At 38.5% G+C, this 144,179-nt stretch overlaps 5 protein-coding genes, 2 long non-coding RNA genes, 1 other non-coding gene and 1 pseudogene across 8 annotated transcripts; 7 read left to right on the top strand and 2 right to left on the bottom strand.

Moving 5' to 3' along the window:
- The first annotated feature begins 13,984 nt into the window (after positions 1 to 13,984).
- LOC141616962 (alpha-1,2-mannosyltransferase ALG9-like) lies at positions 13,985 to 19,546 on the top strand. The gene is made up of 10 exons (XM_074434130.1): positions 13,985 to 14,353; positions 15,462 to 15,549; positions 15,641 to 15,800; positions 15,894 to 16,111; positions 16,225 to 16,526; positions 17,466 to 17,580; positions 17,681 to 17,819; positions 18,270 to 18,466; positions 18,567 to 18,656; positions 19,143 to 19,546. Exons 1-10 carry the CDS (start codon positions 14,085 to 14,087, stop codon positions 19,272 to 19,274), a joined length of 1,710 nt encoding a protein of 569 aa, XP_074290231.1. The 5' UTR covers positions 13,985 to 14,084; the 3' UTR covers positions 19,275 to 19,546.
- Positions 19,547 to 19,754: 208 nt separating this feature from the next.
- Positions 19,755 to 21,423, bottom strand: LOC141616963 (uncharacterized). Its single transcript, XM_074434131.1, has 2 exons — positions 21,134 to 21,423; positions 19,755 to 20,589 (listed from the first exon to the last, which is right to left on the bottom strand). Exons 1-2 carry the CDS (start codon positions 21,270 to 21,272, stop codon positions 19,856 to 19,858), a joined length of 873 nt encoding a protein of 290 aa, XP_074290232.1. The 5' UTR covers positions 21,273 to 21,423; the 3' UTR covers positions 19,755 to 19,855.
- A 6,722-nt stretch (positions 21,424 to 28,145) lies between these two features.
- LOC141616958 (epidermis-specific secreted glycoprotein EP1-like) lies at positions 28,146 to 29,938 on the top strand. The gene has a single exon (XM_074434127.1). The coding sequence runs from the start codon at positions 28,473 to 28,475 to the stop codon at positions 29,787 to 29,789; it is 1,317 nt and encodes a 438-aa protein (XP_074290228.1). The 5' UTR covers positions 28,146 to 28,472; the 3' UTR covers positions 29,790 to 29,938.
- Positions 29,939 to 30,921: 983 nt separating this feature from the next.
- On the bottom strand, positions 30,922 to 34,998 carry LOC141616957 (peptide-N4-(N-acetyl-beta-glucosaminyl)asparagine amidase A-like; annotated as a pseudogene).
- LOC141620320 (EP1-like glycoprotein 4) lies at positions 31,203 to 32,573 on the top strand. The gene has a single exon (XM_074437225.1). The coding sequence runs from the start codon at positions 31,203 to 31,205 to the stop codon at positions 32,571 to 32,573; it is 1,371 nt and encodes a 456-aa protein (XP_074293326.1).
- Positions 34,999 to 40,659: 5,661 nt separating the features above from the next.
- LOC141621868 (uncharacterized) lies at positions 40,660 to 44,323 on the top strand. The gene is made up of 3 exons (XR_012532744.1): positions 40,660 to 40,946; positions 43,028 to 43,951; positions 44,053 to 44,323. It is a non-coding gene; the product is annotated as an uncharacterized LOC141621868 (long non-coding RNA).
- Positions 44,324 to 64,931: 20,608 nt separating this feature from the next.
- LOC141621867 (uncharacterized) lies at positions 64,932 to 68,643 on the top strand. Its single transcript, XR_012532743.1, has 3 exons — positions 64,932 to 65,284; positions 67,362 to 68,286; positions 68,388 to 68,643. It is a non-coding gene; the product is annotated as an uncharacterized LOC141621867 (long non-coding RNA).
- Positions 68,644 to 88,328: 19,685 nt separating this feature from the next.
- LOC141626050 (small nucleolar RNA R71) lies at positions 88,329 to 88,435 on the top strand. Its single transcript, XR_012535781.1, has one exon. It is a non-coding gene; the product is annotated as a small nucleolar RNA R71 (small nucleolar RNA).
- A 10,093-nt stretch (positions 88,436 to 98,528) lies between these two features.
- Positions 98,529 to 140,802, top strand: LOC141620319 (uncharacterized). The gene is made up of 3 exons (XM_074437224.1): positions 98,529 to 98,555; positions 98,821 to 99,021; positions 140,092 to 140,802. Exons 1-3 carry the CDS (start codon positions 98,529 to 98,531, stop codon positions 140,800 to 140,802), a joined length of 939 nt encoding a protein of 312 aa, XP_074293325.1.
- The last annotated feature ends 3,377 nt before the right edge of the window (positions 140,803 to 144,179 follow it).

Here is a 144,179-nt window from a genome sequence, read left to right as displayed (position 1 = left end):
AGGCCTCTTCGACCCTTACACCTATGGCCCCAATTGTGCCTACTTTAGACCGAGATTACTTCATCGACCAGAAATGGTTGAGGACTTTGGAGGGTGGTGGGTTGGCTTGGAGAGTATGGGGTATGAGCTGGATGAGGCTACCTGACCCAGAGCACCTTCCTGTGACCGAGCCTTTGACAGCGGCGGTGGTTGCATCGGACTCCGATGACGATGAGGCTGCCCCTGCCCGGCAGTCCTACCTCATTGATGATAGTCTTTTAGAGGTGATGCTAGAACCGACCAAGGGGGATCAGACTAGACCTGAGGATCAGCAACCTAGAGTGGGGAGAGGTCCTAGACGGGTGAGAGAGAGGGTTGGTGAGACTCGGCCTATGCAGCCAGTGCCTCCACAGTACCAGTACCCGAGTTACCCATCTTCCTTTAGTCCTGCGATGCAGGTGAGTGAGCTCACAGAGAGGGTATCCGCCACGCTGACGCTCCGGAACCTTCACGAGATAGCGTATGTACAGGGCATTGGGACCGACTCGGCCCAACCAGTGTGGTGGAGGGGTGTCGGGGATGATAGTGGAGTCTTCCACTCCTTTGGAATATATCGGGCTACATGGGGGAAGCCTCGGAGTTATCCTTTTGGTTGCTTGGCGCCATGGCGAGTAGGAGGAGACTCAGCTACAGGAGCTACCATGGACGAGGGTACAGCTGGAGCAGGCACATCCAGAGGAGGAGGTGGAGATGAGGAGATGGAGAAGCCGGGTTTAGGGTGATGTTTATTGTTGTTTTACTTTCGTTTCCATGGATTTTTAGTCGGTTGCTACTTGTTTTGTTGGTACTTGGATATACGTTGGTTTATACTTGGCCATAAGGCCGTATTTTGTTGGATTTTGGAACTTGTTATGCAGGTGGATAGTGTCGGAGACGAAAACTCCGGCGATAGTTATGTTTTCTTGGCATGACAACATTTATATCGAGTAGCTTGACCTGTGGTTACTCGATCGAGTGCCCCTAACTCGGTTGAGTAACTGCGTATAGGATTTAGAAGTGCTTACTGGACTCGACATACTCGATCGAGTAGATGTTGAACTCGATCGAGTAGCATCAACTCGATCGAGTTGCTCCTTAGCTCGATCGAGTGCCCCTGATTATCGTTTGTTTCCTTATAAATTGTTGATGATAGTCATGCATATATTCTTTGTGATAATAGGTTCTATGGTCATTGTTGGTAATCACGTCGTCATGTTTCAAGTGCAGTTTATATAATATAAGTATGGTTTTCATTATTTTCACCCTTTTGGATGCTTAATTTAACTGCTTGAAGTACCATGTTAAACGGTGGTTATTGTTTATCAATGCGGTCTTAAGTTTACAACTACATGTGTGGGTACACATGTTTGGGTAATGTCACATAAGGAGTTTCTCGGTATTCATGTATAATAATTGGATGACGGAACATCCCACTTGCTTATTTTTTGTTATTTACATCTAATATGGATTTCAACATGCATACATTTTATCTATGTAATGTCAATGAGGTACCATGATAATTGTTGGTCTCAACGTATGATACAATTGCTTCATAATGTCAAGATCGAATAAAGTTATCCTTGCAGGTAATGTTTGTAGTTTGTCTTGAAGGTGAACTTCGGGGACGAAGTTCTTTTTAAGAGAGGAAGAGTAATATCGCATGAGAAAATGACAAATTATGACAAACTTATCATATTTTGAGTAATTGTTAGTACTTGTTGGTAAAATTCATCGTACTGTTTTACTCCATTTTGCTTAAAATTTTAAACTTTGGTTATGTGATGTTAGGTGAAATTTGTAGTAATTTGAATTGTTACATGGTGGAATAATATTAATCTATTGTTGCATACTTTGACCGATGATTAGCTATATTTTTGGTGATTAGTAATTAATTGTTGTTGATGACTAATTGTTGGATGGGTAAATAGAATAGTGGTATCAAGTAGGTATGATGAGTATGATGTATGGAATCGTGCAATGATAAAATTCGGTTAGTAGGTAGAAGTAACGGTTGTGTTAGTTTGTTTTCGTGTATAATGCATGTTGGATGACTCGATAGGAGGTCATGTTGGATGATGTGTTGCTAAGGTAGATGATGATGATGGGTGTTGGGCGTACATGGGTGGGTGGAATATACGAACAGTTGTGCTTGTCCTTGTCGGGGGTGATGGCTGTCAGTGTCTCAATTCGCGTTTCACCTTGTGTCGTGGGGGATGATGAGTTGAACTTCGGGGACGAAGTTCTTTTTAAGGAGGGAAGAGTGTAATACCCGTCCTTTTAGGGACCCGTTGACCATCGTTGACTGACCTTAGACACTTGTCTAGACCTTCGGAAATCTTACGAGTCAACCTTGTGACGTAGTAAGCCTTTGAGTACCAGTAACTCGATCTAGCGGGGGCTACTCGATCGAGTAGCTTAATCACTCGATCGAGTAAGTTGTATACCCGATCGAGTAATGGGAATTCAGCGGGGAAGTATAAGTCATGATATCGTGAAAGCCAAATCATTTCTTTTCCTTCTCTTCTAAACCTAGATGTCATCATATCCTTATTCCTTCACCTTGAGTCACCCTTTTGGAGCATTTGAGAGTAGAGACACCATGGGATGGGAAGCATGAGTCGGGTAGCGGTCTTGACGCCGGATTGCTATATATAGGTATGTTGTCATCATCATCATCGTCTTCCCTGGTTTCGTTTGTGCTTGTGACAGTAGTAATATATGGTCATACTGTTTGTTATAGGTGGTTATGGTGGTTGCTTGTCGTGTTACGGTCGTGTGCGGAATCATTGCGGTTTGCTAGAGGTAGGTTCTCCTACTCAGTACTGTTGGTTGTCTAGAATGTCGGTTGTAGTGCTTGATTGTATTTGGTGTTCTGATTGGTTAAGTAGATTGGTTGAGTTTGGTTGTTTTTGTTTGTCTGTGGTTCGCGAGGCGTGCCCTCAGCTGAGTGGAGTCACTTGCGGGAGTGGCTTCACACCCTTGATTCGCCCTCTGTGGAACCCGCCACAGGAGGGGATGTGCACATTAAGGAACGTGGGTTATCGCTCGGAATAGATGAGCGGGGATTTGGTGGGTACGGCTGCGGTCCCCCACTGGCGGTATGGATTAATGGTTGCGATTGGTAATCTGGAAGGACTGGACCTTCGGGCAGTCAGAGGAGTGTGGATGATTGGAGAAGGTGATGTGTGTATGTTTGTTGTGTCTGGTTTTGTGTGTCCCTTCCGTTACTGACCTAGTGTGGTGTTGCTGTGTCTTCTTCTTGTGTTGTGTGTACCGTGATCCACTATGGTGAGCAATCGGTCTTAGCAGGTTGATATCCGGATCATAGCTGGGTGCTTGGAGGGACAAGTCTATGACGAGTCATGGCAGAGATAGTATCACGTAGTTGGTAGTTGTCACAAGTTGTATCTTTCCTTTTGGTTAATCACTTGTAAATAAACATAATTGTTCTTTTATCGACATTTGATTATTACTGTTCCTCAGGCAATCGAGATGGTAACGTCCTTATCTACCGGGGAAGGTCTTGTTAAGGCTCCTTGGTAGATGAGGGTGTTACACACATACCCTGGCAATCATCGGACTACAACACATAGCCGATATAAGCAGTCCTAGCTTAAGTACAGTACCGGCCTTTCAGTAACCCAACACTATGCTCTCGGAATACAAAACATATCCGATTCAATGGCTACGGTAATTTCCCATAACCCCGAGACTCGTAACCGGGCTACAACACATAACCACCGCTGAGTAACTTCAATCCGGTCGCCTAGTCCACGACACATGAGCTAGGATCCGAATTGAAACGATCGTAACAAATGACATTGATTAGCACTAGAACGACAAACACACACAGACCCAATGTACGCAATCTACATATCCAGCATGGACTTACCAAATAATCCAAAATATGGTAACAACCACGCAATACGAGAATGGGAATAAACACACCTAAATATGAAAATACCACCATGTATTGGCCGACCAATCTATCCTGCATCTCGTACCTGTTCCAATATAATAAAAGTACATATACGGCCCATAATGCTTACCGTCTTACCTGCAAGAAAGTACAAATATAGCAAGACAAGTCCACAAAATAATACTCCCTCTGTCCCGGTGAATTGTTATCTATTTCCATTTTGAGGTGTATTAGTCATTAATTATCTATTTCTATTTTGGGTAAATATTGAACAAGTGGCTAGTGTATGCAAGTGGCAATTGTTCCTTTATTTTATTAGTTTGTGTCACATGCACTGGTCTTTGTGTAAAAAGGAATAGATAACAATTGACTGAGACGAAGGGAGTATACCATTTTCTTTTATCAAAACCGCATCCAAAACAATCCCTACCTGTCAGTATACGCCGTCTAAACTATACAATACTCTAACTAGTATCCAACAATCTCTACATGTAAATATAAACCGTCTCAACTATACAACGCACTAACTAGTTTCCAAAAACGATCCTTACACGCCAGTATACACCGTCTTAAATATACCACAAACTAAACAGGATCCCAAATAGCATCCCAAAACAATCCCTATATGTCAGTATACACCGTCTCAACTATAAAACACACCAATTAGCACCCAAAACAATCCATACATGTTAGCATACACCATCTTAAATGTACCACTTACTAGCTAGCATCCCAAATGATCCCTACATGTCAGTATACACCGTCTCAATCATCTCCACATATCAGTATACATCGTCTCAACTATACAACAGACTAATTAACATCCATAATGATCCCTATATATAATTATATACCGTCTCAACTATAAAATAGACTAACCAGCATTCGTAATAAACATATTTTACAAGTAATATCGAGTAACCCGTCATCGTTACTATAATACTACGGTTTTCTATGTCTATGGGTACTCTATCAAGTGGAGGTTACTCTTTCGAGTAAATACGATTTTATACGAAATAGTAGTCTGCCTGATGGGTGCTCGATCGAGTACGTGTGACACTCGATCGAGTAAGGGGCACTCGATCGAGTAAGTTGGTCTTACGGGTTGTTTTAGCTGCGATTTGTTAATAACGCGTGATTAGTATTTAAGGGTTTCCGTTATTTTCTTAATCATTTTTACTTTTCTAAAAACATTACAAAGAGATAAAGGAGTTATGTTGCTTTGTTCTTCGCGTTATTGTCAAATCCCAAAGGCTAAGGTTGTCGGATCGTCGTCTTCTTTACGCCGTTGAGTTCATCGTGTCAAGGGTAAGATTATTGTATAATTTTTATATTGTTTCGTTGAGTATGGTTGAAACCCTAATTGGGTATTTTGGGATGTTTGGGAGTATGATGTGTATTAGATAGTGATTGTATAATTGTGTGATTATAGGAGGTGATTGCGTTGAAGAATGGTTTTGATTAGCTGATTGTGACGATATTGGTGATTTGCTTATTCCAGGTAGGGTTTCCCTACTCGGTTATTGATTACATAATGTTGTTGATGGTGGTTTATTGTTGTTGATTCATATCGTATTGGAATTGATAATTGGTGATTGTTGTTGTATAATGTGGTTGGTTGTGATTGTTTGTCTGTGGTTCTCGAGGTGCGTCCTCGGCTGAGTGGAGTCACTTGCGGGAGTGGCTTCACGCCCTTGATTCACGCTCGGTGGAACCCGCCATAGAGGGGATGTGCACATTAAGGAAATGGGTTACCGCTCGGATGAGATGAGCGGGGCTTAGGTGGGAACGGCTGCGGTCCCCCACTGGCGGTGTGGAATACTTGTTGCGATGGGTATTCTGGTAGGACTACACACTTAAGTGTGTAGTCAGGTGTGTGGAGTTGTGATGGAGATTGGGTGACTTGTGTTTTGTTCCTGTTGTATTGTTTTGTGTAATCAGTAACTGACCCCGTTTAAATGTTTTGAAAACTGTGGTGATCCATTCGGGGGTGGTGAGCAGTTATTGAGTAGGTATGAGATGGACGCACATGGGATAGCTGGGTTGAGTTGCCACGAGATGTCTAGAAGTCTTCCGGTGTGTCGTTAAACATTTATTTACTAAGTTGGTTTGTCATTTTTGGAACGGTTGTATTTTCTTTAACAGTTTTGGTATTGGACATGTATCGCTTTAAATTTACTTAATAAAGTATGTTTCTTTATTGTCTATTTGATATAAATTGCCTCGGGTAACCGAGATGGTAGCATCCCCATGCCTTAAGTGGTCCTGGTAAGGCACTTGGAGTATGGGGGTGTTACAAAGTGGTATCAGAGCGACGATTTTGGAACCTGTAACTAATGAACCCAATGAACTTAGGGAGTCAAAATAAAATGAACCCGGGTAGGAGTTGTTAGAAGCTAATGCAAAGACTTGGGAGACGTCCTAAAGTGGCGAACTCGCCCTATAACTTTAAACCGATCACTATGGGGTATCATGGGATCGCTATGTGTTTACTAATGTTTATATGAATATGATGGATGGATGAGATGTGATTGAATGGAGGATGTGGTGGAAAAATATGAAGTAATTACTGCATAAGAATGTGATTTATGATTAAGAGCATGATATGTGATGAAAGGGAGAATTTATAATGTGGCTATACTAGTAACATGTGATTAGGTGATGTGAAATGATTATACATGATTTTGTTTGCGTAAAGTTATATATATAATAAATTTATATATTTGCTTACTGTTGTTTCATATGCACATGTTGGATGAAGAATGTGGTTGAAATGGATAAATTGATTGGAAAAGATGGAGTGGCAATTGCATGAGAATATGAATTTCGTGATTAATAATATGTTTAGGTGGCGAAGTGGAGTTATAATATTGTTGTAGTAGTAACATGGGAATAGGATTTGTAATGTATAAGTATGTTTTGTTTTACGAAAAGTTATAAAGTTAAAGCATGCAGGTAGCAAATGATTGATAAGTTGAATGTTATATAAGCATGATAGATGTTATTGTTTGGCTTATGTTAGATAGTAACATGTGGTTAGGGATAATGGTTTTACAAGTATCGAGTCTCTTTTGTTCACTTTGTTGATATTTAAGTTGTTTGAAAGGGAAAATCAAATAGTTATGTTGTTCAATTATAGAAGAGTTATCTTTAAACTGTTATAACTTGAGATGTATAAATGATTTTGATGTGATTCCAAATGGAGGTGATAGCTTCTTCTGTTACGATTCTAACGATAGGTCACACGCCCAAAATGACTAAGAAACGAGTGAGATATGACCGTTTTATGAAAATTGGACAATGCTGAGAAATGCGTAGGGTACTCGATCGAGTGGCACTTACTCGATCGAGTGCACCTCTTGTTACTCGATCGAGTACCCCTAGTAATTTATTATACGTGCTTCTGACCTTCCACCTACTCGATCAAGTAAGTTGTACTCGATCTAGTGACCCCTTGTTTTGGGTCATATGCTTATCTTTTGACTTCGTCGCATATCATGTTTAATTGAAAGTTGTCCTTTTGCTTCTTTATGCATTGTTTTACATATGTGTTGGTCCTGATGCGTAAGTTACCTAATCTTATGATGAGGGGAATGATACCTTATAATGGGTATGAGTTTGGTGGGGAGGACATGAGTTATATGTGGTTGTGATGAATAGTGGAAAAAGAAAGGAAGATGGATAAGCTTATCGAGACAGGGAAAATGTTTTGTGAGATGTGGTGAGTGATATAATCACGAGTTGGAGTAATGTAAAGGTAAGTGTATATGGACAAGGGGTGATGTAAGTTAATGGAACGTGAGAATAAAAAGATTGAAATAAGGGATGCAAGTGGTGGTAACTTGGAATGTTTAAGGATTATGAAGGTAGTTATAACTGGGTTGGTTAAGAATATATGTAATGGAAAGGTCATTGTAGATAGATGAAAAAGAATGGGGTATAAAGAGCTTAGATTGAGTTATGTCGTGACGTGGATTTGTAGATAGTGAGTGAGTTTGGGAATTTGGTTTATTAAGAGGTGAACCTAGTGCGTGATTTTCTTGGGCAATTAACGGTATGAAATGAGTTTTGGTTTCTGTAGGCAAAAAAAATACTTTGCTTGTGTGGACGGATTGGTGACAAGGGTGAGTGATAGCATGATGAGAGAAGATCCATGGTAAAAAAGAGTGAGATGGTACTGATATGAAATAAAAGGATTTGAGTTTTGGAGCAATGAGAAGGTAACTGGAGCACTAAAGAGTTAACTAGAAGGAATAAGGAGTTGAATTGTTAATTGATTTTGCCGAGTATAAAAGGAAAAGAACAAGAGGAGTAAACTAGGAGAATGTTGACCGGAGTTATGTGATATAGAAGTAAGGAATCGTCGAGATGTATGATACTATCATAAGGATGAAAGTTAATGGTTATATAGGAGTTTCAGGACAACATGTTAGTCATGAGTTTCGAAGAATTAAGGGAGTAAGAAGTTGGTAGAGTATCTGCACGATATGAGATTTTGGTGGAAAGTTAGATGACGATACAATTAAGGATAGTGTTGGGAAGAATGTTGAGGTAAATTTTGTTGGTGGATTTGATATTCGTTATTTGGAATGATAACCGAAGATAGGAAATGAACTATTATATTTAGAGGTGAGTGTAAGAGATTTGTTATACGAACAATGGTGGTGTTGTGGTGTTGTCACTAGTGGTTAAGGGTGATGATCGATAAGAAAGATAACAATTCTAAAGTGGCTGATTTTGTAGAGGCCGGATTGATATGTACGGTTGTGAGGAAGTATAAGATGTGGTCATAGAAGGCGGTTGCTAGTAGTGGGGTATTAGCGGTATGGTTATATTTGGCAGGAAGTGATGGTTATGCGAATGGGAGAATGTGTTATGAGGGGCATGCGAGTTAAGCTCGGGTGAGAGATAAACTTTATCAAGTGGTAACTTACGTGATCAGGATTGACTAGTTGGATGTGATTACGGGTCTATGATGTGTATAAATGTTTGTGTGAGGTTCTGACCTCACGAGAAGTGGTATAGTGTGATAGTTATAAAGTTGTCATCTGAATGTTCTGTAATATATGTTGGGTACGGTAACCTAATGGAATGATATTCAAAAGTGATAGTTTGGGTGATTTGGCATGGCTAGTTATACTAATATTTGTATTCATGATATATGTTTATTCCGTGAAATGGTATGGATGATATTCATGAGGTTCTTATCTGTTTATTCCGTGTAGTATGTTGCGTTGTGATCTACTAAAGCGGTTTTGAGTAAGTTTTCTTGTCCAGGAAGTTATATGAGTCAGTGGTTATGTGGTTGTTGTGCCTCGGGTGGTGATTCGGGCATGATACTTCGTGTTGTGATGCCGGTATTTTCGCGCTGCGGTGCGGCTGTTGGTGGCGGTGTTGCGATGCCGTCATCGGTTGTGGTGGAATAGGTGGGATGATTACGTCTTCGAAAGAGTATACCAGTTATATAAATTTGTGTTTTATTTACTGCTGTTTCTTGTGAGTTTCGTTTGGATATATAGACTGTTGTTTTGTTTATTGATGTTTCTTGCTAGTTTTGGCTTGGGAGTGAGGGTAGTGTATGTTATGGAAGAGAGTTGCGCATGTGGTTGTGGTTGTCATGGTATAGTAAAATTCTGTTGATGGGACACAGTTGTGAGAGGTGGTTAGAATACTTTTGATCTTGTATTAGATGAGGCATTGGTGGACATGGTTGTGGCAAGAGTTTTGTGGAACGTGTGTGCTGAGCTGGAAGCGGCAAGTGGTTCGTAATATTTATTGGGACAGTGAGTATACAGTGTTGGGAATTAGTATCATGTTAAGTTATGAATGAGTTTTGCGGTAATGAAAGATAGGAACTTGAGGATCTAGTGTGAGTGTGGGTAATAAGTGTGGATCGTGAGTTATGCTTTTGGAGATAGATGCTTTGTATAGAGGAGTATGTCGTTTTACAGTAATGTGGAAGAATTGGAGTATTGGTTATGCTAAGTATTTTGTGGTATAGGTTAAGTGGTGTGCCGAATGAATTGAGGTATGAAAACTGTTTAAGTAAGAGAGCCTTGGAAATAGGAATGGTTATAGGTGTTGAGGTTATAGGCGGTTATCTTTGACATGCGGTGGTGATGAGGATAATGAGAAGATATAGCTAAGGATCTAGTATTAGTGAGTTACGAGGACGTAACATTTATCTTAAGTGGAGTAGGATGCGGCAAAGAGAGTTCGAGGGTTGTACATGTTGTAGTAGATTTAGAAGTTTGAGTCTTAGTGGAGAATAAAGAATGGATTTGTTTGATGTTTATGACCATGCTTGTAGTAGTGATGATGTTTATGAGTTCGATAGTGTTGACAGTGGGATGATGATGTTATGAGCGGGAGTAAACTTCGAGGACGAAGTTCCTTTTAAGGGTGGTAGAATGTAACATTCCGTTTGATGTTTATGAGTGTCTTGATATTGGATTTTATAGTGGATAATATGTAGTGAGACGAAGCTAGCGACGTTGGTGGATGGTATTTGGAAGTGTATGGAGTTAGTGTCGACAGACTATAATGTGGTGGATACGATATCGTGAGCTATGTTGTGGAGGTAGGAATAGTTGGTGGAGTTGGTGTTAAGAGTTCATGTTTTATAGGTTGGAGTTTCGTTTTGAGTTCTTAGTTGCGTTGTTGTGTCTTGATCGAGTTAGTATGTTTGTTTTGAGTATGGGTTGAACTTCGGAGACGAAGTTATTTTTAAGGAGGGAAGACTGTAATACTACGGTTTTCTATGTCTATGGGTACTCTATCGAGTGGGGCTTACTCTGTCGAGTAAATACTATTTTATGCGAAACAGTAGTCTGCCTGATGGGTACTCGATCGAGTACGTGTGACACTCGATCGAGTAAGGGGCACTCGATCGAGTAAGTCACTTACTCAATCGAGTAAGTTGGTCTTACGGGTTGTTTTAGCCGGGATTTGTTAATAACGCGTGATTAGTATTTAAGGGTTTCTGTCATTTTCTTAATCATTTTTACTTTTCTAAAAACATTACAAAGAGATAAAGGAGTTATGTTGCTTTGTTCTTCGCGTTATTGTCAAATCCCAAAGGCTAAGGTTGTCGGATCGTCGTGTTCTTTACGCCGTTGAGTTCGTCGTGTCAAGGGTAAGATTCTTGTATAATTTTGATATTGTTTCGTTGAGTTTGGTTGAAACCCTAGTTGGGTATTTTGGGATTTTTTGGGAGTATGATGTGTATTAGATAGTGATTGTATGATTGTGTGATTATAGGAGGTGATTGCGTTGAAGAACGGTTTTGATTAGTTGATTGTGACGATCTTGGTGATTTGCTTATTCCAGGTAAGGTTTCCTTACTCGGTTATTGATTACATAATGTTGTTGATGGTGGTTTATTGTTGTTGATTCATATCGTATTGGAATTGATAATTGGTGATTGTTGTTGTATAATGTGGTTGGTTGTGATTGTTTGTCTGTGGTTCTCGAGGTGCGTCCTCGGCTGAGTGGAGTCACTTGCGGGAGTGGCTTCACACCCTTGATTCGCCCTCTGTGGAACCCGCCACAGAGGGGATGTGCCATTAAGGAAATGAGTTATCGCTCGGATGAGATGAGCGGGGCTTAGGTGGGAGCGGCTGCGGTCCCCCACTAGCGGTGTGGAATACTTGTTGCGATGGGTATTCTGGCAGGACTACAAACTTTAGTGTGTAGTCAGGTGTGTGGAGTTGTGATGGAGATTGGGTGACTTGTGTTTTGTTCCTGTTGTATTATTTTGTGTAATCAGTAACTGACCCCGTTTAAATGTTTTGAAAACTGTGGTGATCCATTCGGGAGTGGTGAGCAGTTATTGAGCAGGTATGAGATGGACGCAGATGGGATAGCTAGGTTGAGTTGCCACGAGATGTCTAGAAGTCTTCCGCTGTGTCGTTAAACATTTATTTACTAAGTTGGTTTGTCATTTTTGGAACGGATGTATTTTCTTTAACAGTTTTGGTATTGGACATGTATCGCTTTAAATTTACTTAATAAAGTATGTTTCTTTATTGTCTATTTGATATACATTGCCTCGGGTAACCGAGATGGTAGCATCCCCATGCCTTAAGTGGTCTTGGTAAGGCACTTGGAGTATGGGAGTGTTACAGCTACCTTTTTCCGAATGAACTAATCCTCTACGACGTACAAGTCTTCTACCAGACCGTACGTACGTTTCTTCATCGTTAAGAATTGTAGCTCGTATCTAAAACCGTTTGAGTTAAATTAAAATCAATTTTAGTAAAGGTTTCAGAAATAAAATGGAATCATTAATAAATAAATTTAATGAGTAAAAATAAAATAAACTCGTCTAGTTAACGAAAATAATACGAAATCGGCTCGAATCGGAATTATTAACGATTTTAACTAAATTTGCGGATTTTAACGAAAATTGCTAATTTAGCGAAATAAACTCCAAATAACTAATTAGATGAATTTTTCACAAATCCGTCTTGAGTCCCACTAAGGACCGACTTTCATAAAGAACTTGTAAAAGAAACGAAAATGGTTAAATGACGTAAATAAATCCAAAATAGCAATTAAAAGAATTTATATAAATTAATAAAACACGGGGTGCTACAATCACCCTACCTTCCAAAAAGTTTCGCCCTCGAAACTTGAAACAGAAACAGACAAAATCAAAAGTTGAGGACACTATTTTATTATTCAGTTACAAACAAAAGACAAAAATACAGAATAAGTGCAGGTATTTTTCAAACATGTTTTAAGGAGTAACAAAAACACGTCTTTCACACTGGAGCGTAAGAGTTCTCGTCGCGGACAAGAACACCAATATTCCAACGCAAAGACAAGTTGGAACAAAAATTAAAATCAAAATTATTTTATATACGTGTCAGTAAGAGCAAAACTCGGTATTAGACGTCTCCAATACAAAGTCAAAGCATCAGGCTTCACGCAAAGTAAGTAAAAAAAATCATAAAATAATTCGAATTCATAGTAAAAAATTTCAATTGGTAAAAACACAATTTAAAAAGAGTAAGTAAAAATCCAAAGGTAAACCTAAATTTAAGAATAACCCAAAATGACAGAAAACAGAAGGTCGACAACTTAGAGATAACTCGATAATTTAAGGGTAATGGAAAAAGTATAGCTAAGATTGTCTACAAAGGTTAATGACTGATCACCCCTTGACGAAGGGAAAAAGAAACTAAATCATCAACTCCAACAGCTTAACAAATTTTAAGCAAAACAGGGCAATTAAAGAACATATGATCTCGGTCATGATGGTTACAAAGGATGCATTGAATAGACACATACACATGGGATCCCTGAATCCGTTCAATTAAAATAGTCTCAGTGAGAGAGAAATCTCTCCCAAAAGCAAAACAGAATATTAAGAAATTTGGGGATCTTGAAATCTACTCCTCCTAGTTTCATTATCATCTCTTTTCTTGGCTTTTTTTCTCATTATCTTCTTCTTTCTTTGAGATTATGTAGATTTTGAAAATTTTCCAGTCAAATTTCTTTGATTTATTTTACCTTCTTAAAAGACTCGACTTTATTTGCTCTCCATTTTAGCCTAGAAGAGCTATATTTAGTCATATGTCTAGCTTATAGAAGGTTTAATTAACCAAAGATTAAAACAACATTTTTTTTGAGATAAATCTCAAAACTTGGTTTGAGCAAAGCCTATTGGCCAAAAGCTCGATCTGATTTTTGTTTATGGGTTTAAGCTCTTGAAGTTCTTCTTCCGGCCCTTGGCTTTGAGTAATTTGAAGTTTGCTTTACTTGTGCAGTACTGTGATAATGAGTATTTTCTTTCCCGGATTTTTAAAGTTTGGACCTTTCCTCTCGATAGTTGGTATTTCTTGCCTTTTTTTTCTTCCTTCAGAGTAATCTTTCTTTCTTGGTAACTAAAAATTGTTTTGATTTTTTGTTACCGCCCTCATCCACAAGGATGTTATAGGTTGATCTTAGATTAACCCTAGTTTCCTTTCCTTATCAAAAAAAAAAAAAAAAAAAAAAAAAAAAAAATTAAAATAGTTTCAGTGGAATAGAACGGAGTGACCACGGCTCACACTTGGGCCTTAACTTCTAGTTGAAGCAAAAGTCGTCACTCGTCAGATACTCCCACTATCACAAGTTCACAACAATTAAAAAATTCACAAAAATGGAGACAACAACACGACAAAGACGCCGACAATCATGGGATGAACAACCGTCGTCGACATCACCCTACAACAAACATGATAAACCTTCCCACGGTGGCGGCGGCGGTGGCGTAAAGGTGCAATGGGGAATGGTAGTATTTGCGCTAGGGTTTTTCCGGTATATGAGCGTCAAATCCAACATTATTCATGATTGCGACGAAACTTTCAATTATTGGGAACCTCTTCATTATCTTCTTTATAATTCTGGCTTTCAAACTTGGGAATACAGGTACTTTAATCATTAATGCACCTCATTTGATTCCATTTTTACTGCTTTTGTTGTGTTATTGTATGTTATTAAGTTTAATTTCCAGTATTAGAAATGGAATAGGACAAGATTGGTATTGAATATTTGATTTTGTATGAGAAATGGATGTTCCCAATTCGATTCGTTATTCTTTGGGTCTGGATTATGATGGAATAAGACAAAATGACTTACTAAACTGCCTGCTGCCAACGCTTCTATTTATTATCAAGTATTAGTCATTCGATGCAGTTTTTGTTGGGTTGCTTGGAAACCTCTTTGTATTGCTAGCACAAGGGTAAGGGCGACCCATTGACACACTGGGGTAATGTTATTGTTGTTATTGAGTGAGAAATGGAGGTGTAAGTACGAAATATGGTGTTATGTTTGTTGGTTTTTGGGGTTAAAAATGTATGTTTAAAGATGAGAAGTGAATTGCTGGAAATGTTGCTTATGTTTTTGAGTAGTAGTGGATTTTTGAGCTGCTGAGATTGGGCGGTTAGCAGACCCCAAATTGCGTTCGGAGAAAGATTTGTTGTTCTTTTGCGATTAGGCAACTATAATCAGTTGATATAGCAGCTGGCCATCACAAAAATTCTTGGCACAGTTTTATGTAAGGGAATTGTAATGCCAATGCTTGTGTATAAAACGAGTTGCACAATATATATTTGAGTGGTGTTAGGACCACCCTTTTTTATTGGTAATCTGGATATAGTCCTCTCTTATCTATCTGACCTGACTGACCATAGGTCGGAGCCTTTGAACACTAGGATAATGCTATTGATGTTGTTGCCTTGTCTTGGATTATACTCTTAATTAAGCTTCTTAATCCAAATGATTGATTTCTCTTGACGCTTGGCTTAAGAAAAATCCCTAAGATGTTAAAGCTTGATATCCATGGACTCAGTGTAGTATACGCCATCTTTGTCTGTTTGGTGGTGTGAAATTGAAAATGCTGCTTGGTTTCTTAAGTGGTTTGGAGGTGTAAATATGATTATGGCGTCTTGTTTATGCTCGAGTTTGCCGATTTTGGTGGACTTATAACTGGTTACTTATGGTTCCCTACTGATTTGTTTTCTTATATACTTTGTAGTTCACAGTATGCGCTGCGTTCTTACTTATACATCATTTTCCATGCTCTGGTGGGTGTACCAGCTTCCTGGTTGTTTGGCGATGATAAGGTAAGTTGTGTTTTTTTACTGCTACTGCATAGAGAAGTCTTGACTAAGCGTTTGTGGCCTTTGCTGAAACAGAGTAATTTTGCATTTTCAGGTTAAAGTTTTTTATGCAGTGAGGCTCTTTCTAGGGATCCTCTCAGTTGTGGCGGATGCATTTCTCGTCGTAGCTCTTTCCAGAAAGTATGGAAAACGCATTGCCTCTTATACCCTTATGATGCTATGCTTAACAAGTGGTTGTTATTTGGCCAGTACAAGTATGTTTGATCCTCCCTGTTATGCAATTTAGTGCTTCACCCATTAACTAGAAGATGATGTTTAATGCATGATTTATGGGGTCCCAATTCTAGGTTTCTTGCCAAGTACATTCTCTATGTATGCCATGTCCCTTGCAACTGCTTTAGCTCTTTTGGAGAAACCTGCTTGGGCAGTTGCAATAGCAGCGAGTGGAGTTATCATTGGCTGGCCTTTCTCGGTTTTGGCTTTCGTACCTGTCACATTGTTCTCTTTGCGTAGGAACTTGAAGCGAGCCTTTTTGTCCGGGGCAATCATTTCCGTTTCTCTGTTGGTTAGTCCAGCTTAAATTTTGATTAATTGTTCCCACATATTTTCATAATGTGTCTTTCACCTAAACTTGCACATGGAAAATGCTGATGAAGTTTATCTGTGTACTTGTTCCAGGCTCTCTCTGTTCTTGTTGACCACTACTACTACAAACGATGGACATCATCAGTTCTGAATTTGTTGCTTTACAATGTGCTAGGAGGTGGTGAAAGCCACTTGTATGGGGTTGAAGGGCCTTTGTTTTATGTGCATAACGCATTCAATAATTTCAACTTTGCCTTTGTCCTTGCTTTGCTGTTTCCGGCAACCCTGCTTGTGCAGGCTGTACGGAGGAAGTTTGTTCCAGAGTTGCTGATATTCATTTCACCTATATATATTTGGCTTGCCTTTATGTCCCTTCAGCCACACAAAGAAGAGAGGTTTGAATAACTACTGAATCTGTTTGTCTCGCTGGGTAATGCATGGAAATGGGATACTACCTCTGTCCAAGTGAATTTTTTACATATTCCATTTTTGGGTGTCTTAGTGCATTCTTTACATTCCCTTTTTTTTTTTTTTTTTTTTTTTTTTAATAACAGATTCTTACAATGAAGCTTTATAAAAAAACACTCCCAAAAATTATGTGCAAGTGAGGCCCTAAAAAGCATAAGAGAGAAAAGAAGGGGCAACTTTGTACATTTGTTTCATAGCTTGGTTTTTATGAATAACGTAAATGTAAAGAATTCACCTAGACGGAGGGAGTATTTTACTACTTCTTCATGGATCATGGATCATGGATCATGGATCATGGATCATGGATCATGTCTCATATCCTTTTTCTTTTTGTTATTGGTTACTTAAAGTTCTAGATATGACTTCTTTAGTAAAAACATAAGAGTATCCTGAGTTCTGAAAAGAGAGTAAAAAAGATTTGAAATCTGAAATCTGAAATCTGAATCCCCTGGAAACTGACCCACTGAAGGGGTGAACCAATTCAAAGAAAAACTTCAGGTGCAATATCTTTGTTCACAGCTACTTGGTTTCGCATAAACCTTATTGATTGTCCTGCTTGGCCTTTTTTGGCAGCCTCTTATACGACATGTTCGATATCCCCATTGGGCAAAGTTGAACATAATATCCCCATTTTAAACGTCATAATGTAGAGATGCGGAAGCTTAGTTAGCCAAGTAACATAACTGCTAGATTTTAATATTCTTGTTTATATTTGTTGATCGTATGTTATAACGTGTCTTTAAGTCTTATTATGAAAACGTACATGAAGAGACTCCTATAAGTTCTTCCTAATGAGTGTTTTTGATTGAAAACACCATTGGTCGTTCACCATTCACCATTTACTATTCCCTCCTTTGTTGATCCAGGTTTCTTTATCCAATCTATCCACTCATCTGTGTGGCTGCATCAGCTTTTATTGAAAGCCTGCCTGATTTTTTTCATGACAAATATGTCCGCAATGATCGTTCTCTAGTTGTGTTGGTGAGCTCTCTGTCTTGGTGGTATCCCTTGCTGCTTAAGTCTGTATCATTGATAACATGACTTTTCATTCATATCTTGACTATTTTGTTTGATGCGGCAGGCTGCAAAATTTGTTAGGCCTGTGATCCTTAGCCTTATAATATCCATTTCATATTCTCGCACTTTCTCCTTGATTCATGGCTACTCTGCTCCTCTGGAGATCTACAAGCATTTGGATTATCATGAAGACGCTGGAGTTGGTGAGTATGTTACAAATTGTAAATTGCCAGAGACATCACTCCTCTTTTGTATTGGTATATATAATTATTATAAGTCTATACATCACGGTGTGTTACCTCCTAGAAGTTCATTTGAAGTGTGAGAAAGCTCCAAAAGGTTGTAACCCTTATTAGCAAAACTTAAAGGGCGTTTGGTTCAAATATTTGTTTTGGGTTGGAAATCGGGTTATTTATGTATGTCAGAACTTATCATGGCTAATTGGCAGAGTAAATTTGCAGTTGTAACCCCCCAACAGTTTTCTCCCCCTTATGAGCTACGGGTCCAATTTGATATTTGATGCATAGTATATATATTGAAGCATATTACTTTGCACAAACCGTTGTCACTCCTTTATCCAACAGCATTAGGGCATTGATTTCTTTTGAATTCCAATTAAAACTTATATAAGTAGCTATTAACTACAATTCCAGGTTCTACACTTTGCGTTGGAAGTGAATGGCACAGATTCCCTTCTTCATTCTTTGTTCCTGATTATGTTGCACAAGTACGCTGGATTGATGATGGATTCCGAGGTCTTCTTCCTCTCCCATTTAACTCAACATTGGGTGGGACATCGGCAGCACCCTTGTATTTCAACAACAAGAACAAAGCATCGGAGGAGCAATATGTAATGGACTTTTCAATTTGCTCTTGCATTTTATGGTGTGTTTGCTTGTTGGAGGATTTGGCTTTATTGTTATAACTGTTTAACTTCTGATTATGAACAGCTACGGGATCTTGAATCTTGTACCTTGCTTGTTGAACTTCACCTGAAACGTCCTTTTGCTTATCGCGGAAGTGACTTGTCAACATGGGAGGTATGATTTGTTTTCTTTGGACATCCATTTCATCGTATATTCGTAAGTTAGTTTCTGGCATCATTTCTCGTACACTTGGTGTACCATGTCACTGTACAGTGTACACTCTAGCCCCTAGCCAATGAGAAAACTAGAATTGTAACAATGAGGCAGTGGCGGAGCCTTATTGATGGATGTGGGGTCATAAGACCCCACTCTCAATATGATAGTAAATTATTTTAGTAGTACGAATGAGTTCTGTTTGCTCAGTTGGTTTTCGCTTCTAGATTCCACGCATACGACCAAGGTTGGACGGCTAGTAATGCCAATTGCTATCTCTTTTTACTTTGACCCACTTGAATTTAAGGCTGGCTACGCCACTAAAAGGACCTATGTCATTGGTTAATGTGTATGATGACATGGTACTTTTGGTGTACCCTAAGAATTTTTTTCATTCCTCATTATGCTAGACACTAATCTTTTTTGCCAACTTGAGTACATTTTCAGGTTGTTGCTGCACTGCCTTACTTGGATAGAGATTTCTCGCCACCCCTCTACCGGTCATTCTATATCCCGTTCTATTGGGAACACAGAAACGTCTTTGGCCTGTATAAATTACTCAGGCGAATACCAAAATGACTAGGTGCCTGAAGCTTCTCATCTGCTCTAACAAAAACTTTAGGTAATTAAACTGACCCTGAACATGCTTCTGTCCCATGTATGAATGATGATTTGAATCTGTGTTGTACTTGTCAGACGGTGGAAACTACTCTTAATTTTTATCGAGCAAATTTTGTTTTCTTAGCTCAGTTGTGACAGCTCAAGTGCCTAACTTTTATGTTTCTGCACTGAATGCTATTTTGGTGAATTTGATTGTTCCTTTCTAGGATATGGTCATGATCGGCTTGTCATAGATCTACATTTTTTCATTTGAGCAATTATTGTGCTTTCTTTTACTTTTCTGTTTTTCTTTCGTTATTGTACGTGTCAGTGACAGTTTCAAATAATAATTTTCATGTTAGCTGATCCGAATAAAGTTTTGTTCAAACCTCTGTTGTTGCTGTAGTTCGGGGAATCAATCTCATTGATTTAATACTCTGTATTAAAGGGACAGGAATATAGAGTGAAATTAGTTCAATATATTAGCATAAACCGATGATTTACAAAGTTTTCAGGATAGTGAAGGCGATAAGCAACTTTACACCATACCCGCACATTAGTTACCAAACCTTTTTGGGACCTATGAGTCCAAGGACCTCCTCCCACATTCCACCACTATTCACGGTCTCTAGCCCAATGACACTATGGCTGCAGGCTGCTAAGTTCCAATAGCCAGCCTTAATCTCGTCTTGCAATTGCTCCTTCTCCCATCCACAATACCCATCAAAGAACCTAATGTCATTCATTCCAATCATACCCCTCTTCACCATCTCAGCAGCACACCCCACACTTTCCCTTGTTCCATAATATAACCCTTTCATTACCTCATCAAACACTCCACTTCTCCCCACTCCATCATCCCCTTCACTTGGGCTGCTCACCAGGAACAACCCTTCCTCTAATGGACCCCCGAAGTACAAGGGCCTGTTCAAGAACGTCCCAGACTGGTCTAACACCGTCGAATTAGTTTCCTTGATCGACATAAGCGAAGGTTGGTTCAGGATAAGCCCCGTTGGGCCTAATGGCCCTGTCGCCATTATAAGGATGACCGTCCTTTCAAATATGTGAACCCCATCTAGCTTCTCTGTGGCTATGAGTAGACAGCCTCTTTCAGGCTCGTGGATTGGATGGGCCCATTTGTCACCAACATTAGTTGGTAGCGGTGCTGATGAGATGGAACCATTAGGCATTGATAGTTTCTCAGCTGCGACTAGTTTTGCTCGGAATGACCGCCAATCTGCACTGACAATGGGGCTTATATGTTCATCGGACGGTGAATCTCCCAGTTGACAAGCTGCATGGGATGTTGATAGGAAAGTTAGTATAGCTCATTGGGATTACTAGACCATCCTTTTAAAAAGAAAAGAAAAGAAAATATTACTAGATCATCATGTGAGGAGCAAGAGATTCGATTTCCGGTCAGTTATCGGTGAATTGGTTGTCATTTATACCAAGACATTTTTGGATAGAAATGTCTTTAAAAGAGAGTAGATACCAGCATTATGCCTTGGGGATCCATACTTTTGTGTGTCAGTCATGGCCGTATTTATGCTGCAGCCATCAAGCTTATACCATCATGATTCATGACCAATTTTGAGATTACGATTGGAACTGGTATGTAATACCATGGTCATATTGATTACCTTTCCGATTTTCTATTGGCCAAGAAAATGATGTTAGTGTTGTAGGTGGTGAATGTATTATGTATCCCGATTTTATATGATAGTTGAAAACATGAGAAACATTAGCAATTCCTTAAAGATTGAGAAAGACTCCCTAAACAGTTCAGATTGAGAAAGAGTGGTCGAGCGTAGGGATTGAAGCGATACGATACTTACATGTTTTGGAAACGGCATGCTTGTAACTGTGGAGGAAGCACTTGCTTCTCGGAATGGTAAATTGGTTGGGTTTGATCCCTGGGATGGTGAGTCCCGTAGTTTTGGAGAAGCCATTGGAGTTGAGAAAACAAGCTTCCATTCTCTCTATCTGTCTTCTGTCTTGTAAGATAGAAAACTGGTTTAAGTAACAAGTATCAGTAGTGTTTTGTTTGCTGACAAAATGGCGAGAGATTACTACTGCCAAAACTTTAGGAGGAGACAGAGAGATTTGAAGGCAAAGTTGGATAATGTAAGCCTCTTGTTGGCCACATATTGTGTATGTCACAAGTCACAACCTTTTAAGTTGGATAATCTTGATTCTTGACACTTTTTTCTACACTTTTGTGTTGCTCCACTGAATGTGGCGCAAAACTATAGGCTACTATTTGTGTTCTTTCTATTCAACATTTTCCAAAATATGGGCATATGACCGACCATGAACCCGGTTTATCTCAAATCGCAAGTTGACGATGATTGTCATTTCACCATTCTTCCTAAGAGTAATAGACAATATTTTTTGTATATTCTTATAAAAACACTTATATGTTGATCGTAATTAGTTAGTGTTCAACCTACAAAGGACCATCTCAAGTTGCAATCTCATCCTAGTACTTGGTTTACTTATATACAGGGAGATCCTAACTAGTAGCAAAGGGTAGCATTCGCTTTCCCAAATTTCCAAAAAATGGTTAAGATCATTGAATGATGCTACCCCAAAATTCTAAAATATGGTTCCTAACATAAATATAAAATACTCCTCCATACAGGGCATCAAATGGTAACGTTGACGTTTGCCACTATTCATGGTCGTTTTAATCTTCGATATTATTCTTAATCTATAAGACAATATAGTCATGTGAGATCTTGTTTGATTTATCGTCATGAATGCTATAAGAATATCAAATTTTTATAATTTTTAATAATGTGTAACAAAAAATATTTACGTTGCAACGTTGCAAAATGTGTCTCCACAAGTGTGAAAAAGTCAATGTTACCATTGGTGTGGTATGGAGGGAGTATAAAATAATATGAGTCAATGTTTCTGATAATATTTGGGTTTTTTTTTTATTAGGTAAGAAAATTAGGTTGATCCTTTAGGGTATGACCAAACCTATCTCATCCTTTCGAATGAGGGAGGTAAGTTGAAGTCACCGGCTATCAAACCACCTCGAAAGAGTTGGACATGAATGTCCAATAGAAGTCATGAAGTCGGCAACCTTCTTTTTTTTTTTTTTTTGATAAGGTAAGGAAACTAGATTGATAGAAATCAACCTATCACACCATTTCGGATGAGGAAGGTACAAGAAAAATCAATGATTTTCAAGACACAGGACTCAAACATAATAAAAGGACAATGGAAAAGACGCTCTCAAACAAGAAGATGGCCACTCCAAAGCCCTAAAAAAGAATAAAAAAAATGATAAACTAAAAAAATAAGAAATAGTAACAAAAACTGATGCACCAAAATGCAAAAGACTTGAGAACAGATCAAAGCAACACACTGACAGCGCAACCTCACATGCCACAACCTTACCAATCAAACTCGGAAAGAAACCGGAATAAAACGAGCGAGCGAAAGATAATTAGCACGGCCAACCCCCCAAAAAAAAACTGATGTTACGGGATCAAAGGCAGAGTTTGTTCCCCAATAACAAAGAGGTTTCCAAGATGAAGAAGAGGCTGGTTCCGACAGGAAAGAATGAACATGGCGCTGTGCTTAAAAAAAATGCAAATAATTCTAAAGGTAAACAAAGAAACCCCAAACTATAATGAAAAACTTTAGATTTAGAGGAAAAGATTTTCAGATTTCAGAAGAAATCCAAAAAAATTCCAACTACATTTCTATCATCAACAAAATGTGAAAAATTGTTCTAAAATTCTTGAATTTATCCTTCTTTAACCTAGACATATGACTATGATAAACTCTCTTAGGCTAAAATGGAGAGTAAATCAAAGTCTAGTCATTTATAAGAAGAAATAGTTCAAGAAAGGATACTGAAAAAATTCAATAAAAGGGAATAAAAAAAAACTACCAATCATCAATTCATCACAACCATGAGAAAGGAAAAAGGAAAACTATTTTTTTTTTTTTGATAAGGTAAGAAAACTAGGTTGATCCTCTGGGGTAGGACCAACCTATCTCATCCTTTCGAATGAGGGAGGTAAGTTGAAGCCACCGGCCACCTCGAAAGAGTTGGACATGAATGTCCAATAGAAGCCATGAAGTCAGCAACCTTGTTGGCTTCACGAAAGTAATGTTTAATTATCACTTCATCGAAAAAATGAAGGTCTAATTTCACATCCTTAATAATACTAGAAATTTTCCAAGGAATTTGTCAGGTACCTCTAATCGAGTTAATCACACATAAATTATCCCCCTCCACAATTAACTTTGAGATTCCTAAATATTTAGCTGCTAAAATGCCTTCTTTTAAAGCGAGAGCTTCCGCAACAAGAATACTATTGGAACCGCACTTTTTTGCTCCTAACAAAACGACTTTACCATTGTGATCTCTTATTGAATATCCTAAGGCAGTTTTACTACCTTCTATTCTCGATCCGTCAAAATTTAGCTTTAGGAAACCGTCTCTGGGTTTTTCCCACCAAATTTCTTCCTTCCTAGGATTGTTTCTAGCTGACTCTTCTATCTCGGGATTGTTGAGATCCTTAAATTTCGTCACATTCCAGGTCTTAATACTATTATTACATAAAGTAATAAGTTTGCTGATATTTAAGTTAACATTATTAAAGATAATATCATTTCTATGAAACCATGCATTCCACCAAATAAAGATAATCTTAGTGAAATCATCTCTTGAAATTAAATCTTTGAGAAAATTAAGTTTCGTTAGAAAACTTTGACTTGTAATATTATCATATTTTGACACAAACTCATTGAAACTAATAATGTTCAGGTCTTGAATGACAGATCCAATCAAGGGACATTCGTAAAAAAAATGATCTTTGCTTTCAATAGGATTGTTGCACAGAACACAATGAGATGAGACATCAATATGACTCTTAAGAAGTCTACTTTTCGTTGGGAGACCGTCAACACAGGTTTTCCAAAGAAAAAATTTCAATTTTGGAGGAATATTCAATTTCCAAATCCACTGAAATTCACATTTGTCAAGAGCTTGATCGAACAAACCTTGCGCTAACCAAGTTCTTTGTCTTGGTAGAGAAAGTTCCGTCTGCGGACAACCCCAAATGAAGGTATCCGGAATATCATTATGTGGTAGCGGAATGTTAGTAATCGATTAACTATATCGTCATTCACTAAATCGGATAATTTACAAACATCCCATTGTTTATCTGAGGTTATGAAATATTTAACCAAAAGGTTAGGGTCACGGTTACTATCATCATCAATCATAATGCTTGTAAGTGGGTGTGAAAAAACCCAATTATCAGACCAAAACTTAATGTTGCTACCATCACCTACTTGCCATCTTAGTCCTTTTCTAAACAGATTTCGAAGACTCATAAGCTTACGTCATTGCCAAGAGGATACTGAGTTTGGCTTATGGTCAAAAAGTGAACAATTTCTCAAGTATTTTTTAGTTATCACTTTGACCCATAGTTATGATTTATGAAGATAGGGAAAGGAGAGGAGACATGAAGAGCTGTGAAGAGATGGAAAAAAAATTTCAGATCTCATTATCACTTCATCGAAAAAATGAAGGTCTAATTTCACATCCTTGATAATATTAGAAATTTCCCAAGGAATTTGTCAGGTACCTCGAATCGAGTTAATAACACATAAGTTATCACCCTCCACCATTAACTTTGAGATTCTCAAGTATTTAGCTGCTAAAATATCTTCTTTTAAAGCGAGAGCTTCCGCAACAAGGATACTATTGGATCCGCACTTTTTTGCTCCCAACAAAACAACTTTACCATTGTGATCTCTTATAGAATATTCTAAGGCAGCTTTATTACCTTCTATTCTCGATCCGTCAAAATTTAACTATAGGAAAGTGTTTCTAGGTTTTTCCCACCAAATTTCTTCCTTACTAGAATTGTTTCTAGCTGACTCTTCTATCTCGGGATTGTTGAGATCCTTAAATCTCGTCACATTCCAAGTCTTAATGCTATTCTTACATAAAGTAATAAGTTTGCTGATACTTAAATTAACATTATTAAAAATAATATCATTTCTATAAAACCATGCATTTCACCCAATAAAGATAATATTTGGGTTTGTATCCTTTGTTTGTGCACTACCGGGAATATATGTAAGACTGTAATGGTCAACATGTTTTAAGTCAAGATTGGATGGCGATCCACACAATATGCGACTTCTAGTGACTAGCTTCAGTTCTTTACACTTATCCATTCTACCGTCTTCCACTAATTCACATTTAATACTACTGGATTATTGCCTCCACCTTTTTTTTTTCTAATATTCTCTGGTCTCAATTATTTAATGGTATTACTTTTTCACGTACACATTTTACTCTTTTACATACTTTTTCTTATAAATTTTCCATCCTCTATCCTTTCTATACTACTTAGACCACCCCCAAGTAAGGTCAATTGCTTGGTCATGACCTTGCTTGGTCATGGTTAATGGGGTAATTAAGGTACTTAATTGGTGACCAAAGATATTAATTTGTGACCAAAGGTCAATTTGTGACCAAACTTGGTCACTTTGGTCACAAATTGACCACTTATGTGACCTCCTATGTGTCCAAATTTGATTGGTGGAACAATAAAAAAATAATAAAAAAAAAGTATATAATATGATAGTGGGGTATGATTGGGAATGAAGTATATAATATGAAGTGGAAAATGATTGGGTTGATGACCTAGGTCGCGACCTTCTGCTTGGGAGGGTGAAAATAGGTCAAGGTTAATAAGGTGGAATTAAGAGTAAAATCGGGTCGTGACCTAGTTAGCGTGACCACTGCTTGGGGATGGTCTTATAAAAGAGGATAGTATCCTGACAGTTATTTGCATGGCATATGTCCTTGTATGACGTCATTATTTACTTTTTTGTCACTCTTCATTTTTTAATATGCTTTTCAAGTAGTATAGATATCCTGACAGTTATTTGCATGGCATATGTCCTTGTATTACGTCATTATTTACTTTTTTGCCACTCTTCATTTTTTAATATGCTTTTCTGAGATTACTTTGGGTTGTCAGATAGAAACAGACAAAGTTGAAGATAGGAGGTGTGAAGAGCCACGCTGAAGTGGATCCTTTAGTTTTGAAGCTACATGGAATATTTAGATTATTTTTGGTACTTCATCCGTCACAAACTTGAACCACCACAAACTTGTGACTGATATATCTGTCACAATAGAGACTTATTGAAGAAATAAATAACACTAAATCTATCAACTAAAATGTCTGTGCTTCGTTTAAATTATTATTTGTACTTACTTTGAGTATAAAGATTTATGGACCCTAAAAATTATATCAGTTCATTAGTAATTACCGTACAGAAATGATGAACCCATAAAGAAAAGGTAAAAAAATTCGCAAATTGTAATTTAATACAGACTGTTTTCACGTCTGAAATAACACGGATACAAATATTGTCCTTTCTTTTTTTATAAAAAATTTAACCATTAAATTTGTAGAACGTTTTAACTTGAGATGTCAATTTTTACACTGAAAATGAAGTGAGAAAGACTATAACATGTTGCCGTAGAATAATTTTTTTGTATTCTATATTGCTTACATGTTATCCATCGTATTTAAGACGAAAAACAAACGTCTAAAGAAAGACGCACTGAAAGAACTTATCAAAACGGGGTACACAAACACAAGTTCAATAGTTGACACACTTAAAAAAAACTACTACTATGTATTTCATCTAGCATAGAAAAAACGAAAAATCTTTTTCAGACGGGCACTTTTCCCGTCTGAAATAAGACCGGTAAAATTTTGCCATTTTTTAATTAAATGTAAGCAGTTAATATAATAATTGTATAATATATCCCTTGTTGTTGTTTTTTTTAAAATGTTTATTTGTATTAATAAATAAAATACTGTTTTTCTACACTTTTTATATCGAATTTTAATAGTAGTCTTTATCATTTACAATATTAAACAACTTAAAAATGGTTGTATAATCGTATGCAAACACAACTGCTGCAATTGAAAAACGTTGGATGCCGCGTGCTTCGCACGCGGCTTTCCAACTAGTCTCATAACAAAAGAATACCCAAATTATATCTCTTCTCCTTCCTCGAAATCTAATCCAAATACTCCTTAGATCCCCATTATAATTCATAATTCATCCCCGTATTACTTCGTCCATTGAATACTTTTCCCCCAAAATATTTGGTTTGCATACTTAGAAAACGCAATGCGTACTACCTCTTTATCCCTATCAATAAAGCATTTAAATTACACATTTTATGAATTACAATTAGATACTCGAACATGTTCTTATAGTTAATTTTTTATTTTTTTTACTGTAATTTTGTTAAATGATTTAAGGTTTTCAAATTTATTATGGGTAACAGGTGATTAATTTGTCGGTAGTGCAGCATACACGTCAAACGTATAGGAGATATTCGAAGGCGAGACGGAGGTGGCGGAGTTTAATTGTCGCGCGCAAGTGGTGGGGATTGTGCTTGCACGAAGAGGCAGTGTGCTGTGTGCATAGACAGATGTTCGGACAGTTGACAGTCGAAGATAGGCACGCCGGTAGACAGACCTGCGGCTGGTAGTGATAGTCGGAGTTGAGGGTGGCTGTGTAGGGGTGGTTTGGTAAGTGTTTTTGTCAAGGCAATGGGAAGAATGGAAAAATGATTGTGAAAATGAGAGGATTAAAAGAGTAAAATGCGTATGTAAAAGAGCAACACCCACTTATTTAATTTACCTTTGATTAAAAAAATATAAATAAATGATTTAAACGGATGGAATATATATACTCTGTAGTCAGAAATTAAAGTTTGTTATTGGATAAAGGGAGTGTTATCTCTCACATTTACTACTTACTAGAATAATTATGTTTTTGTTTATCTCACAATTTCTAAAGGCGTAATTTATTGCACACACTTGATAAAATATCGATCACAGTTGACATTAGTTTGGCAACGAAAATCCAATATAAAACCTCATTGGGCCTGTTTATGTCCCTTCCCTCTGAATTCAGATCTTGGTGATGACTTTGATCAACACATCTATAATAATATACACGGCGTATACAGATAAGTTTCATTACTAAATTAATATGGAGTAATGTCTAATTGGTTACAGTTGAAGATGTAGACTTTCTATAAATATCGCAATCATTCTCATTCATATATATAACTATTACACTATAAACACAGCCAAAATGTTTTCTTTCCTCCTTAGATCTTCATTTCTAGTTATTTCCATCTATCTTATCATAGTTACCGATAATTTATCGCGTGTTCAAGCACTTGTTCCGGCATCATCAACATTCAAATTAGTCAACCAAGGTGATTTTGGTGATTATATTGTTGAATATGATGGAAATTATAGAGCTCTTGATGTCTTTACTAGCCCTTTTCAACTTTGTTTCTACAACACTACTCCAAATGCATACACTCTTGCTCTAAGAATGGGTTTGGTTCGGTCCGAGTCCCTTTTTCGATGGGTGTGGGAAGCCAACCGGGGAAACCCGGTTCGTGAGAATGCCACCCTAACATTTGGAACAGATGGCAATCTTGTGTTGGCCAATTCTGATGGGCGGATCGCTTGGCAAACAAATACTACCAATAAGGGTGTTGTAGGGTTTGAGTTGCTTCCTAATGGTAACATGGTGCTCCATGATGCCAAGGGTAATTTCATTTGGCAAAGTTTTGATTATCCCACCGACACACTTTTAGTGGGCCAATCTTTCCGGTCAGGTGGGCCCACTAAGCTTGTGAGCCGTGTATCGGCCGAAGTTAACTTCAACGGGCCGTATAGCTTAGTGATGGAGCCCAAAAGAGTTGCAATGTATTATAAAAGCCCGTTTAGCCCGACTCCGCTACTATACTACACAATGCTAGACATGCCCAAGAGCACCCTTAAACAAGTTACTCTTGATTGCTCCCCTGACACCGAAGAAGCTTTTGCTTACGACATAACATTTACAATCCAAAATGGAGATGGTTCCAGTGGAGGAACTTCGGAAATCGCTAGGCCCAAGTACAATAGCACATTGTCTTTGTTGAGGCTCGGAATTGACGGGAATTTAAAGGTATATACGTACTCAGATAAGGTGGATTGGGCTGCGTGGGAAGCGACATTCACTTTGTTTTCAAGGGACTCCATCTACGGGTTAAGGGAAACGGAGTGCCAATTACCGGAAAGATGTGGGAATTTTGGTCTATGTGAGGATGATCAATGTGTGGCATGTCCTACACCAAAAGGGTTACTTGGTTGGAGCAAGAATTGCCAACAACCCAAGGGAAGTTGTGGTAGCAATTACTATAAACTTGATGGAGTTGATCATTTCTTGACCAAGTTTACTAAGGGTGATGGTCCTATGACTATAGATGCTTGTGGCAAGAAATGCAACAAAGATTGCAAGTGTTTGGGTTATTTCTATCACCAACAGAATTCTAGGTGTTGGATTGCTTTTGATCTTAAGACACTTACCAAAGTTTCTAATGGGAAACATGTGGGATACATTAAATCATAAATGTCTCATAGGGAGGATGATAAGAGGAGAAGTTATTGTGTTTGATAAATGTTCTTCCTTCGGCCGTTCTTTGTTTTTTCGTTGTTTAGTTGGAAAAAATAATAATAATAATAATAATATATGAATATGGAGTAATATTATCTACCTTCTCCTTTGGATCTTCTTTCCAACCTTCCCCTCTAATACACGATTAAAATAATATTTATCTTATCCACTTGTTTGACTTTTATTCATATCTATATGTCTATATATGTTGAAAAGAGAAGGTCGATAGCATTCCTCTATTAACATAAGTATTTTAAGGCTTCGTCATGGGGCAACAAATACGTAGGGAACGATTGCATATGTTTAAATGAACCTCCCCGGAGCTTAAGAGTAAGACGACTTGTAAAGTACTCCTATAAACATAAACACATACAGTGGATACTTCATATATGTACTCGTCTTATATTGACTGAATAGATTATACTACTTTCTCTGTTCCACCGAGTAGTTTACATTTACTTTATATTATAGGGGGGAATAAAGCAAATTGTAAACTATTGATTGAAATGGAGAATATAACGTATTGAACAAAATTTCAGCACTTCAGAATTATACCATTTTCAATATCGTTGATCAAAATTTGGTATTCCCTCCATGCTGGTCATTTGTTTACCTATTTCATTTTTAAGATGTCTCATTTATTTGTTTACCATTACATTTCTAAATTAGGAAAGTTGTTTTATAGGTAAATGGGTAGGTTGGTCATGCACATGCATTCTGATCAACTTGTCATCCGCTAACAACAGCCACGAATGGTCTCTTACTTTTTTTATTGTTTTGTGTCAAAACCAAAGGGAAACAAATCAGCGGATTGGATGGAGTATTATAGTTATAATTGTTGATCAAAATTAAAACTATCTCACATTCCAATCACGGGAGATGCAAAGTATATATGAAGCAATTTTTATTGACTATGGATCCTCTCCATTCTTTTCTCTGTCTGAATATCCTTCTATTTTCTATAATAGAACAATTATAAATCTTTATTTCTTTTCCACCCTCATCATACAATTGCCTGTTGGATCGACGCAGAACAAACTTCAGTTGAACAAGTAATTACTTCACAATCACATGCTTCATATAAACAAGTTCACTCAATTGCCAGAGATTTCACATGGATAACAACATACTTCATACTCTTTTTTAAGTCAATACTCCCAATCATACTACTTTGAATTCCAATAACGTACAAGATTACCTTAAAGTTACACATTGTTTAAGTACCACTTGCCTAATTAGTCAAGTTTTTTTAAGTGCACTTCCCATGCTTGGAAACCTAATAAATTCAAACCAATGATACTTGCTAATTAACCTAAAAAACATACCAATTTAGTTCACTAACACAAAAAAAACATAAAAAAAAAAAAAATGTGTTTCCATAACAAGCCATCAATCCTATTAATGCTCTGTTTATCATTCCTCATAATTTCCTCATCAACTGCTCAACCTCCTCCACCTCCATATAATCCATATGATTCACCTCCTCCATTTGCTTCTGCATCCGTTGACACTTTTGATTTCGTTAATGCCGGCCCTTTTCCCCCATACCGTCGAGGCGATTACGGCTCAACATTCCGTGAACTCGAACGGAGCGCATCAGACTTCACTATGTCTCTATGCTTCTACAACACCACCCCAAATGCCTACACCCTAGCCTTGGGAGTCGACCCCAGCTACTTTGTTTGGGCAGCCAACCCGAGTGACCCCGTTAAGGAGGGTGCCAAACTGTCCCTCAAAGATGACGGCAACCTTGTTCTGGTCGACGTTGATGGCCGCCTTGTGTGGCAGAGTAACACATCAAACATGGGCGTGATTGGTGTCCAGAGTCTTATTTATGGCCAATATGGTAACATGGTTCTTTACGATGCTCATAATAACACGGTTTGGCAGAGCTTTGACCACCCTACTGACACTATTTTCCCAAACCAGTTTCTCCGGGCCACTGGCCCCAAGAAGCTTGTGAGTCGGGTCTCGAGCCTAGGTGGGGTCTACAGCCTTGTCTTGATGCCCAACAGAGTGTCCCTCTACTATAAGAGTGCAAATAGTTCTAACCCAGTTGTGTATTATACAATGTTTAAGACAACCAAAACACTAAGCACTTTGCAATTTCTGGCCTACGACGAGTTCAAGCCATCCTTTAATCAGCAATTTACAGATGGTACTCAAGATCGGTATGAAATTGGGGATTTAACACCACCTGCAGATTACCATTACGAAATTATAACCTCGTTTATGAGACTCCAAAATGATGGTAATTTAAAGGTTATTATTTACCAAATAAACGATGAAGGCGATCAGGGATGGTTCCCTGGATTTAGTGTCTTTAAAGAGGATTATGCACCATTATTAACCCATCAAGTGGATAGTTGTCTACTACCTGAAAAGTGTGGCGCTTTCGGAGTGTGCCAAAACAGCACGTGTGTGGCATGCCCATCGCCTCAAGGGCTCCTGCCTTGGACTGCCGGTAAGTGCGTGCCTCCAAAATTAGGTGCGTGTAGCTTGAGGAAGGCGGCTAAGTACTATAAGGTTCAAGGTGTTGAGCATTTCTCTAGCATGTACAACAAAGGTGAGGGTCCTATGGCCTTGGCTTTGTGTCAAAGCAAGTGTAGTTTGGATTGCAAGTGTGTTGGTTACTTTTATCATCTCGAGAACTCAAGGTGTTGGATTGCTTATGATCTTATGACGTTGACCAAGTCCGGAAATCCCAAGCATTTTGGGTTTATCAAGACATCTAACTAGAGATCTATATCTACATTATATAAGGTTTATGTTTGTAATATCTGTTTAATTATGGGTTTTAATCATCGAACAAATATGTGGTGAATATAAGTCGCCACAAGGTAAGTAATTTAAGTTGATTATTTGAATAAAATAGACAAATCTTACATTGTATTAGAGCATTTCTTTCAAATTTCCTAAACTAAACGGATGAATATCATATACAATAACAAAATGATTATGTATGTTTGAGAGCACGTACCTCTGACGACTCTGAGCACTTGGAGCAACTGGTACATGTATTCTCGAGTTTAAGCTAGATTCCCAGGGAATGCACCAATGCAAAGGCTTTGTTGCCTCTGCAGAAGAACAATCCTCCCTGCGTTCATAAATTTCATATATACTAGTTGAAAGATCGCCTTCAAAATAATATCCCAAAACACATCAGAAAGAACTAATACGGAGTACCTTTTAAGCAAACGCAAGTTAAGTTTAATGTTAGTCGGACTACTGATACAGAAGTGCTACAAAAAACAAGCTAAAGCAAAAGCAAAAACTACTCTCTGAAATAGATACCCTGCTGAGATTGCTTAGCCAAACCCGAAACAGGATCTTGACAACCAGAATTACATCTCTCTCTCACTTCATCAAAAAGAATGGTGTAGTTGTAGCTACTAATGTTCCTAAAATAGCAGAATTTGCCATGGTTTTCATCATAGTTATACACTTGATGCATCCCTGCAATTCCACTAACCACAGAATCATTCTTCACTACCATAATCCCGTCCCCTTGTTGTTCGTTCCTCAAAGAACTCGAAAAAGACTCCATATTAATACCCGATTCCTTGTCCTCGTTGAATCCCAATGTTACATTACTAACCAAAGTATAGCTCTGTTGATTTCCAATCTGGTTGCCATAGTAATACATTGGAAACCTCTTATGTGATTCAATCTTATAATATGGAGCGGAAGAAGACTGCATCTTTGCAGTAACACTAGTGTTAAATTCTATAGTCCTGTTTACTATCTGCAAGTTCCCATTATTACTCAGTGTCATCAAGTTCCTGAAATCGAATTTCTGAACTGAAGTCGTCGTAATGTTGCCATGAGATGATACCACCCAACCAGAAGACTTGATGAATCTACTAGCACCAGTAAAGAACTCCCCATCAAGACCCTGAAAATTCGACCTTGATCTCAAGTTTAGAGGCTTAACATTGTTCTTCAAAAGCTGCCCTCTTGTCGTCCTCTCCTTATCGTCCACCCAAAGATGCAAATTGGCATCAACAAACCAAACATTAAGCGAATTAGTGACAGTAAAACCAAAAGAATGCGACTTTTCATCCAACAACATACCCAAAAAGGGAGTAATTTCAATGTCATAAGAAGGAACATCAAACGATCCAATACCGGTAATCGGCCTCCAAAGTAGAGGATTAATCCCACCAGTGAAAATCACAGTAAAAGGACAAACAGCACCAACTAACTCCCCGTCTATACTAACCAAAACCTGCCTAAAATTCCCATTTCCATTCCCTTTAGTCAAATTATTCGCAACCAAATACTCATTAGGAAGATTACTATCCCAAAACTCGTCGTTTTCATTCTACGAAACATAAACCTCTAACACAGCTCTATACACATTCACAGGAATCACCATTTGTCTCGACTCAACCTGAGTAAAATTCTGAATTTGAAACCACAACCCATCATTCAATGGCAAATTCCTCGAAAGAGGCAGAACTAAATCCGCCCAATTGCGGTCATTTAGACCCGGGTTCTCGGCCGGGTAAAAATGAAAAGTGACATTAACATGATAAACCCCAGTATAGGTGTGATCAACCACATTACCAAGATAAACCACTAAACTCTGATTGGACTGCATAAGCAATGAAGCATACTTAGAAACATCCTTTTGAACATTCCAGAAGATTCCGGAACGAGTAGGCTCGGCAGTTGAGCTTCGCAGAAGCTCCACACCACCGAGCCAGACGCCGAGAATGCGGTCAAACTGACGACCTTGGCAGGCGGCGGAGAAGTCAAGGATAACGGTTGAGAATTGGGAAAGTGGCGGTGGCGCGTAGGGGACACGCGCAGGGGGTTTATTGTAAGTGTAGGCGAAGTGGTGTTGGAGGATGTGGTAGGAGTATGGGGTGGTGTTTGGATGGTTTATGGGTTTGGTTACTTCGAAGAAGGGTTGGGGTGATGGGGTTGACCCGACCCGGGTTGGATAAGGAGTGTCCGGGTTCGGGTTCGGGTTCGGGTTTGGGTTTGGGTTGGGGTGAGGGGTGCGGTGTGGTGGGATTGCTGTGGAATGATGGAGGAGGGCGATGGAGGTGAGAAGGATGTATAGCAATGTGGACTTCATTTGGTGCCTTTGGTGGTGTTGACTAAGTTTCCAAGTTGTAGTAAATGTAGTGTTTTAGGTCATAGACTCATAGTTCACTTGTTCGTTAATTGGAGTTTGAATTAATGAGATATGCGCCTTCTTAGGTCATGTACTCACTCATGTTCTTTTCCGTTTATTTTCCGCTTTCATTCAGCTCACTTCAATTCATCTCAATTTATCTTCTCTATATTCATCTCAGGAAATTTCAATTCAGTTCAGTTCAATTCAATTTAGTTTAGCTCCTTTCAGCTCAAAAGAACATAACCTTAATCTATTCATATAGGAGCTTTTTTATTTTTTAGGATATATCAGCACCTTATTAATATTTAATATTTCACTCCATTGTATTTTGATATGAAAAAAATGAAACGGAAAACTAATTAAAGCGCGAAAGTGGTAATTAGGCCCCTTAACTTTGTTCAATTGTGAAATTAGGCCCCATAAGTTTTATTTGGAGCAATCAAGCCCCTTCAGTTTCACCAAAAGTGAAATTCAACCCAATTTTCATAATTTTCACCAAATTCTTCTATTAAAATCACTTTTAATACAATTTATCAAACATAAAATATTTTTTTTTAATAATTTTAGAACTTTTATATTTATATTAAATATTGAGAATTGTTTTATTTTGAATTTTATAGTATATAGACAATTTATTATATATGTATGAATATTATATAAATTATAAACAATTTACTAAATATATATGTAAAAGTGTTCTTCAATGATTAATAAATTATGTAGAAATTCCTAAAGTTGCAATTAGTAATTTTTAATTATTTAGGTGCTGTTTGGCCCGGTTTTTAAAAGTACTTTTTTCACTGAATAAGCACAAGTTAGGCCAAACAATCAATTTTAAAGAAGTTAAAACAACTTATTTTAAGCCCAAAAGCAAATTTCGAGAGCTAGAAGTAGAAGCACCAAATTACAATTTGGTGCTTCTAGCTTTTACTTTTATCTTAAAGATTTTTAATGCATAAATGACAAATTGTATGCTGTAAACATGTCAAAATAAAATAAAATTAATACTTATTAATTCATATTTTTTTCATTCTCTACAAATCGAGACCCATCTTAATATACTTTTAACAAAAAATTTCATTTTTCATCCGCTTATGTAAAAAGTCTTGTTGAGAAGTCATTTTTTTTGTAAAATGTTAGGCCAAACACCAACAGTTTTATCAAGAAGTAGCTTATTAAAAAGCTCATTTCTAAAAGCAAAAACAGTTTTCCTAAAGCGAGGCCAAACATGCCCTTAATAAATTGTTTAATACTAATATAAAATGTTTTTAATTAAAATTCTTGTGAAAATTTTAAAAATGAAGTTGAATTTCACTTTTGGTGAAACTTAAAGGGGCTTGATTGCTCCAAATAAAACTTATGGGGCCTAATTTCATAATTGAACAGAGTTAAGGGGCTTAATTACCACTTTCGCGCTAATTAAAGGGAATTGAGTAAAATTATAAAATGTGTATTTTTATGAAAGTACTTTTTTTTTTCCGATAAAACTACGGATATCATTTTATAATTTTCTCCAGTTTTTGAAATGATTTTTTTAACAGGAACCTAATAGTAAGTATGTGTTTTATTTTCTAAAGTAATCGTTATTACATTATAAAAAATTTAGCAACTTATAATCTATAGTTTAATACCAATTTTATTTTATTATAATGAAAAAAATCATAATTTTGAATTTAATTAAAAGATTAGAGTATAATTAATATTTATAATTATAATAAGATTATATTTTAAGAAAAAGATAATAGTTTATTAAAAGAAAGTTTTAATTGTTTTAAGTAGATGCATTTTAGAGGGGAAATTAAGAGAATTTTTATTCTCTTAGTAGTAAGAGTATTGAACACACAGTTTCATTACTATTCTAATTTGATGAAGCAAATGCCTCGGGAAACTAACCAAAGAATTTCATCATTTCTATTCTCTTAGTAGTAAGAGTATTGAACACACAGTTCTCTCCATTTCTTAAAAGAAATGGATGGTCCATTTCTTTTTAACGGACCGGATCGTATTCTAGCTTCATCCAAAGGCTCCAATTTTATGCATGAAAATAAAGAGAAAATGGGTGTAGAATAAAACCTATTATTATATGAATCTTAGAGAGGAAATGGAGAGAAAGGAAATGGAGAGGATCCTCATGCGTTGTTTATACCTCGCAAACGACTTAACTAGTAATTTGTGAATTGCAAAAGCTCGATAGAGACGAAATCAAGTTCAGACAACTCATTTTTGGATTTGGTTGAGTCGTCTCACGTAAAACAAGTAATGAAGGAGACCATTACTACACTCTTAATCCTACACAACCCAAATTTGAACTAAACCGAACACTGACAAAGGGTCCACGTCATCAAGATGAGGGTAAGACGTTGCTTCGGCCTTTGGAGTGCAAGGCACGAATTTTCAAATTGATAAATAACATTAAAAAAAGTAACATACTCCAATAAATAAGGAGATGATGTGCAGTGATTAGTTTTTTTTTTTTTGGTACAATAGAGGGGACAAACCCCGAAAATAAAATGCGAACTAGAAAGTTAAAACACGAGGGGTAGTAACCCCTTGAATGTCCTCGCGCAAGATGATCCATAAATCAGGAGGAGGAGCATCCAACACCTTCAAATCTGTAGTAAAGAGAACACCTTGATTAACAAACCAATCACCAGCTCGATTTGCCTCCCTATTTAGAGTGCTCAATTTTAACGACCTAACTACCGTTGCGAATGAGTTCCTTGCACCTTAAAACCAGAGGGCGGATACTACTGCTCATTAGTTGGTCTTAATTAATGAGGTCCACACAAATGTATCCCATTATAAGAGTCTGACATATTTCTGTGGACATGGGCCACCCGCGTCGCGCGCACCTGCGTGTTGTGTATGTTTGAGGCGGCGACACTTCTCTCACGAAACCTTGGATAGCCAAAGCACGTCATGGGCCGTTACCGATTTGTGAGGCATTGAAACAGGTGAAAGGTTGAATAAGCCTGCATTTGTGGAGTCGCCACCAATTTTTATGGAAAATTGGAACCGTTCGAATACCTCGTGTCATGTCAAGACACAAAGTAGTGACATTAACACTAAGAACTCGTTACCCTTAGCATTCTATGTCTAGAATGACTCTTGTGGATGCCAATGAACACGGATGTTCAGAGAGATCTGGAGTAAGGGGTGAGGGTACGTATTAGGAAGTCCTTTTACTGAACACCTAATCCTGCCCGCCTCGATAGCGGCCTCTACTAATGATTAGAGAAATTGCTCATAGTTGATATGTCGTCGATTATATGCATGCAATGCAACAAACAACGTTTTAATCCTAGCATGTGAATTAAACTATGTCGGTGAACAAATAATTTAGCAATTATTAATGTCGAATTGGGATTTAGAATTGATTGCATGTGAAAGACAAGTGAAATAAATCATACATAAATAAATGTGATAAATAAATAACGATAACTGAAATTACAATTGACTACAATGGTGAAATGATTTATGTCAAAAGTACACTTAAGACGGAATTTTGAAGATAAAAAAGAGAAAATAAAATAAAGGTTAGAAGTTAAAGTATTAAAATAGGTCAGATTAAGGGTGATATTACGATTATTAGTTAATTAAACACGTAATTAAAGGCTACATCAAAGCGAGAAAAGAAGTTCTGGGACAGAAATCATCTCAGAACAGGCGCAGCATCTGCTGCGTCCTCTGGAAGAGGCGCAACTATTCCTGCGTCTGTTCTTGAGTTGAGCTCAGGCTGTGAAGTCAGAACCGGTATCCGTTAATGTTCGTTCGTGTATTTAGGATCAATTATCGATATTAAACTCAAGTGAAAGTGATTTAGCAGGTTAATTACATCTGGAACCGTCATAAAAATGATAAACACGAGGAAATACAAAAGGAACGAACTTGAAAGTCGAATATAATTTAAAAAACTGAAAATAAATAAAGGAAATTATGTACGAAAGACGAATCCCAGAAACTTGATATGGACAAATCGAGTTCCTAACATCCGGGTTTGATTTGATGACGAAAACCCGCAAATATCGAGTTATAAGGGATTTAAATCGAAAATAAAACGTTATCATTGAAAAGGAATATTAAAACATGGCTTATGTACTGAAGAACGAAAGAAAATAAAAAAAATAAGACAAAAAGAAAGAAACAACAAAAACCAGAGGAAGAAGAAGAAGAGCAGGTGTAATACTACGGTTTTATGAGTCTATGGGTACTCTATCGAGTGGGGCTTACTCTGTCGAGTAAGTAGTTTTTGACGCAAAACAGTAGTCTGCCTGTAGGGTACTCGATTGAGTAAGTTAGGTACTCGATCGAGTAAGTGCCTTACTCGATCGAGTAAGTGAGTTTTACGGGTTGAGTGTAATTATAAGGTAAAAACCATATATAAAATACACAGAAATGCGTGTAAATATAAGGTAAAAACCATATATAAAATACACGCATCAGCGGTCCTTCCAAGAGGCGCAGCATCTGCTGCGTCATTTCCCCAGAAGTTTCCTCCTGCGGAAGAAAAATTTCCGCGTTTCTATTATGGAATTGCGGTAGATCTCTACTTCCTTATTCCGTAAAATATGATATATGGGATATATTTTGCCAAAAGATATAAAATTTGATTTAGTAATAAATATCTAGAACATTCTGGAACATTCCGACTCGGCATTTTAAACGGTTTCTTAGAAAATGAAGCGGTTTTTGACCCGGACTCCAAATGAACTCTAATTACTGTCAAAATGACCGTATCGGTGCGTAGATGGCGACTAAGGGGTAGACACAAGTGTTTGAGCTATCACCTGACGATAAACTTACGGATTGTCATAAATCGTTCCGCGTACCAAACATGCGGCCCAATCATCACTGGGTGGTTGGCGAAAGGTGTAGAAATGAGGTATCTGTTGGAGTTAGTGTCCTCCACAATAGTGCGTTAACATAATAAATCTCATTAATAGAATATCATCAGATATTTAATTATTTGATCCTCGTCAGTTGATTAACGTAAATCGATAACGGTTGGCTGACTAGAGTTTGACGTTATTGTCGTGAGACGCGGTGATCAATCGACCCTTTCGGTCACACCTAAAGGAACGAACCCCAATTGATAACTAATTAATTGTATGAGATACAATTCATTTAGTCCCTTGATTTATAGATTAAGAGGTTAGTCGATTATTATTAGAGAGATTTCGAGTTGCGAACTCGAGGAGCGGCAGTTATTATTTAATTATGCGATAATTAAATAATAAGTTTTGGGAAACGGGGTTTAGTTAATTAATCTTGTTAATTTACTAAAATTGTACTAATTGATTAATGTGATTAATATTAGTACGTAAATAATATGTGTAGTGGTACACGTATATTTACGGAGTGAATTGACCAATTTATTATGGAAGCATTTAAACATGATACGATGTTTAAAATGAAAATTACACGGATTTGTGCGACAAATATAAAAACCAACATGGACCCGTATATGGTCATGTGGACCGTGTAAAATAAGTGTAATGGATGATTACTCATATAATCATTTTTACCTTATTTTGTATATTACCATAATATATGTCTTATACTACATTTTGCATGTGATGTAAGATAAAAATATAAAACAAAAATTGTCCACTAGAGCACCAACCCACCCGCCACTTCCTTTCCCAATTCTACATTCCATATATTTGGTCATTTGTTCACTCCATCTTCTTACACAATTCATTCATTTTGCATGTGAACAAAAACCTCTTCCATCTCTCTACAACATTTCTCTAGTATACAATTATTACTAAGAATAGTTAGTAATATTACTAGTATTATTATCAAGGGCACATATTAATAAGTTACTAGTTCATACTTATTAATATTGTTGGGTAGTTCTTGGGTGCTACTTGGAGGAGACTTTCTATTTGAAGGTTTTTCAAGGAGGATCATCCACATCATTTTAGCTCAAGAACAAATTAGTAAGGAGAACTAATTTGTGCCCATTTTACCTCATATTCAATGTAAGGAAATTGTTTTTCCTTATACTTTGTTTTTATGCTTTCATATTTGCATGCATGTTACATAGATCACATAAACAACAATTTATGAGATAAATTTATTTTATTAGAGAGTCTAATATGGATCTATGATCTTTCAAGTGGTATCAGAGCTTAGGCTTGTAATTTGCATGTTGATTTTAAGCATTTTTATGAATTATGAGATAATTAGTAAAAACTCAAAAATTGTGTTAGAAGAGGTTTTAGCACGAAATTTTTGGGACATGCATACCTACTGATCTCAAAAGGTTTATGGAATTTTTTGGTGATTTGTGAAGTAATTTTGCTAATTTTAATGATTTTTGGTAGAAACCCGAGTCAAAATGTCGCATTTTAGTGAAAAATTGACTAAAATTAGTTAAATGTTGATTCGGTGCATGACTTTTTTATGGTAGTTCATGCATGTTTTCTACTGATTGTATGCAAAAGGTTGAAGGTTGGTTCGAATTTTTGCATGTTTATTGATTTTTTGAGTAAAAAGTCGATAAAAGTCCAATTAATTAATCATAATTTTGAATTTTTGGATTATGCCCATGATAAATTTATGTATATTTAATAATATTATTTAAATGTCAAAAGTAATTTTGCATGTGTGTTTTCACTTTGTTTTGATGTTTATTGGTTTTAGTGGTTAAAAACCGATAAATATCGATCTTTTTCTTCACAAAATTTATCCGGAATTTTTGGGCAATTTTTATGACTTTTTGGTGTTCTTGGGAGTGTTCTAGAATACTAAAAATTTTTGTTTCAATTGTTTGGGTAATTTTTCAATGTTTTTGGATTTTTACTTAAATATTATGATTTTACCGATTAAATTAGCAAATTATCACCAAATCAAACTAATAATTTGTCATAAAATTAGTGAGGACTAATTTTGAGGTTCAAAACAGTTTGGACTATTAGTTTGGACTTAAATGAGATTTAAAAGTTAATTATTGATTTTTACATGTTAAAAATCGATTAAATCCACAAAACCGAGATGGATACCAATGAATGATAGGTAGGGCGATTTTGGCATCATATTTACAGCATTTTAAGCATATTTATTTAAGTTGAATGAATGATTGTCATTTATTTAAAGTATTTATCTTTTTGTACCTAGTATGGCCTAGTTAATTTTAATCGTTATTACCCGAAATGAATGGGAATATCGATTTGTTTGTAATTAAATACGATCTCGTATCGTCGGTTTGTAATTAATTAATTAATAGTTTTATTCATTTTATTAATTAATGTATAAATAGGAATAGCTATGTAATTCATTTGTAATAGTTATTTTACCGGCGTTTCCAAAAGACGGATTACAACGAGACGGAGTCTATTTTTGGAAGGTGTTCCAAATCCCACAAGGAAGAGCCACTTATGGAATGAAGAGGCAAGGGACCAAGGAGTTGGTTTCCGAAATGTAATAGACTAGTTTTTTATTAACTAGGAGGCCATACTAGGATTTATTCATATGCTTACATGTTTGCTTGTTTTATTTTCGCGCATGCCACAATCGCCACTCACATGGATTTTATTTTATTTTCGCGGTTGTCAATTCACGTCATTTACATTCACCGAATTAATTCACTTATAAGGAATTTATGACTAAATTGACAAGATCTCTCACATAACTAAAATTGAGATTAGCCTTACCAATTAGTAACACCTATGAATCTCTTGTTCATTAGAGCCACGCTCGCCCAAGCGGGGTGTTCTCTTTTTACCTTGGGTAAGTAGGATGGTAAGAGGTTATCACACGCCAAAATTGGTTGAACTCAACGGGATATAAGACGGTCTTGTGTTCCGGGGCTAGTAGATGAATTTGAGGAAATTCGTCGACCAAGAGTTCTAGAGGTAGAATTAGTCAACGTGACTTACCGAATTTACGCAATTATGGGATGTTTCGCCCAAGCGATGCTCATTTTTGTTTAATATTTGGGTCTTGGAATCATTTATATAATTTAGTGGGAGGTCATTATATAAATGCTAAAACTTGCTAAAACATGTTTTTACAAGTAATTTTTAAAACAATGAATGTTAATTTTCCCTTTTTGTTGTAGCATTTTAATTCGCAATGGCAACTTCATCAACTCCATCGACTACTTCACTAGGCAAAGATTCATGGCTAAGGTCCGTAATGGACAAATGTATTTTAAAAGATGACGGTAGTAACTTTATTGAATGGGAATCCAACATCAAAAGTGCCGCGTTGTCCGACAATGTGCTCACTTACTTGACCGATGCTCCTCCTATCGAGCCCGGTGCAAGAGCTTCATCGGCGGTGCGGACCGCCTATGATGACTATGTGAGGATGTTGAATGATATCAAGAATGTGTTGATATGGTCAATATCGCCAAAACTCAAGCTATCATGCATTTCTTTAAATGCTTACGAGATATTCACTCGTATGATCACTATGTTTTCACAAACACCTAAAGTCCGTCAATACGATGCGGCGGCACGCTTCTTTGAAGCTAAGCTTGAAAGGGGCCAAAAGGTTGGTCCCCATGTCCTTAAAATGGTCGAATATGTTGACATCCTAGAGCGTCTAGGGTGTAAGATTCCTAAAAACTCTTGTGGTGGATCGAATCCTTCACTCACTCCCCACCAAGTTTGCCCACTTTAGGGTAAACTACAACATGAATGACATGGATAAGAGTTACCATGAAATTCATGCACTCCTCTCCCAAGCGGAGAGGGATATGGAGGCTAGTGGGAGTGAAAAGGGAGATGTTTTAACCATGAAGTTAAAGAACATGTGTCTTGGAGTCAAGAAAGGAAAGGGAAAAGAAAAGTCCAAATTCAAGAAATCGTCAAAGAAAATTGACAAGGGAAAGGGAAGGCCGTTGTGAATGGCAATCCCAAGGCAAAAAGTGTCAAGCTCTCCGAGGCCGAATGTTTCCATTGTAATGGGAAGGGGCATTATAGGAGGAGTTGTCCCAAATACTTGGAGGATCTCAAGGAAGGGCGTGTGACACCCATTGGTATGATTTCCTCTCTCTATGTGATAGACGTTAATTATGCTTGTACTTCCACTTGGGTACTTGATACCGGATGTGGCTCTCACCTTTGTAACCATTTGCAGGGTATAAGGGACGTGCAAGCACTAGCAAAAGGTGATGTGGATCTCCACATGGGCAATGGAGCTAGAGTAGGCGCCGTTGCCGTAGGGACCTATGTGCTCACTTTAGCTAGTGGTTTAGAGTTGTATTTAAATAAGTGTTATTTTGTACCAACTTTAACTAAGAACATCATCTCCATTTCCACGTTAGACGCGGAAGGCTTTTGTTTTATGATTAAGGACAAGTGTTGTACTTTTTCTTTAAATGATGTGGTTTATGGCAAGGCCATTTCAATTGGAGGCATTTATGTTTTAAATGATGTTAATGACGTTTATCATATGGAAACTAAAAAGCTCAAAAAGGGTGATCCAAACGAATCCTACCTTTGGCATTGTCGTTTAGGCCACATAAACGAAAGACGCATTAAGAGACTTGCTTCATCAAAAGTGCTCAAACCATTTGGTTTCGAATCTTATGGTACATGCGAGTCTTGCCTTTTAGGCAAGATGACTCGTGCACCTTTTGCGGGAAAAGGGACACGAGCTAGTGAGGTTTTGGCTCTCATACACACGGATGTGTGTGGACCATTAACCATCACCGCTAGAGGAGGTTTTCACTACTTCATTACTTTTAATGATGACTTAAGTAGATATGGGTATGTCTACTTAATGAAGAACAAAAGTGAAGCCTTTGACAAGTTCAAAGAGTTTCAAAAAGAAGTAGAGAACCAATTGGATAAAAAGATAAAGACTCTACGGTCCGACCGTGGTGGTGAGTATCTAAATATTGAATTTGATTCACACCTAAAAGATTGTGGTATAGTATCACAATGGACTCCTCCTGGCACACCGCAACTAAATGGTGTAGCCGAAAGGAGAAACCGAACTTTACTTGATATGGTTCGGTCAATGATGAGTCTAACTGAGCTTCCTAGTTCATTTTGGGGTTTTGCACTCTTGTCTGCAGTATTTTCACTAAATCGAAGCCCGACTAAAGCGGCCTATAAGACTCCATATGAGATATGGACAGGGAGAGTCCCTCATTTGTCATTCATGCGTATTTGGGGTTGCGAAGCGTACGTTAAGATCAAGTCTGACAATAAGCTTGTACACAAGGTCTGACAAATGTCTTTTTGTAGGATATCCAAGGGAAACATGTGGCTATTACTTCTACAATAAACACGAGGACAAAGTGTTTGTGGCTCGTGATGCTGTCTTTCTAGAAAAGGAATTTATTTCTAGGAGACAGAGTGGGAGAAAATTTGAACTTGAAGAAGTTCGAGAGCCACAAACCGAGAATGAGGTAGAGGAGAACGTGGAGGATAGCATTCCCTCTTCCTCTGAAACGGTAATTATTCCTAGAAAGTCAAGTACGATTTCTAATCCACCTGATCGCTACCTTGGTAACATCGAAGAGGATGGTGTTTTGTTACTTCTTGAGAGTAATGAACCCACTACCTACAAATCGGCCATGTCTAGTCCCGACTCCTCACTTTGGCTAGAAGCCATGCGGTCCGAAATGGATTCCATGTACGAGAACCAAGTATGGGACTTGGTGGATTTACCTGAGGGAGTGCGACCTCTTCAGTGTAAATGGATATACAAAATTAAACTCGGCGTGGATAAACATGTGGATGTTTACAAAGCTAGATTGGTGGCAAAAGGTTTCACCCAAGTTCATGGTTTACACTATGATGAAACCTTCGCTCCAGTCGCTATGCTAAGGTCCATTAGGATAATCTTAGCGGTTGCCGCATTTCATGATTATGAGATTTGGCAAATGGATGTCAAAACTGCCTTCTTGAATGGGATTCTAGAAGAAGAGGTGTACATGATACAACCCGAAGGTTTTGTGGATACATCTAACCCTAAGAAGGTGTGTAAGCTCAAGAAGTCCATTTATGGTCTTAAGCAAGCATCTAGGAGTTGGAATCATCGCTTTGATCATGTCATTAAACAATACGGTTTCACTAGAAGTGTGGAAGAACCGTGTTTATACATGAAGTTTAGTGGGAGTAAGGTTGTATTCCTTGTCCTATATGTGGATGACATATTGCTCATTGGGAATGATATTCCATCGCTCACTTCCGTTAAGGAGTGGCTAGGGAAACACTTCCAAATGAAGGACTTGGGAGAGGCACAACGAATCTTAGGTATCCGGATCTATAGGGATAGGTCCAAGAGGATACTAGCATTGAGTCAAGAAGCTTATATTGACAAAGTTCTTGACCGGTTCAATATGAAAGACTCCAAGAGAGGATTTCTACCTATGGGCCAAGGGATTACTTTGAGCAAGTCACAGTCTCCCTCTACCCCTAAGGAAATTGAACACATGAAGACCGTCCCTTATGCTTCCGCTGTTGGGTCTATCATGTATGCTATGATTTGCACTCGTCCCGACGTTGCGTATGCCTTGAGCATGACAAGTCGGTATCAAGCCAAGCCTGGTGAGAGTCACTGGATAGCCGTAAAGAACATCCTTAAGTACTTGAGAAGAACTAAGGATTCGTTCTTAGTGTTTGGAGGAGATACTGAGTTGTGTGTAAGAGGTTAGACGGACGCAAGTTTCCAAACCGATCGGGATGACATGAAATCCCAATCCGGCTACGTGTTTATTGTTGGAATATGTGTCCTCCGACAATAATGCGATCACGACTGTTGATCATGATGATCACATGTTTAAATCTCATTATAAAGAATACAATTGGGAAGTAATATTGTTACTGCCAACTGGTCAACATATATCGGTAATGATTGGCTGACTAGAGTTTGACATTACTGTCGTGCGACGGTGGTGATCAGTTGACCCCCTAGGTCATACCTATAGGGCAACACTCTTAATTGATTATTTAATTAATCGTATAATGTTACGAGTTAATTAAATTACTTGAAAATTGACGGACGATTTTTGGAAGTAAAATTTACGTATCAAATTGAAATGTGATTAAATGAGATACGGTCTGAGTAATTGAATTGTATCATTACTCGGATGAAATTATTGTTTAAAGAAACAATCGAAATTGAATGAATTATTATAAATACAATCTGTTGTGATTTATAAATGGTAAAATATTTTGGCACAAGTAATTGTGAAATTACTAAGTCGATTTTTGTATGTGACGTATTTTTATTAATACGTTGATTTTTAATATGTTAAAAATACATAACAAATTTATGTCACATATGACATGTGACATATTGACAATTGACAAAAATAATATGGAATCCATATTATCAAGTGGGCCAAAAATTAGAGGGTTTTTAAGCTAATTATATGTTGATTGTAATTAGTGGAGGGCATGATGATTACCTAGTCACTAGCCATGCAACCCTATTGTTTATTGTGAAGAACAATTTTTCCATGCATTGGCTCCCCAAAAATCCCTCCTCTTACACGGTTTTGAGAAGACAAAAACCCATCATGGTTTTTCTATAATTTTTACCTAATAATATACAAAATGTTGTAAATTATCATTCATTCATTCACTCATCCAAAAATTAGTATTCTAGAGAGAAAAATAAATCTCTTCTTCTTCTCTCTATAAACCGAAAATATTAAGAGTATTATAATATTTTTGGGTCAATTTTACTAGATTAATATTGTACTAGTTCTCATAATATTAATCTTAATTAAGAGAAAGCTTTGGGTATTAATCCTAAGGAGAGATCCTACACTTGGATCTTGTTCTTCCATTTTAGGAAAGCTCAAGAACAAAAGAAAAGGAGATTTCTTTTGTGCCCAATAAAACCGAAATCACCAATGTAAGAACATGATTTCTCCTCTATTTTATCATATTGTTTGCATGCATAAAATCCGTATTTAATTTTATGACAAATTAATTTAGACATATATGAGTATGTTAGTATGTATAAAGATCTACATTTCCTTCAATCGGTATCAAGAGCCACGGTTGTTTGCATGCAAATCGGTTAAAAGTTTTTCCGAGTTATAAGAATAACAAATAAAACTTGTAAAATTTGTGTTATTATGAGATATCACGAAATTAATCCATGCATGTTAATATTTCTGGTCCTAAAATGTTTTAGGATATTTTGGTTAATTTTTCGGATTTTTATTGTTCATATTATACAATAATGGCATTTAAATATGATTTTATGAGTAAAAATGTCATTTTTGGTCTAAAATTAGCTATACTTCGAATTTTCAGTTAATTTTTGGATATGTTGTCACATATATTATTTTGAGATAACCTGTAAAGTTTCATAATTTTTGGACTTGTTATGCTCGAAAACTGAATTTTTCATTATTAAATTCGGATTTAGGTGAAAAATAGGTTAATATGAGTTAAATTTCGAATCTGGTCATAGAAAATTAATATGTTATCACATGCAATTTTACAAGATGTGTGTAAAATAATTGGCTATAAAGAAGTCTTTTTGCATGATTTATGGATTTTTGAAGAAAAATAGCATAAATAGTGACATTATTAGTGAAAAATTAATATAACATAATCTATGACTTAGGAAAAACGTCTAATGTTGCATTTTATTATCTTTTTCAGATCTAAAATTGAAAAGTTAATGAAAATAATTTTTCCATGTTTTTATGATTATTTTATTAAAAATCGATAAACCGCAACATTGTTTTTCCTAAAATTTCAAATTTTTAACCTAAGATTTTGAACATTATGAATGTCATGGTATTTCCAGAATGTTCATGAGTTTAAATTTCAAATTTTGAATTTATTTGAAATTTTGTGATTGATTTCAAGTTTAATAGCTTATTTTTGTAATTTTTGGTCCATTTATGAACAATTTTATAAAATATGGGTTAATTATGGTCAAATAATTAGTGAAGACTAAATTTTGAGTCCTAAGAGGTTAGGGTAATTAACTTATGCATAAATATGAGTTTATGTATTTTTGTGATTATAAAAATGTTGAAATCACGCAAATCCGTAAAAAAAACCGAGTAATATACGATATTGGCTAATTAAAGGCGATTTAGCATAAAATTGGGCATGTTCATACATATTATAATGCTGCATTTTCCTTTATGATTGTCATAATTTTAATTTATGTAATTTTGAATTATGTAATTTTACTTAGTATGGCCTTAGTTTTTAATTGGTATTTCCCTAAATGTATGGGAATATCGATTCGGTTGTAATTTTTATTGTGATCTCGTATCACCGTTTTGTAATTTAATAGATTTATTTTATTTTAGTTACAAATGTATAATAGGAAATTATGTAATTTTATTCATTCCGGAGTTCCCAAAGACGGATTTCTTCAAGAATGGCGATACATAAAGACGGTGTTACCTCGAGATGCGCGCCACAACCGAAGTTCAAGGGACCAATGGAGTTGGTTTCCGAATATGTAATAGTTAAATAGTTTTTCTATTTTAGGAAAGGCCATACTAGGATTTATTTATTTTTATACTTGCATTTTATTTTATGTCACATGCATCGCTAAATCGCCATAACTAAAACATGCATCCTTATTTTATCGAGTTTATCGACCGTGTCAATTCGAATTATCGTAGTTCACCGCTTTATTTCACTTAAAACGTGATAGATAATAAATTGACATGACCTCTCGCTAAAACAATTAATTGAGACATAGCCTTACCAAATAGTAGAAACCATGAAAACCTATTTCGTGAGGAGTGCGCTCGGCCCCACCGGGGTACAAACCTTGTTACGTAGGGGAAGTGGGTGATGAATGTTAATCCACCGAATTCATGTTGATAAGGGATGTATCGGCCACACCGTGCCCAAGTTAATATGGGTTTGGATCATGGACACATTTATTCGAAATTTGGATTGAACTCAACAAAAGTTTTTGATAAGGGATGTATCGGCCCCACCGTGCCCTTGTCGGATGTGTTTTGGGCTAAAGATAATTGTTAATGTAATATTATCGACCAAGAGTTCTAAAAGTAGAATCGATTAAACGTTAATCCACCAAGTTGTATTGATAAAGGATGAATCGGCCCCACCGTGCCTAAGTCGATATGAATTTGGGTCTTGGAATCATTTATCTAGTTGGGTAGAGGTCACTAGAAAAATGCATAAAACTTGTTTAAATCATACATTTTTACGAGTATTATTATTAAAACGACAATTGTTTTACTCCTTATATTTTGTTTTGTAGACCACTTCTTTTTCATAACAAATGGCAACACCAACACCAACTCCTAATGCCACACCTCTCGCTAGTTCGTCATGGCTCCGATCCTTTATGGATCGATGTAAACTTGAAAAGAATGGGTCAAATTTCTCCGAATGGGATGCCCAACTCAAATTAGCCGCCGAAGGTGACGACAAGCTTCGTTACCTTACCGAGGCCTCTCCACCCGAACCATCCACTAGGTCTACCGCGGCCACTAGGGAAGCATATGAGGCTTACCAAAAGGAGTCCGCCGCAATGAAAAATGTCTTAATATTTGCGATGGAGGCGGACCTCCAAAGGAGAGCCTTTAAAATGGGCAATGCTAATGAGATTTACTCCAAACTTGTGACCATGTTTTCACAAACTCCGCGGATCGTCCAATATGAGGCGGCGCGGCATTCTTTGATCTCGACTTCAAAGAGGGCCAAAAGGTTAGCCCTCATGTGCTCAAACTCATGGAGCTTGTCGAGACCTTGAAAATTTAAAAGGTTGAAATCCCCAAAGAACTCATCGTAGATAGGATTCTACACTCCTTGTCCAAAGTCAAGGCATATGTGCAATTCCGGGTGAATTTCAACATGCTAGACAAGGATGTGTCTCTTGAGGAGTTGCACAAGTTACTTGTGCAAGCCGAGAGGGACATGGGGTTAAATGTGAACCCTCCCAAGGATGTGCTTAACATAAGCACTAAGAGTAAAGGGAAGTTTAAGAAGAATGGGAGAAAGGGCAAGAAGCTAGCTCCCACATTCACCAAAGCTAAGCCTAATGAAGCTAGCACCTCAAAAGTCAAGAAGGGTCCTCTTGATAAATGCCATTATTGTAATGGCATGGGACATTGGAAAAGAAATTGTTCCAAATACCTTGGTGATATCAAAGCTGGAAAGATCACTCCAGTAGGTAAATGACTAACCTTCTTTTATGTTTCTAAATTCAACTATGGTATTATGATGCAAAGTTGTGATAATGTATCTCCCTTTTTATTGTAAATAGGGCCTCCACCAAGCAAAGACAAGGGAAAGGAAAAGCAAGCATAAGAAACCATGGAGAAGCTAAGGATAGCTTTTATGGAGCTTTGCTTTTCATTGTCTTAATTTAAGATTATGTTTTGGATTTTTAGAACTTTAAGTTTCCATGTTTGACATGGAAAGGTATTTTGGATAATGGTTTGTATTTTGGATGATGGTGACTTGGTTTGCAACCCAAGTCACCCGTTTTATCATTTATCCTTTATGTTCTAAAATTCATCTTTAAATGCTTGCACTTTGAAACATAAGATTAGTCACTTAAAGTGATCTAATAGACAAATATAATGACGGGTTTCATTATATGTCCACATGCTTAAGGCTTGTGTATGATCATTTATGAAGCGATTTTGAGTCTATGAACTCTCTTAAAGGTATGTCAATCACCAAGTACACATATATAAATCAATAACCATTAGTCTATCTATGAGATAGTTCTCCTTATACTTCAACATCATTAATTTGTGTCTCATATGCTATCTTTGAATGTTTAGTGTATTTATTCTAAAGATAGAGTGGGAGAAAAATGAGGACACAACACACAAGGCAAGATAAAATTGTGTACTTGTGTATATGAAGATATACGCAAGAGAGAATGATTTGAATGAAGGTATATTTATTCTTATAACTTATGCCGAATAGATGAGATCTATGGTCTCAAGTTAGTTCTATATGACTAAAGAGACCAAGTGTAATAATCATAAGAGAATATTCTCAAGATAACTACACGAGGAGACCAAAAGAAAGTTTTGGAAGAAAAATGACAAATGTAAAGTCTTAACAAGTTTTTGACTAAGTTTATGAAACATTTGACCAATAGTTTCAACCTTGAGATTTACTTAAGAGCCTAAATGAATCATAGTAACATACTAGTTATGATCGAGTTGCAAAGATTGATATACCGATATCTTCAATGACCAAAGTTTTAACCACGCAAATGTCATTGCTTAACCTCACTATGGAATGGTTAAACCTCCTTCCAAAAGGGTATTTGCGAAGGACGTATTCTAGACATTGTTTATATTTGAATAATGACATTACTACACATCATTATGACATGAGTGTGTTGGAGATTTAAAATCTCTTTACGTAAGGTTGAGATGAGACCACTTCAAAATAGGTATTTTGAAAGGATATGATGGAACATATATGGTTTTATCCAAATAACTTGGCAATGCAATTTATATTTCAATTCTTAATAAAAGTTTCGATTGAGAAGTCAATTTCGAAATATGTAAAATTGAGTGGGAGTTAGGAAATTCTCATGTGAAGACATGGAATTTAGTGGGAGCTATCATCCTTGAATGTATAAAACTCATTACTCATTAAGGAATGACGAGCCAATATCTTCTTCACAAAGAAGCATTTGAGTTTTCAATTCTGGATGAACATGGACTATGATGAATCCAATTACATCAAGGGATGTTGGATTAGTATTAAGAGATACACATCGTATCAACATTCACATAGGTTATTCATGTAGATGAAAATGGAATTGCCATTAGCAGTCAAGGTCGTTCATTGAACCTATGAACGGTTGATCTCTTGATTATTAGTAACTAATGTTTCCGCCATTAGAATAATCATGTACATGTCCAATTATGAATCATATGCATAAGAGCATGACGATGGATGGTAAGCCATAATAGAAACGTCATGAATTCTCAAGAAGAATCCGATGAGCGATGTCAGTGTTTGACGGAATGTTCCATTGTGTGTCAAGAGGTTGCATATATTAAAGAAAGTCCGAGCACATATGAGGATTTATGAGAATCCCAATTCTTTCAAGCCCAGAAAGAGAAATGAGAAGTATTGGAAAGATGCTTGGTTGAATAAGAGGTTATTCAAAAATAATCTTTCCTAGTTAAGCTAGGACTTGTGAGAAGTGCTAAGCTAATAATCTTGTCAATTGTTACAAGATTCTACAAAACATATACCTAGTGCATTGTGTGTGGATGGAATACTTGATCAGTACAAGTTATATCATTCATCACAAATTCGTTCGTTATGTGATAGTCGATAAGAAAGTTCTTTCAAGTTAAAGAACCGAAACCAAGGTCGGGAACCTTGATGTGTACTTGGTAAGATTCATGCTATGAGAGAGAACATGAATGTGAAGGAGATTGCAAGTGTAAGAAGTTTGAACACATGGACACATGGGATGTTAAACTTCTATTGCAATCAATAAGTGTTTACACTTATGATATACATCACAAGGTTGTAATATGATATTGACTACCCGAGTGTGATGTCGACATTTGTCGTTTGAGTTATTATTAACTCACCTTGTACATTGTTATATCCAAACGGGTTGTGGAGACAATTGAACCCCGTTAAAGTGAACATGGATTAACATTGTATTTGCCCATAGTTACTTGTATGAGGTGACGTCTCGAAGTAACTAGAGTGTGATGCGATTGATGGCAAGTTCAAGTGCCATAGAGTCATGTGAGATGACTAGTCGATCACATAGGCGGTATTAGGGAACATTTTGTCGGGCCTAATGACCGCTTATAGAGTTTTCGCAAATTTATATAGCCTGGTCGTGGCGAGAGCTACTATAGTATTCGAATGAGTCGATTCTTTTGACTAAAGACTGTTCGCCTAAGATGGCACGGTTTCGGATTAACTTTGATTTGTGTTACTACGACCTTCGTAAATGGGGTCAAATGGGCATATTTTGGGTTATGATGGCTGTGGCTAGTCGAAGGGAATGAGTGCGATAGGAATTGTCCACCCCTAGTCAGGGTTATAACAATATCTCAGGGCCACTCGAGGAGTAATGAACTGGAAATGCGTGGCCACGCTCGGAAAGTATCTATGATAGATAAATCTGGTCAATCGGTTATTCTCCAGATCGAGGAAACCACTCTCGATATGATCACTTGCAAGTACGACCGAAAGACACCTTGCATTGAGTGGGAGATAGTAATAGGACAAGAGAATTGGTGACGCACACTTGTCGAGGACAAGTGGGAGATTGTTGGAATATGTGTCCTCCGACAATAATGCGATCACGACGTTGATCATGATGATCACATGTTTAAATCTCATTATAAAGAATACAATTGGGAAGTAATATTGTTACTTTGTCAACCGGTCAACATATATCGGTAATGATTGGTGACTAGAGTTTGACATTATTGTCGTGCGACGGTGGTGATCGATTGACCCCTAGGTCATACCTATAGGGCAACACTCTTAATTGATTATTTAATTAATCGTATAATGTTACGAGTTAATTAAATTACTTGAAAATTGACGGACGATTTTTGGAAGTAAAATTTACGTATCAAATTGAAATGTGATTAAATGAGATACGATCGAGTAATTGAATTGTATCATTACTCGGATGAAATTATTGTTTAAAGAAACAATCGAAATTGAATGAATTATTATAAATACAATCTGTTGTGATTTATAAATGGTAAAATATTTTGGCACAAGTAATTGTGAAATTACTAAGTCGATTTTTGTATGTGACGTATTTTTATTAATACGTTGATTTTTAATATGTTAAAAATACATAACAAATTTATGTCACATATGACATGTGACATATTGACAATTGACAAAAATAATATGGAATCCATATTATCAAGTGGGCCAAAAATTAGAGGGTTTTTAAGCTAATTATATGTTGATTGTAATTAGTGGAGGGCATGATGATTACCCTAGTCACTAGCCATGCAACCCTATTGTTTATTGTGAAGAACAATTTTTCCATGCATTGGCTCCCCAAAATCCCTCCTCTTACACGGTTTTGAGAAGACAAAAACCCATCATGGTTTTTCTATAATTTTTACCTAATAATATACAAAATGTTGTAAATTATCATTCATTCATTCACTCATCCAAAAATTAGTATTCTAGAGAGAAAAATAAATCTCTTCTTCTTCTCTCTATAAACCGAAAATATTAAGAGTATTATAATATTTTTGGGTCAATTTTACTAGATTAATATTGTACTAGTTCTCATAATATTAATCTTAATTAAGAGAAAGCTTTGGGTATTAATCCTAAGGAGAGATCCTACACTTGGATCTTGTTCTTCCATTTTAGGAAAGCTAAAGAACAAAAGAAAAGGAGATTTCTTTTGTGCCCAATAAAACCGAAATCACCAATGTAAGAACATGATTTCTCCTCTATTTTATCATATTATTTGCATGCATAAAATCCGTATTTAATTTTATGACAAATTAATTTAGACATATATGAGTATGTTAGTATGTATAAAGATCTACATTTCCTTCAATCGGTATCAAGAGCCACGGTTGTTTGCATGCAAATCGGTTAAAAGTTTTTCCGAGTTATAAGAATAACAAATAAAACTTGTAAAATTTGTGTTATTATGAGATATCACGAAATTAATCCATGCATGTTAATATTTCTGGTCCTAAAATGTTTTAGGATATTTTGGTTAATTTTTCGGATTTTTATTGTTCATATTATACAATAATGGCATTTAAATATGATTTTATGAGTAAAAATGTCATTTTTGGTCTAAAATTAGCTATACTTCGAATTTTCAGTTAATTTTTGGATATGTTGTCACATATATTATTTTGAGATAACCTGTAAAGTTTCATAATTTTTGGACTTGTTATGCTCGAAAACTGAATTTTTCATTATTAAATTCGGATTTAGGTGAAAAATAGGTTAATATGAGTTAAATTTCGAATCTGGTCATAGAAAATTAATATGTTATCACATGCAATTTTACAAGATGTGTGTAAAATAATTGGCTATAAAGAAGTCTTTTTGCATGATTTATGGATTTTTGAAGAAAAATAGCATAAATAGTGACATTATTAGTGAAAAATTAATATAACATAATCTATGACTTAGGAAAAACGTCTAATGTTGCATTTTATTATCTTTTTCAGATCTAAAATTGAAAAGTTAATGAAAATAATTTTTCCATGTTTTTATGATTATTTTATTAAAAATCGATAAACCGCAACATTGTTTTTCCGGGAAAATTTCGAAATTTTTAACCTAAGATTTTGAACATTATGAATGTCATGGTATTTCCAGAATGTTCATGAGTTTAAATTTCAAATTTTGAATTTATTTGAAATTTTGTGATTGATTTCAAGTTTAATAGCTTATTTTTGTAATTTTTGGTCCATTTATGAACAATTTTATAAAATATGGGTTAATTATGGTCAAATAATTAGTGAAGACTAAATTTTGAGTCCTAAGAGGTTAGGGTAATTAACTTATGCATAAATATGAGTTTATGTATTTTTGTGATTATAAAAATGTTGAAATCACGCAAATCCGTAAAAACCGAGTAATATACGATATTGGCTAATTAAAGGCGATTTAGCATAAAATTGGGCATGTTCATACATATTATAATGCTGCATTTTCCTTTATGATTGTCATAATTTTAATTTATGTAATTTTGAATTATGTAATTTTACTTAGTATGGCCTTAGTTTTTAATTGGTATTTCCCGAAATGTATGGGAATATCGATTCGGTTGTAATTTTTATTGTGATCTCGTATCACCGTTTTGTAATTTAATAGATTTATTTTATTTTAGTTACAAATGTATAATAGGAAATTATGTAATTTTATTCATTCCGGAGTTCCCAAAGACGGATTTCTTCAAGAATGGCGATACATAAAGACGGTGTTACCTCGAGATGCGCGCCACAACCGAAGTTCAAGGGACCAATGGAGTTGGTTTCCGAATATGTAATAGTTAAATAGTTTTTCTATTTTAGGAAAGGCCATACTAGGATTTATTTATTTTTATACTTGCATTTTATTTTATGTCACATGCATCGCTAAATCGCCATAACTAAAACATGCATCCTTATTTTATCGAGTTTATCGACCGTGTCAATTCGAATTATCGTAGTTCACCGCTTTATTTCACTTAAAACGTGATAGATAATAAATTGACATGACCTCTCGCTAAAACAATTAATTGAGACATAGCCTTACCAAATAGTAGAAACCATGAAAACCTATTTCGCGAGGGAGTGCGCTCGGCCCCACCGGGGTACAAACCTTGTTACGTAGGGGAAGTGGGTGATGAATGTTAATCCACCGAATTCATGTTGATAAGGGATGTATCGGCCACACCGTGCCCAAGTTAATATGGGTTTGGATCATGGACACATTTATTCGAAATTTGGATTGAACTCAACAAAAGTTTTTGATAAGGGATGTATCGGCCCCACCGTGCCCTTGTCGGATGTGTTTTGGGCTAAAGATAATTGTTAATGTAATATTATCGACCAAGAGTTCTAAAAGTAGAATCGATTAAACGTTAATCCACCAAGTTGTATTGATAAAGGATGAATCGGCCCCACCGTGCCTAAGTCGATATGAATTTGGGTCTTGGAATCATTTATCTAGTTGGGTAGAGGTCACTAGAAAAATGCATAAAACTTGTTTAAATCATACATTTTTACGAGTATTATTATTAAAACGACAATTGTTTTACTCCTTATATTTTGTTTTGTAGACCACTTCTTTTTCATAACAAATGGCAACACCAACACCAACTCCTAATGCCACACCTCTCGCTAGTTCGTCATGGCTCCGATCCTTTATGGATCGATGTAAACTTGAAAAGAATGGGTCAAATTTCTCCGAATGGGATGCCCAACTCAAATTAGCCGCCGAAGGTGACGACAAGCTTCGTTACCTTACCGAGGCCTCTCCACCCGAACCATCCACTAGGTCTACCGCGGCCACTAGGGAAGCATATGAGGCTTACCAAAAGGAGTCCGCCGCAATGAAAAATGTCTTAATATTTGCGATGGAGGCGGACCTCCAAAGGAGAGCCTTTAAAATGGGCAATGCTAATGAGATTTACTCCAAACTTGTGACCATGTTTTCACAAACTCCGCGGATCGTCCAATATGAGGCGGCCGCGGCATTCTTTGATCTCGACTTCAAAGAGGGCCAAAAGGTTAGCCCTCATGTGCTCAAACTCATGGAGCTTGTCGAGACCTTGAAAATTTAAAAGGTTGAAATCCCCAAAGAACTCATCGTAGATAGGATTCTACACTCCTTGTCCAAAGTCAAGGCATATGTGCAATTCCGGGTGAATTTCAACATGCTAGACAAGGATGTGTCTCTTGAGGAGTTGCACAAGTTACTTGTGCAAGCCGAGAGGGACATGGGGTTAAATGTGAACCCTCCCAAGGATGTGCTTAACATAAGCACTAAGAGTAAAGGGAAGTTTAAGAAGAATGGGAGAAAGGGCAAGAAGCTAGCTCCCACATTCACCAAAGCTAAGCCAAATGAAGCTAGCACCTCAAAAGTCAAGAAGGGTCCTCTTGATAAATGCCATTATTGTAATGGCATGGGACATTGGAAAAGAAATTGTTCCAAATACCTTGGTGATATCAAAGTGGAAAGATCACTCCAAAGAGGTAAATGACTAACCTTCTTTTATGTTTCTAAATTCAACTATGGTATTATGATGCAAAGTTGTGATAATGTATCTCCTTTTTATTGTAAATAGGGCCTCCACCAAGCAAAGACAAGGGAAAGGAAAAGCAAGCATAAGAAACCATGGAGAAGCTAAGGATAGCTTTTATGGAGCTTTGCTTTTCATTGTCTTAATTTAAGATTATGTTTTGGATTTTTAGAACTTTAAGTTTCCATGTTTGACATGGAAAGGTATTTTGGATAATGGTTTGTATTTTGGATGATGGTGACTTGGTTTGCAACCCAAGTCACCCGTTTTATCATTTATCCTTTATGTTCTAAAATTCATCTTTAAATGCTTGCACTTTGAAACATAAGATTAGTCACTTAAAGTGATCTAATAGACAAATATAATGACGGGTTTCATTATATGTCCACATGCTTAAGGCTTGTGTATGATCATTTATGAAGCGATTTTGAGTCTATGAACTCTCTTAAAGGTATGTCAATCACCAAGTACACATATATAAATCAATAACCATTAGTCTATCTATGAGATAGTTCTCCTTATACTTCAACATCATTAATTTGTGTCTCATATGCTATCTTTGAATGTTTAGTGTATTTATTCTAAAGATAGAGTGGGAGAAAAATGAGGACACAACACACAAGGCAAGATAAAATTGTGTACTTGTGTATATGAAGATATACGCAAGAGAGAATGATTTGAATGAAGGTATATTTATTCTTATAACTTATGCCGAATAGATGAGATCTATGGTCTCAAGTTAGTTCTATATGACTAAAGAGACCAAGTGTAATAATCATAAGAGAATATTCTCAAGATAACTACACGAGGAGACCAAAAGAAAGTTTTGGAAGAAAAATGACAAATGTAAAGTCTTAACAAGTTTTTGACTAAGTTTATGAAACATTTGACCAATAGTTTCAACCTTGAGATTTACTTAAGAGCCTAAATGAATCATAGTAACATACTAGTTATGATCGAGTTGCAAAGATTGATATACCGATATCTTCAATGACCAAAGTTTTAACCACGCAAATGTCATTGCTTAACCTCACTATGGAATGGTTAAACCTCCTTCCAAAAGGGTATTTGCGAAGGACGTATTCTAGACATTGTTTATATTTGAATAATGACATTACTACACATCATTATGACATGAGTGTGTTGGAGATTTAAAATCTCTTTACGTAAGGTTGAGATGAGACCACTTCAAAATAGGTATTTTGAAAGGATATGATGGAACATATATGGTTTTATCCAAATAACTTGGCAATGCAATTTATATTTCAATTCTTAATAAAAGTTTCGATTGAGAAGTCAATTTCGAAATATGTAAAATTGAGTGGGAGTTAGGAAATTCTCATGTGAAGACATGGAATTTAGTGGGAGCTATCATCCTTGAATGTATAAAACTCATTACTCATTAAGGAATGACGAGCCAATATCTTCTTCACAAAGAAGCATTTGAGTTTTCAATTCTGGATGAACATGGACTATGATGAATCCAATTACATCAAGGGATGTTGGATTAGTATTAAGAGATACACATCGTATCAACATTCACATAGGTTATTCATGTAGATGAAAATGGAATTGCCATTAGCAGTCAAGGTCGTTCATTGAACCTATGAACGGTTGATCTCTTGATTATTAGTAACTAATGTTTCCGCCATTAGAATAATCATGTACATGTCCAATTATGAATCATATGCATAAGAGCATGACGATGGATGGTAAGCCATAATAGAAACGTCATGAATTCTCAAGAAGAATCCGATGAGCGATGTCAGTGTTTGACGGAATGTTCCATTGTGTGTCAAGAGGTTGCATATATTAAAGAAAGTCCGAGCACATATGAGGATTTATGAGAATCCCAATTCTTTCAAGCCCGAAAGAGAAAATGAGAAGTATTGGAAAGATGCTTGGTTGAATAAGAGGTTATTCAAAAATAATCTTTCCTAGTTAAGCTAGGACTTGTGAGAAGTGCTAAGCTAATAATCTTGTCAATTGTTACAAGATTCTACAAAACATATACCTAGTGCATTGTGTGTGGATGGAATACTTGATCGGTACAAGTTATATCATTCATCACAAATTCGTTCGTTATGTGATAGTCGATAAGAAAGTTCTTTCAAGTTAAAGAACCGAAACCAAGGTCGGGAACCTTGATGTGTACTTGGTAAGATTCATGCTATGAGAGAGAACATGAATGTGAAGGAGATTGCAAGTGTAAGAAGTTTGAACACATGGACACATGGGATGTTAAACTTCTATTGCAATCAATAAGTGTTTACACTTATGATATACATCACAAGGTTGTAATATGATATTGACTACCCGAGTGTGATGTCGACATTTGTCGTTTGAGTTATTATTAACTCACCTTGTACATTGTTATATCCAAACGGGTTGTGGAGACAATTGAACCCCGTTAAAGTGAACATGGATTAACATTGTATTTGCCCATAGTTACTTGTATGAGGTGACGTCTCGAAGTAACTAGAGTGTGATGCGATTGATGGCAAGTTCAAGTGCCATAGAGTCATGTGAGATGACTAGTCGATCACATAGGCAGACTGTTAGGAACATTTTGTCGGGCCTAATGACCGCTTATAGAGTTCTGGCAAATTTATATAGCCTGGTCGTGGCGAGAGCTACTATAGTATTCGAATGAGTCGATTCTTTTGACTAAAGACTATTCACCTAAGATGGCACGATTTCAGATTAACTTTGATTTGTGTTACTACGACCTTCGTAAATGGGGTCAAATGGGCATATTTTGGGTTATGATGTCTGTGGCTAGTCGAAGGGAATGAGTGCGATAGGAATTGTCCACCCCTAGTCCGGGTTATAACAATATCTCAGGGCCACTCGAGGAGTAATGAACTCGAAATGCGTGGCCACGCTCGGAAGGTATCTATGATAGATAAATCTGGTCAATCGGTTATTCTCCAGATCGAGGAAACCACTCTCGATATGATCACTTGCAAGTACGACCGAAAGACACCTTGCATTGAGTGGGAGATAGTAATAGGACAAGAGAATTGGTGACGCACACTTGTCGAGGACAAGTGGGAGATTGTTGGAATATGTGTCCTCCGACAATAATGCGATCACGACTGTTGATCATGATGATCACATGTTTAAATCTCATTATAAAGAATACAATTGGGAAGTAATATTGTTATCACAACTGGTCAACATATATCGGTAATGATTGGTGACTAGAGTTTGACATTACTTGTCGTGCGACGGTGGTGATCGATTGACCCTCTAGGTCATACCTATAGGGCAACACTCTTAATTGATTATTTAATTAATCGTATAATGTTACGAGTTAATTAAATTACTTGAAAATTGACGGACGATTTTTGGAAGTAAAATTTACGTATCAAATTGAAATGTGATTAAATGAGATACGGTCTGAGTAATTGAATTGTATCATTACTCGGATGAAATTATTGTTTAAAGAAACAATCGAAATTGAATGAATTATTATAAATACAATCTGTTGTGATTTATAAATGGTAAAATATTTTGGCACAAGTAATTGTGAAATTACTAAGTCGATTTTTGTATGTGACGTATTTTTATTAATACGTTGATTTTTAATATGTTAAAAATACATAACAAATTTATGTCACATATGACATGTGACATATTGACAATTGACAAAAATAATATGGAATCCATATTATCAAGTGGGCCGAAAATTAGAGGGTTTTTAAGCTAATTATATGTTGATTGTAATTAGTGGAGGGCATGATGATTACCCTAGTCACTAGCCATGCAACCCTATTGTTTATTGTGAAGAACAATTTTTCCATGCATTGGCTCCCCAAAATCCCTCCTCTTACACGGTTTTGAGAAGACAAAAACCCATCATGGTTTTTCTATAATTTTTACCTAATAATATACAAAATGTTGTAAATTATCATTCATTCATTCACTCATCCAAAAATTAGTATTCTAGAGAGAAAAATAAATCTCTTCTTCTTCTCTCTATAAACCGAAAATATTAAGAGTATTATAATATTTTTGGGTCAATTTTACTAGATTAATATTGTACTAGTTCTCATAATATTAATCTTAATTAAGAGAAAGCTTTGGGTATTAATCCTAAGGAGAGATCCTACACTTGGATCTTGTTCTTCCATCTTAGGAAAGCTCAAGAACAAAAGAAAAGGAGATTTCTTTTGTGCCCAATAAAACCGAAATCACCAATGTAAGAACATGATTTCTCCTCTATTTTATCATATTGTTTGCATGCATAAAATCCGTATTTAATTTTATGACAAATTAATTTAGACATATATGAGTATGTTAGTATGTATAAAGATCTACATTTCCTTCATTTATGCTAAATGGAGGAGCTGTTTGCTGGAAGAGCTTCAAGCAAAGTGTTACTGCGGATTCTACAACAGAGGCTGAGTACCTTGCAGCGTCTGAGGCTGCGAAGGAAGCTGTTTGGATTAGGCAATTCATGGAGGGGCTAGGAGTAGTCCATTCCGCCAAAGATCCTATCACTCTATATTGTGATAACAGTGGAGCTATTTTTCAAGCCAAAGAGCCTAAGTCTAGTAACAAATCTAGACACATTGAAAGGAAATACCATGTAATTTGAGATTATGTGGAAAGGAAGGAAATTGACATTTGTAAGGTTGGGACAGATGACAACATTGCTGATCCTTTAACCAAGCCTTTATCAAAGGCCAAGCATGATGGTCATGTCGTCTCTATGGGATTAAGACGAGTACCAGATTTTCTTTAGATTATGGATATGTAATAATTGGATAGTGTATCTTTTATTATATATATGATAATCACATTCATTGTTTTCGTATTAATTATTTTATGAATTTTTATTTAGTGTGACTAAATTTTAATACCTTGTTTATCTGAATAAGTTGTGGAGACAATGTTGAACACTATTCAAGTGAATAAGATGAACATTGTATTTTGTCCCTAGTCACTTAATGAGGTGACGTCTCGGAGTGACTAGATTGTGAGTCGATTGATAGTTGTTCAACACCATAAGGTCATATGTGATGACTGGTCGATTACATAGGCAGAGTGTGTGACACTTTGCCGGACAGTGACCATTTAGAGAGTCCCTAAGTTCTATTATAGACGCCTGGTCGTGGCGGGGATCTCTAAGATGTTCTAATGAGTCGATTCTTTTGATCAAGACTATTATCCGAGCGGTGCGGTTTCCGAGTGACTTTGGTTTTTGTCCTAGGTCGTGCCGTGAAAGGAGGCCAAAAGAGCATTTACTAGGTCCTGGTGAGTCAGATTGTGCAATAGGATAGATAGGGCATACGAAATTGTCCACCCACGTTGGGTAACTATATCTCAAGGCCACTCGAGGAGTTAATGACTACAAATGCGTGGCCACGCTCGGAAGTAATCTGTGAGATATTTTTCCGGTCAGGTAGTCACACTCCCGATCGAGAAAACCACTCGCGATGTGTTCATGTGCAAGTGCGACCTGAAAGACACCTTGCATTGAGTGGGAGATTAAAACGAACAAGAGAATTGGTAGCGCACACCTTGTGTCGGACAAGTGGGAGATTGTTGGAGTTAGTGTCCTCCACAATAGTGCGTTAACATAATAAATCTCATTAATAGAATATCATCAGATATTTAATTATTCGATCCTCGTCAGTTGATTAACGTAAATCGATAACGGTTGGCTGACTAGAGTTTGACGTTATTGTCGTGAGACGGCGGTGATCAACTGACCCCTTTCGGTCACACCTAAAGGAACGAACCCCAATTGATAACTAATTAATTGTATGAGATACAATTCATTTAGTCCCTTGATTTATAGACTAAGAGGTTAGTCGATTATTATTAGAGAGATTTCGAGTTGCGAACTCGAGGAGCGGCAGTTATTATTTAATTATGCGATAATTAAATAATAAGTTTTGGGAAACGGGTTTTAGTTAATTAACTGTTAATTTACTAAAATTGTACTAATTAATTAATGTGATTAATATTAGTACGTAAATAATATGTGTAGTGGTACACGTATATTTACAGAGTGAATTGGACGAATTTATTATGGAAGCATTTAAACATGATACGATGTTTAAAATGAAAATTACACGGATTTGTGCGACAAATATAAAAACCAACATGGACCCGTATATGGTCATGTGGACCATGTAAAATAAGTGTAATGGATGATTACTCACATAATCATTTTTACCTTATTTTGTATATTACCATAATATATGTCTTATACTACATTTTGCATGTGATGTAAGATAAAAATATAAAACAAAAATTATCCACTAGAGCACCAACCCACCCGCCACTTCCTTTCCCAATTCTACACTCCATATATTTGGTCATTTGTTCACTCCACCTTCTTACACAATTCATTCATTTTGCATGTGAACAAAAACCTCTTCCATCTCTCTACAACATTTCTCTAGTATACAATTATTACTAAGAATAGTTAGTAATATTACTAGTATTATTATCAAGGGCACATATTAATAAGTTACTAGTTCATACTTATTAATATTGTTGGGTAGTTCTTGGGTGCTACTTGGAGGAGACTTTCTATTTGAATGTTTTTCAAGGAGGATCATCCACATCATTTTAGCTCAAGAACAAATTAGTAAGGAGAACTAATTTGTGCCCATTTTACCTCATATTCAATGTAAGGAAATTGTTTTTCCTTATACTTTGTTTTTATGCTTTCATATTTGCATGCATGTTACATAGATCACATAAACAACAATTTTTGAGAAAAATTTATTTTATTAGAGAGTCTAATATGGATCTATGATCTTTCAAGTGGTATCAGAGCTTAGGCTTGTAATTTGCATGTTGATTTTAAGCATTTTTATGAATTATGAGATAATTAGTAAAAACTCAAAAATTGTGTTAGAAGAGGTTTTAACACGAAATTTTTGGGACATGCATACCTACTGATCTCAAAAGGTTTGTGGAATTTTTTGGTGATTTGTGAAGTAATTTTGCTAATTTTAATGATTTTTGGTAGAAAACCGAGTCAAAATGTCGCATTTTAGTGAAAAATTGACTAAAATTAGTTAAATGTTGATTCGGTGCATGGCTTTTTTATGGTAGTTCATGCATGTTTTCTACTGATTGTATGCAAAAGGTTGAAGGTTGGTTCGAATTTTTGCATGTTTATTGATTTTTTGAGTTAAAAGTCGATAAAAGTCCAATTAATTAATCATAATTTCGAATTTTTGGATTCTGCCCATGATAAATTTATGTATATTTAAGAATATTATTTAAATGTCAAAAGTAATTTTGCATGTGTGTTTTCACTTTGTTTTGATGTTTATTGGTTTTAGTGGTTAAAAACCGATAAATATCGATCTTTTTCTTCACAAAATTTATCCGGAATTTTTGGGCAATTTTTATGACTTTTTGGTGTTCTTGGGAGTGTTCCAGAATACTAAAAATTTTTGTTTCAATTGTTTGGGTAATTTTTCAATGTTTTTGGATTTTTACTTAAATATTATGATTTTACCGATTAAATTAGCAAATTATCACCAAATCAAACTAATAATTTGTCATAAAATTAGTGAGGACTAATTTTGAGGTTCAAAACAGTTTGGACTATTAGTTTGGACTTACATGAGATTTAAGAGTTAATTATTGATTTTTACATGTTAAAAATCGATTAAATCCACAAAACCGAGATGGATACCAATGAATGATAGGTAGGGCGATTTTGGCATCATATTTACAGCATTTTAAGCATATTTATTTAAGTTGAATGAATGATTGTCATTTATTTAAAGTATTTATCTTTTTGTACCTAGTATGGCCTAGTTAATTTTAATCGTTATTACCCGAAATGAATGGGAATATCGATTTGTTTGTAATTAAATACGATCTCGTATCGTCGGTTTGTAATTAATTAATAGTTTTATTCATTTTATTAATTAATGTATAAATAGGAATAGCTATGTAATTCATTTGTAATAGTTATTTTACCGGCGTTTCCAAAAGAAGGATTACAACGAGACGGAGTCTATTTTTGGAAGGTGTTCCAAATCCCACAAGGAAGAGCCACTTATGGAATGAAGAGGCAAGGGACCAAGGAGTTGGTTTCCGAAATGTAATAGACTAGTTTTTTATTAACTAGGAGGCCATATTAGGATTTATTCATATGCTTACATGTTTGCTTGTTTTATTTTCGCGCATGCCAAAATCGCCACTCACATGCATTTTATTTTATTTTCGTGGTTGTCAATTCACGTCATTTAAATTCACCGAATTAATTCACTTATAAGGAATTTATGACTAAATTGACAAGATCTCTCACATAACTAAAATTGAGATTAGCCTTACCAATTAGTAACACCTATGAATCTCTTGTTCATTAGAGCCACGCTCGCCCAAGCGGGGTGTTCTCTTTTTACCTTGGATAAGTAGGGTGGTAAGCGGTTATCACACGCCAAAATTGGTTGAACTCAACGGGATATAAGACGGTCTTGTGTTCCGGGGCTAGTAGATGAATTTGAGGAAATTCGTCGACCAAGAGTTCTAGAGGTAGAATTAGTCAACGTGACTTACCGAATTTACGCAATTATGGGATGTTTCGTCCAAGCGATGCTCATTTTTGTTTAATATTTGGGTCTTGGAATCATTTATATAATTTAGTGGGAGGTCATTATATAAATGCTAAAACTTGCTAAAACATGTTTTTACAAGTAATTTTTAAAACAATGAATGTTAATTTTCCCTTTTTGTTGTAGCATTTTAATTCGCAATGGCAACTTCATCAACTCCATCGACTACTTCACTAGGCAAAGATTCATGGCTAAGGTCCGTAATGGACAAATATATTTTAAAAGATGACGGTAGTAACTTTCTTGAATGGGAATCCAACATCAAAAGTGCCGCGTTGTCCGACAATGTGCTCACTTACTTGACCGATGCTCCTCCTATCGAGCCCGGTGCAAGAGCTTCATCGGCGGTGCGGACCGCCTATGATGACTATGTGAGGATGTTGAATGATATCAAGAATGTGTTGATATGGTCAATATCGCCAAAACTCAAGCTATCATGCATTTCTTTAAATGCTTACGAGATATTCACTCGTATGATCACTATGTTTTCACAAACACCTAAAGTCCGTCAATACGATGCGGCGGCACGCTTCTTTGAAGCTAAGCTTGAAAGGGGCCAAAAGGTTGGTCCCCATGTCCTTAAAATGGTCGAATATGTTGACATCCTAGAGCGTCTAGGGTGTAAGATTCCTAAAAACTCTTGTGGTGGATCGAATCCTTCACTCACTCCCCACCAAGTTTGCCCACTTTAGGGTAAACTACAACATGAATGACATGGATAAGAGTTACCATGAAATTCATGCACTCCTCTCCCAAGCGGAGAGGGATATGGAGGCTAGTGGGAGTGAAAAGAGAGATGTTTTAACCATGAAGTTAAAGAACATGTCTCTTGGAGTCAAGAAAGGAAAGGGAAAAGAAAAGTCCCAATTCAAGAAATCGTCAAAGAAAATTGACAAGGGAAAGGGGAAGGCCGTTGTGAATGGCAATCCCAAGGCAAAAAGTGTCAAGCTCTCCGAGGCCGAATGTTTCCATTGTAATGGGAAGGGGCATTATAGGAGGAGTTGTCCCAAATACTTGGAGGATCTCAAGGAAGGGCGTGTGACGCCCATTGGTATGATTTCCTCTCTCTATGTGATAGACGTTAATTATGCTTGTACTTCCACTTGGGTACTTGATACCGGATGTGGCTCTCACCTTTGTAACCATTTGCAGGGTATAAGGGATGTGCAAGCACTAGCAAAAGGTGATGTGGATCTCCACATGGGCAATGGAGCTAGAGTAGCCGCCGTTGCCGTAGGGACCTATGTGCTCACTTTAGCTAGTGGTTTAGAGTTGTATTTAAATAAGTGTTATTTTGTACCAACTTTAACTAAGAACATCATCTCCATTTCCGCGTTAGACGCGGAAGGCTTTTGTTTTATGATTAAGGACAAGTGTTGTACTTTTTCTTTAAATGATGTGGTTTATGGCAAGGCCATTTCAATTGGAGGCATTTATGTTTTAAATGATGTTAATGACGTTTATCATATGGAAACTAAAAAGCTCAAAAGGGTGATCCAAACGAATCCTACCTTTGGCATTGTCGTTTAGGCCACATAAACGAAAGACGCATTAAGAGACTTGCTTCATCAAAAGTGCTCAAACCATTTGGTTTCGAATCTTATGGTACATGCGAGTCTTGCCTTTTAGGCAAGATGACTCGTGCACCTTTTGCGGGAAAAGGGACACGAGCTAGTGAGGTTTTGGCTCTCATACACACGGATGTGTGTGGACCATTAACCATCACCGCTAGAGGAGGTTTTCACTACTTCATTACTTTTACTGATGACTTAAGTAGATATGGGTATGTCTACTTAATGAAGAACAAAAGTGAAGCCTTTGACAAGTTCAAAGAGTTTCAGAAAGAAGTAGAGAACCAATTGGATAAAAAGATAAAGACTCTACGGTCCGACCGTGGTGGTGAGTATCTAAATATTGAATTTGATTCACACCTAAAAGATTGTGGTATAGTATCACAATGGACTCCTCCTGGCACACCGCAACTAAATGGTGTAGCCGAAAGGAGAAACCGAACTTTACTTGATATGGTTCGGTCAATGATGAGTCTAACTGAGCTTCCTAGTTCATTTTGGGGTTTTGCACTCTTGTCTGCAGTATTTTCACTAAATCGAAGCCCGACTAAAGCGGCCTATAAGACTCCATATGAGATATGGACAGGGAGAGAGTCCCTCATTTGTCATTCATGCGTATTTGGGGTTGCGAAGCGTACGTTAAGATCAAGTCGACAATAAGCTTGCACCCGTGTCGACAAATGTCTTTTGTAGGATATCCAAGGGAAACACGTGGCTATTACTTCTACAATAAACACGAGGACAAAGTGTTTGTGGCTCGTGATGCTGTCTTTCTAGAAAAGGAATTTATTTCTAGGAGACAGAGTGGGAGAAAATTTGAACTTGAAGAAGTTCGAGAGCCACAAACCGAGAATGAGGTAGAGGAGAACGTGGAGGATAGCATTCCCTCTTCCTCTGAAATGGTAATTATTCCTAGAAAGTCAAGTAGGATTTCTAATCCACCTGATCGCTACCTTGGTAACATCGAAGAGGATGGTGTTTTGTTACTTCTTGAGAGTAATGAACCCACTACCTACAAATCGGCCATGTCTAGTCCCGACTCCTCGCTTTGGCTAGAAGCCATGCGGTCCGAAATGGATTCCATGTACGAGAACCAAGTATGGGATTTGGTGGATTTACCTGAGGGAGTGCGACCTCTTCAGTGTAAATGGATATACAAAATTAAACTCGGCGTGGATAAACATGTGGATGTTTACAAAGCTAGATTGGTGGCAAAAGGTTTCACCCAAGTTCATGGTTTACACTATGATGAAACCTTCGCTCCAGTCGCTATGCTAAGGTCCATTAGGATAATCTTAGCGGTTGCCGCATTTCATGATTATGAGATTTGGCAAATGGATGTCAAAACCGCCTTCTTGAATGGGATTCTAGAAGAAGAGGTGTACATGATACAACCCGAAGGTTTTGTGGATACATCTAACCCTAAGAAGGTGTGTAAGCTCAAGAAGTCCATTTATGGTCTTAAGCAAGCATCTAGGAGTTGGAATCATCGCTTTGATCATGTCATTAAACAATACGGTTTCACTAGAAGTGTGGAAGAACCGTGTTTATACATGAAGTTTAGTGGGAGTAAGGTTTTATTCCTTGTCCTATATGTGGATGACATATTGCTCATTGGGAATGATATTCCATCGCTCACTTACGTTAAGGAGTGGCTAGGGAAACACTTCCAAATGAAGGACTTGGGAGAGGCACAACGAATCTTAGGTATCCGGATCTATAGGGATTGGTCCAAGAGGATACTAGCATTGAGTCAAGAAGCTTATATTGACAAAGTTCTTGACCGGTTCAATATGAAAGACTCCAAGAGAGGATTTCTACCTATGGGCCAAGGGATTACTTTGAGCAAGTCACAGTCTCCCTCTACCCCTAAGGAAATTGAACACATGAAGACCGTCCCTTATGCTTCCGCTTTTGGGTCTATCATGTATGCTATGATTTGCACTCGTCCCGACGTTGCGTATGCCTTGAGCATGACAAGTCGGTATCAAGCCAAGCCTGGTGAGAGTCACTGGATAGCCGTAAAGAACATCCTTAAGTACTTGAGAAGAACTAAGGATTCGTTCTTAGTGTTTGGAGGAGTAACTGAGTTGTGTGTAAGAGGTTAGACGGACGCAAGTTTCCAAACCGATCGGGATGACATGAAATCCCAATCCAGCTACGTGTTTATGCTAAATGGAGGAGCTGTTTGCTGGAAGAGCTTCAAGCAAAGTGTTACTGCGGATTCTACAACGGAGGTGAGTACCTTGCGGCGTCTCGAGGTCGCGAAGGAAGTCTGTTTGGATTAGGCAATTCATAGAGGGGCTAGGAGTAGTCCATTCCGCCAAAGATCCTATCACTCTATATTGTGATAACAGTGGAGCTATTTTTCAAGCCAAAGAGCCTAAGTCTAGTAACAAATCTAGACACATTGAAAGGAAATACCATGTAATTAGAGATTATGTGGAAAGGAAGGAAATTGACATTTGTAAGGTTGGGACAGATGACAACATTGCTGATCCTTTAACCAAGCCTTTATCAAAGGCCAAGCATGATGGTCATGTCGTCTCTATGGGATTAAGACGAGTACCAGATTTTCTTTAGATTATGGATATGTAATAATTGGATAGTGTATCTTTTATTATATATATGATAATCACATTCATTGTTTTCGTATTAATTCTTTTATGAATTTTTATTTAGTGTGACTAAATTTTAATACCTTGTTTATCTGAATAAATTGTGGAGACAATGTTGAACACTATTCAAGTGAATAAGATGAACATTGTATTTTGTCCCTAGTCACTTAATGAGGTGACGTCTCGGAGTGACTAGATTGTGAGTCGATTGATGGTTGTTCAACACCATAAGGTCATATGTGATGACTGGTCGATTACATAGGCAGAGTGTGTGACACTTTGCCGGACAGTGACCATTTAGAGAGTCCCTAAGTTCTATTATAGACGCCTGGTCGTGGCGGGATCTCTAAGATGTTCTAATGAGTCGATTTTTTTTGACTGAGACTATTATCGAGCGGTGCGGTTTACGAGTGACTTTGGTTTTTGTCCTAGGTCGTGCCGTGAAAAGAGGCCAAAAGGGCATTTACTAGGTCATGGTGAGCTGTATTGTGCAATAGGATAGATAGGGCATACAGAAATTGTCCACCCACGTTGGGTAACTATATCTCAAGGCCACTCGAGGAGTTAATGACTACAAATGCGTGGCCACGCTCGGAAGTAATCTGTGAGATATTTTTCCGGTCAGGTAGTCACACTCCCGATCGAGAAAACCACTCGCGATGTGTTCATGTGCAAGTGCGACCTGAAAGACACCTTGCATTGAGTGGGAGATTAAAACGGACAAGAGAATTGGTAGCGCACACCTTGTGTCGGACAAGTGGGAGATTGTTGGAGTTAGTGTCCTCCACAATAGTGCGTTGACATAATAAATCTCATTAATAGAATATCATCAGATATTTAATTATTCGATCCTCGTCAGTTGATTAACGTAAATCGATAACGGTTGGCTGACTAGAGTTTGACGTTATTGTCGTGAGACGGCGGTGATCAACTGACCCCTTTCGGTCACACCTAAAGGAACGAACCCCAATTGATAACTAATTAATTGTATGAGATACAATTCATTTAGTTCCTTGATTTATAGACTAAGAGGTTAGTCGATTATTATTAGAGAGATTTCGAGTTGCGAACTCGAGGAGCGGCAGTTATTATTTAATTATGCGATAATTAAATAATAAGTTTTGGGAAACGGGTTTTAGTTAATTAACTGTTAATTTACTAAAATTGTACTAATTGATTAATGTGATTAATATTAGTACGTAAATAATATGTGTAGTGGTACACGTATATTTACGGAGTGAATTGGACGAATTTATTATGGAAGCATTTAAACATGATACGATGTTTAAAATGAAAATTACACGGATTTGTGCGACAAATATAAAAACCAACATGGACCCGTATATGGTCATGTGGACCGTGTAAAATAAGTGTAATGGATGATTACTCACATAATCATTTTTACCTTATTTTGTATATTACCATAATATATGTCTTATACTACATTTCGCATGTGATGTAAGATAAAAATATAAAACAAAAATTGTCCACTAGAGCACCAACCCACCCGCCACTTCCTTTCCCAATTCTACACTCCATATATTTGGTCATTTGTTCACTCCACCTTCTTACACAATTCATTCATTTTGCATGTGAACAAAAACCTCTTCCATCTCTCTACAACATTTCTCTAGTATACAATTATTACTAAGAATAGTTAGTAATATTACTAGTATTATTATCAAGGGCACATATTAATAAGTTACTAGTTCATACTTATTAATATTGTTGGGTAGTTCTTGGGTGCTACTTGGAGGAGACTTTCTATTTGAATGTTTTTCAAGGAGGATCATCCACATCATTTTAGCTCAAGAACAAATTAGTAAGGAGAACTAATTTGTGCCCATTTTACCTCATATTCAATGTAAGGAAATTGTTTTTCCTTATACTTTGTTTTTATGCTTTCATATTTGCATGCATGTTACATAGATCACATAAACAACAATTTATGAGATAAATTTATTTTATTAGAGAGTCTAATATGGATCTATGATCTTTCAGTATCTACAGAGCCCCCACTTTGACTGAGGCTTGGACAAGGCGAAAGTCAAAGTATAACCATCAGGTCAATCGAAGATTACAACCTGATGACTATGGCGACGTAAGCCGGCTCAAGGGGACTGAGCCAAGGACCTGCCGTCGGGAACATTTTAGAGTCTGTCGACTATCGGGGAGGGTCGTTTAAAGTCCATTAGACTACGTAAGGAAGCTCGTCAGCCATAAGAAAAAATCGTACCTGAGAATCTGCCTGGGTGAAACGGGACTGAGGGCGTTTCTGCGAAACTTTGGGTCTGAAGGTAGCTTGATGTCTGAAGACTGAAGGATTACCTGAAAGATCTCAAGGATCATCTGAAAGATAAAAGATTATCTGAAAGTACTGAAGGATTTGAAGGGTCAGCAGGACGTCGGGAGAACTGCTAGAGAATCTGCTGGAGAATCTGCTTGCGTCGGTCTTCAAGCGAACTTTGCTTCTGAGAAATTCATGGGCTGTGAACGGCAACGAAATCTCGCTTGGGGAAATATATAAGGTCTTGATTGTCAACAGCAACACTGCAAAATATCGCTGGAGAAGCATATATTGACGACTAGGAACATCTTGATCATCATGAGCAACACTGCAAAATATCGCTGTGGAAAATATAGATGACTCTGTCTGGATTGAGTCATTCTTGGGAGATCTGCTTGCATCTGCTTTCAAACAAACTCCACTTCTTGAGAAGTACATTGGCTATAATGAACTCTCATTGGGGATTAAATGCATTGACAAAGGTGTGTCTTAACACCGTCGAGGAAAATGAAGAGGCTTGACTGATAGTGGCGCGTCCTAAGTACCGCCGGAAAAATCCGCTCTGTTGTTGCAAGCGAAATTCGGATAAATAACTGATGAGCCCGTGAACTGGGTTCAAAAGATCCTTGCTGGGAAATAAAATGCTATGACGGCTTTGGAGTCCGTTTAGAAAAATGCGGGTCTGGACGAAAAGAATGCCCAAAAGAACCAAATGTATCATATAAGATGTCGGAGAAGAGGCGCACAAAACTTGGGCCCACAAATAACAAATTTATAACGAACTTTCAAAATTTGAGCTGAAATGTCGCTGGGGAACAGGCGCAGCAAGAACTGCGGCTTTTGGAAGTGGCGCAGCTAGTGCTGCATCTTTTCTTGGGCTTGTTCCTGTCTAGGTAAAAACCCGATAAACCGTGTTCTATTTCATAATTACAAAACACAATTTCTTCTTAAATCCTCTCAAATTCTAACCAAAATCCGTCAAAACTTGATCAATTCGTGCCATAAATCATGACCAATCGAGGTATGTATCTTATTCTTGCTTTAAATTCGTGTTTGTGCTTGAATTTGAGTCGAAAAAATTAGGGTTCTTCCCCATTTATTTATGTCGAAAAATTTGGGGGTTTTGCCTCAAATGAATTTGCTTGATAAAGTTGACATTAGAAATGGGTAATTGGCAATATTAGGAACATAACATGTATTCTTTTTGAATTTTTGCCAAGTATTGAGCATTTGGGCGAAAAATGAGACGGTTTCCCTGCTATTTCGAAAATCGCTTCGAAAATGACCTTAGGATTGTCCATTTTTGATGAAATTTGGTGTTTTGTAACCCTTGTGTAATGGGTAAACTTGCTATCATGTCGAATTTTCAATTTGTGACAACTCTTCCAGGACACTTTTTTAGAGCATAATTGTTATTGTAGCGAAATGCTGTCGAAACTTCGACTCAAACCCGAAACTAGGCTTGAACTTAGACTTGAATTGCCCCGACCTTCCACATGTGTGGTCCGGTTCTGAAAAAAATGGCCAAAGATGGCAAGAAAAAACACTTTTTAATGCTTGAAAATGCTTGAAACGACCTCAAATAGGCTTGTCATGGCTTGACATGGCCTTGTTTATCTTGATTTTGCAGGTGACGTGCCTTTTACCTCGGGGAGGGACCCCATGGACGCAGACTTCGACCCTTCTCGTGCTCTCGTAGGGGGAGAGAGGCAGGAAGAGATCGAGGAGGAGGTTGAGGAGGTCCCAAGGAGGACCAACGCGGGGCGAGGTGGTCGCCAGCTTGTGGGTGCACCTGAGTGGTCCGAGAAATGGGATGGTAGGCATCTCATTTGGGTGGCAGAGAGCCACCTGTCTTACAGGCCGGCGAGGAGTCTGGTAAGTTTCGAGCTTGTCATTTTCCATTACCTTTCCTATTCGTCTATTATTTCATTTCTCATTTGTCTTATGCTAAAGATAGCTTTTGCTTTGAAATGATACAGGAGGCCGGGAACATGAGGTCTTTTTCTGGTTACACGACGATGATGGATGCCTTCGGGAGGCTGTCGGAGGAGGAGAAGGCCATCATTGAGTTGGGAGCCTTCAGCTCTTTGATGGGAGCTTGGAGGGCGATTAGGGAAAGGAGGATTCGGGCTAACCTTAGCCTGATTCGAGCTATCCTTGATCGGTACTGGGACACGACCTCAACTTTCCAAATGCCTTTTGGAGAGGTCGGGGTCACTTTGGAGGACTACGACATGATCTCGGGTCTGCCGTGTGGAGATGAGACTTTGGTGTGGCCGTCGACGGCCATGAGAGTAGACTCGGCCGAGGCGAGGAGGCTGATCGGCTGGAACCTGGCGGCAGGTGCTGCCAGCGTTCCCGGGTTGGTACCGAGTTCTTACGTCAGGGACTACTTCGCAGGTAGGACCCCGACGTCGGTGATGATGGATGGGAGGAAGGTGCCTCCTCCTCCTTGTACTGCTGAGCAGAGGGCTCGTCTCTGGTTGTGGTGGTTCTTGTCTTCGATTTACCTCGGAGACAAGGGGGAGAGGCTGTCGACGAAGCTTCTTCCTTTTCTTGCTGACCTGAGTAGCCTAGGTCGTTGGGACTGAGTTACTCCTGGCTTTGCGGTCCTCACTCATTACATGAGGGCCATGGTACATCCGGAGCTGATGGAGAAGGGGACTTCTCCTGCCACTGTCGGTCCTGGGCTCCTATTGTAGGTATGAACCTTACCTTTGAATTATGAAAGATCATTATTCCTCCATTTCTTTATTGCTACAGGAAATAATCATTATCTTGTCTGCAGGCGTGGGTGTACTCTTACTTTCCCAGCTTCGCGCCCAAGAGGACGGAGCCTGAGCCGATGTCGTACCCTGTGGTGAGGGACTGGGTGGTGTGTCGTAGGAAGAGCTAGCGCTATTCTTACGACGTTTGTTGGAGGGGCGTGAATGCCATGACGTTGGACAGCGTAAGTGCCTCCGCTCCTTATTTGATTACTTTTCTTTTTCTGTCTTTTATTTAGAAGTGATCATAGGAATGACCCCTTTCCCGTTTAGAGCCGATCATAGGATGACCCCTCGTTTTCTCATTTTAGTAGGTGCCTAGACCTTGGGAGAGCTACCCTGAGGCTTCAGCTTTCGTGGCTGAGGTCCTTCGTCCTAGGAGCTCAAGTCAGCTGTTGCAGAGGACGCCTATGGGACCTGTGTGGTACCTGGGCGAGCGTTTGACTCGGCAGTGCTCTCGTGACACCTTTACGGTTCCCATCGATCCTCCACGGACGATGTTTAGAGAGCCTTCTGAGGCCGAGAGAGAGGATGACTTGGCCGACGTGGATGGTGACGCCCTTCTTCTTCCTGGCGAGGAGTACTCTGAGTTCGTTCACCGGAGGTTGGCGTACTGGACGATCGTGGTAAGCATTTTTACTTTGCTACTTGTTTTTGAATTAATTTGACAAATGACAAATGATCGTCAAATAAAGAGCCATTTGAACCTTATAGGAGATCGAGGTGGCAGGCGTCGAGCCCCCAGCTTACCCCGAGGTGTTGGAGTACACTGACGCGGCGGGCATGACGACGATCTCAGAGCTCCGGGACTTTGGCGAGGAGGTGGCCGACGCTGATCTAGACGAGTGGCAGCACGTCATGAGGAGGGTAAGCCCCCAGCTTTGGTCGTCCTTATTATTTTATTGCATAGGAGTGCTTTTGTTCCTTTTTTAACCTTCTTTGTATTCGAATGTAGGTGGCACCGTCCCGCTACGTGGCGTTGTGGAGGGTGACCAACCGGCTGCGGGCTACGACCATCGAGGCACTTGTAGGTGGCCGGGGACGACAGGTATGAACCTCTCATTCCCTATTTTATTTATTTTATGACATTTCAAATTTCGTTGCAGCGAAATGTTACTTCACCTTATCGAAATGATTGAAATGAGGCATTTCTTCATTTGTATGCAGAGAGAGCGTGACCTAGAGCGCGAGCTGGCGCGAGCTGGCGCAGTCCCGGGAGGAGACAGTTCGTCTGTTGAGGGAGCTTGAGGTCAGGGACGCCGAGATCGCCGCCCTCGAGGTGACGGTAGCTGAGTTGAGGGGCTACCAGGACTAGCTGCCCCTTTTTGTTGTTGTCTTATATATATCTTGTACATTTATATATTTTGTACGTTTTGGACTTTTTCGAACTCTGTCTCGGGCGAGAGCCCCCAGTTTGATGTATATACTGTCTTTGGTTGTGTAGATAATGGCCTGAGTGCCTTTGCTGCTGGGTGTTGTTGGAGTATGTGTCCTCAACAATAGTGCGATCACATGTTTAAATCTCAAATTAAGAATACGTAAGGGATGATTCATTTATATAGTCAACTGATCAACATTAATCAGTAATGATTGGCTAACTAGAGTTTGACATTACTGTCGTTTGACGGTGGTGATCAGTTGATCCCTTAAGGTCACACCTAAAGGACAATTCCCTTAATATACAAATTGATTAATTGTATGACGATACAAGTTAATAAATTCCTTAAAATTGAACAATTCAATTGTGAGAGAGAATATTTTATATCTTATTGTAATTTGATTTAATAAGATTTATTTTAATAATTGAAATCCTTTATTACTAAAATTGATTATTGTTTGTGAAACAATTAAGATTAGAATGAATGGTTGATTATAATTACAATATGTTGTGAATTATAATTATATGACCCATTTTATTTATGTGATCAAGAATCACTAGTCAATTTGTAGTATGTAATTTAATTAATATATAAAATATTATTTATTTCATAAATATGCATTAAATTAATTAATAACATGTAACATACTACATGTGATATATTGTGTGATAAATGGCAAATTGACAAAATAAAATGGTAGTCCATTTTATACATATGGACCGAAATATTGAGGGTGGAAAGTGTTAGTGGGTGATTTATTTTATATGATAAAAATAAATTAATCAAACCTACTCTACTTATTCTTACACACCTACAATATTGAGAAGAGTAAAAAGCAAAAGCAAGATGCCATTTTGGCCTCATGCTACCCGGCCACACTCCTCTTTTATGAGGAGTTTTGGTTCTTATTTTTACTCTTACACATTTACATGCATTCATTTTATATATTCTCTCCACCTCTCTCTAAAACAAGTTTTTGGAAACAAGAAGTTGTTCATCTAATATCATCAAAATGTTAGACATGGAAGGACTACTTCGTCACTTTTACCGATGATTTAAGTAGATATGGGTATATTTACTTGATCAAATATTAAGTGAAGCTTTTGAGAAATTTAAAGAATTTCTAAAATGAAGTAGAGAACCAATTGTACGAAAGGAATTAAAGCATTACGATCCAATCGTGGTGGCAAAGATCTAAGTAATGAATTTGATTTATTATATATGGATTATGACCTCCTGTCACTACCCATAAGATCAAACTAACATGAGTCGGGTTAAGTTGTTGAACTCACTTTTAGGGATTTTATATTAATCTGGAGGGTCAACCTGGAGATACCTAAAATAGAGAGTCTATTTAACAAATGACATGGATCAGACTCGCATATTACGTGAATCAAACTGTTATAAAAAAGTTGGTCTTTTATGCGCTAACATGTCAATCTAGACAAACTACTATTACTCCACCATATATGTTTGTTACTCACAAAGCTATCTCTTAAGAAGATAGAAGTATTTCTAAGAGATAGAGTGGGAGTAGATCGTCACAAACATGTCATATAGTTAATGTGTTACTTTTTGAAAGTAATGGAACTATAATCTATTGAGATAGAGTGGGAGTAAAGTTTATATGTCTTATTGTTAGTATGTTACTTTTTGAAAGTAATGGAATTATGACCTATTGAATGATCAATTGCGAGTTGTCCCAAATCAACTTTGTTGCATAATAGCCATAGCATTACAATCTCAAGAGTAGATTTACTTTAAGGCGATGGTCTCTTTAAAGTAAATGGAGCTTTAGAGTACTCAAATGCATACATTGACAGGAAGATGTTGATCAAGATAAATCATGTTAGGAATTCCCACATTTTATTTTGATGATGAATGGCAAATGATATTAAAGGTTCGCTTTTCTAAAATGGGAATTTAGAAAAGGAATGTGTATGGAACACAATACCTTAGATAAAGATCTAAAGAATCCTAACATATTATGCAAAGCTGATCGAGTCCATTTCGTTTCACAAATTAAGCATATGTGGTCGTTGGTCAATGGTCGATACAAAACACAATTTATACTTCACAAACAACTCTACAATTAGTAAAGAGGCAAGTAAAGGTCGGATCCCAAGGGACGGGTATTGAAATGAAGATTCTATTGTAACTAGTGGTGTCTAGGGGTGTCACAAATTGGGTTGATGTAGAAGGTTATTAAACTAAGATATCAATGAAAATAAACTAACAAGGTAAATAAAATAAGGGTGTAAACAATTGATTAAAAGCACTAGGGTGTCATGGGTTCATAGGGGAATCATGGGATATGATCATACAAACATGTTCTCAAATTATAAGCAAGCAATTATTGTTGTGATGGATTGAGTTGGGTTATATCTTACAATCCTAGGAAAGTTTGGGTCCCGGAGCCGAATCGATTAGATTGTACAACACCTACAAGTCGACTTAATCTTTCCTACTCAACACATGCATGGTCTAACAAGACTCGAGTTGGGTTATGTCTTACAAGTCAAGTTGAAAGGATAGAAGATGATAGTAAATGCAAGGATTCATAGGCTTAGCATTTCATCAAATATAACATGTGCATGTATTAAGATCAAAACAAGCAAGCAAATAAGATATGAAAGCATATTAATTTAAGTATGAATCATTCCCCATGTTGGTTTCCCTAATCACCCATTAAACCCTAGCTAAGAGACTACTCACTCATTATCATATTGATCATGCTAGAAAGGTTGTCAATCATACTAACATAATGAAACATGATGAATAAATGAAAGTAATTAGCAATAATTAAAAAGGGATTAAGAGATTATACCTACTAATGATTCCAATAATAAAGCAAGAATAATAGAAGTACTTGAATCCTAGATTGAGAGGTTGTCAATCTCCCAATAATAACCCAAATAATCTTCAATTACCCAAAATAAAGTAAGAACAAGAGAGAGATTAAAGAACTAAAACTTGGATTAAAACTTGATTAATATTTGATTACAATATTGAAGAGAGATTTGATTGATATTAACTACACTAATTATTGATAAGAAGAACATGCTCCTCTAATTAGACTAATGGGGTATTTATAGTGAAAATTAGGGAGGATGCATTAGGGTTAACTAAGGGCTAAACTAGTAATTACACTTTTTAAGTTGAGCAAGGAGACTCCGGGATTCTCCGAGAGAAGGGCTTCTCTTATCGTTGCTAGAAGAATGAAAACGTCTTTGTCTTTGAAATCCGTGCGGATGGGAGTCGGGACGGCGGATCTGGTGAGGAATCCGAGCGGATTCTTGGGCAAGACGCTCGGATTGGCGAGGGGAATCCGAGCGGATTCCTTTGAGGGACGCTCGGATTGGGCTTGGACGGACGGATTGTGTACAATCCGTTCGGATTGTCTAGCGAAGATCTTTTCTTCTTCTTTTCTTCCCTTTTCTTCATGAATTCCTTGGGGATTTCCTTGGGGACTCAAGGATCCTTTTCTCAACATTGCTCTTCTACTATGCTATGTACAAAGGCCTTCTAGTCTTGTCTCTCCTTGATGCTTGGTCATTGAATATGATCAATTTAGCCTTGTTTTGTCATGAAAATGCAAGATTCTTACTCCTTTCCTACCAAGGGATCAAAATCTCAAAGAATATGCAAAACAAAGAACTAAAGATAAGAAATGACCCAAATAGGCACTAAAAAGCATGGAAACAATGGTAATTCGGGGCTAAATATGCGCCAATTATGGTCACATCAAATATCCCCAAACCGAACCTTTGCTCGTCCCGAGTAAAGAGGTGACAAAGACTAGGACCAATACTAACCTAACCTAATAATAATAGCCGATATGAGACAATTAGCGGGTCTCACTCCGCCCCTTCAACTCACAACAGGACAACCATGAGGTAGGATGCCTTCTTGCAAGGCAAGGTGGGTCTTGCCAAAATGGCGACACATCCAAACTTTAAGCACACAAAATCACATAATGGATGCATCTACAAAAGAATAGCCACTTTCCTCATCTAAGTGGCGGAAATTATCTACAAGGGAAGCAATTCAAGGGTACACAATCCTTCATAGATACAATTTGTTCAAACTACTAAGCCTAGAAGGATACCAATAAATCACCTCCAAAATGTGTCAAGCTAGGGTACCTTTGTCCTCAATCGTTAAATGCTTTTGTCAAGAGTAGACTCCCTATGGTGTTAGAAACACTGGAGGATCGCGGAATTCCCCCTCTTGCCTAGACAAGAAGAAGGGTCGTCCCCTCTCTACCATGCACAAAAATGGATACGATGGATAAAGGGATCGATAGAATATGAGTTTCACTTTGGGAGTTTGCTTTTGTTTTTGTTTTTCCCCCCAATTTCTTGTGGCATATAACATTTGAGAACACTTTCTTGCCATTTCTTTTTGATTTTTGGCATTTCAATACTTGACAACTTTTTGAATTTCTTTTTTGAACATTTTCAAAGTCACCCCAATTAGTAACGAGGGTGCCTTGTATTTGAAGCTTTAGGAGTTTATTTTTGCTCCTCTTTTCTTTTGATGCATTTTTGCAAACTTTTCTTTCATTTTTCATTTCATTGAACTGAAATAGATTTCTTTTTGTTTTGTGCCCATTCCCTTTGATGACAAAAATGTGGTAGAACATGGATGAATGATAGAAGTATGCAGGGTTTCAAGGGTCACCTTGGAATAAACGGTAGCCAAGGAGTTATCACACCACAAGGTACTCTTGACTCGGCTTTAAACCATGGGTCAAAGGATACTAGTATGACACGTCCTAGGGTGTTTTACAAGTATTCTAACAAGCAAAGTCTTAAGAAGAAAAAGCATCTACTAGGGCCTATAAACACTTGTCAAGCTTCCCAAGTAGACGGTTTCGCAAAATTTTTTCTAACATGCAAACTACATGCCATGATGCAACTAACATATAAACATCCTAATGCATATGCTTCTACCAACTAGTATGCCAAATAATCTAAATGCAAGTCCTAAGTTCACATTGTTTTACCGCATCAATCAAAATAAAGCCACATAGTCATTAACATAAAGAGGAAAAAGGAGATTGGAAAGATCATACCATGCGGTCTTCAATATCCTCATGTCTCGGATGTGGCGTAGTCAATCAAAGTGAACAAGGATAAACAAACACAATATATACAAGACAATATATACAAAGGAAATGAACTTGTTTTTGGATTTTCAATTTTTCAAATTTTTATGATTTTTGAAATTTTTCAATTTTTATGGTTTTTGAATAAAAGTTAAGTGTTAGAATTCCCATCCCCACACTAATATGGGCATTGTCCTCAATGGCCAAAATGATGGAAATTATGCAAAAATGATGCATGATTTCTATACTAAATGCAATTCTACACTAAGCTATACTCCATGATGCATGGTTTTTGTTATGACGGAGAGGATAATTTAGATTACCTCCCGTTGTGTATGCATTAACTTCCCCAAACCAAATAAGACACTATTGCTAATGTCAAAGCATGGGTATAGTTCATGCACACACTATGCTATGCATGAAACTAGATTGTCATTTTGGATTTTCAAAAATGGGAACAATAAAGAACACCTCAATGGTACCGAGGTGTGAGTCCTTTGGTGTTGCTAGGACTAAACCCAACAATGATCAAAATGAGATAAAATACAAAGAGATATAGACAAACCATGGGAGTGTAGGAGTCTCCAAGGCTAGTCTTCCATCATGCTATTATCATCACCACTTCCCTCATGAGAAGTGGTCACATTGCCACTTTCCTTATCACTTTCTTCCTTGCTTTCTTCACCATCATCTTCCTCATCATTATCTTCACCATCTCTTTCTTCATCTCCACTTGCTTCTTCCTCAATATTATCATCAAATTCCTCATCATTTCCAACAACCTCATTGTCTTCTACCACGTCCCTTGATGCACCCGGAAATAAGGCTTCTCTATCCGCCCAACTAGGCAAAGGACAAGATGGATCAAGGAGTCCTTGCCTAGCTAGATGTAGGAGGGGAGGATATTGAGCCAAATATGCATTCTTCCGATCTTCATAAGCTTGCTTGTGCATGGCTTGCATAAGAAGAGTGACATAGTCTTTTCCAATTTCAACTCCTTGCGGTTTGAACTCTTCATACACAAAGGGGTAAGGCGGTATAACAATGGAAGAGGAGGGAGTTTCATGATCACCCTTTTGTTGTTGAATGATGTACTCGGCTTCTTCGGATAGGGAAGTAAATAGTTGGTCCGGTGGACACTAAGACGGCAAATCTTTGCGGGTAAAGTGAATGATCGAGCCTCACTAGTAAGCCACCCATACTTGGTGTCAAGGGGATTGTGAGCAACCCACTTAAACTTGTTAATCAAGATGGACATATCAATAAGATGGCCACCATCCTTAGCCTTGTACTTGCTATCCTTATTGAAATTAGGATCAAAGTGCTTGGCTAGGACCGTGACAAGGCCGCCATTAACAATAACGGTTTGACCCTTCTTCCCACTATCTACATGGAGCCATCTATCAACCAATAGCCTCAAAGAATTGTAACGCTTGGTGTGAATTCTTCCAATATTCAAAGTTGATTCAAGGAGAATAAAATCGAGTCCCGTGAAATGATTGGTGTCTTTCCTAGCAATTATGGTATTTCCCACAACTTTGTGCCATATTCTTATGCCCGGATGATGGACCAAAAGAGCACGACAAGCTTTAAAATCTTCAAATTTCTTCCCGGAGATTGCCTCCCAAAGAGGCTCGGGATCATACTTCCCATATTGCTTATAAAATTTATGTTCATCGCTAAGACCCAAAATTTCACCCAATTCCGGAAAGGTAATGCGTCTACTAGTGTTAGCTAGACGAACCTCAATATTTTCCCTATTCTCAACTTTTGTCACTTTTAAAGAACTTAAGAATTCCAAGACAAGGGAGGGGTATGTTACTTCCTTCATTTCAAACAATTTCTTCAAACCCATGGCATTGAAAAAGACTCTTGTTTGTTCAAGGACACCCAACTTCTCTAAAGCATCTTGACATATGAATTTGGTGGATTGAATTTGTTTCATAGCAAACTTGACAAATGTATTTCTATGGGAATCGGAAATGAATGTTACCTCCGGATAATGCAAGAGTTGATTAATTACCGGAGTAGAGGGTGATGCTCCCATAGGAATTTGTTGTTGTTGTTGCACTACCAAGTTTGGTGTTGATACCACCATTGCCAAAGCTTTCTTTGCTTGTAGAGCTTTTTGCCTTTGAGAGAGAGCCTTTGCTTTTGGTGCCTTTGTTGCTCCCTTTGTTGCTCCTTTGTTCTTGCCATTTGATGAACTAACCAAGTAAAGAGTCAAAAATCTTCAATTTGTAGAATGCCCAAATCGATTTGAAGGTGAAAGGCTTTGCCTTTATAGAAACAAAAATTGATTCAAAGGTTGAAGAATTTGCTCTTGGTTTTGATTGTTAATGAAGATGGAGTGATTGATTTGTTGTTTGAAAGATGGTTTGATTTGATTTTGGTGAGTTTTGTTGAGGGTTTTTGTTTTTGAGATGGAGAGGATGAGGGTTTTGATGTTATGGGTAGTGTTTATGAATGAATGAATGAATGAATGAAGGTGGGGTGGGTATTTAAAGAACTCGACAATTTTAGGACGCAGGGACAATCCGTGCGGATTGGGCGCAATCCGTGCGGATTCTACACTGACTTCAAAATTTTCAAAATCCCGCCTAAAGACGGGCGGATTCTGGGGAATCCGCTCGGATTCTTCTGAGATGAGACGGGCGGATTTCGTGCAGGACGGACGGATTCTTGTCCAGAGATTTTTCTTTGTTTTTCTTCAGCTTCAAGACGGGCGGATTGTTCACAAGACGGACGGATTCTGTGAGACGGGCGTCTTTCCAGTAATCCGCTCGGATTCTTCAACAGTCAAGAATTTTTGCAATTTCAGCTCAGCCCAAGACGGGCGTCTTCTCGAGGGGACGCTCGGATTTGCTGTGAGACGGGCGGATTCTCAAGAATCCGCTCGGATTGGTCCTTGTGTACACGGATTCAGTTCCATCCGTGCACCAACGCATTCTCTTATCATTCTTTCTTTCTTTCTTTCAAATCTTGTGTTCTTCATTGTGGGGGCACTACTAAGGCATGAATAGCCTAGGCAATTGCCATCCCCACACTAAGGTAAAGCACTACACATCAATTAAAATCATTAGTCCCTCCCTCACTTCTCTCTTACATGACAATTATTTTGATCAAAGTAAAAATAAATCCAAAAATGACAAAAATGCAATACAAAAATTGAAAAGTAAGTTAGGGAGTTAGAAATATTTACAAATGGTGGTTTAGGAGGACTCCACCAAACTCTCATTCTTGATGAGATGTCAAGGGGGCATGTTCAAGGTGTTGTTGATGTTGCTCAACACCTTGAAGAAGTAATCAAAAGCTTGTTCATTGTTATGGTAGAGGTCCTCAATAGACCGTGGCCCTTGTTGTTGATCATGATCGATGGCATGCCCAATGTAGGGATTAAAGATCCCTTCAAATTCGTCGTCCCAAAGACCACAAACTTCATTGAGTTGATCATTGAAATCTCTTGCTTAGATGGAGACAACTCTCCCAATTTCTTTTCTTGGCCAATGAGGCCATCATCTTCTTCCTTGGTTGATTTTGATGAGCTTTGCAAGCTCTCCTTGTCACAATTCACTTGCTCTTTGAATGGAGCATCTTCAACTTTCTTCCTCCATTGGAGTTCCGATTTCTTCCTTTCATCTTTCCTAAAATTATAATGATCAATCATGAAACATGGCTCATGCAAACGAGGAGCTCTCATGGTTTTGTCAAGATTAAAAGTTATGCTTTCATCTCCCACTTCTAGAGTGAGCTCTCCATGTTTCACATCAATCACCGCACCCGCGGTGTGTAGGAAAGGTCTTCCTAAGATGATTGGAATGTTGGAATCTTCCTCCATATCAACAATGACAAAGTCCACCGGGATGAAAAACTTCCCAATTCGCACGGGGACATCTTCCCATACCCCTAATGGTGTCTTCGTCGATCTATCGGCCATTTGAAGAGTGATATTGGTGCATTTAAGCTCTCCCATTCCCAACCTTTTACTTACCGAGTACGGCATGACACTCACACTAGCCCCTAGATCACATAAGGCTTTGTTGATTGTTGTGTCGCCAATGGTACACGGTATTGAGAAGCTTCCCGGATCCTTTAACTTTGGAGGTGAACTCCCTTGAAGTATTGCACTACTCACATTAGTGAAGGCGATAGTCTCAAGTTTCCGGATCGACTTCTTCTTTGTGAGGATATCTTTCATGTACTTTGCATAGGCCGGAACGTGATTGATTAATTCCGTGAAAGGAATTGAGACTTCTAAGTTCTTCGCAATCTCCATGAACTTCCCAAGTTGATCATCAAATTTAGGCTTGGCTTGACGACTTGGAAAAGGAAGTCTAATCACAATGGGCTCCTTTTCTTTGGCATTGTCTTCATTTTTCTTTGAACTTTCTTCTTTTGATGATTCCCCTTCTTGCACCACAACTTCATTCTCACTAGCTCTCACAACTTCATCCTCAACTTGCTTCTTCGGTGCTTCATATCTTGTACCACTTCTCAAGTGAATGGCACTAACCGTTTCATGTCTAGGGGGATTACTTTGTGGTGGTAATTGCCCCTTTTGTCTTTGTGAGCTCGAAGATGCTAGTTGGGTCAATTGTGTTTCCAACATCTTGGTGTGAGCTAGAATGTTGTTGATGGTAGTGTCCTTTGCTTGGCTATCTTTTTGCATTTGGGTGAAAAATTCTTGTTGATTCTTTTGCATTTGGAGGACCGCTTTTTGGACATCAAAACCTTGGTCATTGTGGTGATTGTATGGATTTTGATTTTGGTAGCCTTGGTTTTGATTGTAAAAGGGTCTTTGATTTTGATTTCTCATGGGTGGTGGAGTGTATGTTGTTTGAGGGTTTTGGACATTTTGGCTTTTGTATGAGAGATTTGGATGGAACTTGGTGTTTTCATTGTAAAAATTTGAATAAGGGGTACCACTTTTGTAAGCTTGGAAAGCATTAACTTGTTCGGTTGTTCCCCTACACTCACTTGAGTCATGACCCAAGGTTCCACAATTCTCACATATCCCGCTTGGGATTGATGAGGATGCCGTCATGGCATTGACATGATGCTTCGATGATTTTGAGTTTTCCTCAAGTCTAGCCATAGCTTGTTCAAACTTCAAGTTGATTGTGTCAATGTGAGCACTAAGTTGAGCACCCAATTGAGTAACGGTGTCCACTTCATACTTTCCTCCTCTAGTAGCCTTGCGAGGTCTACTATATTGTGAATTATGGACCGCCATTTCCTCAATCTTGTTCCATGTTTGATTGTCATCAACTTCGGTGAACATTCCATTTGATCCCATATTGAGAATGTTCCTTGAATCTTCATATAAACCATTCCAAAATTGTTGCACTAAAAACCATTCGCTAAGTCCATGGTGAGGACATGAGCGACAAATACCTTTGAACCGCTCCCAAGCTTCATACAAAGATTCTTCATCCCTTTGCTTAAAACCCGTAATTTGAGCTCTTAGCATATTAGTCTTTTCCGGTGGGTAGAAATTTTTGTAGAAAGCTAGAGCTAGCTTCTTCCAAGAATCTATTCCAAGGGTGGCCTTATCAAGGCCCTTCAACCATTGCTTTGCGGTGCCGATTAACGAAAAAGGAAATAAGACCCATCTTATTTGGTCTTGAGTCACGCCCGTTTGAGAGATAGCTTCACAATAATCGCAAAAGGTTTCCATATGAGAATGAGGGTCCTCACTAGGCATTCCCCCGAATTGGCTCCTCTCAACTAGTTGGATGAAGGCGGACTTGGCAATAAAGTTTCCGGTAAGATGTTGTGGGGTAGGAGTACCATTTGGTAAATCCTCCTCGGTGGGTATAGAGTGTGACGAGAATTTAGGCATTGTAGGTGGATTTTGTGTGGTATTGTTTAATGGGTTCTCTTCTCCTTCTATTGCGAAAGGATTGACAAACTCACTAGTGGGTTGAACAACTTCACCAACACCTCCCAAATTCCTCCTAACAAGTCTCCTATTATTCGTCAAGGTTCTTTCGATTTCACGGTCAAAAGGTAACAAATCTCTTTGTAACCTTCTAGACATGCAAAATATCAAACAACTAGAAAACAATTAGAGCAAACCTTGAGGAGTTTTACTTCCCCAAGGTGAAAAAGACACAACTAATAACAATAAAAGAAATCTTAAATCAATTAAACACCGTCCCCGGCAACGGCGCCATTTTTGATCGAGTCCATTTCGTTTCACAAATTAAGCATATGTGGTCGTTGGTCAATGGTCGATACAAAACACAATTTATACTTCACAAACAACTCTACAATTAGTAAAGAGGCAAGTAAAGGTCGGATCCCAAGGGACGGGTATTGAAATGAAGATTCTATTGTAACTAGTGGTGTCTAGGGGTGTCACAAATTGGGTTGATGTAGAAGGTTATTAAACTAAGATATCAATGAAAATAAACTAACAAGGTAAATAAAATAAGGGTGTAAACAATTGATTAAAAGCACTAGGGTGTCATGGGTTCATAGGGGAATCATGGGATATGATCATACAAACATGTTCTCAAATTATAAGCAAGCAATTATTGTTGTGATGGATTGAGTTGGGTTATATCTTACAATCCTAGGAAAGTTTGGGTCCCGGAGCCGAATCGATTAGATTGTACAACACCTACAAGTCGACTTAATCTTTCCTACTCAACACATGCATGCATGGTCTAACAAGACTCGAGTTGGGTTATGTCTTACAAGTCAAGTTGAAAGGATAGAAGATGATAGTAAATGCAAGGATTCATAGGCTTAGCATTTCATCAAATATAACATGTGCATGTATTAAGATCAAAACAAGCAAGCAAATAAGATATGAAAGCATATTAATTTAAGCATGAATCATTCCCCATGTTGGTTTCCCCTAATCACCCATTAAACCCTAGCTAAGAGACTACTCACTCATTATCATATTGATCATGCTAGAAAGGTTGTCAATCATACTAACATAATGAAACATGATGAATAAATGAAAGTAATTAGCAATAATTAAAAAGGGATTAAGAGATTATACCTACTAATGATTCCAATAATAAAGCAAGAATAATAGAAGTACTTGAATCCTAGATTGAGAGGTTGTCAATCTCCCAATAATAACCCAAATAATCTTCAATTACCCAAAATAAAGTAAGAACAAGAGAGAGATTAAAGAACTAAAACTTGGATTAAAACTTGATTAATATTTGATTACAATATTGAAGAGAGATTTGATTGATATTAACTACACTAATTATTGATAAGAAGAACATGCTCCTCTAATTAGACTAATGGGGTATTTATAGTGAAAATTAGGGAGGATGCATTAGGGTTAACTAAGGGCTAAACTAGTAATTACACTTTTTAAGTTGAGCAAGGAGACTCCGGGATTCTCCGAGAGAAGGGCTTCTCTTATCGTTGCTAGAAGAATGAAAACGTGATGTGCTGAAATCCGTGCGGATGGGAGTCGGGACGGCCGGATCTGGGCTGAGGAATCCGAGCGGATTCTTGGGCAAGACGCTCGGATTGGCGAGGGGGAATCCGAGCGGATTCCTTTGAGGGACGCTCGGATTGGGCTTGGACGGACGGATTGTGTACAATCCGTTCGGATTGTCTAGCAGCATCTTTTCTTCTTCTTTTCTTCCCTTTTCTTCATGAATTCCTTGGGGATTTCCTTGGGGACTCAAGGATCCTTTTCTCAACATTGCTCTTCTACTATGCTATGTACAAAGGCCTTCTAGTCTTGTCTCTCCTTGATGCTTGGTCATTGAATATGATCAATTTAGCCTTGTTTTGTCATGAAAATGCAAGATTCTTACTCCTTTCCTACCAAGGGATCAAAATCTCAAAGAATATGCAAAACAAAGAACTAAAGATAAGAAATGACCCAAATAGGCACTAAAAAGCATGAAAACAATGGTAATTCGGGGGCTAAATATGCGCCAATTATGGTCACATCAAAAGCTTACTTAAGCGATCCTAGAATGGTCTTAAGCAAGCATCAAAGGATTGTAATAATCACTTTTCGTTCATGTGATAATTGAGAATGGTTTCATTCACATGATTGAAGAATCATGTTTATACATGAAGTTAAGTGGGAGCCAGAATTATTTTTCCATGTCTTATATGTTGAAGACATATTACTTATTGAGAATAATGTACCAATACTCTCCTCTGTGAAAGAGTGATTGGGAGACTAGGAAAAGGTGTAATGTATTCGAGATTTCCGAATCTATGTGTTGAATGTGAGAGAATATTGGCATAGAGTAGAGAGTCTTATGATGATAAGATATTTCATATCCGTTTAACATCAACAAGGCTGAGTAGGTTATTCATGCTGATGAAAGTGGAATTGCTATGATAGAGTCATAATTATTCACTGAACCTAATAAGTTGTTGATTACATGAAATCGATTTCTAATGTTTCCGCCATTAGAATGATCATGTATGCCATTAAATGCACATGGCATGATGAAGCATATGCTTGGAGCATAATAAATCAATAACAAGTTAATTCATAAGATGGTCTTGTGAAAGCCTTAAAGAACATCCTTTGAGATTCTTGAAGTGAATTAAGGATTCGTTCATATGTTTGGATGATATACTGAGTTGTGTGTTGAAGGGTTGCACAAACTTTAGTTTCCAAACCGAAAGGGATTTGTCGAAATCCTAGGTTGTTTTATTGACTTAGGAGTATGAGACTAGAAAAATATTTTAGTTTCAACCATTGCAAATTTTACAAATAGAATCTAAGTAAATTGTGATAAAATGGTCAACATAGGGAATAAGAGTGAATCCCTATAACAATGACTTTATCACAAGTTATAAGATAACAGTGGGAGCATCTTTCAAGATAAAGAGCCCAAGTCTAGTAAGAAGACTAGACAAATACTTAAATAAATTCATGTTATTAGAAATAAAATTGAATAGAAGGAAATAACAATTAATAAAGTTGGAATATATGGGTATATGGTATATCCATTTGCCAAGCTTTTATTGCATTTCAACTAGTGTAAAATGTACACTATAGATTATAAGATATGAAGTAGTAATATTGTATTGACTATTCATATATGATAATCGCATTTATCGTATGAGGTTCTTTAAACTCATCCATTACTTCGTTAAATCCAAATGGGTTGTTGAGATAAATTGAACCCCATTAAAGTGAACTGGATTGACATAGTATTCGCCCCTAGTTACTTAAAGGAGGTGACGTCTCAAAGTAACTAGAGTGTGATGCGATTGATGGCAAGTTCAAGTGCCATAGGGTCATATGGGATGACTAGTCGATCACATAGGCAGACTGTATGAGACACTCTGTCGGGCAGTGATCGCTTATAGAGTTCTGGTAATTCATAAAGCCTGGTCGTGGCAAGAGCTACTATAGTATTCTTATGAGTCAATTCTTTTGACTAGAGACAATTCGCCCAAGTTGGCACAAATTTCTGAATGGCTTTAATTTATTCTCTACGACTGCCGTAACTGAGATCAAATGAGTGTATTTTGGGTCATGATGAACTGTGGCTATTTTAAGGAATAGTGTGATAGGAATTGTCCACCCCCTTGTCAGGGTTGTTTGAAATCTCAGGGCCACTCGAGGAGTAGTAAACTGAAAATGCGTGGCCACGCTCGGAAGGTATCTACGGTAGATAATTCCGGTCAGACAGTTACTCTCCAGATCGAGGAAACCAATCAAGATATGATCAAATGCAAGTACGACCTTCGAGACACCTTGCATTGAGTGGGAGATTGTAATAGGACAAGAGAATTGGTGACACACACTTGTCTCGGATAAGTGGGAGATTGTTAGAGTATGTGTCCTCAACAATAGTGCGATCACATGTTTAAATCTCAAATTAAGAATACGTAAAGGATGATTCATTTATATAGTCAACTGATCAACATTAATCAGTAATGATTGGCTAACTAGAGTTTGACATTACTGTCGTTTGACGGTGGTGATCAGTTGATCCCTTAAGGTCACACCTAAAGGACAATTCCCTTAATAGACAAATTGATTAATTGTATGACGATACAAGTTAATCAATTCCTTAAAATTGAACAATTCAATTGTGAGAGAGAATATTTTATATCTTATTGTAATTTGATTAAATAAGATTTATTTTAGTAATTGAAATACTTTATTACTAAAATTGATTATTGTTTGTGAAACAATTAACATTAGAGTGAATGGTTGATTATAATTACAATATGTTGTGAATTATAATTATATGACCCATTTTATTTATGTGATCAAGAATCACTAGTCAATTTGTAGTATATAATTTAATTAATATATAAAATGATATTTATTTCATAAATATGCATTAAATTAATTAATAACATGTAGCATACTACATGTGACATATTGTGTGACAAATGACAAATTGACAAAATAAAATGGTAGTCCATTTCATACATATGGACCGAAATATTGAGGGTGGAAGGCGTTAGTGGATGATTTATTTTATGTGATAAAAATAAATTAATCAAACCTACTCTACTTATTCTTACACACCTACAATATTGAGAAGAGTAAAAAGCAAAAGCAAGATGTCATTTTGGCCTCATGCTACCCAGCCACACTCCGCTTTTATGAGGAGTTTTGGTTCTTATTTTTACTCTTACACATTCACATGTATTCATTTTATATATTCTCTCCACCTCTCTCTAAAATAAGTTTTTGGAAACAAGAAGTTTTTCATCTAATATCATCAAAATATTAGATTACTGTAGATACCCAGTATCTGCACCTTCTAAAAACGACCCGATGATGATCGGACTGTAACTTGTTTTTGATATGCATGAGTGGATTGGCTATATATGAAAAATTATTTCAAAAGTTTTCTAACTTCATTTGCATTAAAATAACACTATTTAGAGTTAAAACCGTCTTCGGACCCAAAACCGACTCAGAAACCCGCAAATCGAGTCAACCTGAGTCAACCCAAATCCCGAATGTCAAAAATAATGCCATGAATGCCTTTATCATGTCATTTCCATTAAAATGACCCTAATTAGAGTCAAAACCGTCTTCGGACCAAAACCAATTCAGAAACCCGCAACTCGAGTCAATCTGAGTCAACCCGAGTCAAACCAAATCTCGAATGTTGAAAATATAGCCATGAATGGTTTTATCTTGCCATTTGCATTAAAATGACCCTAATTAGAGTCTAAACCGACATCGGGCCAAAAACCGACTCGAAATTCAAATCCCGACTCACACGGGTTAAACCCGAGTCAAGGACACAAAATACCTACCCCAAATATCACCCAAAATCAAGCTTACACGGCTAAGCAACTATCAAAGACCACAAATCACAACCAACAAAACATTGGTTAGAACAAATGGAAAATCCAAATTTCTGAAAGGGACAGTACACCCCTTTCAGTCACTAGGTAGCCCGCGTCTCAATGGGGTGTCTGCTTAGCCTCTAAGCAAACTCAACCGACCTACCATCCCACATTTCTATATAAATACCAACCTTCAAACACCACAATTCTTACGCGAGCATCCGCCCCCTCACATCTCCCTTAAACTTCTATACTCGACTTCCTAAGTGACAAAATTGACACGTGTTTTCGACCTACCGATCGAAAACACAAGCCTTACACATTTCGTTTGGTACCGTCGCTGTGCATTCGACCGACCTATTTGACCAACTCAATTCATCAATCAACATGTTTTAGTTAACATATTTTCAAAACAAAATCATTTTTTAAGGCACTCTTTTAAACTTCTTTGATCGCGAGTAGTCACAACGAGAAAACCGTCTCTAAAGTCGTCTACCTTGAAAACATCAATACACGTAAGTTTGAGGGTGTAAATATCTCATTTATTTCATGTCTTTACTGTTTTTATGAGTTTATATGTATGAACAATGCATAACACGATTCAAATATAGGTTAGACGAGCCAAAACCGAGTTTCAGCCCGAGATAGAACCCCTTTGCTATGCAAAGAGGCTCGCGCCTCTTGTGGGTTATCGGGTCATACTCATCCGTGTTTGTTCTCGTCTTTCCTCTTTATTTCTTTCTTATTTACAATCGGTTTTTACCATTTCAAATGCTTCAAATCATTTTTTATGACAAACTTTTTAACCATAAATCATAAGTACCCTTGATTCCAAATACCATGACGGTTAAATCCGTGACTCGGTGATATTAATTGGTTAATTACATTTAAAGGAAATCATTTTCTTTTATTTACCATTTTAATTCATTTTTATGATAAACATATTTTGACCATTACAAAAATCATCCTTGGTTCTTTATACCATGACGGTTTATTCCGTGACTCGATGATATTATTAGTTAATTACAAATTAAAGTGTATCTTAACCCCCTTTTATTTTACTTAGCATCTTTCTCATTTATTTACATTTGCAAACATATTAGTCATAATTCATAATCATCCTTGGTTCTTTATACCATGTCGGTTTAATCCGAGTACGATGATTAACTTGACTAATTACAAATAATCGAACTTAACATAATTAGTTCAACTCAAACATTTTCCTTTTACACATTTTACTATGCTTTTCAAACTTGCAAATCCGACAACAAATATTACTAACACAATAGTAATTATTCCGAGTCATGCAAACAATACTTGCAAATCATTTAATCACAAATACGGTTTTAAACAACCTTTTTAACAACCAGGAGACGCCCCTTGGGTCATCGTCTGACTCGCTCCCCAAGAGGTCGTCTGCTTTCTTATTTGAAAACCTGAGCAGAGCCCTTTCCCTCGCCAATAGGCTCGCACCCCTATAGGGCTGTCTGGCACTGTTCTGCCTCGTTTTTAGCATTTGTCTAGGACGATCCCGATTACGGTTAATCCGAATACATGACGGATCAGATTGACAAGTTTACATTTTTACACTTTGTCATTTGACACATTTTTTCAAATAAATGGATCGTGTTAAGCATCATAACCCGAATTTGGTAAATGGATGTTTAATTTCCGTTTTCACATGGAAATCAATCTAAATCTAACTTTGACATCAATTTCTTGGTACATGGATAAACAAACTAACTTAGGAAATTATCACATGTTAGGTTAAACTTTTGAATGTGCATTCATGCATTTAAACCGTTTTATCAATTCTTGCACTTAAACAACCACAATCGATCAGTAGAGGCCGCTAACGCGGGCGGGATTGGGTGTCCGATTAAAGGGCTTCCCAATACGTACCCTCACCCCTTACTCAGAACCTTTGGATAGTGGATGGCCTTATCCAGGGCGCACGCGAGTCATTTTAGGCATAAAATGCTAAAAGGGGGGCGAGTCCTTATCTTTAGTACCTATGTCAAACACCGCTTTTTGCCTTGGTTGACCTAGGTATAAAGTGGATTTCGAACGGGTTCCAAGCATTCCATAATTGCTTGGTGGCGACTCCGAACATCTCTACATCGTTTCGAGACCTTTGGCGAGACGAAACTGACCGATCTAAAGCGATCCGGTCGAAAGCATTTCTATGTCACCGAGCGTGGCTTTCAAAAGACCGCTGCATGTCCACAGATCGGCTTGGCGTGCAGGTGGCCCGTGACCACAGACCGGCAGGCTGCATCGCGCCCGCAGACCGGCTTGTGACCCATGTCCACAATTACTAGTGTAGTAATAGTGATAATTTTAGAATCTATTTTAAGGTACAATAATACACTAATCTAGTTAATTAGTTTATTATTTTAAGGGATTTGTCTTGGGTGCAATCAAAGGAGGATCCCTACATTGAGATTTTGGAGGATCATCCACCATATTTAAGCTCAAGAATAAATAAGGAAGGTGACGTTATTTGTGCCCAATTTTCGAGCCATATAACAATGTAAGGGACATTGTTTTTCTTATTTAATCTCTTATTTAGTTATGCATGCACTAGATCTAAAGAACTAATAATTAAAATGTTAATTTGTTCACTATTAGAAGAGTCTAATAATAGGTATATGAACCTAACAGGTGTTTGCTGTTCCTGCAGGTTAGCTTAAAAACAGGTTTGGTAGGTGACGGTTTGTGCCGTCATGCTGCCGAAATTTACATATTATTTACACGTAAAACATATAGCATATAGGTGGCCTAAATTGGCGCAAAATGGAAAAAGAGTAAAAAAGTGCCGGAAAATGAGCAAAAATGACAAAAATGTCCAAAAACGACGAAAATGCGCAAAAAAATGCCCAGAAATGGGCAAAATGACCTGACAGTAGGGAGGGCTACCCCCTAAAAAAAATTAAAAAGAAATGTCTAAGTGTGAAATGTATTGAAAAAGAGGAGTGAAATGATTCCCCTAAAAAAGAAAAGAAATAAAAAATGAATAAGTGCGTGCGTTTGGCGAGAATGTCGATTGTATCTCGAAAAGCGAACCCAAAAAGGATTAGGAAACATAAAACTTGGTAATTTTGACGAAATTACCAAATTAAGATCCTATAGGAATAGTAAATCATAGCCAAAAGGAAAATAGGGAAGATCCATGGCTGATAACACGGAAAAGGACCTGGGGAAGAGGCGCAGCAGATGCTGCGTCATTTCTCCAGTTTGTCAGTCCTCGACAGAATTTAGGAAATAGCGAACAATATAAATATAGACTTCGGGTGAGCTTTTATTCACACAATTCCTTCTCCTTTCTTCCGTCTATTACATAAAAACTCACATATCCTCTCAAAAGAAATTTCAAAGTTATGGATGCCTTTGAAAACCGTCTGAAGGAATGGACGAATGAGTTTACAAATATTGAGAAACACGACATGTGTGCTTTTAATTTAGGATCGATCTTGAGTCTCAAATTAGTGAAAGTGGTGAAACCCTTCTTGGATGCTTGTCTTGAGTATTGGGACCCAAATTTTCACGTATTTGCCTTTCCGGGAGGCGAAATTTGTCCTTTTCCTGAAGAAATAGCTGCTGTTGGAGGATGGGATCCAGAAAATGTACCAGCTATACCCTCTAGCGCTCAAGGATATAAAAGTAAATTAAGGGACTTGCTTGGGTTGACCAAGACTGAGGTGGACCGTCTTATGACCTCAAAAGGTGTCCGTATGTTTGACTTTATCGATCGGTTTATAAATAGGGAGGACCCTACTATTTCCTATGTTGCGAGGTGCAGGCCTTCGGGTTTTGTCTACTTCATTGCTATGTCTTCCGAGGGCATGTTGATGAGGATATGAGAGGTAATCCTCGTTTTCTGAGCCTAGTGGAACAAATGGAGCTGCGCAAGAGCCTAGAATGCCTTTGCTTAGGGGAGACCATTCTTGGTTTGGATAATAGAAAGGCCAACTGCGAGCTTCCTTATTTGGGAAGTCCTGTCATCCTGCAGGTAAGAACCTACTTTCCTTTTTTTTTCGACCGTTTTTTCTTTCTTTTTTTGTGTTTTTTTTTCTTCTTTTTTTTGGTCGACATATGAGTATTAATTCCCGTCCTTTTTTGCAGGTTTGGCTGATGGAACGGCTGCGGTTGATCGAGCCCCCATTTAATGTGTCAGGATATCATGCTCGATCAATTGCAATGAGAACTAGGCTATACATGGTGGACTTCACTCGTGTATGCAACTACTGGGAAAATAAGTTGAAAAGCGAAGGTGGTCCCTTGATTCGATGGATTGCGCCATGGTGGCATCTCGGGTGAGTCACTGGAGTCTCATCTTTGGATCCGACACGGTCAGTTCGTGTTCCTGGCTTAGAATTCATGGTTTGAATCTTTCCGGAGAGATTGATGAGGCAAGTGGGCCTTAGGCAGAAAATTCCGAAGCTTGATACCGTTCCCCAAACTACCTTGGCACACACTTCGGAGTCTTATCGAGTGTGAGTAATCCGGTGGGCTCAGAGGAACATGTGGTTTATACCAGTTCCTATTGGCTTCTTATGGGTATCTGACTCATATTTGTAGCGGAGGAAGGCTGGTACTCCTGAAGAACGTGAGAAGCTGAGGAAGCACGAGCCTGTGGATTATAAGATCCGCGAAGTAGCAAGGGAGAACCAAAAGTACTTGACCGAGGAGGAAGAAGAGGCCGGATTCCTAGTTACTTGTCCGTCGAAGAAGCCGAGAGCTGCTCCTGCCGTTGAGATGGTGATGGATCGAAACGGCAAGGTTAGACCGCGAGAACGACCGTTGGTGATGAGGTCGGAGACAATGCAAGAGCGCCCCGCTCGTGGTCGAGATAAAAAATATGATAAGGGTGAAAAAGGCAAAGGGAAAATGGAAGAATAGCCTTAGTCATTTATTATAGTATTATTATTATTAATTTGAGTTGTAATAAATGGCGGGGTTTTTAGAATCCTTGCCTAGCATTTTTTTCAGCATTTTCATTTTATATGTATTTGGCGTATTATTATTATTTATGGAACAATGAATAAAAGATTTATTAGTTAAGAAACTGTTGTGATTTTCTTTTATTATTCTTGTCAAATTTCAAACGCAATGCAAATGTCTTTCTATTTACATTTAAAAAAAAAAAAAATAATGGGTTGTATCTTGTGAAGGATTGCCTACGTATTCATTAGAAAAAATGAAATCAAACCCTGTGCGTAGTTCGAGTAAATGTAAAAGAATAATTGTTCGAAGCAAGAGCTTGTAATGAACTTTAGAAAAATAAGCATGTGCTTTACTTACTCCTAAGGGAAGTACAATTCAATTTATTTGATGATGTGAGGATGTCGAAATGTCAAAATGCAAGAGCATAGTGACATAAATTTTCTTTCAGCGGGCCTAGAGCCATTTTTATTTTGTGTCGCATGAGCGGCACGTGGGTTACGCGAGGCGTGTTTTTTTTTTTTTTTCATTTTTTCGTTCTATGCTAAGGGTAGTATCGTTTCAATTGGTCTAGGTTGGTAGGATTAGAAAATTCATTCCCATCTAGGTCCGTAATCCTAACCGCACCCCCCGAGAGTATGAACTTGACTAAGAAAGGTCCGGCCTAGTTAGGTTTAAACTTTCCTCGTGGATCGACAGGTAGGAGAGCTCTGACTGATTTGAGTATCAGATCCCCTTCTTTGATATTCCTGGGCTTAACCCGTTTATTAAAGGCTCGTTTGATACGTGCCTGATATGTCTGCATATTATGTAATGCGCGCAACCTTCGCTCATCCAAGAGGATGAGTTCCTCATATCGATCCCTATTCCATTCAGCTTCTGGGATTTGACTTTCGAGCAAAATGCGTAAGGATGGGATTTCTAATTCAACTGGTTGCACAGCTTTCACGCCGTAAGTCAGAAAGAAAGGAGTAGCCCCCGTGGGTGTCCTAACTGATGTGCGATACCCCCATAGTGCAAAAGGTATTTTGCTAAGCCAATCTCGATAACTATCGATCATTTTCTTGAGAATCATGACGACATTCTAATTAGCTGCCTCCACTGCGCCGTTAGTTTGGGGTCTATAAGGCGAGGAATGGTGGTGCTTGATTTTGTATTTGGCTAGCAATTATGCCGCTTCGGCCTGAAAATGTGACCCGTTGTCACTGATGATCTCATGTGGGCAACCATATCGACAGACGATATTGGTTTGTATGAACTTGGCCATATGTTTAGCTGTAAGAGCAGTGTAGGATGCTACTTCAACCCATTTGGTAAAATAGTCGATAGCTACCAAAATGAAACAGTGACCTCCTGTTCCAACTGGTGTGATCTTCCCAATGATGTCTATTGCCCAATCAGAAAATGGCCAGGAGATGTCATAGTGTAAAGCATTGAGAGAGGGACGTGTTGTACATTCCCGAAGATCTGGCAATTGTGGCAATATCTGACGTATTTAATACAATCTGACTCCATTGTCGTCCAGTAATATCCTAGACGCGTGACTTTCTTTGCCATTATGGGTCCACTCATCTGAGGACTGCATTCTCCATCATGAACTTCTTCCATCACTTTTTGTGCCTATGAATGATCAAGAGGTGTTCTTTTGTACAATTCTCCCTACATGAGGAGGTATTGAGAGGCTAGTAGGCGTATTGCGCATTGTCCCCTCTTATCCATGTTTGGTGGGTATGTAACATTAAGTTTGAAGTTTAGTATGGCTTGGAACCAAGGTTCCTCTGGGCTTTCTTCTTCATCTGTAAGGAGGTGTACGTAGGCTGGTTCTGACCGCCTTTCGATGCATAAAAGCATTTTAACCATGTTGTCTGGCATATTAACCAAAGATGCAAGTTTTGCAAGAGCGTCTACAAATTAATTCTCTTCACGAGGTAGGTGTAGATAAGTGAGCTGATCGAAGAATTGGGCAACTTGGTCTAGCCTAGCTTGATAGGGGGCTAGACTTTCACTTCGAATTTTCCAAGATCCTGTAACTTGGTTAATGATCAAGGATGAGTCTCCGTGAACTCGAAGATTCTTAATGCCTAAGCTCACTGCTGCTTGTAGACCAATGAGGCAAGCTTCATACCCTGCTGCGTTATTTGTCACCTCGAAGTCGAGTTTGACGGAAAGTGGTGTAGGTTCGCCTTCAAGAGAAATGAGCAACACTCCTGTTCCAAACCCTCTTAAATTCGATGCCCCATCAAAATAAAGATCCCAAGAGTCTGCACTGGTCTGTAGGATGTCCTCATCTGGAAATGACCACGTGTCTATTGCCTGGCTATCGTTGATAGGATTATCTGCGAAGAACTCGGCAACGGCGCGTCCCTTTATGACCTTCAAAGGTACGTACTTGAGATCAAACTCTGACAGCATTAAGGTCCACCTTGCCAAACGTCCGTTGAGAACGGGTTTCTCGAAGAGGTATTTGACGGGATCCATTTTAGAATACACCATGACAGAGTAGCTAAACATGTAATGGCGTAGCTTCTTTGTCGCCCACACAAGAGCGAGGCATGTCTTTTTGAGAGGTGTGTACTTACACTCATATTCTAAGAACTTCTTACTAAGGTAGTAGATAACTCTTTCTTCTTTTCCAACAGTCTGTGCGAGCATAGTCCCAATGGTTGTTTCGGTGACTGTGAGATATAAACCAAGAGGTTGATCTCGTTGGGGAGGCATTAGCACTGGTGGCATAGCCAGTATCTCCTTAATCTTGTCAAACGCCTTTTGACAGTCGTCATCCCATATGGTATGATCTGTTTTCTTGAGCTTTTTGAAAATAGGTTCGCAGATCATAGTGAGCTTTGATATGAATCAGCTTATATACTGCACTTTGCCTAGAAATCCTCTAACCTCCTTCTCTGTTTGGGGTTGTGGCATTTCAATTAAAGCTTTGATCTTGGATGGATCAATTTCTATTCCCCTCTGGCTGACGACATATCCCAGAAGCTTGCCTGACATTACTCCGAATGAACATTTCTGAGGATTGAGCCTCATGTTGTACTTGCGCAGTCTTAGGAAGAATTTGCGAAGGTTATCGATGTGTCCCTTTCTATCTTTGGATTTGACAATCATATCATCCACGTACACTTCTACTTCTTTATGCATCATGTCATGTAGCAATGTGGTCGCAGTGCGTTGATATGTAGCTCCCGCATTGATTAGCCCGAATGGCATAACAGTATAACAATATGTGCCCCCACTGAGTGACGAAGGCTGTCTTATGCATATCTTCTATGGCCATTTTGATCTGATTATACCCTTTATACCCGTCCATGAAGGATAATAACGCGTGATCTGCTGTATTATCTACCAATATGTCGATGTGTGGTAGAGGGAAGTCGTCTTTGGGACTCGCTTTGTTCAAGTCTCTGAAATCAACACAAACCAGGATTCGGCCATCCTTTTTGGGTACGGGCACTGTGTTAGCCACCCAGTTTGAATACTCGGAAACTTTGATGAACCCGGCTTTGAATTGTTTATCGACTTCTTCTTTGATTTTAAGAACCCACTCAGTCCTCATCCGACGAAGCTTCTGTTTTACAGATTTGAAACCTCGTTTAATTGGAATTCGATGTTCTGCAATTTCCCTGTCGATCCCTCGCATGTCCTTGTAAGACCAAGCGAAAATGTCCTTAAACTCGTGTAGGATGTCGATAAAATTGGCCCTTTCAGTTGGGTTCAGGGTCGTCCCTATCCTAAGTTCTTGGGGTTCTAATTCGGTTCCCACGTTGATGGGTTCGGTGTTCTCTATAAATGGTGCCCCTTCCCCCTCTTGTAGTATTTCTTTATCTATATAGGGAGGTAATTCGACTAAGTCTGGGTTAGGAGCATCCTCATTATCATCGTAAATAGAATTGCATTCAGAAAAACACGAGTAAGCAGAATCTGATTTATTCATATTAAATTTTGAAAAGAGCTGAAACAAAGAAGCCATCTGTTCAGTAGTTAATGGCGGTAAATGGACAGCTGCTGGGACATTTCCCAAGCTGCTGTTACTATGCGATGCTATGCTAGGATAAATAAAGGGATGAGGAGTGACGACAGAAGAAGACTCTCTAGCGGCTTCTCTAGACCCAGAATCTAATTTCGACTCTGACTCGAATTCGTTGTCTTCGGGTTCTCCTTTGAACACCTCTCCTTCTCCAGTAGTGACCTTGAAGAGCTTTCCTTGATTGTTGGTCCATTTGATTGACTTTCTCCATCCTTTCTGCTGATTCGAACTGGTGTCGGTAATTAGCGATGTTGGGTTGAAATGGTCATCTTGAAGTATCATGGTAATGGTCTTATCCTGCATTGCTCTGACAAATCGGTCTTCTCCAAACAGAAGGCTAACGGCTTGTTTGTCTAAACAAGGTGTTTGACGAGTTTTGACGGTAGGAACCGTTTCTGAAGTGCCGAAGTTCCAATCGTGGAAAACCTTGATTCCAGCTAGTGGTGTCCCCTTATAATGCCAAGGTTCGGGAAACCCGTGAAAGTATTCCTGACTCCCCTCCCTGACGAAATATCCATTTAGGGTAGGGAGATAGGACCGCATCTGGATTCCTTTGTCCTTACGATTTTGGAACTGAGTAAGCATTTCTAAGGCTTCTGCTTTCGTGGGCTTGTATCCCAAACCTAATGGTATCCTTTGAGAGTTTCCTTCTTTGTAAGGTGCAAAGATATTCTTCTTGGCAGGGTTTAATGACATTCCTGGGAAGTATCCTTGAGACTTAAGTATGTGGTTGACCACTAAATTGGAGTATGGGTTGAAATATAGAGGTGCCAGCTCGCTCTCTACAAGATTTATACTCTGAAATCCCCCAAGCTCGTATACTGGGTCTGTGACTACTTGGTTGCTTGACATTTTCTCTATCACAGCCTTGATAGGTGACGAAGTGATCGTCACTACTTTGCCATCTAGAGGAAATTTGATCTTCTGGTGCAAGGTGGATGTTACCGCTTTGAAAGCGTGAATCCAAGGCCTTCTCAGAAGTATATTGAAGGATGCCTCGATGTCCACTATCTAAAAATTAACCTTTCGCTCGATTGGTCATGTGGCTATAGTAAGGTTAATTAGCCCTACTACTTTACGTCGTGTTCCATCTTATGCTCAAACACCTTGGTTGGTAGGAGTCCAATCTGATTCTTTCATGCCCATCTTGTATGCTGTCTTTAGTGGTATGATGTTGACTATGGAGCCATCATCCACCAAAGTCATTGGTACGTTCTTCTTTAAGCATGTGACTATAATGTATAGAGCGAGGTTATGACTGGCGCTGAAAGGAGGCAAATCCTCATCTGAAAAAGTAACTGGGTTACTTAGTTTAACTGAGCCTTGGAAGACTAGGTTGACTACGTCATCAGGCGTAGAGTTGTGCGCTACGTTCAGTTTAGCCAATGCTTGTAGTAAAGCTTGACGATGGGGAAATGAACTCGCAACTAACTACCAGACGGAAAGATCAGCCTTTGTCTTCTGTAGTTATTTTAATAAATGGTCTGCAGACGTATCTTCGCCATCATTTGGTGTGATGACATTGGTGTTAGTAACTGGACCATTAACAGTAGGACCGTTTTGAGAGACATTTTGATATGGGCGTCCTGAGCGAGTAAGGTGGTCTATATCTTGATCTTCGCTAGCCTTGACTATATCCTCACTAACCTTGACTAGATAGTGTTCTGTGAGGTATTCGTCTTCATCATCGTCTGCCCATATTCCGTTGACGACACTGAGCTCTCTCAACCTGATGATTTCAGCTTCTAGACTGATTATTTGCTCGACTAGATTGTCAACTAGGGATGTCAATCTCACCCGCACCCGCTAAATATCCATCCACCCGATTTAAATGGACGGACGAAAACTCGAAATAAATGGATGATGGATGAAATAAATGGATGATGGATGAAGCTAAATCCAACCCGTCATCCATCCGCCACCCGATATTCTTCCTTTTTTGAAAAAAAAAATACATATTTATATAAATTTTAAGCTACCCAATATTAATCTACTTACTTTTTATATATTCAATCAAACATAAGTTACAAGATTTTTAAAGCACTTGGTCTAATACTAATTTACCTTACATATTTTTTGGTGAAATAAAATTCAATACTTTTTTAGGCTTATAAATATAATTAAATCATCACCCATATATCACCCGATCCACCCGTTTCTCCGCGGATGATGGATGGACGGGTGATGGATGATAAGTTTCGCGGATGATGGATGGGTTGGATGAGATTTTTAATGTGATGGATGGATGCGGGTGATGCTTCACCCGACCCGAACCCGATCCATTGACATCCCTATTGACAACTACTGCGATTACTTCTTGCATCGTAGACTCTTGAGATAGAATTGGAGCCAATGGCGCGTTCCTCTTAGGTGTTTTGCTTGGATTGCGTAGGGATGACACTACAGCTTCTAGTTCTGAAACTTGACTACTTACACTTTTTGCCCATGCGATAAAGTCGGCAATGGTGGGAGAAATGGTGGAATAACTCCCCTCATCTTCTTGCAAGAATCTCATCCTCGACTGGAGAAATGAGGTGTGAACAATCCAAGGCGGATTCTTCATTTGTGATCATCGAAACTCCAAGAGGATTCTGAGTATTGTTAGGCTTGCTTGCGGGAGGTATGGGTAAGCGACCATCCTCAATCATATCCTGAATGAAATGTTTCAATTTGAAGCATTTCTCCGTATCATGTCCCTTGCCTCTATGATATTCGCAGTATGCATTCTCATCCCAGAATTTAGACTTCTTCTCTGGGTCAGGTCTAGGTCATATGGGTTGGAGCTTACCTTGTTTCATGAGCCTTTTCAATACAGTGGAATATGATTCACCAACATAAGTAAATTTCCTCTGTGGGTTATTCTTCTTAGCAGATGATTCGACAAGGTTAACCTCATCGGTCTTGCTAGTGGAGCCATAAGAACGACTCGTTGAACCTTGATATCCGCGACCTACTGTTTTGGACAAGAGCCCCTTACGGATGCCGTCTTCAATTCTCGTTCCTAGTACAATCAAGTCTTTGAAAGACTTTATGTATTGGTACCTCAAATGGTTGGCATAAATGGGTCTCAAATTATCCACGAACTTTTCCACAAGAGTGGGTTCGTCTGGGCGTTCAACAAGTTGTGTGCTAGTCTTTCTCCACCTACTTAGGAAGTCGGTGAAGCCTTCTTTCTCATTTTGGGTAAGAACCTCTAGAGTGCGCATATTGACTTGGATTTCAGCATTATCCGCGTATTGTTTAGTGAACTCAATTGCGGCATCGTCTCAGGTAGCAATTTTCTTGTGCTCCAAAGAGTAAAACCATTGCTTAGGAATAGTATCGAGAGATGAAGGAAAGATCCTTAAGAACATCTCTGGTTTAATGCCTTTGATAGACATGTAATCTTTGAAGGCACGAATGTGGTTCAAAGGGTTTTCATGCCCCTTGAACTTCGGGATATCAGTCATGTTGAAGTTGGTTGGTAGTTGAGAATTTACACCCTCATACTTGCGATTATTCTCCCTGTAGATATCATCTCCCTTAAGGTACATTAGTTGCTCCTCCAAGTATTGGAGTCACTTTTCAGCTTTAGTAAGACCTAGTGGGGGGGTTGACTTTTGGTTGTCCAACAATGGATGGAAGGTTATCATGCACGCTCATATCGGGAATATCATTCTCTGCGGGAGGAAATCTAGTTTCTACAGCAACAATTCCGCCTTCAATAGCATTCAGGCGAGCATAAGCTTGGTCTTGGCTTGTTTGGAGACGGACGAGCGCAGCTAGGATTAGATCATTACCATTTCCAGGTTGTCCATTAACGCTTGCATGACTAGTTTCAGGCATCTTGGAAACTGGGGATAAGAGATTGACGACGAATCAAAACACGATCGACCAATTTAGCACACTTACTCAAAAAGAAGACTTGACTCGTGAAGTGGGCATGTGCCACTGTGTCCAGTGAGGTTTGAAAATGACAAGTTTTGAAATATTTATCCTAAGCAACTGCAGTGTAGTTGTAGGAGTGCTGACTCGAAGTGAGGTTTTAAAATGGGTTTTGAGGCCCGAATTTTGACTGGACATTTGGATAGAGTTTCGACTCAATCTGCGCTATTTTAGGCCACTTTTGAAATATTTACATTTTGAAAAGGATTCTATTTTACAAAATTTCGTCATGGTTTTGTTTACAAACTGGTGATCACGTATATGATACAACTATTCATACAGACATTATAACGGTATGCTGAGTGCATTTAAAGGGTTTTGGTATAAAAGGTGGGTTGCCATACCAAGCAATCAAACCCTGGTCTGTGGAGAGGTCCGTGCCAAACATTAGTAAGGTCGGTTCCTAGTCCATTTCCTCGAGTAGTGAAAGCCCTTGATACAAACAAGAGTATGTACCATGGTATGGTTAACGTCAATCGCTATCTATCCTTATGCCCAGATAAGAATTTGGACCGTCCAGACGGGACGATTGGTCGAATGGGTTGGGTTGAGCCTAGGAAGGCCGAATAAAACGACCTAAGAAGGTCGAGTAATGAAAAAACCGACAACTGTCTCCTATAAACTATTCCCTAACCTTGTTCAAGTTTCACCCTGGGTAACACGTAAGTGTATCATCCCCAGCGGAGTCGCCAAACTGTGGACATGGGCCATCCGCGCCACGCGCACCTGCGCGTTGTGTATGTTTGAGGCGGCGACACTTCTCCCACGGAACCTTGGATAGCAAAAGCACGTCATGGGCTGTTACCGATTTGTGAGGCATTGAAACCGGTGAAAGGTTGAATAAGCCTGCGTTTGTGGAGTCGCCACCAATTTTTATGGCAAATTGGAACCGTTCGAATACCTTGTGTCATGTCAAGACACAAAGTAGTGACATGAATATAAGAACTCGTTACCCTTAGCATTCTTTGTCTAGAATGACTCTCGTGGATGCCAATGAACACGGATATTCATAGAGATCTGGAGTAAGGGGTTGTGGATGCGGGCCCACGGGGGGTCGCTCAGTGAAAACGAGCAAGCTTTGCATTTGTGGGGTCGCCACCAATTTATTGTGGAAAATTGGAAACCGTTCGAATACTTCATGCCATGTCAAGACACAAAGTAGTGACATGAACACCAAGAACTCGTTACCCTTAGCATTCTATGTCTAGAATGACTCACGTGGATGCCAATGAACACGGATGTTCACAGAGATCTGGAGTAAGGGGTGAGGGTACGTATTAGGAAGCTTTTTTGATCGAACACCTAATCCCGCCCGCCTCGATAGCGGCCTCTACTAATGATTAGGGAAGTTATTCATACTCGATATGTTGTCGATTATATGCATGCAATAAACAAACAATAGATTAATCCTAGCATGTGAGAATTAAACTAAGTCGGTAGACACGTAATTTAACATGCATTAATGTCGAGGTAGAAATTTAGGTTAATTACATGTGAAAGCATACAAACAATAGGATAAAGAAATACAATAAAAATACAATAAAGAAAATTACAATAATTACAACGGGTTAATGATTTACGTCGAAAATACACTTAAAACGGATGGTTTGAGAAAAAGAAAGGGAAAATAAATTAACGAACGGATTATTAGGTGATAATACGAGTAATAGTTAATTAATACGTAAGCTACTAACTAAGTCAAAGCAACAACGGAAGTTCAGGGGCAGAATTCAACCCGGAACAGGCGCAACACTGCTGCGTCCTTTGGAAGAGGCGTAGTGCTCACTGCGTCTGTTCCTGAGGTGAATTCTGGCTATGAAACCGGAATTGCATATCGTTAATGTTTATTGGTGATTTAAACGCTTGATTATTGATATTTGACTCGGATAGAAGTGGTTTAATATATTATATACATGTGAATTGGTCATAAAAACAATAAAAGACGAGATAAAACTAATTGGAACGAATTAATTACAAGATTAATTAGGGATTAATTACAAATAAACAAATTAATTAGGTTATTATTGGCGAACTAATGATGGTGATGATAAATAACAGATGCAAATATACAAAGGTGAATTTCAGAGACTTGATATTGATGAATCTAATCTCTAAAACCCGGATTGATTTACTGACGACAACCCGCAAATTTCAGAGACTTGATATTGATGAATCTAATCTCCAAATACTAATTATAATGTTAAAATTATTATGTTAAAATTATCGTGTTAATGAAATAAGAAAAAACAAAGACAAAGCAAAACAAACAGACGAAATAAACAGAAGACGAAGGAAGAAGAAGGAAAGCAGGAACTGCGACAGCCTCAGGAAGAGGCGCAACAGGTGTTGCGTCCCTTCGAAGAGGCGCAGTAGTTGCTGCGTTCCTTCTCGACATCTGTCTCCCATTAATCCATTAAAAAGGGTTTGAATAAAGGTTTTGTAAATCGGTTTTGAATATATTTTCGACGTAAATCTTACAATAATGATTATAAAAATAAAGTACAATAATAAAAGAAGGGATTTACACCCTCAGACTTACATGTTTGACGAAACGAGATTAACTAAGTTAACGTTTAGTGATGCTCGACTCGAATGTGCGACGAAAGTGCCCTCTAAGAGGAAATTAAACAAAATTGATTAAGTTGATTGATGTGGAGTTTGTCAAATTTGTCGGTCATGCAAAACGAGGCTGGTACTCAGAAAGATCTGAGCTTACGTGGTCGAAAGTTCAAGCACGTAGACGCCAAAAAGCAAGAGCGTGGTCTTATAATGCAAAGGGAGAAGAGAAGGGCGGACACTCGCGTGAGAAATATGAGGAACGAATGTCCCTATTTATACTAATCACACGAAGGAATTAGGGTTTCGGTGAAACTTTGGAAGTAAATCTCGAAAAGATCTTAAAATACGCAGAAAGGAGCTGGGGAAGAGGCACATCAGCCATTGCGTCTCTTGGAAGAGGCGCAGCACCTGCTGCGTCCTTTCCCCAAGGGTTTCCTCCTGCGGAAGAAAGATTTCCGCGTTTCTATTATGGAATTGCGGTTTGATCTTGATTTCCTTATTATTTATAAAATAATTTCGGGATATAGTTTACTAAAGATTAAAAGATTGAAAATATGGAATAGAAATATCCAGAACATTCCAGAATATTCTGACTAGGCATTTTAAACGGTTATTAGAAAATGAAGACGGTGTTTGACCCGGACTCCAAATGTACTCTAATTACTGTTAAAACGACCGTAATGGTGCGTAGATGACGACCAAGGGGTTGACACAAGTGTTTGAGCTATCACTTGACAATTAACTTACGAATTGTCATAAATCGTTCCGTGTACCAAACATGCGGCCCAATCATCACCGGGTGGTTTGCGGGAGGTGCAAAAATGAGGTATCTACAGAGCCCCCACTTTGACTGAGGCTTGGACAAGGCGAAAGTCAAAGTATAGCCATCAGATCAATCGAAGAATACAACCTGACGACTATGGCAATGTGAGGCGGCTCAAGGGGTTTGAGCCAAGGACCTGTCGTCGGGAACATTTTAGAGTCTGTCGACTATCAGGGAGGGTTGTTTAAAATCCATTAGACTACATAAGGAGGCTCGCCAGCCATAAGAAGAGACCATACCTGAAATTCCTTGAAACTCCTTACTCTGTCGGACTCCAAGGGGAAGGCAAAACGTAATATTGAAGGATTAAAAGGGGGCAGCAGGACGTCGACAGGAACTCCTGGGAGAAATATGTTGGGTCAGTCTTCAAACAAACTTCGGCAAAACTCGAGATTGATGTTGAACTCCACGTGTTGGGAGGGACGATTGGCTGTCCGGAACTCTCGCTGGGGGAACATAATTGAGGCTGATCTCCACGTCTTGAGAGGGACAATTGGTTGTCCGGAACTGTCGCTGGGGGAACATAACCAAGACATGTCAAAACACCTGTCAGAGGGTATTCGCTCGTTGTGGCAAGCGAGGTCGTCGAGGAGGAGGTTGTTGAGGAGGAGGTTCCGAGGCGGGCCAATGTTGGACGAGGTAGTCGCCAGCTGAGGGGAGCACCAGAGTGGGCTGAGAGATGGGATAGCTGACATCTTATCTGGGCGGCGGAGAGTCACTTGTCCTACAAGACGATGAAGAGCTTGGTAAATTGAATTCATCATTCTTTCATTCACCTTCTTTTATTAGCTATCCCTTTCCTCTTTCATTCGAGCTAAAGATAACTCTTGCTTTGAATCAAAATAGGAGGCCGGGAACATCAGGTCTTTCTCGGGTTACACTACGATGATGGAGGCTTACGGGAGACTGTCGGCGGAGGAGCCTGATTCGAGCTTTCCTTGATCGGTTATGGGATACGACCTCGGCCTTTCACATGCCTTTTGGCGAGGTTGGGGTCACGTTGGAGGATTACGGCATGATTTCTGGCTTGCCGTGCAGGACTGAGGCTGTGGTGTGGCCGGAGATAGCCATGAGAGTGGACTCGACTGAGGCTAGGAGCTTGATCGGCTGGAACCTGGCGGCGAAAGCTGCTGCGGTTCCCGGGTTGGTGTCGAGTTCCTACGTCCGGGATTACTTTGCTGGGAAGATCCCGACGATGGTGGTGATCGATTGGAGGGAGACGACTCCTCCTCCTTGTACTGCAGAGCAGAGAGCTCGTTTGTAGCTCTGGTGGTTTTTGTCTTCACTCTACCTCGGAGACAAGGGAGAGAGGTTGTCGACGAAGCTTCTTCCCTTCCTTTCTAACCTGAGTGGCCTAGGTCGTTGGGACTGGGTCACTGCTGGCTTTGCGGTCCTTATTCGCTACATAAGGGCCATGGTTCGTCTGGAACTGGTGGAGAAGGGGACTTCTCCTGCCACTATTGGTCCTGGACTGCTGCTGGAGGTATGAAACTTCACTTCGTATCATGAAAGATCATTTCTTTTTCTTATCGAATCACGAAAGATCGTTATTGATTATCTTGTTTGCAGGCGTGGGTGTACTCCTACTTTTCGGGCTTCGCGCCCAAGAGGACGGAGCCGGGGGAGAGAGCTTATCCCGTCGTGAGGGATTGGGTGATGTGACGTACGAAGAGCCAGCGTTCTTCTCACGACGTCTGTCGACGGGATGTGAACACTCTGCAGCTGGAGGGCGTGAGTATCCTCGACTCACCTTTCTTCGTTTGCTTTCTCATTGCTTTCTTTTAGAACTGATCATAACCTCTCGTTTGCTTAACTTAGTGGGTGCCCAGACCTTGGGCGGACTACACAGGCGTCCCTCCTTTTATGGCTGAGGTCCTTCGACCCAGGAGCTCGAGCTGGTTGCTGCTAAGGACGTCGATGGGTCCCGTGTGGTACTTGGGCGAGCGTTTGACTCGCCAGTGCTCTCGAGATGCCTTCACGGTCCCCCTCGACCCTCCTCGGACGATGTTTAGGGAGCCTTCTGATGCTGAGAGGGAGGCTGACTTGGCAGACGTCGGTGGTGACGCTCTCCTTCTTCCTGGCGAGGACTACTCGGCGTTCCTCTACCGGAGGTTGGCGTACTGGCCGGTCGTGGTAAGTGCTTCACTTTTCTTTCGATTGGTTTGAAAACATGATAAATGATCATCGATTAATGTAAACCATTTGAATTTTGCAGGAGGTTGAGCTGGCGGGCGTCGAGCCCCCAGTGTACCCTGAGACCCTCGAGTACACTGACGCGACGGGGATGACGACGGTTTCCGAGCTTCGCGACTTTGGCGAGGCGATGACAGATGCTGGCCTGGACGATTGGCAGCATCTGATTCGGAGGGTAAGTTCCCAACTTAAATTAGCTTTTGTATAAGAATACATTTGTTTAACTTTGTCAGATCATTGAGAATCCTTGTTTATTGAAATGCAGGTAGCGCCATCTTGGTTCGTGGCTTTGTGGAGGGTAGCCAACCGACTACGGGCTACTGCCATCGAAGCACTTGCTGGCGGTCGAGGACGTCAGGTATGAACCTTCCGTTTACTTCATTTTCTAACTTTCTTTATGTTTGAAATGATTGACATGAGCCAATTCTTGTCATTTGCAGAGGGAGCGTGACTTGGAGCGAGAGCTAGCGCAGTCCCGAGAGGAGACAGCTCGCCTGCTGAGGGAGCTAGAGGTCCACGACGCCTAGATCGCTGCTCTCGAGGCTAGAGTTACCGAGTTGGGCGGCGACCAGTAGTAGTTCGTTTGTTTTCATGTTGTTTTTGTTGTTGGCTGTACTGCATACACTTTTGTACAATTTTTAGGACCTTTATTTTGGACTTTCGAACTTTGTTTTGGGCACGAGCCCCCAGTTTGGTGTACATATTTATTTTTGGTTGTATATATGACGGCCTGAGTGGCTTTGCTGCTGGGTTGTCTTGTTTGTACCTGCAGGTTAGCATTGAACAGGTTTGGTAGATGACGATTTATGTCGTCATACTGCCGAAATTTACATAGAAATTGCACATAAAACACATATTTGTACACATAGCCTAAATTAGCGCACGACAAAGACTCGAAAAAAATGCAAAAAATTTGCCGAACATGACCGGACGGTAGGGAGGGTTACCCCCTAAAAAAATGAAAATGAAAACATATAAGTTTGAAATGTGATATGAAACGGGAGTGAAATGATTCCCCGAAAAGAAAAATTAAAAAGAAATGGATAAGTTTGAAAGATAAATAATTAAATTGGTGAAATGATTCCCAAAAAAGAAAATTAAAAAGAAATGGATAAGTGTGCTGAATTGACGAAAATGCTGATCTCGCTTTGAAATACGTGCCCGTGGAATTAGGAAACTCGAAATACGGTAATTGGACGGAATTACCAAAAATAATAACCCATAAGAATAGGAAATTATGCGTTAAGGAATTAGGAAAGTTCCAACGCGGAAAATCACAGAAATACAGTTGAGGAAGAGGCGCAGCATGAGCTGCGTCCCTTTGAAGAGGCGCAGCAGGTGCTGCGCCCTTTCCCCAGTGTGTCCGTCCCGACAGATTTTATGAAACAACTTTTAGTATAAATATAGACGTCGATGGAGGTTTTATTCACATAATTATTCCGTCTTTCTTCCGTCTATAAACTCTCTCTAATTAATCATACATCATGAATAGTTAGAAATCCGTCTCAAAGAATGGACCAACGAATTTTTAAATGTGGAGAAACACGATATGGGTGCTTACAACTTTGGATCGATTTTGAGCTTCAAGCTAATTAAGGTCGTCAAACCGTTCTTGGATGCTTGTCTTGAGTATTGGGACCCGAACTTCCACGTGTTTGCCTTCCCTGGAGGTGATATCTGTCCGTTTCCTGAAGAAATTGCTGCAATTGGTGGTTGGGACCCAGAACATATGCCTGCTATACCCTCTACTTCTCAAGGATATAAGAATAAATTTAGGGATTTGCTTGGATTGACAAGAGCTGAGGTTGATCGTCTTGTGACCTCAAAAGGAGTCTGAATGCTTGATTTTATCGATCGATTCATAAATAGGGCAGACCCTTCTATCTCCTATGTGGCGAGGCGTAGGGCGTTTGGGTTTTGCTTATTGCATGGTTATTTCCTTCAAGGGCATGTTGATGAGGATATGAGAGGTGATCCTCACTTTTTGAGCCTAGTTGAGCAGATGGAGCTGCGCAGGAGCCCAGCTTGCCTATGTTTAGGAGAGATCCTATTGAGGTTAGATAACAGGAAAGCCAACCGCGACCTTCCTTATTCAGGAAGTCCCATCATCTTGCAGGTAAAAGAATACAACTTTATTTTCTTTCTTTTTTTTTGTTTTTTTTTTCTTTTTTCGTTTTGGATACTAATACCTGCTTTGGTAGGTTTGGCTTATGGAGCGTCTGCGACTGATCGAGCCCCCAGTTAATGTTCCTGCTTATCATGCTCGCTCAATTGCAATGAGGACCAGGCTTTACATGGTGGATTATACTAGGGTTTGCAACTACTGGGAGAATAAGTTGAAGAACGAGGATGGACCCCTGATTAGATGGAATGTACCCTGGTGGCATCTTAAGTCTGTTACTGGAGTATCGTCTCTGGATCCTACCCGATCGGTGCGCATTCCTGGCTTGGAATTCATGATATGCATCTTCCCCGAGAGGCTGATGAGGCAGGTTGGATTGAAGCAGACGATTCCGAGGCTTGACACTGTTCCTCAGACTGCCATGGCGCTTACTACTGAGAGCCTAAGAGAGTAGGCCATCAAATGGGCTCAAAGAAACTTGTGATTCCTAAACTCTTCTGTTAGCGCATTATGGGTATCAGATTCCTACTTGCGGTAGAGGAAGGCTACTACTCCTGAGGAGCGCGAGAGACTAAGGAAGCGCGAGCCTGTTGACTACAAGGTTCGTGACGTAGAGAAGGAGAAAGAGAAGCACTTGACCGAGGGAGAGGAAGAAGCCGGATTTTGAGTTGTTCATCCGTCGAAGAAACCGAAGACTTCTCCCGTCGTCGAGAATGTGGTTGATAAGAATGGCAAGGCTAGACCACGAGAGAGACCATTGGTGATTAGATCTGAGATAGCGCAGGAGCGCCCGGCTCGTGGTCGAGATAGGAAATATGACAAGAATGACAAAGGCAAAGGGAAAATGGAAGAATAGCCTAAGTCTTAGTATTATTTATTATTATTATTGATTATTGATTATTATTATTATTATTATTGTTTGTAATAAAAATGGTGGGGTTTTTAGAATCCTAGCCTACTTATTTTAGCATTATTTTTATTATGTGGCATACTATTATTATTATGGAAGGAAATAAATAAAAGGTTAATTGGTTATGCAACCGTTGTGATTTTCTTTTATTATTCTTGTCGAATTCCAAATGCATATGCAAATGTCCTTCTATTTACATTTTAAAATAATAGTGGGTTGTATCCTGTGAAGGATTGCCTACATATTCATTTTAAAAAAATGAAATCAAACCCTTGCGCGTAGTTCAAATAAATGTAAAAGAATAATTGTTCTAAGCAAGAGCTTGTAATGAACTTAGAAAATAAGCATGAGCTTTTACTTACTCTTAAAGCACAATTCAGTTTATTTGATGATATGAGGATGACGATTGGTCAAAATGCAAGAGCAAGGTGACGTAAGCTTTATTTCAGCTGGCCAGGGGCCGTTTTATATTCCGTGCCACAGGAGCGACACATGGTGTTACGCGAGGCGCGTTTTTGTTCCTATTCTAGGCATAGTAACGTTTTAGTTGGTCGAGGTTAGTTGGGTTGGCAAATTCATTCCCATCTAGGTCTGTGATTCTAACCGCACTCCTCGGGAGTATGGACTTGACTAGAAATGGTCCGGCCCAGTTGGGTTTGAACTTTCCTCGTGGATCGACATGTAAAAGAGCTCTAACTGATTTGAGAACTAAGTCTCCTTCTTTGATGTTTCTTGGCTTAACCCTTTTGTTGAAGGCTCGTTTGATACGTGCCTGATACGTTTGCACATTATGTAATGCGCGCAATCTTCGTTCATCCAAGAGGATGAGTTCTTCATATCTATCCCTCTTCCAATCGGCTTCTGGGATTTGACTTTCGAGTAGAATACGCAAGGATGGTATTTCGAGCTCGACTGGTTGCACGGCTTCCATACCGTAGGTCAAATAGAAAGAAGTGGCCCCAGTGGGTGTCCTAACAGACGTGCGATATCCCCATAAGGCAAATGGTATCTTACTTGGCCAATCTCGATAATTGTCAATCATTTTCTTGAGGATTGTGACAACATTTTTGTTTGCTGCCTCTACTGCACCATTAGTTTTTGGTCTATACAGCGAGGAATGGTGCAGTTTGATTTTGTAGTTGGCTAGCAATTGTTCAGTCTCAGCCTGGAAATGTGATCCATTGTCACTGATGATCTCATATGGGCAACCGTATCGAGAGATGATATTGGTTTGTATGAATTTTGCCACATTCTTGGCTGTGAGACTAGTATAAGAAGCCGCTTCTACCCATTTGGTAAAATAGTCGATAGCCACCAAAATGAAATAGTGACCTCCTATTCCGGCTGGGGTGATCTTTCCAATGATGCCGATTCCCCAAGCAGAAAATGGCCAAGGAGATGTCATGGTGTAGAGTAGTGAAGGAGGGACGTGTTGCACATTCCCGAAGTTTTGGCAGTTATGACAATGTCTGACATATTTGATGCAATCGGATTCCATTGTGGTCCAATAATACCCCAAACGCGTGATTTTCTTTGCCATCATTGTTCCACTCATCTGAGGGCCATATTCTCCATCATGGACTTCTTCCATCACTTTCCGTGCTTGTGAATGATCAAGGCAACGCAGGACTACACCAAGAGGCGTTCTTTTATATAATTCTCCTTGCATGAGGACGTATTGGGAGGCTAGTAAGCGTATAGCACATTGTTCCCTTTTGTGCATGTCTGGTGGATAGGTGCCGTTGAGTTTGAAGTTCAGAATTGCTTGGAACCAAGGTTCCTATGGGTTTTCTTCTTCATCTGTAATTTGGTGCACATAAGCTGGTTCTGACCGTCGTTCGATGCATAAAGGCATTTCTACCATATTATCCGGCATATTAATCAAAGATGCGAGTTTTGCAAGAGCATCTGCAAATTGATTCTCTTCTCGAGGTAGGTGTAGGTACGTTACTTGATCGAAGAATTGGGCAACTTGGTCTATCCTGGCTTGATAGGGTGCTAGGCTTTCACTCCGAATTTTCCAAGATCCCGTAATTTGGTTGATGATCAAAGATGAATCTCCATGAACCCGAATATTCTTGATGCCTAAACCTACCGCTGCTTGTAGCCCAATGAGGCAAGCCTCATATTCTGCCGCATTATTTGTCACCTCGAAGTCGAGTTTGACAGAGAGTGGTGTATGCTCGCCTTCAGGAGAAATGAGCAGCACTCCTATTCCAAATCCTCTTAAGTTCGACGCTCCATCAAAATAAGGGTCCCAGGAGTCTACATCGGTTTGGATTATGTCCTCATCCCGAAACGACCAGGTGTCTATTGCTTGTGCATCGTTGATGGGATTTTCCGCGAAGAACTCGGCAACGGCGCGTCCTTTTATAACTTTCAGAGGTACATACTTGAGATCAAACTCTGAGAGCATCAAAGTCTATCTCGCTAGGCGTCCATTGAGAACAGGTTTTTCGAAGAGGTATTTGACAAGATCCATTTTCAAGTATATTTTGACGGAGTATCTAAGCATGTAATGGCGTAGCTTCTTCGTTGCCCACACAAGAGCGAGGCATGTCTTCTCGAGTGGTGTGTACTTGCACTCATACTCCAAGAACTTCTTACTAAGGTAGTAGATAACTCTTTCTTCTTTTCCCATAGTTTGGGTCAGCATGGCACCCATGGCTGTTTCAGTTACTGTGAGATATAAACCAAGAGGTTGATCTCGTTGGGGTGGCATGAGCACTGGTGGTTTGGCTAGTATCTCCTTTATTCGGTCGAATGCCTTTTGACAGTCATCATCCCACATGGTAAGATCCGTTTTCTTTAGCTTTTTGAAGATAGGTTTACAGATCATGGTGAGTTTCGATATGAATCGACTTATGTACTGCACCTTGCCCAAGAATCCTCTAACTTCCTTCTCTGTTTGAGGTTGCGGCATTTCGATTAGATCTTTGATCTTGGAAGGGTCTATTTATATCCCTTGTTGGCTAACGACATATCCCAGGAGTTTGCCGAATGTTACCCCAAATGCACATTAATGTGGATTGAGTCTCATGTTGTACTTTCGTAGTCTTGAGAAGAATTTGCGAAGGTTCGCAATGTGCCCCTCTCTATATTTGGACTTGACAATCATATCATCTACGTATACCTCAACTTCTTTATGCATCATGTCATGTAGTAGTGTAGTTGCGGTGCGTTGATACGTAGCTCCGGCATTGATTAACCCAAACGGCATAACCGTGTAGCAATAGGTGCCCCATTGAGTGACGAAGGCGGTTTTGTGCATGTCTTCTATGGCCATCTTGATCTGATTATACCCTGCATATCCATCCATGAAGGATAGCAATGCGTGATCCGCTGTATTATCCACCAATATGTCGATATGTGGTAGAGGAAAATCGTCATTGGGACTCGCTTTGTTTAAGTCTCTGAAATCAACACAAACACGGATTCTCCCATCCTTATTGGGTACAGGTACTATGTTGGCTACCCAGTCTGAGTATTCGGATACTTTTATGAACCCGGCTTTGAATTGCTTATTGACTTCTTCTTTGATCTTAAGAGCCCATTCTGTCCTCATTCGACGAAGCTTCTGTTTTACGGGTTTGAAACCTGGTTTGATTGGTATTCTGTGCTCTGCGATATCCCTGTCGATCCCTGGCACGTCTTTGTAGGACCAAGCAAGAACGTCCTTGAACTCATGTAGGAGGTCTGAAAAACTGGCCCTTTCGGCGGGGCTCAAGGTTGTCCCTATCCTAAGTTCTTGGGGTTCTAGTTCGGTTCCTACGTTGATGGGTTCGGTGTTTTCTATAACTGGTCTCTCTTCCCCCTCTTGTAGTATTTCTTTGGCTATGTAAGGAGGTATTTCGATTGAGTCTAGGTCTGGGTCATCCTCATTATCATCGTAAATAGAATTGCATTCAGAATAACACAAAGAATAAGCAAATCCTTATTTATTCATATTAAAATTTGAAAAGAGTTGAAACAAAGAGGCCATCTGTTCAGTAGTCAGTGGCGGTAAAGGGACAGCTGTTGGGACATTTCCCAAACTGCTGTTACTACTTGATGCTAAGCTAGGAGGAACAAGGGGAGTGGGAGTGACGACAGGAGGAGACTCTCTAGGGACTTCTCTAGACTCCGACTCTGACTCCGACTCTGACTCTGACTCGAATTCATCGTCTTCTGATTCTCCTTTGAACATCTCTCCTTCTCCAGTGGTGAGCTTGAAGATTCTTCCTTGGTTGTTCGTCCACTTGATCGATTTTCTCCATCCTTTATGTTGATTCGAACTAGTTTCTGTGATCAATGCGGTAGGGTTGAAGTGATCGTCTTGAAGTATCATGGTAATGATCTCGTCCTATGCGGCTCTAACAAACCGATCTTCTCCAAATAGTAAGCTAACAGCTTGTTCGTCTAAGCAAGGTGCTTGACGAGTCTTGACGGTAGGAATTGTTTCTGTGGGAATAGAGTAGCAATCGTGAAAGATCTCGATTCCAGCTAGTTGCTTTCCTATGTAGTGCCAAGGCTCGGGAAACCCGTGAAAGAGTTCTTGACTCCCTTCTCTAACAAAGTATCCATTTAGGGTAGGGAGGTAGGGCCGCATTTGGATTCCCACATTCTTGCGGTTTTGGAATTGAGTGAGCATTTCAAGGGCTTCCTCCTTGGTGGGTTTGTATCCTAGTCCTAGTGGTATCCTTTGCGAGTTGCCTTCTTTGTAAGATGCAAAGGTATTTCTTTGGATAGGATTCAATGGCATTCCCGGGAAATATCCCTCAGATTTGAGTATGTGGTTGACCACTAAATTAGAGTAGGGATCGAAATACAGAGGTGCCAACTCACTCTCTACAAGGTTTATGTATGGAAGCCCCCAAGCTCATATACCGGATCTGCAAGTACTTGGTTGCTTGACCTCTTTTCTATTACCGCCTTGATGGGTGACGAAGTGATCGTCACCACTTTACCATCTAGTGGGATCTTGATTTTCTGGTGGAGGGTGGATGTTACCGCTTTGGAAGCGTGAATCCAAGGTCTTCCCAGAAGTATGTTGAAGGATGCTTCAATGTCCACTATTTGGAAGTTAACCTTTCGTTCAATTGGCCATGTGTCTATGGTAAGGTTAACTAGTCCTACCACTTTTCGCCGTGTACCATCATATGCGCGAACACCTTGGTTGGTAGGGGTCTAATCTGACTCTTTCATGCCTAATTTGTACGCCGTTTTCAATGGTATGACGTTGACTGCCGAGCCATCATCTACCAAAGTCATTGGCACATTCTTCTTTAAGCAAATGACAGTAATGTATAGAGCCAAGTTGTGACTAGCGCCAAAAGGTGGCAAATCTTCATTCGAGAAAGTAACGGGGTTACTTAGCTTAGGCGAATCTTGGAAGACAAAGTTGACTACGTCATCGGGTGTGGAGTTATGCGCCACGTTTAATTTGGCCAAAGCTTGCAGTAAAGCTTGGCGATGTGGGAACGAGCTTGCAACTAGTTGCTAGACTGAAAGATCAGCCTTTGTCTTCTGTAGTTACTTTAGTAAATGGTCAGTAGAGTTATCTTCATTATCATTTGGCGTGACAACGTTGGTATTGGTGATTGGACCATTTGCTATAGGACCATTTTGAGATTTTTTTTTATATGGACGCCCCGAACGAGTAAGGTAGTCTATATCTTGGTCCTCACTATTTTGGACTATCTCCTCACTGACTTTGACTAGGTAGTGTTCGGTGAGGTATTCATCTTCATCATCGTCGGCCCATACTCCATTGACAGTAGCAAGCTCTCTCAACCTCGTGATTTCGGCCTCCAATTAGATGATTTGGTCGATTAGTTCATCAACCACGGCTATTACTTCTTGCATTGTAGCATTTTGAGAGAGATTTAGTGGTGCACGTTCTTTGGGTGTCATACTTGGATTACGTAGGATTGCCACTACACTTTCTAATTCTGAGACTTGCATATTCACACTCTTTCCCTATGCGATAAAAGTCGGTGATAGTAGGGGAAATGGTGGAGTAGTTCCCTTTATCTTCTATTGCATGGATCTCATCTTCGACTGGAGAAATGAGGTGTGAACAATCTAAAGTAGATTCTTCACTTGTAATCATCAGAATTCCAACCTCCAGGCGGTATTAGTAGGCGACCGTCTTCAATCATGTCTTGAAGTACATGTTTTAGCTTGTAACATTTTTCTGTATCGTGTCCCTTACCTCTATGATATTCGCAGTACAAATTCTCGTCCCAGGACTTGGATTTCTTTTCTGGTTCAGGTGTAGGCCCTATGAGTTGAAGCTTACCCTGTTTCATCAATCTCTTCAGAGCATTGGAGTATGTATCTCCAATATTTGTGAACTTTCTTTGTGGGATACTCTTCTTTGATGGTTCGAGAAGGTTAACTTCATCAGTCTTGCTAGTAGAGCCGTAAGAACGACTTGTTGAGCCTTGATATCCACGACCAACCGTTTTGGACAAGAGTCCTTTACGGATGTCATCTTCGATCCTTGTCCCTAGTACAGTTAAGTCTTTGAAGGTCTTAATGTTTTGGTACCTCAAATGACTTACATAAATGGGTTTTACGTTGTCCACGAATTTTTCCACGAGGGTAGCTTCATCTGGACGTTCGACAAGTTGGGTACTAGTCTTCCTCCACCTACTTAGGAAGTCGGTGAAGCCTTCTTTATCATTTTGGGTAAGAACCTCTAAGGTGCGCATATTGACTTGGATCTCAGCATTATCCGCATATTGCTTAGCAAACTTGATCGTGGCATCATCCCAGGTGGCAATCTTCTTATGTTCTAGGGAATAGAACCATTGCTTAGGAATGGTGTCAAGAGATGAAGGAAAGATCCTTAAGAACATCTCGGGTCTAATGCCTTTGATAGACATATAATCCTTGAAAGCGCGAATATGGTTCAAAGGGTTTTCGTGCCCTTGAATTTCGGAATATCCGTCATGTTGAAGTTGGTTGGCAATTTGGAACTCACGGCCTCATACTTGCGATTGTTTTCCCTATATATATCATCCCCTTTGAGGTACATCAGTTGTTCCTCCAAATATCGGAGTCGTTTTTCAGCTTCAGTCAGACCTACGGGAGGGTTGACCTCTTGTGCTCCCACAAAAGGTGGTGGATTTTCATTCATGAAGTCATTCACAAATTCATGAGGCACTTCATTTTCTGTAGGAGGCAACCTAGTTTCTACAGTAACAATTCGGCCCTCGGTCGTGTTGAGGCGATCGTACACTTGGTCTTGGCTAGGTTGGAGACAAGTTAACGCTGCTAGGATTAGATCATTAACATTCGGTGGTTGTCTATTGACACTTGCGTGACTAGTTCCAAGCATCTTGAAAAACTGGATAAGAGATCGACGACGAATCAAAACACGATCGACCATTCTAGCACACTTACTCAAAGAAAAGGTTCGACTTGTGAAGTGGGAGTGTGCCACTTGTGTCAAGTGAGGTTTGAAGAAATGACAAAGTTTGGAAATGTTGGTCCTAGTCAACTATAGTGTAGTTGTAGGAGTGGACTCGAAGTGAGGTTTTGAAATGGGCTTCGAAGCCCGAATTTTGACTCGACAATTGGACAGAGTTTCGACTAGTTTTGCGCTAAATTTGGCCTTTTTCGAAAATTTACATTTTAAAAGAGGTTTTGATTTTACAAAATTTTGTCATGGTTTCGTTTAGAAAATGGTGATCACATATAATACAAGCATTTATACATGCATTATAACGGGATGCTGAGTGCATTTAAAAGGGTTTTGGTTTAAAGGGTGGGTTGCCATACCGAACAATCAAACCCGGGGTCTGTGGAGAGGCTCGTACCGAACATGAGTAAGGTCGATTCCTAGTCCATTTCCTCGAGTAGTGAAAGCCCTTGATACAAACAAGAGTAAGCACCATGGTATGGTTGATGTCAATCATTATCCATCCTTAGGCCCAAATAAGAATTTGGACCGTCTAGACGGGAGATTGGTCGAATGGGTTTGGTTGGGCCTAGGAAGGCCAAATAAACGATCTAGGAAGACCGAGTTATGAAAATCGACAACTGTCTTGTACAAAATATTCCCTAACCTTGTTCAAGTTTCACCCTTGGCTACACGTAAGTGTATTAGTCCCCAGCGGAGTCGCCAAACTGTGGACGCGGGCCCACGGGAGGTCGCTCGGTGAAAACAAGCAAGCTTTGCATTTGTGGAGTCGCCACCAATTTATTGTGGAAAATTGGAAACCGTTCAAATACTTCATGCCATGTCAAGACACAAAGTAGTGACATGAACACCAAGAAATCGTTACCCTTAGCATTCTATGTCTAGAATGACTCTCGTGGATGCCAATGAACACGGATGTTCACAAAGATCTGGAGTAAGGGGTGAGGGTACATATTAGGAAGCTCTTTTGATCGAACACCTAATCCCGCCCGCCTCGATAGCGGCCTCTACTAATGATTAGGGAAGTTATTCATACTCGATATGTTGTCGATTATATGCATGCAATGCAACAAACAATAGATTAATCCTAGCATGTGAGAATTAAACTAAGTCGGTAGACACGTAATTTAACATGCATTAATGTCGAGGTAGAAATTTAGGTTAATTACATGTGAAAGCATACAAACAATATGATAAAGAAATACAATAAAAATACAATAAAGAAAATTACAATAATTACAACGGGTTAATGATTTACGTCGAAAATACACTTAAAACGGAGGGTTTGAGAAAAAGAAAGGGAAAATAAATTAACAAACAGATTATTAGGTGATAATACGAGTAATAGTTAATTAATACGTAATCTAATAACTAAGTCAAAGCAACAATGGAAGTTCAGGGGCAGAATTCAACCCGGAACAGGCGCAGCACTGTTGCGTCCTTTGGAAGAGGCGTAGTGCTCACTGCGTCTATTCCTGAGGTGAATTCATGCTGTGAAGCCGGAATTACATATCGTTAATGTTTATTGGTGATTTAAACGCTTGATTGTTTATATTTGACTCGGATAGAAGTGGTTTAATATATTATTTACATGTGAATTGGTCATAAAAACAATAAAAGACGAGATAAAACTAATTGAAACGAATTAATTACAAGATTAATTAGGGATTAATTACAAATAAACAAATTAATTAGGTTATTATTGACGAACTAATGATGGTGATGATAAATAACAGATGCAAATATACAAAGGTGAATTTCAGAGACTTGATATTGATGAATCGAATCTCTAAAACCCGGAATGATTTAATGACGAAAACCCGCAAATATTAATTATAAGGGATTTAAGTCGGGAATTTAATGATAATAAATTATTAATGATTTACATGTTAAAATTATTATGTTAAAATTATCGTGTTAATGAAATAAGAACAAACAAAGACAAAGCAAAACAAACAGACGAAATAAACAGAAGACAAAGGAAGAAGAAGGAAAGCGAGAATGCGCGGCCCTCGGAAGAAGAGCGCGGCAGTCTTGCGTCCCTTCGAAGAGGCGCAACAGTTGCTGCGTTCCTTCTCGACAACTGTCTCCCATTAATCCGTTAAAAAGGGTTTCAATAAAGGTTTTGTAAATCGGTTTTGAATATATTTTCAACGTAAATCTTACAATAATGATTACAAAAATAAAGTACAATAATAAAAGATGGGATTTACACCCTCAGACTTACATGTTTGATGAAACGAGATTAACTAAGTTAACGTTTAGTTATGCTCGACTCGAATGTCCGACGAAAGTGCCCTCTAAGAGGAAATTAAACAAAATTGATTAAGTTGATTGATGTGGAGTTGGTCAAATTGGTCGGTCATGCAAAACGAGGCTGGTACTCTGAAAGATCCGAGCTTACGTGGTCGAAAGTTCAAGCACGTAGACGCCAAAAAGCAAGAGCGTGGTCTTAGAATGCAAAGGGAGAAGAGAGGGGCGGACACTCGCGTGAGAAATATGAGGAACGAATGTCCCTATTTATACTAATCACACGAAGGAATTAGGGTTTCGGTGAAACTTTGGAAGTAAATCTCGAAAAGATCTTAAAATACGCAGAAAGGAGCTGGGGAAGAGGCGCAGCAGCCACTGCGTCTCTTGGAAGAGGCGCAGACTGGCCGTTGCCCTTTCCCCAAGGGTTTCCTCCTGCGGAAGAAAGATTTCCGCGTTTCTATTATGGAATTGCGGTTTGATCTTGATTTCCTTATTATTTATAAAATAATTTCGGGATATAATTTACCAAAGATTAAAAGATTGAAAATATGGAATAGAAATATCCGGAACATTCCAGAATAATCTGACTCGGCATTTTAAACGATTATTAGAAAATGAAGACGGTTTTTGACCCGGACTCCAAATGTACTCTAATTACTGTCAAAACGACCGTAATGTTGCGTAGATGACGACCAAGGGGTTGACACAAGTGTTTGAGCTATCACTTGACGATAAATTTACGAATTGTCATAAATCATTCCGTGTACCAAACATGCGGCCCAATCATCACCGGGTGGTTTGCGGGAGGTGCAGAAATGAGGTATCTATAGGGGTGAGGGTACGTATTAGAAAGTCCTTTTATTGATCACCTAATCCCGCCCGCCTCGATAGCGACCTCTACTAATGATTAGGGAAATCGTTCATAGTTGATATGTCGTCGATTATATGCATGCAATGCAACAAACAACGTTTTAATCCTAGCATGTGAATTAAACTATGTCGGTGAACAAATAATTTAGCAATTATTAATGTCGAATTGGGATTTAGAATTGATTGCATGTGAAAGACAAGTGAAATAAATCATACATAAATAAATGTGATAAATAAATAACGATAATTGAAATTACAATTGATTACAATGGTTAAATGATTCACGTCAAAAGTACACTTAAGACGGAATTTTGAAGATAAAAAAGAGAAAATAAAATAAAGGTTAGAAGTTAAAGTAATAAAATAGGTCAGATTAAGGGTGATATTACGATTATTAGTTAATTAAACACGTAATTAAAGGCTACATCAAAGCGAGAAAAGAAGTTCAAGGACAAAAATCATCTCAGAACAGGCGCAGCATCTGCTGCGTCCTCTGGAAGAGGCGCAGCTATTCCTGCGTCTGTTCTTGAGTTGAGCTCAGGCTGTGAAGTCAGAACCGCTATCTGTTAATGTTCGTTCGTGTATTTAGGATCAACTATCGATATTAAACTCAATGAAAGTGATTTAGCAGGTTAATTCATCTGGAACCGTCATAAAAATGATAAACACGAGGAAATACAAAAGGAACGAACTTGAAAGTCGAATATAATTTAACAAACTGAAAATAAATAAAGGAAATTATGTACGAAAGACGAATCCCACAAACTTGATATGGACAAATCGAGTTCCTAACATCCGGGTTTGATTTGATGACGAAAACCCGCAAATATCGAGTTATAAGGGATTTAAATCGAAAATAAAACGTTATCATTGAAAAGGAATATTAAAACATGGCTTATGTACTGAAGAACGAAAGAAAATAATAAAAATAAGACAAAAAGAACGAAACAACAAAAACCCGAGGAAGAAGAAGAAGAGCAGGTGTAATACTACGGTTTTATGAGTCTATGGATACTCTATCGAGTGGGGCTTACTCTGTCAAGTAAGTAGTTTTTGACGCAAAACAGTAGTCTGCCTGTAGGGTACTCGATCGAGTAAGTTGGGTACTCGATCGAGTCGGGGGCACTCGATCGAGTAAGTGCCTTACTCGATCGAGTAAGTGAGTTTTACGGGCTGAGTTTGACGGGTTTTGTTAATGATGCGAGATAAGTATAAAAGGTTGTCCGTCACTTTCTTAGTTTCTTTTTATCTATTCTAAAACCTAAGTGAGGAGAAAAGGAGTTACGTAGTTTGTTTGTCATTGCATCATTAGCAAATCCCGGAGCTAGAAGTGTTGGATTTCATCGTTCTTTACACCGTTGTGATCCTTGTGTCGAGGGTAAGCTTTACATATAATTTTTATAGCATTTGGTTAATGTTGGTTAAACCCTAATTTGGAGATTTGGGGGTTTTTATGTTTTGTGTTGTTAAGGTAATAATTGTATGAATGTATGTATAGGAGGAGGATTCGTAGAGGAGAGATTTTGAGATAGCTGCTAGATCGTCTGATTCTGTGATTGCTTTCCAGGTAGGGTTTTCCTACTCGGTATTAAATACATGATGTGTTTGGTGGTTTCATTGTGATTATTGTTAAAGTATATTGTTGGTGGTTGTGACGGTTGTTGGTTATATTGTTGGTTGTATTGCTGATTAATATCGTTGATTGTTATTGTATCTGTCTGTGGTCTTCGGGGTGCGTCCCTGGCTGAGTGGAGTCACTTGCGGGAGTGGCTTCACGCCCTTGATTCGTCTTCTGTGGAACCCGCCACAGGAGGGGTGTGCACATTAATGAACATGGGTTTATCGCTCGATGGAGATGAGCGGGGCTTAGGTGGGAACGGCTGCGGTCCCCCACTAGCAGTGTGGAGTATCTATTGTGATGGGTACTCTGGTAGGGCTACACACTTTAGTGTGTAGTCAGTTGTGTGGAGATTGATTATGGAGTTTGGAGGATTGTTGTGTTGTTGAGCTGTTTGTGTACTTGTTTCGTTGTGGCTTTGTGTTGTGTAATTATTACTGACCCCGTTGTTTGTTTTGTAAAAATGTGGTGATCCATTCGGGGATGGTGAGCAGTTGTTGAGCAGGTTTGATACGATGTTTTTGGGCTAGCTGGGATGAGTCATCACTTGGAATTAGAAGAGTCTTCCGCTGTGTTAGACGGTGTCTTAGCTGTTCAGTTTTGATAGTAGACACTTTTGGATTTGGATATGTTGGATTTATCATTTTTGGTTTTGAACATGTAATCACTTAAACTATATTTACTTTTAAAGTACGTTTATTTATTGTCTTATGATATTCATTGCCTCGGGTAACCGAGATGGTGACGTTCTTATACCTGAGTGGTCCTGGTAAGGCACTTGGAGTATGGGGGTGTCACAAAGTGGTATCAGAGCGACGATCTTGAAACCTGTAACTAATGAACTTAATGAACATAGGGAGTCAAACTAAAATGAACCCGGGTAGGAGTTGTAGGAGCTAATGCAAAGACTTGGGAGACGTCCTAAAGTCGCGAACTCGTCCTACAATTTTGAACCGGTCACCATGGGGTGTATGTCGGGATCGCTATGTGTTTATCTTGTGAATGGTGTATCTATATAGTCATGTGTGGTATGAATCGGTGGATACATTCATGTGGACGATCGGAGATGAGTACGGAAAGATGGTGATGATGTGATTTTATATGTTATTGGTTGAAAGCATGTTGCATGATAGTTAGTTTACAATGTTGTTTTGAATTGTTTGAAAAGTATATGAGGATGATGAATGATGTGGTAGAAAAAGGAAGTAGTTCGTATATAATAATATGTGATGAATAATGATGTTGCAGGATGGCTGATTTATAATGTGTCTATACTAGTAACATGTGATTAGGGGATGCGATATGATTTTACATAATTTTGTTTGCGTAAACTTAAATAATAAGTTCATATACTTGTCTACTGTTGTGTCATATGCACTTGTTAGATGAAGAATGTGGTTGAAATGGGAAGAATTGATTGGAAAAGATGGAGTGTCAATTGCATGAGAATATGAATTTTGTGAATATGAATATGTTTAGGTGACGAAGTGGATTTGTAATATTGTTGGGTTAGTAACATGGAAATAGGATTTGTAATGTATGGGTATGTTTTGTGTTACGAAAAGTTATAAAATTAAAGCATGCGTGTAGTACATGATTAATAAGTTGAATGTTATATGAGCATGATAGATGTTATTGTTTAGTTTTGGTAGGTAGTAACATGTGTTTAGGGATGGTGGTTTTACAAATATCGAGTCACTTTTGTTCACCTTGTTGATGTTTAAATTTTTTTGAAAGAGAAAATCAAATAGTTATGTTGTCAGTATATAGAGAGGTTGTCTTTAAACCGTTATAACTTGAGATGCATAAATGATTTTAATGTGATTCCAGTTGAAGGTGATAGCTTGTTCTTTTACGATTCTAACGATAGGTCACACGCCCAAAACGACTAAGAAACGAGTGAGTTATGACCGTTTTACGAAAATTGGACAGTGCTAAGAAATGCGTAGGGTACTCGATCGAGTGGCCCTCACTCGATCGAGTAAACCTCTTGTTACTCGATCGAGTAACCCTTACTTGATCGAGTAGCCCTGGTAATTTGTTATACGTGCCTCTGACCTTCACCTACTCGATCGAGTAAGTCATTCACTCGATCGAGTGGCCTTTATTCGATCTAGTGACCCCTGTTTTGGGTCATATGCTTATCTTTTGACTTCGTTGCATATTATGTTTAATTCAAAGGTGTTCTTTTGCTTTCTTGTGTATTCTTTTACATGTGTGTCGGTCTTGATGCGTAAGTTGCCCAATCTTATGATGTAAGGAGTGGCACCTGTGGTGAGTAAGAGTTCGGTGAGTAGGACATGAGTTATATATGGTTGTGATAGATAATGGAAAGAGAAAAAGGAAGATTGGTAAGGCTTAATTGAGACACAGAGCATTTTTTGTGAGATAAGATGAGTGATATGATTGTGTGTTGAGTAATGAAAAAGTAAGTGAATGTGGGCAAGGGATGATGTAAGTCTAAGGAACGTGAGGATGAAAAGATTGAGAGGAAGGATGTGGATAGTGGCAACTTGAGATGTGTAAAGAATTATGGAGGGAGATGGTTAGGAATCGTGTGGGTTAGGAATATATGTAGTGAAAGGTCGTTTTAGAGGGATTGAGAAGAGTGGTATATAGTGAACTTAATGGAGACATGTCGCGACGTGGATTTGCAGATAGTGAGTGAGTTTGAGAATTTGTGGTGTCAAGAGGTGAAACTAACGTGTGATTTCCTTGGGCAAGTAACGGTATGAAATGAGTTTTGGAAAAAAAAGGGAGAGATTGGGGATCAGTGTGAGTAATAGCATGAGATGGTCTAGACTGATTTTTGGTAAGTGTGAGTAATAGCAGGATAAGAAAAGATCGATGGTAAGAAAGATTGAGATGATACTAATATGAAATAATGGAATTTGAGTTTTGGAGCAATGAAAGGGTAACTGGATTACCAAATAGTTAGGTAGAAGGAATAAGGAGTTGAACTATTAATTGGTATTGTTGAGTGTAAAGAGAAAAGAAGGATAAAAGTGAGCTGAGAAAAATGTTGACCGGAGTTATGTGATATAGAAGTAAGGAATCGTCGAGATTTATGATACTATCATGAGGATGTTAGTTAATGGTTATATAGGAGTTTCAGGACAACATGATTAGTCATGCGTTTCGAGGAATTAAGGGAGTAAGAAGTTGGTAGAGTATCTGCATGATATGAGATTTTGGTGGAGAATTAGATGACGATACAATTAAGGATGGAATTGGAAATAATGTTGAGGTAATTTTTGTTGATGGGTTTGATGTTCGTTATTTGGGATGTTAACCAAAGATAGGAAAGAAACCATGATGTCTAGAGATGAGTGTAAGAGACTTGATGTCCGAACGATGGCAGTGTTGAGGTGTTGTCACTAGTGGTTAAGGGTGATGATAAATCGGAAAGATGGCCATTCTAAAGAGGTTGATTTTTTAGAGGCCGGATTGATATGTACGTTTGTGAGGAAGTATAAGATGTGGTCTTAGGAGGCGGTTGCTAGTAGTTGAGTATTAGTTGTATGGTTATATTTGGCAGGGGGTGATGGTTATGCGAATGATAAAATGTGTTATGAGGGGCATACGAGTTAAGCTCGGGCGAGAGGTAACCTTTACCAGGTGGTAACTTACGTGATCAGGATTGACTAGTTGGATGTGATTATGGGTCTAGGAGGTGTAAAAATGTTTGTGTGAGGTTCTGACCTCACAAGAAGTGGTATGGTCTGATAGTTATAAAGTTGTTATTTGAATATTTTGTAATGCATGTTGGGTACGGTAATCTAATGGAATGATGTTCAAAAGTGATAGTTTGGGTGATCTGGCATGGCTAGTTATATTGGTATGTGTATTCATGATATATGTTATTCGGTGAAAAGGTATGGATGATATTCATGAGATTCTTGTCTGTTTATTCCGTATAATATGTTGTGTTGTGATCTAGTAAAGCAGTTTTGAGTAAGTTTTCTTGTCCGGAAAGTTATACCGAGTAAGTGCTTATGGGAATTGTATGTGGTTGTGATGTCTATCGATGTGGTTGTTGTGCCTCGAGTGGTTATCCGGGCACGGTACTTCGTATTGTGATGCGGGTATTTTCGCGCTGCGGTGCGGCTGTTGGTGGCGGTGTTGCGATGCCGACACTGGTTGTGGTGGAGTAGGCGGGATGATTACGATTCGAATTTCGAAAGTACATACCAGTTATACATAGATTGTTGTTTTGTTTGATGTTGTTTCCTGTGAGTTTCAGTTTGGACAGATAGACGGTTGTTTTGTTTATTGATGTTTCTTACTAGTTCCAAATTGGGCGTGAGGGAAGAGTATGATATAGAAGGGCATTGTGTATGTTTCTGTTACCGGCATGGTATAGTGATATTATGTTGATGGGACACAGTTGTGAGAGGTTGTTACAGTAATTGTGATCTTGTTTTAGATGAGGCATTAGTAGGCATGGTGATGGCAAGTGAATGGTGGAACATGTGTTGTACTGGTCTGACAACTGCAGATAGTTCATAATCTTTTATTGAGACAGTGAGTATAGGGTGTTGGGAATTAGTTTCATGTGAAGTGTGGATGAGTTTTGTGGTAATGGAAGAAAAGAACTTGAGGATCTAGTGCGAGTGTGTGTAGTAATTGTGGATCGTGAGTTATGAGTATGGAGATAGGTGCATGTATAGAGGACTATGTCGTTTTTGCGGTAATAGGTAACAATTGAAGTTTTGGTTAAGCTAAGGATTTTGTGATATAAGTTAGGTGATGTGCCGAATGAATTGAAGTATGGAAACTGTTAGAGGAAGAGAGCCCTGGATATGGGAATGGTTGTAGGTGTTGAGGTTATAGTCAGTTATCGTTGACATGCAGTGGTAATAAGGATTTTGGGATGTATAACAAAGGATTTAGTATTAGTGAGTTACGAGGACGTAACATTTATCTTAAGAGGAGTAGGATGCGACAAAAAAGTTTAATGGTTGTACATGTAGTAGCAGATTTGGAAGTTGAGTCTTGATGTAGAATAAAATATGGATTTGTGTTGTGGTTGACTTTGTTAAAAGGCCATGGCCGTGCTTGTAGTAGTTCGATGTTTAGGAATGAGAGAATACTTTGATAGTGTTGACAGTTGGATGATGATGTTTAGGGAGTTCGAGGATGTTGACAGTGGGATGAGGATGTTTATGAGTGTGAGTAAACTTCGAGGACGAAGTTCCTTTTAAGGGTGGTAGAATGTAACATTCCATTTGATGTTATGAGTGTCTTGATATCGCATTTTCTAGTGGATAATATGTTACGGAGCTTGCAGTGTTTGTGGATAGTAGTTGGTAGTGTTTGGAGTTGGTGTCGAGAGAGACTATGATGTAGTTGATACGATATCGTGATCCATGTTGTGGAGGTAGGCATAGTTGATGGAGTTGGTGTTAAGAGTTCATGTTTGATAGGTTGGGGTTTTGTTTTGAGACTTTAGTAGCGTAGTTGTGTCTTAATCGAGTTAATATGTTTGTTTTGGGTATAGGTTGAACTTCGGGGACGAAGTTCCTTTTAAGGAGGGAAGACTGTAATACTACGGTTTTATGAGTCTATGGGTACTCTATCGAATGGAGCTTACTCTGTCGAGTAAGTAGTTGTTGACGCAAAACAGTAGTCTGCCTGTAGGGTACTCGATCGAGTAAGTTGGGTACTCGATCAAGTCGGGGGCACTCGATCGAGTAAGTGAGTTTTACGGGCTGAGTTTGTTAGGTTTTGTTAATGATGCGAGATAAGTATAAAAGGTTGTCCGTCACTTTCTTAGTTTCTTTTTATCTATTCTAAAACCTAAGTGAGGAGAAAAGGAGTTACGTAGTTTGTTTGTCATCGCATCATTAGCAAATCCCGGAGCTAGAGGTGTCGGATTTCATCGTTCTTTACACCGTTGTGATCCTTGTGTCGAGGTTAAGCTTTACATATAATTTTTATAGCATTTGATTAATGTTGGTTAAACCCTAATTTGGAGATTTGGGGGTTTTTATGTTTTGTGTTGTTAAGGTAGTAATTGTATGAATGTATGTATAGGAGGAGGATTCGTAGAGGAGAGATTTTGAGACAGCTGCTAGATCGTTTGATTCTGTGATTGCTTTCTAGGTAGGGTTTTCCTACTCAGTATTAATTACATGATGCGTTTGGTGGTTTCATTGTGATTATTGTTAAAGTATATTGTTGGTGGTTGTGACAGTTGTTGGTTATATTGTTGGTTGTATTGTTGATTAATATCGTTGATTGTTGTTGTATCTGTCTGTGGTCTTCGGGGTGCGTCCCTGGCAAAGTGGAGTCACTTGCGGGAGTGGCTTCATGCCCTTGATTCGCCTTCTGTGGAACCCGCCACAGGAGGGATGTGCACATTAATGAACATGGGTTTATCGCTCGATGGAGATGAGCGGGGCTTAGGTGGGAACGGCTGCGGTCCCCCACTGGCGGTGTGGAGTATCTGTTGCGATGGGTACTCTGGCAGGGCTACACACTTTAGTGTGTAGTCAGTTGTGTGGAGATTGATTATGGAGTTTGGAGGATTGTTGTGTTGTTGAGCTGTTTGTGTACTTGTTTCGTTGTGGCTTTGTGATGTGTAATTAGTACTGACCCCGTTGTTTGTTTTGTAAAACTGTGGTGATCCATTCGGGGATGGTGAGCAGTTGTTGAGCAGGTTTGATACGATGCTTTTGGGCTAGCTGGGATGAGTCATCACTTGGAATTAGAAGAGTCTTTCGATGTGTCAGACGGTGTCTTAGTTGTTCAGTTTTGATAGTAGACACTTTTGGATTTGGATGTATTGGATTTATAAGGTTGGTTTTGATCATGTAATCACTTAAACTATATTTACTTTTAAAGCACGTTTCTTTATTGTCTTATGATATTCATTGCCTCGGGTAACCGAGATGGTGACGTTCCTATACCAGAGTGGTCCTGATAAGGCACTTGGAGTATGGGGGTGTCACAGCAGGAGCAGCGGCAGCCCCTGGAAGAGGAGCAGCAGATGCTGCGACCCTTCGAAGAGGCGCAGCTGCTGCTGCGTTTCTTCTCGACGTCTGGTATCTGCTGTTACGTAAAAACAGTTTTATAAAAGGGTTTTTCTAAGTCGGTTTTAAATTTACTTTTGACGTAAACCTTACATTAATTGGTGCAAAAATAAAATACAATAAATAAAGATGGGATTTACACCCTCAGACTTACATGTTTGATGAAACGATATTGACTAAGTTAACGTTAGTGATTGCTCGACACGAATGTATGTAGAAAGTGCCCTTGTTGGAGGATTTTAGATTAATTGATTAATGTGTAGTGGTCAAATTGGTCGGTCATGCAACGTGACTGGTACTCAGAATAATCTGAGCTTACGTGGTCGATTGATCAAGTACGTAGATGTCAAAAGCTTAGAGCAAGGTCTAGAATGCAAAGAGAGAAGAGAAGGGCGGACACTCGCGTGAAAAATATGGAGATCGGAGGTCTCTATTTATACCAAAAAAGTGTGAAGAGTTTTGGAATGACACAAACTTTGGAAAGAAATCACGGAAATATCCCGTAAACAGCCAAAGAGGGCTGGAGAAGAGGCGCAGCAGCTGCTGCGGTTGACACGGCTGTCACAACCCTATCAAAAATAAACCAACTGGCTCAACTAATAAATATAGTAGAGGTAAGTCAGGTATCGTATCCACAGGGAGATGGAAAAATGTATGCTAAACTAAGTCTGTCCGAGTAGCCAATTCTTAGGGGTTTTAATGGTTTGTTCTAAACTACGGAGGTTAAAAGAGAAAGAGAGAAAAATAAATCAACAGATAGAGAGAAGCAGCTAGGACAGTCGGTTCACCATGGTTCTTTAGGAGTTTAGTCTAGGGTCATTGGTCAATACAAATTCGGTCTGCAGGGTAGGGAAAAGGTCATTTCGGTCCGCTATTCGCCCTAAAGCATTACTAACTTAGCTTTCACCCTCATTAAAATGCTCTATTGTTTACTGCAGGTCTTACCCCTTCCAATCTTTCGATCCAGGTCAAGGTGTACCAAAGTTAATCATCTAAATGCGTCGGCTCAAGCAGATAATTACAGTTAATTGCAGTAATTAACAACACATATCTAATTTATACCGAGCCCTAATCACCTATTCATCACTCCCTAATTACCATGGCTCCCCTATGTCCTAGCATAGAGGGATTAGCTATGCATGATAGATATTGAAGATTTAATTATAAACAAAACAAATAAATTAAGCATAGCAAACAATTAGATAAGAGAAAGAGAAATCAATAGAAAAGATAAGAACAAGAATAAAATTGCAATAAAGATTAATTAAGATGAAGATTAGAAAATACCGAATACAAGAGAGTAGCAATGGAGTAATTAGTCTAGAAAATAAAGTTCTAAGAAAAAGGATGATGGAGAAGAGAAGAGGAGAAGAGCTCCATATGACTGTTGTCATATGTCTATTTATTCCCAAATTACAAAAGAATATCCGAAAATTAACTAAAATCCGCGTATAAAACTAATCCTCTCGATCGAGCAGAATAAAACTACTCGATCGAGGACAAAACTCAACAAACCTCTCGATCGAGTAACACGAGTACTCGATCGAGGACTTCAATAACCAGCTATTTCGATCGAGTGAAGGGAGGACTCGATCGAGGAATTTTAGCAACATAAAGCATTCGATCGACCAGTTTCAGCAGCTAACTTGGTCGATCGAGCTATATTAGCACGAGTGAACTCTTGAACACCTTCCAAGGCCACTTCACGCATCTCTAAGTGGCAGATTCCAAGATCTGATCCCTCTTTCCTCAAAATGCATAAAAACGGGGCAAGTTTAGGCTTGATTATGCTCCTTCCGGCTCATTCCTGCAATTAATACAAGACAGACCAAAGTAGGCTATTCGGGGGACACTTGTAGCTAGATGCCACATAAATAACACAGAAATGCGTGTAAATATAAGGTAAAAACCATATATAAAATACACGCATCAAATCTCCCAAAACCAAACCTTTGCTTGTCCCCAAGCAAACTATAAATGCAACTAAAGACAACTAATGGAACGGGACCAACTAACAGCTACAAATTGTCCACCAAAGCCAATTTAACGCAACAACCAACAAAGTGGCGAAAGGTAAGTGCAAACGAGTTAAATCAATGCTTTAAACTATTGAACCGTCGGCCTTGCAATACTCATAATATCGGACTCTCACGGGTCGCTCATCACAAAAATTAGGCACAAGGTGTGTTTGAAAGTATGAGATAGAAAGAAATAAAGACGCTCACCTAACTCGACCTATAAGAACATGCATGCAGCTAACATGAAACCGATTTCTACCGACCGTACATACGCACTCCAACCAATCAGGACCAAGACACACGCCGAGGACTTACATATAATGTGAGGTGAGACAATTGGGCAAGAAGGGGCAAAATGAATTTGGATAAGCGGAGGTAAAGCCAAGCTAGTACAACCATAACCAAATAGTAATCTCTTTCTGCTTCACTACTCAATACAAAATGCAGAACTGTGCCATTGTGGAAAAACATCACTCACATCAATAGGAGACTCCCCATAAGAAATAATAATAATAGGCATGGGAGTATTATTCAACGATATTTTTTCATATGTTTTTTTTTCTTCGTCGTTCTTTTTTCCTTCATATATTTTTTCAATCTTTTTCATTCCATTTTTTCCAATTCACTTCTTCAATTCATACCACCAACTTCAAGTCTTTCAAAGCAAGCCAAATAGACGTAGGTAACAGCATACCCGCAAAAACCACTGAACTAGCTTGCCAGGGCAGACTAAGTTTGGACGTAGTTAAGGGGTCAAAAGGTAAATTTGGCTATTGTAAAGTTTATGGGTAGTAATGAAAGAAGGGTTTGTAAGTTACCTCTCCACGTGTGTCACCACCGCAAACCGAATGCATATAGGTACTGAGAAAAGGGCGTCATGCAGGTGCAAATTGATGTTACATGCCTTATAGAGAGTACTACTCACATCCTATATGAAACTGGTCATGAATGTCACCAGTTTATCAAGCTCTAAATCTTATAAAGTATATATAGTTTGGCAATAAAAGAGTCAAGTCTATTCGTTCAGATAAGTTAAAACCAAAAACTCGTAGATTATACACATTACCATGCCAACAAAACATCAAGAATGTGCACGGCAAGGGTAAAAGACTCAAAGTAGCATAAAAGTTCATCGTTCCGACTCCACCTAAATGCAAAAATAAACGTGAAATTTTTTGAATTTTATGATATTTATTGAAATAAAACAAACAATGTATGTGAAAATTAATAAACGTGCAAATTGAAATGCAATAAAACAACATACAGACACAGATATGGATGCATACCTCCCCAAACCAAACCGTACAATATCCTCATTGTACCAAAAACAGGGAATGGGAATGCAAACTGAAGAGAAAAGAAGAGTGGAAGCTCGGAAAACTCACAATATAAGTGTGAAGTAGGGACCTCCCCAATCGAAAGGTAGAAATGCTCGATCAAGTGAAATGGCCATCAGAAGTTGTCGATCGAAGAAGTAAGAATCTCGATCGAGATGTCTCCTTTGGTGGGTACTCGATCGAGAAGAAGAGGGGCTCGATGAGTAACTTGAGCAGCAGAAGTGTTCGATCGAGGACATAAAGTACTCGATCGAACAGTCCACATGAAAAATCCTGCAAAAACGCAACAACAATTCCACGGGACTAACACCATACCTTAATGTTTCTTCTATAGTTCATAAAACTAACAAATAAAGCACACAAAACTCAAAAGCGAAATAAAACTTTTAACAAAAGTACAACAAATTACAAACCGGGTTGCCTCCCAGATAGCGCGGGTTTAAGAGGTCCCGCACGACCTTTTTGACTTCATGTATTTGGCTCATCAAGATTGTCGAAGTAGAGAACTTTAACTTTCCCAACCAAGTCATTTATTTCATAGTAATGCATCACGTATTGGCAATTGACTTTAAACCTCTTGCCCTCGGAACTCTCTAACTCAACGGACCCAAACTTAGTGACAGCAGTCATTGTATAAGGGCCACTCCACCTGGACTTCAACTTACCAGGAAATAGGCGCAGTCGGTCATTAAACAGCAACACTTTCTGCCCGACATGGAATTCTCGAGGTATGATCCTTTTATCGTGCCATCTCTTCGTCTTCTCTTTGTAGATGCGTGAGCTATCATAGGCATTTAGCCTAAACTCCTCCAGTTCATCTAGCTGCAATAAACGGTTCTGACCACACAACATAGGATCATAGTTTAGTTAACGAATAGCCCACCAAGCCTTACACTCTAACTCAATAGGTAAATGACAAGACTTCCCATAAACCAACCGATACGGTGATGCACCAATTGGTGTTTTAAAGGCAGTCCGATATGCCCATAATGTGTCATCCAATTTTAGACTCCAATCCTTCCGTGATTTAGAAACTACCTTAGCCAAAATCTCTTTTAGTTCCCTATTAGAGACCTCAACCTGTCCACTAGTTTGGGGATGATACCCTAAACCGCGACGATGTTGGACACCGACTTTAGACAGTATAGATGTAAGTTTCTTTTCTTTAAAGTGCATTCCCCCATCACTAATGACGACCCTAGGGACTCCAAATCGGGGAAAAATAATCTTTTTAAACAATTTGATCACAGTCTTGGCATCACAGTTAGGTGAAGCAACCGCTTTCACCCATTTAGACACATAATCTACAGCTACCAATATATACCTGTTACCTTTACTAGACGGGAATGGTCCTTGGAAATCAATGCCCCAGACATCAAAAACCTCGACCTCTAGAATGCCATTTTGTGGCATCTCATGTCTCTTAGATATATTCCCAGAGCGTTGGCAAGCGTCACAAGCTGAAACAAACACTTTAGCATCTGCAAATAAAGTAGGCCAATAAAAACCAGATTGAAGCACCTTAGCCACGGTTCGCGACGAACCGTGGTGACCACCATAAGAGGATGAATGACAGTCTTCTAGGATTGCTTTGGTCTCCCACTGCGGAATACACCGTTTGTAGAGACCGTCTGCACACTCCTTAAACAAATAAGGATCTGGAAGGAAGTTTACTACACTGTAGTGTATGGTTTTAATCATATAGCTAGAAGAGAGAGTCTCTGGGCATCTTTAAAACATTATAGTAGAAGTTGTAGTGAAGCTTGGGCAGTTGGTGGTGATTTTAATAATGTGCTCCAATATCAGGAAAGATTAGGCTCTGATGTTACCTCTGCTGAAATCAACCCATTTCAGGATTGTGTCTCTTGGTGCCATCTGCAAGACATCCCTGCTATTGGTTCTTATTTTACTTGGAATAAAAAACAAGGGGTTGAAACAAGAGTGTATAGTCGAATTGATAGAATATTGGTGAATTCTGAGTGGATTGCTAGGTTTCCAAATGCTTTTGCCAATTTCTTGCCTGAGGGCCTTTATGATCATTGTCCTTGCATTGTTCAGTTTGAGGCTGATATTAGAAGGAGTAGGGCACCATTTAAATACTACAACATGTGGTCCTTGAGTCCTGGTTTTGATGACATGGTCAAAGAATGTTGGAGGCAGGATGTTGAGGGTACTAAAATATTCCAGGTGGTGTCTAAGATGAAGAGTTTGAAAGGACAATTGAAGAAACTGAATAAGAATGAGTTCAATGATATTGAAAATAATAGCTCTATAACCGTTATGGCCTTGACTCAAATTCAGAAAAATCTAAGGGCTAGTCCTATGGATCCAGATCTCATTGCTGCTGAGAGGGCTTTATCTCAGGATTATGCACTCATGTTAAAAGCCAAACATATGTTTTTGATGCAAAAATCTAAAGCAGAGTGGGCTGTGGATGGTGATGACAACACTGCTTATTTTTATGCCAGTATAAGAAGTAGACGTAGCAGGAATAAGGTGATTCAAATTGTGATATGAATGGGGTGTGTCAGAAAGATGGGTCTGGCATCAATGCTGCTTTCATTGAGTTTTTTACAAGTATTCTGGGGACTAGCAAAGAGGTCTGTGATGTTCATTTTCCTACTGTTAGAAGAGGGAAGGTGGTCACCACTGAGATGCATTCTGTTTTGCTTAAACCTGTGACTGCTGAGGAGATAAAGGTAGCTATGTTCTCTATTCCAGGGACCAAAGCTCCAGGCCCTGATGGGTATTCGAGTCAGTTTTTTAAATATAGTTGGGAGATTACTAGTGGGGGTGTGATTGAGGCTGTTATGGATTTTTTCCAGCATGGAAAATTATTGAAACAAGTCAATAATACTGTGTTGACCTTAGTGCCTAAGGTTGAAAGACCTACTTCTGTTGCTCAATTCCGTCCTATAGCTTGCTGTAACACGGTGTATAAGTGTATAGCAAAGCTTTTGAGTAATAGACTGGGTGAAATTTTACCCCATATTATCAGCAATAGTCAGAGTGCATTTATCCAAGGAAGGGATATTGTTGAAAATATCCTGATTTGTCAGGACTTGGTTAAGCTATATGGGAGAAAGACTTGTTCACCAAGGGTTATGATTAAGGTGGACCTTCAAAAAGCTTATGACAGCATTGAATGGGAGTTTTTAAAGAATATGATGGTTGCTCTACAGTTTCCTGATAAATTTATTCAGATGATCATGGAATGTGTGAGTACCCCTTCTTTCTCTATAGCCCTTAATGGGGAATTTTTTGGTTTTTTCAAAGCTAGAAGAGGGATTAGACAGGGGGGCCCCCTCTCTCCTCTTCTTTACCATCTGTATGGAGTATTTGAGTAGGGTGCTACTTGTGATTCAGGATAAGGAGGGGTTTAAATATCATCCTTTATGTAAACCTTTGAAATTATCTCACTTGTGCTTTGCGGATGATTTATTGATGTTCTGCAAAGGGGAGCAGAGTGTGGTTGTCATGATGCTAAGGGATTTTGAAACGTTCTCTAGAGCTTCTGGACTGTGTATAAATAAGAGCAAATCTTGCATTTACAACAATGGGGTTCCTAAGGAAATTCTTTCTGAAATCCTAAGTATTAGTGGCATGGTGGCTGGCAATCTTCCATTTAGGTACCTTGGGGTTCCTATAGCTGCTAAAAGGTTAACTGCACTTGACTGCTCCATACTTTTTGATAGAGTTTGTGAAAGAATTAGAGCTATTGGTATGAGAAAATTGTCCTATGCAGGTCGTCTTGTTCTCACTAAGGCTGTTCTAAGTACCTTGCATACCTATTGGGCAAGAATTTTTATCCTCCCTGCTAGTATTCTAAATAAAGTGGAAGCCATTTTTAGAAGCTTTCTCTGGAAAGGGACAGAAGCTGCCAATTCTCCTCCTTTGGTAGCCTAGAACATCTGTTGTAGAAGCAAAAAGAATGGTGGTCTGGGGGTCATTGATTTGAGAAGGTGGAACAAAGCTGCCTTAGGCAAGTATGTATGGTGGATAAGTCATAAAAAGGACCATTTATGAGTTAAATGGGTCCCTTCCATTTACATTAAAAATTCTGATTGGATGACTTATCAACCTAAACCTGATTCTAGTTGGTCTTGGCGAAAAATCTGTAGTGTAAGGGATCATCTTAAAGCTGGCTATCAGGGGATCTGGTGGATGCAGACTAATAATACTTACACTATTAAGCAAGGGTACCAGTGGTTGGGAGATTCTGAAAGTTCACAGGACTGGACTAAATTCGTTTGGAATAACTTGAGTGTGCCTAAGCATTGCTTCATTGGGTGGTTAATTGTTGGAGCTTGTGTCCTCCACAGTTAGTGTGATAACGTATATAAATCTCTTATAGGTTCACAAGGGTATACTTAGTATTTTATCAGTTGATTAACGTTTATTTAATAACGGTTGGCTTGCTAGAAGTTTGATGTTATTATCATACTGATGGCGGTGATCAACTGGTCCCTAAAAGTCACACCTAAAGGATGTGTTTGAGAGATGTGATTATTCACATTGATGCCTTATATGACTAAAAGGTTAGTCCATGTATTTGACTAAACAGTTAGTCAATGTGATGATGAGACGATTATTTAATACAATTAAATAATATTAGCTGAGACGAATTATTTGTTAATTCGTAAATTGAATATAAACTGTTATATTTAATTAATGTATATAATGTTAGCTTAAACGAATTAAGATGTTAATTCGTAATTAAACGTAAACGGTTATATTTAATAAGCAAATTATAAATATGCGATATTTATAGTTAATGTATATATTATACGATATTGTCATAATAAATTATGACGGACCGGTATTAAGTGTGTGGACTTATTAATACAGGACGACATTAATGACAATAGATAATGAATACACATTTATACATTTTGAAAACCAACCTAAAATAAGAAGATATTTTCTTCTTATTTTTGGTGTGGGATTTCGGTTTGGTAAAAAAAAAAAGGAAAAGAAAATTTCTTCCCCATTTCTCTCCCATTTACACGATTAAAAGGGGAGAGGGGAATCATTTTTCTTGACCTAATTTTTGACCTAATTCTTTCATCACAAAACACAAAACCCTAAAAATAATTATCAATTTTAGGGATCTCTTTCTAGCAAGAACAAGGGTATTTCTCATAGCATTTTGGGTGCAACGATTAGGAGAATATCGATTTCAATATTGTTCTTAGGCCAATTTGCTAGAACCAAAGGTTAATTCTAAATCTCTATTCTTTTGTTTATGCAATTCGTTTATGACTAGTAATTTCATATATTATAATTCGTTATAATCCGAATTTTTCTTAATGAAATACACCGATATTTCCTACAAGTGGTATCAGAGCATAGGCCACGAAATTATTTTGTATGATTTTCATAAATGGATTTAAACAAAAAAAATTTGAAGAAAAAAAAAACAATTCGGCCGTGAGAAATTTTTTTTGCCGAGAGCAATTTTTTTTTGCCGAAATGATTTTTGATTTTTGATGTTTTGTTTCAATTTGATTTATTCATATTGTTATTTTAATATGTTAAGATGATAATATGATAAATTTGTAGATGTTTTGATTTAATAAGAATTAAATTAAAATGTAAATGGAAATTGTTTTGATATATGATGTTCATTTGTTTTGCTATATAGTTTTGGCATACATGAGATTAAATTGTTGTTTAAGAATCATGATTCATTAATTTAAATGTTGATGATTATGCCAATCTTGTTCTAGTAGCAACTTTAAACAAATTGTTCATATATATGGGGTTATTTTTCTCGAAAAAGAAAGATAGAAAAAAAACTGTTTTTTTGTTTTTTTTTTTGGCTGAAAGCCGTGAGCAAGAAAAAAAAAAGGTTGTTTCTTCTTTTTTTTTTTTGGAAAATGCCGAGAACAAAA

The sequence above is a fragment of the Silene latifolia genome, chromosome X (genome assembly GCF_048544455.1).
Source record: "Silene latifolia isolate original U9 population chromosome X, ASM4854445v1, whole genome shotgun sequence".
NCBI lineage: Eukaryota > Viridiplantae > Streptophyta > Magnoliopsida > Caryophyllales > Caryophyllaceae > Silene > Silene latifolia.
This window is presented reverse-complemented; position numbering and strand designations above follow the sequence as displayed.

Bases quoted from the DNA above. Each gene is read 5' to 3' on its own strand.
- LOC141616962 (XM_074434130.1), top strand. From the start codon at position 14,085: ATGGAGACAACAACACGACAAAGACGCCGACAATCATGGGATGAACAA. The intron at 15,801-15,893 runs GTATGTTTGATC...TCCCAATTCTAG, and splicing joins TTGTTATTTGGCCAGTACAA to GTTTCTTGCCAAGTACATTC. The intron at 18,657-19,142 runs GTATGATTTGTT...GTACATTTTCAG, and splicing joins GTGACTTGTCAACATGGGAG to GTTGTTGCTGCACTGCCTTA.
- LOC141616963 (XM_074434131.1), bottom strand. From the start codon at position 21,272: ATGGAAGCTTGTTTTCTCAACTCCAATGGCTTCTCCAAAACTACGGGA. The intron at 20,590-21,133 runs GTAAGTATCGTA...CATCCCATGCAG, and splicing joins GCATGCCGTTTCCAAAACAT to CTTGTCAACTGGGAGATTCA.
- LOC141616958 (XM_074434127.1), top strand. From the start codon at position 28,473: ATGTTTTCTTTCCTCCTTAGATCTTCATTTCTAGTTATTTCCATCTAT.
- LOC141620320 (XM_074437225.1), top strand. From the start codon at position 31,203: ATGTGTTTCCATAACAAGCCATCAATCCTATTAATGCTCTGTTTATCA.
- LOC141620319 (XM_074437224.1), top strand. From the start codon at position 98,529: ATGGATTGCGCCATGGTGGCATCTCGG. The intron at 98,556-98,820 runs GTGAGTCACTGG...TCATATTTGTAG, and splicing joins GCGCCATGGTGGCATCTCGG to CGGAGGAAGGCTGGTACTCC. The intron at 99,022-140,091 runs GTTAGACCGCGA...CTCCAATATCAG, and splicing joins TGATGGATCGAAACGGCAAG to GAAAGATTAGGCTCTGATGT.